General features: G+C 53.4%; 9 protein-coding genes across 15 annotated transcripts in view; 1 reads left to right on the top strand and 8 right to left on the bottom strand.

The window, feature by feature from the left end:
• Window positions 1-9,534: 9,534 nt before the first annotated feature.
• LOC149308229 (3-galactosyl-N-acetylglucosaminide 4-alpha-L-fucosyltransferase FUT3-like) lies at window positions 9,535-15,716 on the bottom strand. Of its 2 annotated transcripts, none has more exons than XM_089537038.1 (2): window positions 15,635-15,716; window positions 9,535-10,971 (listed from the first exon to the last, which is right to left on the bottom strand). In XM_089537038.1, exon 2 carries the CDS (start codon window positions 10,961-10,963, stop codon window positions 9,872-9,874), a length of 1,092 nt encoding a protein of 363 aa, XP_089393164.1. In that variant the 5' UTR covers window positions 10,964-10,971; window positions 15,635-15,716; the 3' UTR covers window positions 9,535-9,871. The 2 variants fall into 2 exon arrangements, with proteins under 2 accessions (XP_089393164.1, XP_089393163.1); XM_089537037.1 differs by lacking the exon at window positions 15,635-15,716 and adding an exon at window positions 13,401-13,482.
• Window positions 15,717-17,481: 1,765 nt separating this feature from the next.
• Window positions 17,482-60,251, bottom strand: LOC149308228 (guanine nucleotide-binding protein G(I)/G(S)/G(O) subunit gamma-7). The gene is made up of 5 exons (XM_089535362.1): window positions 60,107-60,251; window positions 52,678-52,757; window positions 34,290-34,320; window positions 21,264-21,384; window positions 17,482-20,381 (listed from the first exon to the last, which is right to left on the bottom strand). The coding sequence occupies exons 4-5, from the start codon at window positions 21,342-21,344 to the stop codon at window positions 20,256-20,258; spliced, it is 207 nt and encodes a 68-aa protein (XP_089391488.1). The 5' UTR covers window positions 21,345-21,384; window positions 34,290-34,320; window positions 52,678-52,757; window positions 60,107-60,251; the 3' UTR covers window positions 17,482-20,255.
• Window positions 60,252-63,433: 3,182 nt separating this feature from the next.
• Window positions 63,434-73,448, bottom strand: LOC149308227 (GTP-binding protein Di-Ras1-like). The gene is made up of 2 exons (XM_089535361.1): window positions 73,194-73,448; window positions 63,434-68,268 (listed from the first exon to the last, which is right to left on the bottom strand). The coding sequence occupies exon 2, from the start codon at window positions 68,245-68,247 to the stop codon at window positions 67,651-67,653; it is 597 nt and encodes a 198-aa protein (XP_089391487.1). The 5' UTR covers window positions 68,248-68,268; window positions 73,194-73,448; the 3' UTR covers window positions 63,434-67,650.
• Window positions 73,449-75,829: 2,381 nt separating this feature from the next.
• Window positions 75,830-79,108, bottom strand: LOC149308226 (zinc transporter ZIP3-like). 2 transcript variants are annotated; one of them, XM_089535359.1, is made up of 3 exons: window positions 78,976-79,108; window positions 78,067-78,348; window positions 75,830-77,891 (listed from the first exon to the last, which is right to left on the bottom strand). In XM_089535359.1, exons 2-3 carry the CDS (start codon window positions 78,271-78,273, stop codon window positions 77,136-77,138), a joined length of 963 nt encoding a protein of 320 aa, XP_089391485.1. In that variant the 5' UTR covers window positions 78,274-78,348; window positions 78,976-79,108; the 3' UTR covers window positions 75,830-77,135. The 2 variants fall into 2 exon arrangements, with proteins under 2 accessions (XP_089391485.1, XP_089391486.1); XM_089535360.1 differs by lacking the exon at window positions 78,976-79,108 and having other exon boundaries at window positions 78,067-78,952.
• Window positions 79,109-79,479: 371 nt separating this feature from the next.
• LOC149308225 (small glutamine-rich tetratricopeptide repeat-containing protein alpha-like) lies at window positions 79,480-86,795 on the bottom strand. The gene is made up of 12 exons (XM_089535358.1): window positions 86,730-86,795; window positions 85,358-85,495; window positions 84,459-84,562; window positions 84,073-84,157; window positions 83,811-83,910; window positions 83,497-83,601; window positions 83,237-83,375; window positions 83,018-83,080; window positions 82,741-82,778; window positions 82,046-82,135; window positions 81,319-81,464; window positions 79,480-81,014 (listed from the first exon to the last, which is right to left on the bottom strand). Exons 2-11 carry the CDS (start codon window positions 85,455-85,457, stop codon window positions 81,350-81,352), a joined length of 939 nt encoding a protein of 312 aa, XP_089391484.1. The 5' UTR covers window positions 85,458-85,495; window positions 86,730-86,795; the 3' UTR covers window positions 79,480-81,014; window positions 81,319-81,349.
• An 804-nt stretch (window positions 86,796-87,599) lies between these two features.
• Window positions 87,600-95,541, top strand: LOC149308224 (thimet oligopeptidase-like). The gene is made up of 13 exons (XM_089535357.1): window positions 87,600-87,959; window positions 88,297-88,512; window positions 89,235-89,383; window positions 89,571-89,678; window positions 90,654-90,756; window positions 91,304-91,464; window positions 91,565-91,700; window positions 92,091-92,457; window positions 92,598-92,799; window positions 93,085-93,271; window positions 93,663-93,791; window positions 94,042-94,178; window positions 94,618-95,541. The coding sequence occupies exons 1-13, from the start codon at window positions 87,944-87,946 to the stop codon at window positions 94,774-94,776; spliced, it is 2,070 nt and encodes a 689-aa protein (XP_089391483.1). The 5' UTR covers window positions 87,600-87,943; the 3' UTR covers window positions 94,777-95,541.
• Window positions 95,542-98,145: 2,604 nt separating this feature from the next.
• LOC149308223 (inactive serine/threonine-protein kinase PLK5-like) lies at window positions 98,146-108,614 on the bottom strand. The gene is made up of 16 exons (XM_089537036.1): window positions 108,408-108,614; window positions 106,916-107,296; window positions 105,734-105,841; window positions 105,142-105,258; window positions 104,261-104,390; window positions 103,323-103,410; window positions 103,106-103,201; window positions 102,750-102,954; window positions 102,328-102,466; window positions 101,937-102,016; window positions 100,589-100,703; window positions 100,424-100,504; window positions 99,840-100,002; window positions 99,521-99,650; window positions 99,137-99,247; window positions 98,146-99,024 (listed from the first exon to the last, which is right to left on the bottom strand). The coding sequence occupies exons 2-16, from the start codon at window positions 107,030-107,032 to the stop codon at window positions 98,836-98,838; spliced, it is 1,869 nt and encodes a 622-aa protein (XP_089393162.1). The 5' UTR covers window positions 107,033-107,296; window positions 108,408-108,614; the 3' UTR covers window positions 98,146-98,835.
• A 581-nt stretch (window positions 108,615-109,195) lies between these two features.
• LOC149308222 (lamin-B2-like) lies at window positions 109,196-119,391 on the bottom strand. The gene is made up of 12 exons (XM_089535356.1): window positions 119,074-119,391; window positions 118,650-118,786; window positions 117,137-117,293; window positions 116,636-116,761; window positions 116,149-116,319; window positions 115,626-115,751; window positions 114,579-114,799; window positions 113,897-114,197; window positions 113,638-113,745; window positions 113,134-113,253; window positions 112,128-112,226; window positions 109,196-111,831 (listed from the first exon to the last, which is right to left on the bottom strand). Exons 1-12 carry the CDS (start codon window positions 119,317-119,319, stop codon window positions 111,790-111,792), a joined length of 1,854 nt encoding a protein of 617 aa, XP_089391482.1. The 5' UTR covers window positions 119,320-119,391; the 3' UTR covers window positions 109,196-111,789.
• Window positions 119,392-120,259: 868 nt separating this feature from the next.
• LINGO3 (leucine rich repeat and Ig domain containing 3) overlaps window positions 120,260-124,049 on the bottom strand; it is a 26,755-nt gene continuing 22,965 nt past the window's right edge. For all 5 annotated transcript variants that reach the window (XM_089535350.1, XM_089535351.1, XM_089535353.1 and 2 more), the window contains exon 2: window positions 120,260-124,049. This exon is cut by the window's right edge and continues 355 nt beyond it. In XM_089535350.1, coding sequence (XP_089391476.1) covers window positions 122,544-124,049 — 1,506 coding nt within the window. In that variant the 3' untranslated portion in view covers window positions 120,260-122,543.

The following is a 124,049-nucleotide window of genomic DNA, read 5'->3' as shown; positions in this document are numbered from 1 at the left end:
CCCTTTGGAAATACGATGCTGTGGTTGCTCAAACTTGTCCCTTCCCCAGTGAAAGGTGGCCAGGAGGGAGGCTGGGATTGGGGCCAAGGCAATTCTTCCCCTGGCAGCCTGCCAGCCAGCCACCAGTTTGCCCAGTAGAACCAGTTCCTTGGCAGGTGGCACGGCATAGGAGAGCTGCCAGGGGCTGTGGCACGCCACCGGATTTCCGTCTGGGAGTGGCAGTGGGCAGGTGAGCGGCTGGAGCAACGTGAGGATTGGGCGTGGGCCGGGGAAAAGAGGCCACCGAGGATGGGCCACTGGCCGCCTTCCAGTCTGGGCCAAGAGAAGAGCTCTCTTGCCCACTGGTTAGCATGGCTAAAAACTGGCCTGGCAGAGAGGGACAGTGTCCAAGGTGGTGCTCTCACCCTGAGATTCCTCCCTTCCAGGTCCCTGACTCCATAAAACCTGAACACAGAACATATTCTCACAAAGTTCAGATGGAGTACTTCCAAATAAGCATGAGCAACGGATGAGTTTCCTCTCTTGCTGCTGAACTTAGGGGCATCGTTATATTTCTTTGGCAGGGAGAGCATGGGAATGGCTTTTTGAGCAGGATGGGAACGCTATCCATAAGCGCTCCCCCCCCCAATTCTTGGGAAGGAGGCCCAGACCTCTGCCGCCTCCTCCTCCTCCTCCTTCTTTTCCTCCTTTCTCTCCTTCTCCTTCTCCTTTGGCCATGTGAATGCTGACTCAGGGCTTCCCAGACATAAAACGTTGAGTAACCTTTCCTCCTCCTCCTTCGCTGCAAAGAGGCCTTTGGAGCAGGATCCCAGTGCAAGGGTCAAGGGTCCAGCAGCTGGAGAGGGCAGAGGCCTGATGATGCCCTTGAGGTGGTTCCTGCCCTCCCGGGTCTCTCTCTGGCCCCTTACTGACCATCATCACCCTGGCTCCAAATGGGAATTTCATGAGAGTAATAACCCCCCTTCCAGAGTGCAAAAGGTCTTTGGGGTAAACATGCGCAGGGTCCAACGGAAATGCTGCTAGACGCAGACAGGGCCAGGTGAATCTGGCAGGCTCCTGTTTTCGAAAGGGCAGCAGCCAGGCCTGGTTTGCTAGATTTCTCCAAAGTAAGGGCCCAAAAAGATAGGCCAAAATAAAGCTGCTTCGGGTAGGGATGCCATATCCCGGTGGCCGCCGGGAAAATCCCGCTTTTGGGGGCCCCTCCCGGTCCCGGTCCGATTTGGCTCCCAGCCATGCATTGGTCCTGGTTCGAGGCCCGCTCCTGTGGCCATTGCCGCTGCTGCTAATGCGGCTGGCCGCGGCGCCAACCCACCCCCTTCTTCCCTTCCTTTGACTGGTGAGCAGTGCCAACCCACCTCTTCCTCCCACTCCACCTTCCTCCTCCTTCTCAGTGGCAGCAGTGCCACGGCCACTGCCGCGCCTCTGGCGCCAGGGCCAGGGCTTTCCCGCCCACACACGCGGGGGGTTCTAAAGCAGGAGCTTGTCCCCTGCTTTCGCCAGCCGGCCATTGGCCAGCTGGCCAAAGGGGATGGGCTCCTCAGTGTGCGCCACCCGGGCTTCAGCAGGGGCCAGCGGCAGCGATCGCGGTGGGCCCCCGCGTGCCTTCCTGGCCTTTAAGGAGGCCTGGGACTCCTTAAAGGCCAGGGAAGAGGGAGGAGGCCGGCCGGGATCGCGGCGATTGCAGCCGGCCCCCGCTCTCCTTCCTGGCTTCTAAGGAGGCCTCGGTCTCCTCAGAGGCCAGGAAGGAGGGACACTTTTTTTTGTAGGACACTTTTTTTATTAAATGGAAGACGCCCCGTGCCCCTTCCTGGCCTCTAAGGAGGCCTTGGTCTCCTTAGAGGCCGGGAAGGGGCGTGGGGTGTCCTCTATTATATAAAAGTGTCCTACATTTGAAAATGTTGTCCTACGTTTGTCCCGGTTTGGCGGTCCTGATGTATGGCAACCCTAGCTTCGGGTCACTTTGGAGGTATGCTGTTTAAATGACACACACATCTGAAGAGGCTAGAAGCTGTGCCAAAGCTGTGTTCCAGCCCTTAAAACTCCCTGATTCCATCTTTTTCCATGTGGGCAGCACTTTCTTGTCTAAAAATGGGAAATAGAAAATAACAAAGCTCTGCACATAGGAAGCTAGCATTTCAGGGCTGATCTGGAACCTGGGCCCTTGGCTTACTAGATTTCTAGGTGCAGGGAAATAATAATAATAATAGCAGCCCAACATTGCTGCAGCTTCTCTGTACAGGCAAAGCCCTGTAGCTCTGTGGGAAAACATGCCCCAGTCAAGAGAGTCTCCTGGCGCTGAGGTGGATCAGGCGAAAGGAGGCAAGAGCCTTGAAGGTTCAGTTTCGTGTGGAGGGCTGGCATGGCGCCCGGACGGAGGTGCCATTCTGGCTCGGGTGGCTGCTTCTTTGGCTCTTCAGGTGGAGGGACTGGCAGGGAGCCATGGAGGGAGAGGGCCAAGTGCCCCCTGCAGCCATGAAGCCCTTCTGTTGGGCCTGGATCCTTCTCCAGTGATGTGGACGGAGATGGAGAGCAAGGCTGTGAACAGGCAGGAATGGGGCAACACAACTCTGGACACACAGGCACACACAGGCACAAACGCGCAGGGCTTTGCAAACACACGTCAGGAGTTCACCAGCACCCAGGCGAGCAAACGGCAAGACACTCACAGCTGCCGCATGAAAGTGGGATAGGAGTGTGAGACGCACAGAGAGAGAGAGAGAGACAGACAGACACAGGGCTAGAAGTAAGAGGGATAAGGCCAGGGCTTGCCAGCTTTGCCCCACAGAAGATGGACTTTACTTGGAGGCGCATGGTAGCAACAATTAGCCCTGAAATGCTGACTTCCCAAGTTCAGGGGAGGAGGAGGAGGAGGAGGAGGAGGAGAACTGTTATTTTTGGAAAGGGAGAGGGTTGTCCAGTCCTGGGAACAGCTTTTGGGAACAGTTTCAGCTGGGGATGTGATGGAGGAATGGGAACACACACAAACACGCAGAGGCTGCAAGGAGGCGTAAGGCTGTGGATGTCATCAGGCTCCAAGCCCACGCAAATCAGACGACAACGACGTCGGTGTTTCTGGTGACTGGGCTGCGCTTGTTTCTCATCTGAGTCCCGGCTGGACAATGGCTCCCTGGGAGTAAGGCACGGTCGTTGCATAAAGACACGCATCCCGCCTGAGCACTTGGCACACGCTCCCCAAAACAGACCCTGTGACAGATTTCACGCTGGAAAAATAATAAGTCTCTTGGAAGAAGAGCCAAGGGAAGATGGCAGGGGGTAGCTCAAAGCCGGACCGCTTCGCAGGGAGGAAAGGAAGGCCTGCCGGAGTTCCCAGCCATTACACACCCCCACCATTATCATGTAATGCATCTAAGGGGGGGATGATGGGCAATGTGGTCTGATGCATCTGGGGTGAACTGGGTTGGGATGGTGCTGTTGCAAAGGCAAGGTGGGCCACTGGGCCAATGACTCATTGGGGTGCCAATGGGCATCAGAAAGCCCTCTGCCCACAGCTTCAGGTCCTCCAAAAGGCTGCCAGCCAGTCCCATGAATGCTGCCTGGCCACTGTGGTCATCTGACAGAGGTGTGACCTTTGATCCCTCTCCCTCCTTGGCCTCCTGCCTCCAGCCCCCCCTCCCTCCAAACATCAGCATTGCAGCCTTTCCTACTCTTCCTTCGTCTTCGGCTGACGTCCGTTTTGGGAGGAACGCCCAAAGGCCCCCATTGCTCCCAGGACAACTCAGACATCAGGGGCAGGCCTCTCTCTGTCTACGGCCCATGGAGCCCCAGGGTTTGAATCACACCCCAAGTGGGATACGCAGCTCCCTCCCTCTTAATGCCTGCTTGCAAATGCAGTGCTTCTATCCTTATGGGACCATCCTTACGCTCCCTTTTCCCCACAAGAACCCAGTTGCCTCAAGTGCACTAGAGAGCTCCCCAGCACTTCTTTCTGCAAGGTTTGGGTTCAAATCCCCCCTTCCTAGAGCACCCCTCCCAAATAAAGGATGACTCCAGATCACATGAATTCAAACCCCCCCCCCTTCCAAAATTTGGCACGGAGAGGCAGGGCCTCACTCTCCCTTTAGTCAGATCTGGAGCCAGGTGTTTCACCTCTGGCTTGGCCACCTATGGATCCTCTGGTTCCCACCTCTGCGTGCGCCCCGCGTGCTGACACAAGAGGCGCCAGGCGTTCCTGAGTCATAATTGCAGCCACCAAGCCAAACCTGCTACCTTCCTTCCTTCCTTCCTTCCTTCCTTCCTTCCTTCCTTCCTTCCTTCCTTCCTTCCTTCCCAGGCTGCTCTGGGGCCATTTCTATGAACAGGAGCTGATGGTTCATTCCTGAAAGGCTTCCTAGAAAGCATCCATAGGTATAACTGCGGGAGAGACAGAGAAGGAAGGCCCCCCGTGAGGAAAGCAAAGCTAGGGCTGTTGTGTGTGTTTTTTGCTTTCAAGTTGATCCTGAATTTTGGCAACCCTAAGGCGACCCTATTGCAGGGTCTTGACACGTTTCTTCAGAGGGGTCTACCATGGCCATCTTCTGAGGCTGAGAGACTGTGACTTGCCCAAGGTCATCCAGTGGGTTTTCATGTCCGAGTGGGGATTTGAACCCTGTTCTCTAGAGTCATAGCCCAATGCTCAAACCACTAGGGCACCTGGGGTTTGTGTACTGTGTCCCAGCCCCAGTCATGCCACCCCTGGGAGCTTACAAGGGATATAGCCCCCTTGCATACATGGCTGAATGGCTGCAGGGCAGAGGAATGAACAGGTCCCAAGGAGGAGGAATCAGTCTGGGAAAAGATGGCGGGCGAGGCAGGAGCCAGGCCTCGAAGGGAGTCAGGATACAGGAGTACAATGGAGCGGATGGATCCTGGCATGCACCAAAAGGCCTTGCCTGCCCCATCCATTGTCCAGGCAAGAGAGAGACAATGCCAGGCCACCTCCAAGGCCAGCTGGGAACAAAGACCCCTGTGAGGGACAAGGAAGGGGCCTTGAGATAGGGAGACCCTGGCCTTTTCCTTCCTGCCCCCCAGCTGCCCCCATGGAAAGGCTGGCTGAAGGACCTCTCATGTGAAACAGGGTTTCGCCCGTGGGATTAGCAAACGCAGTGCCCCAGGCCAGAATGAGTCTTGTGGGTCTCCTTTTCTTTGTGTGTTGTTGGGTGCCTTCAAGTCATTTCCAGTTTATGGTTACCCCAAGATGAAGCTATCATGAGGTTTTCTTGACAATATTTGTTCAAGGCAGGTTTCCCTTTGCCTTCCTCTGAGGCTGAGTGTGACTAGCCCAAGGTCCTCCAGTGGGTTTCCATGGCTGAGCAGGAATTAAAATCCTGGCCTCCAGGTCCTAGTTCAGTGCTCAAACCACAACACCTTGCTAGCTCTTGTGGGTGTCGTACACATGGACTAAAACCATGATTATTGTTATTATGCTCCTGGTTTCCCAGTTTCCAAGGTGTCACTGGCTGAAGTTTGGGGCCATCAATGGTTCAGATTCTGACCCACGAATCCAGACATCAGAGAGATATCTGCAGACAATGTGGCTGGTTCCAGGGAGCATCACTTTTTGCAGCTGTCGCCTTGTGCTCCAGATGTTTAGTCGGTCCATTTGGGTTTGCCCCCGGAGCGCCAACGCGGCTGGCACCGCATTCAAAGGGATCTTGTGGCACCTTTTGAAGACTCAAGAATCCCAGACTCTCTGTTTGCAGGTCCTTGTGTTTCATCATCTTTTCCTTCCCTTTTCTTCGACCTTTCTGTCTCCAGGGATTGCCACATCAATAATCCAATCTTCTCTTTTCTCAACCACAGTTATGTCTGGCATGTTGTTGTCATCGTCTTGTTGTGTATATTCAAGTCCTTTCCAACTTATGGCAAACCTAAGGCACCCCTGTCACTGGGGTTTCTTTGCAGCATGAGTTCAGGGAGGATGCCTTTGCCTATTTCTCAGGCTGAGAGAGTGTGACTTGCCCAAGGGCTTTCCTTGGAAAAGTCCTAGTAGTCCAATAGTGCACCATGATGGTTGTCATGCAATACTACAAAAACTGGGGCTTCAGGCACCTTCACAGGTTAAAAACCTGCCAATGCTTATTGTCAGACTGTAACCCAGTTATCTATAGAATTAACAACAAATCCCCAAAGTGGAGAAAGGCTGAGCGATGGCCACCTTGGTTCCTTCTTGTCCGCACTGATTGACAGCCCTGGGACCTCTCCAGCAGTTTTGAGAAGGGTTTTTTCCTGGAAAGATGGCAAGGTTTGAACCCAGAGCTCCTCCTGTCTCCACCCTTCCCCAGCCCCTCTATAGCCATGAGTAACCACAGCCCTGCTTGTGAGTGTTATTGTGTCTCTGTAACCTCCTTTGAGATAGCAAGAAATGGCTGCTCTCCCAGGCCCTCCTTGGCTGTGCGTTTTGAGGAGAGACGCAGTTCCCAAGCCCCTCGGCCACCAGGCCTGGTCAGCCACTGGTCAAGGGAGAGACCAGGGCCCATGCAGGGCTTTCCCAGCCACGGCGTGAGGGGACTGGGCCTGAGTCAGCCAGTCTAGCTGGCTCAGGTGGCCACAGGACTTGGGCCAGGCCTTGGAGGCAAGAGGGACTTTGGCTCCTTATGCACCGCTGGCGGCCGGCCATGGGGCCTGATGTGTCCACAGAGTTCCCCGTGTCCATAGAATCATAGAATCATAGAGTTGGAAGAGACCACAAGGGCCATCCAGTCCAACCCCCTGCCATGCAGGAAATCCAAATCAAAGCATCCCGACAGATAGACGAGGCCTCCACCTCACTGAGGCCTCACTGAAGCCACAGAGGAAGCAGACATTTTGGGAGAAGCAGACATTTTCACACTGACACCTTTTCCTCTTCTTTAGCACAATGTGTAGTTGCTGTGTGCCTTCAACATCAATACCTGACTTACAGCACCGCTGCCTTGGAGTTTTCAGAGGCTGAGAGGGTGTGACTCGGCCAAGGCCAGTAAGTGTGCAGGGGATTCAAACCCTGGTCTCTGGAGCCACCGTCCAATTTTCAGACCACTGCACAACCTCAGAAGGAGCCTTTTAAGCGGTCTTTGCTGCAGAAGAGACTGTGTGCATGGTCAGTGATGCTGGAGCATTGCTGGAGAAGAGTCCATCCTGCCTGCAAAGGCAGTCTGCCGCCTCTGCCATGTGCTGCCTGAGGACAGTGGCACCTTCCCAGGGGCTTCTCTTCCACCTTGTCTGGCTCTGGGGTGGTCCTGGCCTGCCTCCCCTACTCTGTCTCCCCATGTGCTGGGGGTCTTCCCTGCCCCACTCCTTCCCTGTCTGGGAGCATTGCCTTTGGGGACTAGAGCAGGGTGGCCGACTGGCATCCCCAGCATCCCCTGGAGGTGGGTCTGTGTGGGTCTGTTGACAGGTCCTCTAGGGAGGCTACAGAAAGAGGGGCTGAGCCCTTCTCCCACTCCATCCCAGACTTGGCACCAGAGAGAGACAGAGCGGGAGGCAGGCAATGAAGGCAAAGGGATGGAGGGCTGCTGCTGCAGACGCTGAGAGGCCCATAAAAGCTGCCGCCTGCTGCTCCAGACAGTCTGGGCTTGTCTGCCTCTGGTCTCCCCTGGACTGCAGCCAGGAGGCCTCCAAGCCAGGCCCAGGAGAGAGGCCCAGGGAATGCCTAGCATGGCCAGGCCTGGCAGAGACCCACACCTCATGCGCTTGGCTCCAGGGGGGAAGGGGCAGGGTCTGGTTCCCCCATCTCAGTGGGTCAGGTCCATGGCGTCCAGAGTTATGGCCAGTCCTCCCCTCATTCATGCACCAGTCCCAAAGCCACACATCTACCCAGTCCCATCCCACACTGACCCACTGCTCAGAGAGTTCAATGATATAAGCTGAAAAGAAACCATTCTCCTTTGGGGGGCTGTACCCTTCTCTCCCTGGTTGCAAAGTCCTCTGCAATGGCTAATTTCTCGATTCTTTGCCTTTGCAATAGCCTTCCTTGCCCAAGGCAGCAAAGAACTCACCCCAGAACTGAAAGGGCCTGGAAGGGTGGACGTTTCCTAAGATTATGGCTCACGGGGTGGAGAAAGTGGAGACGGAAAGGGAGGAGATGGGCACATGCCCCACTATTTTGAACCTGCATTTGCTTGGAGGAACCAGTTTGGAGAGGGTAATCTGGGGAGAAGCGAGGAGCTGGGGACCCCAAAATTGGCCCCTAAACCTCCCAGCCTCTGCACCCGAGGGTCATTCCAGAGTGGCTCCTGTTTGTGACCTTCTTTTGAGCGTGGTGTTGGCCTCTTTTGGAGAGAGCCCTACTGCCCTGGCACTGGGCACCTGGTCTGCCCCATCAACCTAGAAGAGGAGGAGGAGAAGGTGTGCTCTTTTTGACTTGCAGATCAAGCTGAGTCGAAACCAGGCAGCCTCCCTGACTGAGTCAGCAGACTGCCATCAGGCCGGCGCATGCAGAGCACTGGCACCAGCTGCATGTAAACGGCAATGGCCGACTGGCTGGCCGGACAGAGGACTAAGGGGTGCTGGGTGCATGACTGGGTGGCAGCCTGGCATCCCACCCTCCCAGCCCTTTTGTGGTCAGGAATGGCCCACCCTGCAAGGCAGGCCTTGCCTTGCCATCGACAGAAGGTCCATTCCTTGCAACGCTTGGAAACCCACGTGTTTCTTGGCACCCAAGTCCTGTTGTCCTTCCTGCTCACAGGGCTGTGTCTAAATCAAACAGACCGGTTAAGCAACTTCAGTTTTATTTGCATCATCATGCCATGAGTGAAATTTTTATTGTGTCTAATACAGGGTTACTAATGTGTTTGTTGAATTTCCCCCTTTCCCCCCAAACTGGGACTCAAATTGGCAAATTGCTGTGCAGCGTTGGGGCAATTGCAGTTTCCAGGTGATACATGGAAGAGGCATTCCTCCCTGGAAAAGGCACTCCAGCACCATCTATGCCTCCTTCGGTGAAGACATGTGCCTCCAGCCGTTTTTACCCAGCTTAAGCCATTCCCTCCCCCTGACTGTTATGTAAATGTAAATCCCAGGTCTCTTTGCCAGTTTTTATCTTGCCATTATACTTAACTACATTCTTCAAGTAATTTGTGGCTTATAGTGCCCCTAAGGTGACCCTGTCGTGGGTTTTCCTGGGAGATTTTTCGAGAAGGGGTTTGGCCTTTGCTTTTCCCCAAGGCCGAGACAGTGTGACCTATTGCCCAAGGTTGCCCAGTGGGTTTCCATGCTGAGCAGGGATTCGAGAGCCTCCAGAGTCATAGTCCAGTGTTCAAACTACTATTCCATGCTGGTTCTCTTTTCAACAAATGCATTTGCAAAACCATCTGTGCATCTGATTCACTCTTCAGGCGTTCCTGCTATTCGTTCACACACTCCATTTCCCCATTCCTAAGGCAGAAGTGATCTCATCACAACAATGTATTAAGACTATGTAAACTATGCATAATAATACCTTTACAACCTTCCCCCAATGTATCCATAATCTGTAGTCAGTTATCTCTAATAAGGTATCTTTTTATTTTCTTAACAAGAGTCTTATCTAGTTATATTTCAAAAGAAAAGTGATGGGGACCTTACCTTTTCTGTAACTAGTAGCATGTTTAAACTTACTTTCAAATTTTTGGAAGGGTATTTTAAAGAGACTTAGGGCTGATTAATTTTTAATGTTTTATGCCATTTTCAAATAACAGAAAAGTAATGAGTTTTGTATTGAGCGCTGAGTGGGGTCATTATCTTTCAATGGCAATGGTAGCCAATAAGTTGCGCCACAAATGACACTCTGCCGTGCCAGGATCCAGGCTTGCAGAGGGCTTTCCGCTGGGTCTTGCCTTCCTGGGCCAAAGGACGCTTCGGAGCCCCTCTTTTCAACTCAAGGAGGGCCCATAGCACCCCACATTTGTCCTCCTCTTCACCTGAACCACTTACTCAGCTGCGGTACCGTCTGGTACATGGTTTTAGGGCTTTGCTGCAAGGCCCGACAGGCCTTGCAGAACTGGTAGCCCCAGGACTTGTAGTGGACAGACTTCATCTGGGAGCGCCAGCGGAAGTAGCTGGCGTACTGCGTAGCATTCTTGTCCAGCGCGTGCAAGAAGGCAGCCAGCTCTTGTGGGCTGGAAAAGTCGTCGACGTGTATGAAGGAGTCCGGGGGGATGTGGCTCTCGTAGTTCTTCCGGGGGGGACCCAGGACGACCGGGACGGCCCCCGAGTGGAAGGCGTTGCGCCAGACCTTCTCGGAGATGTAGTCCTCGTGTTGCGAGTTCTCGAAGGCCAGGTAGAACTTGTACTGGGACAAAGTGGGCAGCAGCTGGTTCCCGGGGAGAGGCCTGTGGCCACGTCCGTAGACGTCCACTTGGATGTGCTTCCTCAGCTCCTCGTAGTACCGGACCCGCCCCTGGACGTAGTCTGGCTTCCAGTTGCTCACCACCCAGGCCACCAGCTTGGACTTGGGTGGGATGGTGACCTCCTGGGGCCCGGGGAGCATCTCCAGCCAGCCGTATGGGGCATAGATGTCTGAGTCCCTCCGGTAGGACATGGTCAAGTTGAAGAGGTTGTCCATGAAGGCTGGGACTGGGTGTTTGCTGGGGGGCTCCGGACTGTACCAGACCCATCGCTGGGTCGGAGGCCGTGGGTCAAGGGGCAGCTTCTGGGCGTCCAGGTAGACGTCGTAATGATGGACAAGGACAGCGTCGGCCTTGGGGTACCAACTCTGGTCAACGGTGAACTGGCAATCAGGAATGCCCAGGACCTCAAAGCAGTTTTCTATGGGGACCCGGATCCCGTAGGGCCAAGTCCACAGCAAGATGGTGAGTCTGGAGGATCTCCTCTTGACTAGGGACCCTTCCAATGGCTCTTTTGGGGGGGTGTATGAGGGGGGAACGGAGGGATCTGCCTCCGGGAGGCTTCGGAGATAGGTCAACAAAATGGCAGAGACCACGACTTGGAGGAGGAAGAAGGCAAGAAGTTTCCGCCCGGCTGTGATTTGCCCCTTTGTGGGCTCCATGGAGCAGACTGCGGGAGAAGAGGGGAGAGAAAGTGGGTCAGGCCTTGGAAGTGATGCCACAAAGTGACACAGCGAAGCCTAAAGTAACAATCACATAGGACCTTATCACACATTGGGGGGGGGGTTTGCAGTTCAGATCCGCAGTCACTCCTGTTCTAGCAATGCAAAGCGTGATGTTTTTCCACACCAGATCCAGAGTCACTCCTCTCTAGCAATGCGGATTGAGGTTAAAATGTGATGTTTTTCCACACCTGGTTGCCTTCCTGTTGCCCTTCCGAAGTGAGGGGCAAGCGAAGTCAGTTAGATTCCAAGCAAGTCACATGATGTGAACTCAAGCAAAGGGAAGTGAGTGCACATTGTATTACCACACCAGAGCATACTGTGAGGGGTCAACGATTTGAATCGGCCCTCTTGCACATGCTCAGTGGGGCTCTGGACACTGTCCTCCTTCCCTGCCCCCTCCTTAGCTGTCATCCTTCATTGGGGTGAAGAAGCAGTCAGGGGATGATGGGATAGCTTGCTGGGGGTCCCTGGGGCCAGGAACAGGATGCAGGAGCAGCAGGGATGATGGGTTAGGTGGCAGAGGGGGCAAGGTGGGGATGCAGGAGCAGTCAGAGGATGATAGGTTAGTTGGAGAGGGGGCGAGATGGGGATGCAGAAACAGTCAGAGGATGATGGGTTAGGTGGAGGGGGGCAAGGTGGGGATGCAGGAGCAGTCAGGGGATGATGGGTTAGATGGAGGGGGCAAGGTGGGGATGCAGGAGCAGTCAGAGGATGATGGGTTAGGTGGAGAGGGGGCGAGGTGGGGATGTAGGAGCAGTCAGGGGATGATGGGTTAGGTGGAGAGGGGGTGAGATGGGGATGCAGGAGCAGTCAGGGGATGATGGGTTAGGTGGAGAGGGGGTGAGATGGGGATGCAGGAGCAGTCAGGGGATGATGGGTTAGGTGGAGAGGGGGTGAGATGGGGATGCAGGAGCAGTCAGGGATGATGGGTTAGGTGGAGAGGGGGCGAGGTGGGGATGGAGGAGCAGTCAGAGAATGATGGGTTAGGTGGAGAGGGGGCGAGATGGGGATGCAGGAGCACTCAGGATGATGAGTTAGGTGTCAGGGTGAAGGAGTGGAGCAGATCGGGGTCTAGGAGGACGCAGGGGACACAGGGGATGATGGGATCGGCTGGTTGGCAGAGAGGAGGAGACGGCATGAAGGAGGAGGAGAGGGATGACGGAGCAGGACGCAAGGGCCAAGGGGGTGGCATCGGAGTGCTTTTCCACACCAGACCAAATCGCAGTGCAATCGAAGGCAGCCTGGAAGCGAATTCTCTGAAGTCACTTTTTCCCGTTTTTACCAAAATGAGGGGTGACTTCAGAAACGCTACTGAAGCACTTCGCAAGGGGCTCCTATAGAAATCAATGGCATCTGATAAAACAGTCACTTTATGACATGAAACCGCATCATTGGAAGTGCAATCACTTCGTAAGTGAGCTGGAACTGAGCCACAAAACCACCCAAAAGCTCAGTGTGATATACTCCATAATTTGGTGGTTTGAGCATTGGACTCTGGAGATCAGGGTTCGAATCCCTGCTTGGCCATGGGAACCCACTGAGTAGCTATGTCAGCGCCAGAGGAAGGGAATGGCGGCGAGGCCTCCCTGAAGAAATATTGCCAAAAAAAATCACTGTGACAAGGCTGCCATAAATTGAAATGACTTGAAGGAACACAATGAGATTCACAGGAAAATTTTATCATAACACATGAGGAATATGCGGGCAGCTCTCATGGCCGCCCTCTATGCTGGTCTTTGACCGTAATAAAGAATGTATGTATGTACGGCCGCCCGCTGCCCCTGCAATTGCTGCCTCGGGCCCAAGGCCTGGATCGTGCCACTCTCTGGGCATCTCAGCAAAGCCCTGGGCAGAGGAAGTACCCCGCCACATGGCACACAAAGGCACATGGAGGCAGCCCACAGCTTCCTGGGAGTGGAAGATCCCTGTTGGCAGGAAAGGGAAGAGCGAGGAAGAGGAGGAGCCGCCATTTTGCCCTTCACCAAAAGCGGTGGATAAGGGCACCCAGCCAGCCCCTTCCCTCCCTCCCTCCCTCCCTCTCTGTCCCCTTGCAACCCCCCCCCCCCCCCCAAACCAAGCATTAAAAGGCACACCTACCAACAATAACACTTCTCCCCTTTCTCTTTCGGGCCTAAAAAATAACCCAAAAGAGGATCTTTTGCCCCTGACTTTCGGGAGGTAGACGACAGAGGGGGGAAAAGTGCCACAAAAGGACCCCTCTCCAGCTGCTCCTCCACAAAAGCTCCCTGGCCCCTGACTCTGTGGGTCTGACCCACTGGGCTGTTGGCGCCTTCGGGACTTGCCAGGTTTCATCCATTTCTCTGCCTCTGACCTCCTGCAAGTGCATCCTAAGAAAGCGAGAAAAGGGTCTTACCCAAAAGAAGCAGAAGAGGACACGGTCCTCCTTTCCTTTGAGTTTCTCCGTCCGTCTGTCTCTCCGCTTGTGCACTTGCTCTGGGAAGAAGGGAGGCAAGAAGAAGAGGGTACTTGCCTCCTACTGAGCAAACTTTGCAGATTGTCTTATTGTTATCTGTGCACTGCCTCCTACAATCCGTTTTGGGTGACTGGCAAAAATAATTGTCCAGATGTACGCATGCTTGCGCATGTCAGGGAGGTGCAACCCTTTGGCACACTAAACTGGTGGATGGGAAATGTGGACCTCTCAGATAGGCTCATGTGGCTGCCATTTGCCCTCAGCACACATGGCAACAGCGCACTGGACATTTATTTTGTTTGAACTGCTGGAGTGAACTGCAGGTGGGGCAGCAATTCTGGAAGTTATAGGTAACTTCTGTGTTGACTTTTTAAAAAAGGCAATCAGATACCCTTCCCACCAATCTCTCTCTCTGCAAATGCATCTCATTATATTTGTAAATAAAGGCAAGGCTCCTCCTCACTAATACCTTTCTCCATCTTGGCCACACTCTGGTTTTTTGGCCACACATGTCTCCGATTTCCCCTGTAAAATGTTGGGGGGGGGGGGGATGTGAAGCTCATGCATCACATGAAAGGACCTCCATTGCACTATCACTCTCCAGTGAAAGGGGAGTGAGGCTGGCTGGCTTTGTTTTCCCCCAAACCCACAGCTGGGCTCCCTTCCTCCCTTCCTTGGAGGCCATTCTGCTAATACAAACACACACAAATACACAAGCACACAATGCCTGGCTCTTGCCACCATGGTGGACATGGCACCGGATGTGTTCGGCCCTCCTAGGAGGATTCCTTGGGCAGCTTCCTGGGTTTTTGGTGGGAACTGGTCTTCCTTCCTTCCCTCCCTCCCTCCCTCCCTCTTTTCGTGATCCACGGTGATGGTGAAGAGATGGGAAGAGGAAGGAAACATCAATGCATGACACAGGGACCCCCACCCCTGTATCTCTGGGCTGTCCTAGTCCCAAGCCAGCCGTGGTACTTTTCCAGAGAGCCACGCAGGCGGCAGGCGTCCGGAGAGACTCAGTGGGAGCACCAGAGAGGGCAGTCCTGCACTGTTATCTGGAAGCCCTCCAGTGCCATTGACCCACCCAGTTTGGAGCAGGCGGTCCTGCCAGGAGCCCCGGGAGCCATTTCCATCCTTGGCTGCCATTGGGAAATTTCCTAGGGAAAAGTACTGAGAGCTGGAAGCCAGGCAACACATGGCCAGCGTGATTCCTGAGTGTGGAAGCAGTTTGCCCCCACTGCCAGCCTCTAAGAGGGAAGGACCCCTGAAGTGAACTACGCACTGAGTGCCTATTGAGGGGAGCCCAGAATGCAATGCCACACAGGGAAGCAGTTTGCTTTTGCAAAAGCCAACTGGGAAGGGCAAGTGTTTGCTCCTCCTCTCCCTTCTGCTGTTTTAACTGAGCGCAAATTGCTTTGGCCCTTTGAATTCAATCTCCAGTACTTGAGGTGACCTGAGGACACAAAATGCACCAACCAACCACCCAACCACCCAACCAACCAACCAACCAGCCAGCCAGCCAGCCAGCCAGCCAACCAACCAAAGCTTGTTAACTGCAGAATAGCCTTCACTGATTAATTTTTTTGTAAGGACACCAAAAAGGATATATTGGCAGAAGTTTGGGGATGCCGCCTTCCCCTTAATGAGCCAGTTTTGGGGAGTAGGCCATGGAGAAGCCTGGAAGGACCAGAACCGCCTCAGGCGAAGGCGAAGATGGAGGACTGGATGGATGGCTGGACAAGGAGGAGGAGGAGGCCACAGGACTGGGGTGCCAGGAAGCAAGTCCTCTGACCATTTCTTGCAGCCAGGAAGAGGCACACCTTTTCTGGGTTTCTGTGGAACCGGGCAGCCCTAAACCCTCTTTTGGGCTCCGTGAGCACCAGGCAGGCAGCTGGAAATCTTGGGGCCCATCCTGCCCATTTGCCTGGCATGCAGCAACTGAATGGAGGGAGAGCTTGGGTTTGTGGCCAGGGTCATCTTGGGGCATTCTCAGCAGCATGGCTTCTCAGCCACAAGGCCTTCTCCGACAGAGCTGCCCTTCCTTGGCACCTGGCCCTCTTGCCCATCTGGCGAATGGTTCAGTGCTTGTGGTTAAAGCAGACGCCCATCTGACCCTCCTTGACCTCGGTGCCCCTTCGCTGCCCACCGCCTGCCCTCTGTCCCAAAGGCCTCACTTGTCCTTCCATCTGTCTCCCAGCCAGAGGACTGTCTTGTGAATCCCAGACTTTGTCTGGTGCTGCAGCCACACAGACTTTGCAGAACTGTGCTTGAGAAGTCCCTGCCTTCTCCCCAAACCTCGGCTGGGTTCAGGCCCCTTTCGCCCATCTGGCCCTGGTGCCAGGCGGCTGTGGCATCAGGAGGCAATTATAGCTCTCCAGGGGCTAAAAATAGCTTGGGCTGGAGCCAGGCGGCTATTCATAGCCCCGCTCTGCTCTGAACTTTGTTCCAAAGCCACCCTGGCTCCTCTTGCAGTGGCCACCAACACCGAGGGATGGCTTTGCCCCAAAGGCTCCCATCCCAGGCGCTTGCAGCCCACAGCCCCACATCATGGACGCATGCACCGAGGGAGCTGGAGGGTCCGGAGGGCGAGGGAAATATTTGGGGGAAATGCCAGGACCATGCATGTGCCAGACAGACTGGAGCTCCTCATTTTGAGGCCTCTGCCTTCAAAAGCCTCCCTCTTGCAGCCGAAAAGGAGGAAGGGAGAGAAAGAGAAAGAAATTTGGCACCGCTTATAAGACTAGCTGGTTTTTATCTTGGCATGAGCTGCCCTCCATGTAAACCCACATCTTCAGGTGGATTTAAGGCTTTTGCATGGTTTACATCTATAAAAGCTCATGCCAAAATCAAAGCCAGTCAGCCTTAAAGGTGTTGATCCATTCCTTTCCTCCTCTGCCCCCTTTCTTTCCTCCTTTTTATGCTTTAAAAAGCTGCATCTGATTAGCAAAGGGCCTGTGATGGAGCAAGCAGGAGTCAATGTCCGGCATTTTGGCCATTTGTGTTGCAACCACACAGAAAACAGCCAGGACTGCTCTCTTAAAAGATGAAAAGGAGTGTTGGGAATGGAAACTGGGAAGATCTGGGTTCAAGTCATCCACATCAAGCCACAAAATACACTGTATCCAACTGCTCCCTCTTTCTCTCAGCCTGGCCTACCTCACACAGTTGTTGTTGGAAGAAAAAGCAAGAAGGGGGGGGGGGGGAGAACTGATCCAAATTCACTTCCTGGATTCAATAGGGAAGAAGGCGAGGTAGTCTGGCCTACCTGGCAGGGCTGTTGTGCTGTTGCTGTTGGTAGGAAAAAGCAGGAGAGGAGGAGAGCTGTTTGCAGGGTCTGGAAGACAATGGGAAGGAAGTGGGACAGAAGTGGAAGAATACATGCATTTGGTTCGCTTCTCCTCTCCATCTGGCTGAGTTAACTTTTCTGGTTCAAAGCCAGCGGCAAGAAAAGGCCGAAGGAGAAAAATCCCTCCAAATATTAGAATTATTCCAGGAATGTCCAGGAAACTCCCCGCCTGACTCCTCTGGCTTCCAGGAAAAAGAGAGCTGTTTTAAAATAAAAACGCTTGCTGGACCCTGGCCATCCTCCCAGTATTCGCACACGCAGCTCTCACGAGGGAAAACACAACACAAACACGGACACACACTTGTGTGCATCCGGTGCATCGATGGCTCATCCATCTTGGGAGTCAGAGGAGGGCTCTTTGGGTCAGAGAAAGAAGTGGGTCGGTCCCCCAATTGTTGGGGCACTGATGCTCCCATCATCCTCGCTGTTAATCATCATGTCATAAAGTGTCTGTGGCTCTGGATAATAACAAGACCTTTGCCCCCAAATAAGTATCCTTCGTCCCCAAATGCCATCTTCCTCTGGCTCCACATTTCTGTTCTGGGAAGCAGGGGGCTCCATGCTCCTCTCCTGCATCCCAGCCCCACGTTTTGTGGCTAGTTGTGGGGAAGAGAGTTTTGCAAAGGTCACGCATAGCTAAAAAGACATGCTCCGTGTAAAGAAATTACAAGACACTCCAGGAAAAGTGATGTTTTTATTTATTTGTTATGTTATCAATTAACTTCTTCTTAGTCTTTTTTTTAAACAGCAATTCCACAAAATATTAAACACTGTGCAAGAAACTCAGTCTATGGCACGCTGGGGGAAAATTATTTATATATATATATATTTATATGGAAGGAATTACAAAAAAAGGCAAGAATTAGAAACGAGAGAGAAAAAGATGACTGAAGCTTACGTTACAGACATCGATTTTGCTTCCTAAAATTACAATCTTTACAAACCTCGGTTGGGTTTTGGCAACAATTATCTCGGAATTTGGCAAATAAGAACAATAAAACCAGAGGAGAGAAATCAAAAAGCACAGAACACCTAACTTGCAGCCAGCATTTGTTTCTTCCTTTAAAAGAAGAAACCCTCACAGACGAAATAAATGCATTTGGAACAATCTTGTTCAATGGAAAAAGAAGAAAGAAAACAAGATGATTGGACCCAATTCTGAGCCCTCTTTCAAACGGGATTTGGCAGAAAGAGAGAAAGAAAGGGGTTAATGTTGGCACCTTTGGAGGGTGGCTTTAGGGATCCCCTGCCTCCTTTGTGGGGTGCAGATGTAGGGGGCACCGTCCCTTCTCTCCTTAAAGCAGCAGCCCCAAAGGAGCCAATTCCTACCTCCCAGGAGAAGCAAAAGGGGGGTGAGCCTGTCCTTCTCCTGACCCATGGCCCAAATGCCCCCTCTGACCAGGGGCCAGGGCAATGGGAGCCCAGGGGAGCCAAGAGGCTCTGGTTGGCAGGAAGTGAAGTGGGGTGAGGGGGATGCCCCAAATCGACTGGGACATGCCTGGGCCTTTGGCAAGAGCTTGGGGGGCTCCCTGTCTGTCCCCAATCCGTCCCTCCATCTCTTTGGCAGAGGCAGCGGAAGCATCAGGAAGGGGGTTCCCTGGTTTCGGAGGGCAGGCTGGGCCCACATGGAGGGGAGTCTTCACCTCACATGGATGGCAGGCGCCCAGGGAGTGCAGAGGAACCCAATACAGGCCTTTGTCTTTGGGAGAACTAAACAATTTGGGAAGCGTGGCTAATGTTTAAATCTGCACGGACATTGAAGCTGTACAAGAGAAAAGGAGGGAAGGAAGATTATCTACAAGTGAGACCCACTACCGGAGCTGCGCTGCTTTCTCCAAGTGAAGAGCAGCAGAGACCCCCACAATGGACTCCAGTGCCTACCTGCCCACCTTCTTCCAGGGGAGAGCCTACTTTCTCCCTCGCATCCCTTTGAGGTCACCCAGGAGGCAAGCGGGCTGCTTCAACCCAAGCACAGAGCCCCCTGACACACAAAAGAGGGGTGGGGGTCCAGTCGAGTCCTGCCCTCCTGCCAAGGACTGGGGGGAGTGCTGGGGGGGGGGTGGCTTTGGCAAGCCGAACCTCTCTGCAAAAGGGCTCAGAGCCAGTGCCTCTTGGGGTTCAGACAAAGAAAGAGAGGCGCCTGCAAATGGAGGTGGTGGTAGGGCTTCCCCTCAGACCCTCCCTTGCTTTCTGCCACCCCACAAATGGCATCCTAGAGCCACTCTGGGGACCAACCTGGTACAATCCTAGCCCAAAAGGGGAGCCACACAGGAAAAGCCATCAGAAGCCCCAAAATGGAGGCCTCCTTGGAGGGGGAGAGAGGTGGAAAGAGCCCCACCTGCAGACAGACAAAGTGGGAAGAAAGGGTGCCCAGCTGACCCCCGAGAGGGTAACCAGCAACAGGGGCATTGGGACACCCAGCAGGAAGCCCCAACCCTGGGCCTTCATCAAGCAGAGGGAGGCTGGTATTCCCAGGCAAGGGGAGAGGAGCACCCCAAATGTGGAGGAGGAAGGCCAGCTCCAGGGGGTCTGCCCCTTCTCCCCCTAAGTCTTCCTAACTAAGGCTGGGGGGCACAGTGAAGAAGTCCTGCCCTCCGTCCTGTTCCCTGGTCCTTGTCTGGGGGAAGCAAGGGGTCTGCAACCCACAAAGAAACACTGCCTCCCCCAAGATGGAGAGGCAGTACGACAGGGAAGGATGGCAACTGGATCATGGAAAGCGGAGACAGCATTGTCTGAGGCCTCCTCTTCCATGGAGCTAATGGGAGTGGGCTGGGGGAAGGGAGCTGGGTATCCTGACCTCCCCCTCCCCAAATGTCACCCCATCGTGCAAGTAGGGGATTGTCGTTCCAGACCCTGTGCTGGCACACGGAGGGACTCTATCCTGGCAAGAGAAGGAAAAATCTGCCCCCTTTTCCTTCTCCATCCAATGGTACTTCTGCTGAGTGCTGCCCCACAAGATGCTTGGGCTGCCCAATCCCCCCTTCCGGCCCCAATTCCAAACCTAGTCATTTGCAACCATGGATGTTTTGCAATAAAAGGCCCACCAACAGCCCCCCTACCCTCCCCTTACCCCCCTCCAGTCCCCCCCCCCCACTTTGGGGACAAAGGACGGGGCAAAGGGCAGTTGGTCACTCAGTGTCACCGTCAACCTCCGGTTCTCTCCGGACATCAGCACCATTTAGCAAAGGCTGCTGGGTCCACAACCCCGCCGCCCTCCTTCACTCAGCCACCGTGTGCCACTGGGCATCAAGTGCGAATCCCGTCTCCTTGTTGGACCCACGCAAACCTTGAGTCTGGCGAAGGAAAGCCTTGGTGTCAACGGCTGTTCCGTGAAGCTGCACTGGCCGAGCATTGGCAATGCCTCTGTCCTCAGCCTTCCTTCTGCGCTGCTGGGCCTTGGATGGACTGGGGCTGGGGCCCTGCCCAAAAGCCTGGGGGCAGAGGGGCGGCTATAGGATGGTGCAGGGCTTTTTGTCCTTGAAGGGGTTCTCTGAGGCCGGGACGCCAACCAGCAAGGGGTCGTTTCGGGCCTGCTGCTCACAGTAATTCATCAGCTCGGATGATGCTTTGGAGACCTGGGCCGGGAATGGAGACAGAAAAGGAAGAATGGTCATTGGTCTGGGGGAGGCCAAGGTGGCAGAGGACGGTCCCTTGAAGTGGCCGGCTTGTTCATCCCAACCTCTCCTTTGGCAACTGGCATGTTAAGAGCCCTATTTATTTAGCTCTGAAGCCAACCTCAGCCTGATCACAGGGGAGAGGTGAACCACAAGACGAGAAAAGAAACACCAAAGCGCCCATTCTGTGGCCAAGCGGCACTCAAATGCCAGGTGGACGGCCTCTTTTATTATTCATGGAGCCCCCCACCCGCCAAGCCATCTTTCACTTCTCTTCTCCTCCTGGTTCTGTTTCATGGGCAACCTCCCTCGGACTGGTCCAAAAGGGCAGCACCATCAGCCTCAGCAAAGCAGGAGGCGCTCAGCAGCTATTCTGAGCAATAAAACCCACAGAGGCCCCCAAGGTGGAGGGGCTTTGCTGGACAGAGGACAACGGGCACAAAGGCCGGCAAATTATAAAGCGAGGAGGGGCTGCTAAGCAAGACGTTTGGGAGCTGGACCTGGGGAAGGTGGGGCACTCTGCTTTGGGATGGACTGTGGGGTGTCTGCCTGTCTGGTCCCCAAGGTCCTCCCTTCCTTCCCAGGGCTTCCTGCTCATGGGAGGAAGTGACCTCATATATATTAAAACCAAATGAAATATAAGCACACAGCTGTCACTGGATCTTGTGGCAGAGAGTTCCACAGATTAACTCTCCTCTTGGTGAAGCCCTCCATCTGCCCAGATTCTCCTATCAGCTTCCCCAGGAGTCTTCTTCTTCTTCCCCCCACCAGACTTATTTCTATACGCTTCTATGAGGCGCCCCCAAAATCTGCTCATAGCCCCCACTGCCTCTCGGGGCTGACCTTTATCCTCTCGATCCCGGCCTCGATCCGCAGCTGCTCAACCAGCTTCCGGGCCTGAGCAATGTTGTTAGTGGTCGACATGGTCTGCCATTGGCTCTCGGTCCGGCCGGCCCCAAAAATGCTAGTGGAGAGAAAAGGGGAGATGAGAAAAAGGGGCCCCAAGGCTCACATTTTGATGGCTCTTTCCTTTGCAAAAGACCTGGGGCTGCTGCTGAATGACCCCTCTCCTTCTTCATCTTAATTTAGACAGTATAATAATAATTATTATCCAGGTAGTGCCATTATTGTTATTATACAGCATTAGCATCATAACTTTAATAGCCTAACAACAACAACCACACTCTGTTAGTATACATGGTACTATAGAAGAAAACCATAAAGCAGAGGGTCCCAACAAATATGTACATTCAGTTTTTTTAAAGGAACGATCAATACAAATATATTGCAGAAAGTCTTTTAACTAGGGGAGGTGGGTGGGTTCCTGCATTTTTATTGTTATTTATTTATTTTTATTTTTATTTAGGTATTTATATCCCGCCCTTCAGCCCTAATGGCTCTCAGGGCGGCTTACATTTATTATTTTTTAACCAGACAGTTCCCTGCCCGCAGGCTTACAATCTAAAAGACACGACACAAAAGGAGAAGGGAATGGTGAGGGAGGGAGGGAATCAGGTCCAGCATTCTTCTCTCCCTCTGAGGCCTGGACCAAGGCAGATGGACTGGAGGGAGGGCTCTGCTTCTTCCAGGCAGGCCTGTTGGAGCTAGCCTGCCTCTCTCTCCCCTTCCAGATGGTGGCTGAAGGGAGGGCTGGTCCTCTTCGAGGAAGGCAGTTGGAGCTCGCCTGCCCCTCTCTCCCCTTCCAGATGGTGGCTGAAGGGAGGGCTGGTCTTCTTCGAGGAAGGCAGTTGGAGCTCGCCTGCCCCTCTCTCCCCTTCCAACTATGTTCCAACTGCCTCTTTGCATGTTTTAATTCAATGCTTTTAATACAATTATTTGTTGTCAAACTTTAGTTATTATCCATTGTTTCAACTATTTTTGGTTTCAAGTTGCATGATGAGCCCCTTTGAGAAAAGATGGGATACAAATCAGGCAAATAAATAAGTACCTGTTTTTTTAAAAGAGTACACCCACAAAGACAAGTTTGCCCAAAGAGATATGACAAAACTGCGAAGAGGAGATTAAATCAAAATACTGAAAACTTCAAAAAACAAGACTGCTATAGGAGGGGTGCTAGGTAAGGAAGGATAAGAAGGAATATATGGAGAGGTTATAAGTAGATGGTTTTTGTAAGAAAAGAGGTAATGAGATGACGATGAAGGAGGGTTAAATGATCATGAAGAATATAAAAGGTAAGATTGTAACCCTTTATCTATCTATCTATCTATCTATCTATCTATCTATCTATCTATCTATCTATCTATCTAATCATTTTCTTTACTCTCGATGTAAAAATGATTATTATAATTGTGTGTATGTCAAGAGTTGTACTGAGCTGTTTTAATAATAAAGTTTTTCTATTTAAAAAAAATTAATAAAAAAAAAGAAGACTGCCATAAAGTCACCCAAGGCACCCAGGAAGAAAGTTCAAAGGATACGGAGCATCAGTGGGAAAAAGGGCAAAGGAAGGAAAGACTTGGGAATGGCAAAATGTAAACACTTCCCAGAAGGCTCTGGAGCGGATGAAGCCCAGCAAAGGTGGCCAAGAGTTTCTAGCCAGACCAAGGGAACCGGTTTTGGGAGCCCACCTTTCTCCTCTTTCTGGGAAAAGCCTTTAAAATGGTTAATGGCTGATGCAGCTAAATCCTCACAGCCCAGTAGCTGCCTGGAACATGGAGGGCCTTAGAAAAGAAATGGATGTCCAGTACAGCCCTTGGCTGCCTCTAGATTAGAAGCCCTGCTTCCTAGCTTGAAGTGTGCAAATCCACAATGTATGTTTGTGTGTGTCTTGCTAGGATGGAGACAAGGAAAGCCAAAGGAGGGGCAGCGAAGCCTTTACAGACACAAACACATCAAAGTCCAAGAGGCAAATAATTAAAGGTCCAAACAGTCTAAGACAGTGGTTCCCAACCTGTGGGTGGGGACCCCTTTGGGGGTCGAATGGAAAGCATGGGGTGAGGACTGGGGCCTTGCCAAGGAAGCACCTGGATCCACTTCCAGGGATTCAGCCACAGCCTCCTCCATAAAACAGGCTCAGCTGCTCCAGGCAACTCCCCCTCTTCCCCCTCTTGAAATTTATGGTTTTGTGGGGAAGACTGGCCTCCGATGGAATCTCCACCAGGTAACCATGTCTCAATGAAAGTGACCATGCTCAGCCCCAGATGTATTCTGGCCCCATTCCAGCAGCGGAGGCCAGTGGGGACAAAATATTAGTGGTGTGTGAGGGGGCTGTTTGTTCAGTTTTGGGTGTTTGCCTGGCCTTTTTCAGTCCTGCTGGCTAGCCCTGGGGGTCTTCCTTGGGATCTTCCTTGGGTGGCTTTCTAGTGCCAGCTGAAGAACACCAAACCCCCTGGGATAATGGAGCGTTTTCAGTGGCATTTGAGTCTCCAAGCTGTTTTGACTTTGCTGCTAGTTGAATTTTAGTGGGCATCTCTCTGAACTACAAAACCCATCAGACATTTTTTGGACCGCCCTTGGTGAGGAATGATGGCAGCTGCAATCCAACAAATGCTTGGAAGACCACACTCTGCCCAGTCCTGCCTTATGAAAACCCTCTTGCTGGATGCAATAGTCCAAAAGAGGAGCCCTTCCGAAGCTCAAGTCTTTATATTATGTACTCCTGCAACAGTGGCTTGCTGTCTGAAGTCTTAGCCCTTTTAATTCACCTGTTAATTCTGGCAAGGGAATGCCTGCTGGTTGGGTGGCCTGGAAGCGTAATGCACTGGGCGGGTGGTGGTGTTCTGCCAGCACCTGAAGGGGAGAGGGCATTTATCTTGGCAAGGCAGAGGCTCCTGGTCTGCCCAGTAACCTGCAAGGTACCCATGCAAAAGGCCCCTACCAAGTCCCTTACAGTGGGCTAGTTGGGAGGGGATGGAGGCATTGACGCAGCCTTAGTTCTGAAAGGTTGTGGGAACCATTTATAGGAAGGTTGGGGTAGAGAGTTGTAGGGCAGCCAGCTGGGGAAGGAGATAGGACTCCTGTACCTTTAGCTGCTGTGTGGAAGAGACGTTCCCTGTCCTCCACAGCCTGTTACTAAAGGGACAGGAGCCCCTTTCTCCTTCTGCACCTTAACATCTTCCTCTCCCTTCCCAGAAAAGGCCACGGTGGTGGCTGCCCATCTCCCCAACGCTGCCCTCAGGGCCAAAGCTTGCTCGCCCCCAACGCTGATCATGGTGGTGGAAGCCGTAAAGGAGCTCAACGAGAGGAAGGGGGTCTCCGTGCCAGCCATCAAGCGCTACATCACCCACACATACCCCTCCGTGGACCCCATCCGGCTCAAGTACTACCTGAAGATGGCCCTGGCCAAGGGGCTGGAGAAGGGGCTCCTCTCCCGGCCCCCCAACTCGACTGCCCAGGGGGCCACCGGCAGATTTAAGGTGCTGGGGACATGTTCTCGGCTGGGAGTGATATGGCGCTGGGGGTGCTGGGTTTGGGTTTCTGTGCTCTGTGGGGGGAGAAGAGACCACAGGCTGGTGGTTTCGACTGCCATGGTGCATGGAGGTTCAGAACTGAGCAGAGTGTGAAGGAGTTACTTTTCCAAACTACAACTCCCAGACCTCCCTTCCTAGTATGACCATGGGGAGAGTGAGGGCATTTGGGAGCTGTAGTCTGAAATCTTGATTCTGCTAAGCTCCAGAGCACAGTCAGCTCCTCACTGTTTCTGGGCAGCCATGAAGGAACTAGAAAGAGTTCTCAAGTGAAGCCCTGGCTGTTTCCCTGAGTTTGCAAGACCTGAACAGCTGATGGCAGGATGGCTTGCATATCAGGCATGCTTAGGCCTGATAAAAGTCAAAGCTGGCTGGAGGGCCATCAGCCACAAATCTGCTCCCTGTTTTTTGAACATTAGGGTAGGATCTCCCCCCATTTGATGCCCATGAAGCTCTGATGCTCTCCCTCCCATGTCCTCCTGCAGCTGGCAAGAGAGACAGGGAAGCCAAAGGAGAAGGCAGCCCCTCAGGAAGCAGAAAGGGCAGACAAACCGGAGAAGAAGGTGGCAAAGAAGAAGGAAGAGGCAGCAGCAGGGAAGGAGCCGAGAGCCAAGCGCCCGGTCAAGAAGGTGAAGAAGCCGAAAGCCAAGTTGGCAGCGGAGAAGCCGAGCGAGAGCAAAAGTGAGGCTGCTTTAGGTGGGTTTAGGAGTGGTCATTGGGGGGCTCTTCCAGTCCCACGGCTGCCATCCTCATTTCTCTTTCTCTCTCTCTCTCTCTCTCTGCCCATGTTTACCAGGTGCCGAAGAGGAGAAGAAAAAGGTGGTGTCCGCTGCAGGCAAGGGAGTCAAAGCAGAGGTGGACCAAGTAAGTCCCAGGTGCCAAAGGAAGGGGTCACTAGGGTTGCTGTGGGTTTCCAGTGGCTCCCTCAAGGGCAAGGAAAGCAAAGAGTGTGGCAGCCATAAAACACAAGCCAAAATAAGCACACACATAGCATCTTTATTTGGCTAATGGAAAGATGCAAAATTAATTCTACTCACTTTCAAAGCCTGCTGATTTCTTCGTCATACAAAGGTTCCCCAAAAATGGTGGCTCTGAGAGTCACCTTTGTAGCTTTTCTTCTCAGACTGGCAGTGCCAGTCTGGACCTGCTGGATGACTTTTGAGTGCCCTCTCCAGTGATCCCCAGATCTTCCCCACCTTCTGGGCCAGAGGCCATTCCCTCTCTCTCTCTCTCAGTCATTGGCACAGAGGAGAGGACCGGCTTCCTGGGTTTCTTTCCTGAAAGTCTTGGCCAAAAGGAAGATGCTCCAGCATCAGAGGATCACCCTGGCTGTTCTCCTGGGTCCCAAAAAGAGGATGGGGGGGGGCATGTGGCAACCCACGTAGGGCTGATGGTTCGCTCTGTCTGTCTGTCTCTCTCTCTGTCCCTTTCTAGGGCTCAGCCAAGGCTCCTACCAAGGCCAGGGACAAGGCTGAGAAGGGCAAAGCCCCCAAAAGGCCTCAGCATCCAAAGGACTCCCAGGAGAAACCAGACCCCAAGGAAGGAAGAGCAGGAGGAGGAGGAGGACCCAAGGCGGCCACCAAACGCAAAGCCCCCGGCCGGCAAGAGGAAGGCAATGGCCATAGGCCACCCCTGGCCAAGGGAACCATAGCAGCCAAGCCGGCCAGAGCCGAGGGCAAGCCCGAGGCAAAAAAAGGCCCCTTGGCTAAAGGAAAGGCTGGTGTGGCCAGAGCGGAGGCCGCTGGGCCCTCAAAGAAGCCAGAGGCAAAGAAGGGGGTGGCTGGTGGCAAGGGGAGGAAGGAGGGGGCCGCCATGGCTGGGGCCTCCTCAGATGCCCCGTAATGGAGGACACTGACTGGGACCCCTGGCTGCAGACCTGCCACAGAAGTGGGTCCGTGCATGGGTCCAAAATGGCCAACTCTAGCCTACAGTTGGCCACGAGGGAAGGGGGGAAATTCAGTGTCCCTGCTGAGAGTGCCTTGGACACAGGACAATTTTAAAGCCTTGTTTTTAACCTTGCATTTTCCAATAAAGTTATTCTTTCACATGCCACAAACTCTAATGCTGTTTTTACAACCCAGCTTACTGCTTCTGGCACTGGAGGAAAGCAGCGGATGTCATGAAGCAGCCAGAGCAACACTTTTGCTGTTTGTGTGTTTGTGTCCCTGTATGGAGTTGTTGTTTGTGCCAAGAGCTGCCGGAGGCTCCCAGCCTTTTATAGTCAGATCTTTCAGGCTGGTGACTCAGAGCAGACTCAGCAACTAGGAGAAGAAGGAGAAGCAATGTGGGTCTTCCCCGTCTGATGAGAAAGCGTGAGTCAGAGGCACCTGCTTCCCTGGCTCCTCAGCTCAGCAAAGGACGGACCAGAGGAAGAGGCGGCTGCTTCACGACTCGGCTCAGGAAGAGGAAATGTGGGCAGGAGCATCAGGGAAAGGAGGGTCAGCATCAAGGAGCACCAGAAGCCACTGGCAGATCAGGCCAGAAAGCACCAAAGGAGGGCCACAAAGCCCTGAGATTAAGGAGACCCCTTCCGAATGAAAGCCTCCCTCCATAAATGAGCTATTTTAACAAGTCAAGCTCAGTCACAGCAGTAATCCTGTGTGCAGTGTTGAACGAGTGTAACAATGCTTTTGTTCTTCTACAAGTCTTGGATCGCTTCCTTTGTCCTGATGTGTTTTCTGTCCTCTGCCCAAGTGTCAAAGCTGCTGCTGCGCAAGGTCCAGACCTTGCTTTCCATTGCTTGGCTTGGACTGAGGCGGGAGGGGAAGATGCCCACTGTTACCAAGTTTGGTTTTAATAAAATTTTGGGTATATGTGGTATGTGCTATGACCCCTGACTGACCTCATAGAGGACCTGCCATTAACCCAAAGGTGAGGAGACCACGTAGGCAGCTCACCTTGCAAAGGCAGAGCCCCTAAAAAGATGGAATTGGAAATTTTCCGCAGGATGTTTGGGAGTCGCCAAACCATAATCGCCACTGCTTGCCCAAGTAAGACAATAGACTTGGCCTCACACCTGATCAGCTTAACAACTCAGTAATCGTCGGATGCCCCTCCAAATTGCATTGTGCAACACATTGCTTGCTCTTGGCTTAAGAAAGCCCAAACAATCAACACCTTTGTCTAGCAAGTCCCCATAGCCTCTGGATACGTTTCGCCCTATAAGAACCCTGGGTTTCTGGACCTTCTTTGAACTGAGCTTGTGCTATCATCAGGTTGCAAGCTGGTCCACACCAGTTTGAACTCTGATCTTTGCTCCCACGGCCTTCTTCCCCCGCTTTTCTGTGGCCGTGATTCACTGTCCATCCAAGCTTCATCAGACTTCCCGGAGAAGACTTCTAAGGTAGTATTCCCTAGCGGTGCCTCTCTTTCTCAAACCTATCTCCCAAACTTACCCAACCCATGCTGTAGCATTGAGAGTGTGTGTGTGTGTGTGTGTTTCCCTTTTGCTGTGTGGTTTTCCCTGTGCTTTAATAAACGTTACCCTTTTAATTGCACCTAGTTGGTATCAGCATGTCTTTCTCTTGGGGCTTGCTGGCGACCTCTGGTATACACTGTTGGGACCCGTTTCCGGCACGTGGTGTTGTTAGGGCCACCTCTAGGCTATATTTGAGCTAATTAAAATTCCCCTAATTCGATCCTTCCTAACATTTTACCCACCTCTTTTCTGCCCAGGGACTTGTATTTTTCTCCCCTGTTCTGGGTGAGAGAGACACGTTGGGTGATTTTATTTTATCTCACCCTTGGAACCCTGCAGTGGGGAGACAGAAGTGAATTGCTCATTCAGCAGTGGAGGGGCTGGTTGCAGGAAGCGTGGAAGCAAAATGGAGCCGCCTTTGTTTTCCCCAGACAAGCAGAAAGCCCCTAAAAGCATGAGGTCATTGCTGAAAGGCAGGGAGGGGAACCATGGAAAGGGCTGGAGGCTCTCCAGCAGAGGAGCCAGGAGACCCTGAGAAACAGCCTCCTCCTTTGGTCCAGCCAGATTGGATAGTGGGAGTAGAGTCCCTTAGCCCCACTCACCATGGCCACTGGAGATTTTGTGAACGCAGGATGAGGAAACAGCAGCAGCCCTTCCGGCCAGGCCAAGCACTCCTGCAATAATCCAAGCAAACTGAGCTGGTCAGCCCAGCAGTTTGGGAAGGTCAGGGAGGGCTTCATCTATAGGACCATGCCCTTCTTGAAGAAGGGCAGGGAGTTGGCACCTCCGGAAGACAAGGAGGATGAGCAGAAGAGAGGAAGGGCCCCAGGTGCTAGGCCTACGAACAGGAGTCAGAGGAGGAGAGCGGCAGGGCAAGAGCTGCATGAAGGCTGTGACTGCAGAAGTAGTGCAAAATGCATTGATCACAAGCTTATATCGGAAAAGACCAAGGAAAAGATGGGCAGCGGTGTGCACAGAGCCTGCATTCAATTTCCAAATGTCACACCAAGCAGACGACTGTGGTTCAAAGGAGTCCTGCAAAGATGTACCTCAGGGGAAGTTAGTAATCACTAGAAACTGCACAAAAGAGCTGCAAAGGAGATTCCAGCTTGGCATGGGGTTTTCCTTTGAGAAAAAAGGCTTCCTGTATCCTAAGTGCCCTGATGGTTGCTGAGCTTTAGACCAGGCACCTCCTCTGTAGATGCCAAGCTGTTTGTGCTGATGCAGTGTGTGCCTTCAAACACACACAAGATGCCACCCCTCCACAACAGGGCCTGGTTTGGGAGAAGGGAATTGGGACCAAAGGAGGCACAATGGCAGGAAGAGGCCAAAGAGGGGTTCAGGCTGACATCACAGTTGCAAACAATGTGGTAAGGGGAGGAACAGGGAGGGAGGGGAGAAAGAAAAAGAAAGAAAGAAAGAAAGAAAGAAAGATGCTGTTGGTGTCAGCTGCCTCCTGGGGTGGGAGAAGGAGTTTGGAAAGCAATTCAGCCTGCTTGTTGGCTCTGCGCCAAGCGTTTCGTTGATTCCCCCAGAGCCATGGCTACCACTGTCTTGCCCTGGCTCCCCAGTTTGCAAGCCACACATGTGGTAGCTGTCCAGCGGAGGAAGGCCATCACCCCTTCCCAAGATGCCCCCCCCCATCACTGGCATGAGTTGAGAATCAAGACAGGAGAGCGCAAGGCTCCCATGCTCCCACCTCAGGTGCCAGGATGCCAGCGGTCAGCCAGCGCCAGGCATCAGGAGAAGATGACACCCGCGGTTCATGGGGTGTTGGATGGAGCCATGCTCAACTGACCCAGTGCAACCCAGGCAGAGGTACAAGGCCACTGAAGAGCAGCTGCCAAGACCAAGAAGCAGAAATGGGAGGAAGGACCTTAGCAGCCCAGAATGGCAGGGGCAGTGCTGTGCCATGGCCTGGTTTACAATTTCCCAGCAAAGAGAATGAGAGGTGGGGGGAATAAAGAAATAGGCCAGGGACAGTTATGAAACCAGGCCACCCAGGGCTGAGCTCAGCTGCCTCTCCTGGGCTGAGAAAGGGGAGGGGGGTCATAACCAGACCCCTGAACTGGGGCCCAGAGCTACCTCCAGCCCTCTTCCCAGCAGTGCTATTGCACAGCCCATGTCCTGCCACGGCTTGTGCCTGAATGTTGTAATAAGGTATGTTGGCTGAGGGATGCTGGGAGTTACAGTCCAAACCCAGAAAACTTTCCAAGCCCTGGATCAATGGTAGCCAAGACTTATGGGCCAGGAGGATGCAAGAACCATTAATGGGGCCAGGCTGTGTGCCAACCCTGCCCCGGTCCAGGAGACCAAAGGAAGTGCCAGCCTTCTCAGAACCAGGGTTTGTGATGCTGAGAGGCCACTCAACAGAACAGCCTTGCAAGAAACTGCAGCCATGGCTCTCAGGTGTGTTTTCTCACAACACAGCAACCCCAGCGCCTCTCTTCCAAGCAGACATCCCAAGGGGCTCAGTGGAGAAAGGAGTGCACCTGCCTGACCCTATGGCAGCCCTTCCCTGGCTTGGAAGCCTTCACAATGCATTGGGCTGCAGCTCCCATCATCCAGTGCCAAATGTTATCTGCTGGCTGGGGATGATGGGAGTTGCAGCCCAACCCATCAAGAGGGGTCCCAGGGAAGGGCTGCTTTAAAGACAGCTCACTCCTTGGCCCATACAAGAAGGTGGTGTAGTTTAGTCTCCCTGCAGCTCCCTTCTGCAAAGGAGGGCGAGAGAAAAAGAGATGCCTGAGGTCAATTGCATAAATGTCACCCAGATAAACAGGTGCCCACAATTATGCAAACTCTGTCCGATCTTCTCGAGAGCAGATATCTGGGTTTCCAAGTGTGGATCTTCTGTCTCCTTCATAAAAGTGATTTGCAGGGGGCTAAGAGCTGGCACAAGCAGGGGACAGTTTGCCCCTCTGTAGATCATGCCCCCAAGGAAAGCAGACTCATATAAAAGCCAAAGGAACACGCCCCTCTCCTCTTTCCTCCCAGAGGAACCTCCGGCATGGAGGAAGGAGGAAAGAGGGACTGGCAAGGAACATGGAGCATGGCTGGTTTCCAACCAGTTTGGGCGAGATGTGACCTTTCCCGGTCAGATTGGGATCTCTCCCTCAGGCAGCAACTGGCCCCCTTCGTCTGTCCGAAGGCGGAGGCCAAAGCAACACTTGGGCAGAATAAACAGCCCTGTCACGCGTGCGTGCTCTGTTCCCTGACTCATCTTCAGGGCTTTGTGCTCATTTTTAATTTTTCCAAAATAATGCTCTTAGTCTTACTTGCTTGATCTTTCATCACCTCTATTTTGTTGCCTTGTTTTTGAAAGCCACATAGAAGAAATATGTGATATTTTTAATTGTTCGGATATCAACAGTTACACAACCTGAGACAGAAAGAAAACCAGAGTGGCCCACATGAAGCATGGCATACTTCTTTTTCAATGTAGATATAAGCCCCCTTGAGCTCCATGGGGCTCACTCCCTACTGACTGTGTGCTGGGTTGCAGCTGGGTCACACAGCACCCAGAAACAGAAGGGGCAGAGAGGCCTCTGCAGAACAAACTGGGAGACAGGTAGGAAAGAAATGGATTAGACTGGACTGGGATGAAACATTTACTCAGGTGGGAAGGAGGCACCTTTAGACAAAAAGGGATCTAGACAGTCACTTCCACTGTGAGGTGTCAGTGGGGTGCCATTATGGGCAGGGGTTTATGCCTTGGCATTTATTTCAACCAATATGCCAGGTTCAAGAAGTGCAAGCGTGACTCAGGATGGCTCCTTTCAGCAACAGGAAGGACGCAGAAGGGGAAATGGGGAGATTGCGCCAAGGCAACGTCTGCACCCCTTTCCCCCGAGGAAGCCACAGAAGGGTATTACGGGGGAGAGCCTCTCTGGTCAGAAGACAGCCATGTTCCTTCAGGCCACTCATACCTTGCCACCTATTTGCTTCCCTGAATCTCTTTCTCCATCTCCTGCACTGGCAAGGTTTATTGCTGCTGCCTGGGCAGTGTGGTCGATGGGCCTGCTTCTCTGCATATATGCAGAGTACCTCCCTTCTTCTATCAAGGACCATTTCCCTTCTCTGCCTCCCTCACACTTTCTCTGCAAGGGCTCTGACCTGTGCCAGAGTCACCCCTGCTCATCACATGAGGCTGATGAAATGCTGGAACCCTTTTGAGACTGGGGGCATCTGGACAAAAAGGCCAGACATGTGGAAGGCTCGTGACCATCCCCCCACGCTCCCCTTCTGTGTGAAGCTCTTGTCTGGCCCTTTAGTGGGAATCTAATTTGGGACCAGGAGAAGAAAGGAGAACCCAAAATAGGCCGTGCCCACTCATTCCGGCCAACTGGCCGCCCACCAGACCGATGTGGCAACACGGAGGAGGAAGCGTCCCTGGCGTCACAATGACAGTCCTGCGTTTGTCTTGGCTGTCAAAGGCCTTTCTTGGGAGAAGAGCCGGCTCTTTCTCCTCCTCGGGTGACCAAGTTCTCCCCTCGATTCTTGCGCAGCTTTTCAGGGAAGGCCAGCGATGACTGTGGCACATCATGTGAGGACTGCTAAGCAGGGAATGGGGGTGAGAGAGAAAGGAAGAAAGCCCCCTGGCCAGCCGCCAGAGGGTGAGCCCACCGCAGGCAAGGAAGCCACCCTTTGTCTTCTGGCAGGAAATGCCACTGACCAGGCCACGCTCCTTGGAGCCCAGGTGCCTGGCTGAGCAATGCTCCGAGACCACAGCAAGGCGGAAAGAGGGAAGCGGAAGTGAAGAAAGTCTTGTGCAAAGGAAAGGGAAGTGGGGTTTGTGTGGGTGGAGAGAACCAGGAAGCCATCCCCATCAAGTGAACTTGGTGACTTCTTAAAGGACCATGGAAGGTGGAGAGCGTGTGAGTCTGGGCTGGAGCAATCTCCTGCCTCCCACAAAGGCATCCAAGGGCCCAGCAGAGCCCATGGTCCCAGCACTAGCTCTGCTCCTTGGCCCAAAGAACCTCCATCTCAGTCACCCAGAAGCACAATTCTGCACTTCGAAAAAGACACAAATTGTTGCAAAGGATGCAGATCCGAAGTGCCCAGAGAAGAGGAGGTGGTCCTTCAAACACACACACATGGTCCACTCATCCCCCCTTGTTGTAACTGCAACAGAAACAGGGGAGAAAGAGAACGACTCCCACTCTCTCAGTCCAGCCCAGTGGATCTCACATGCGCTGCTCTGTCCCCACAATCGCCTCAGGTAAGCAGGAGATCATGTTTGCTTCACCTGACCCCTTCTGCAGCATCAGGGTGGCAGCGAAAGAGGCCTGTAGACAGTGGATAGGATGGGGGTGCCAGGAAGGGAAGAAAGAGACCACCAGGGAGTAGGGATGCAGAAAAGGGCACCCATAGCCCTTCAGCCCAGAGTGGCCCTTCTGGGCACCAGCTGTCCACAAAAAGCAGCACAGAGAAAGGGGAAGGGGATGCCGCAGGAGTCAGAGGTAAAGCCAATTCCCAGTGACCACAAATGTTCATGCAATGTGATGTCTGAACAGCACTTTCTCCTTCCTTCTCTCTCTCTGGCAGAGAAATTGCAGCAAGAAATATCTGGCCCTGGAATGTGCAAAGTAAAAACAGAAATGGTTATGAGCTGCCCTGATGACATCAGTCATAGGATGGCCTACAAGGTGAAGGAATTGAATCTGTGTGCTTCTAAGCATGTGCAGAGTGCCCTTCCTTCAACAGTGAACAAATAGTGAGGTAGTGCTCTTTGGGAGAAAGAGTGAGGCTTCAGCGATCAGGCACATCTCTGAAGATGGCACATCTCTGAAGATGCCAGCCACAGATGCTGGTGAAATGTCAGAAAGAAACTCTGCTAGAACATGGCCACATAGCCCGAAAAACCCACAAAAAACTATGGATGCCAGCCATGAAAGCCTTCGACTTTACACAGGAAAAACCATTTGCTCACCATCACTCTATATGTGTGTGAAAGAGAGAGAGAGAGAGCGCACCCTTCCCATTCAACAAGGTGTACAAGTATAAATTATTTTGAGTACATACCTCTCCTCCAACTGTTCTCCTCCAAATATTCCTGAAAGAGAGGAAAGGACAGGTCAGTTCTCAGCTTCTGTCCTGAGTGCAGCTGCCTCTTACTCAGCTCCCCTCCTGCAAAAACTGGGCACAAACGTGGGATCAGGCATTTTGGAATTGCCTGGGCAAGACAGGATGGGTTCCGTCATGCTAACATAGATCAAGAATCTTTAAGGGTACTGCCAGGGGGTTCATCTCCCTCCCTCATTCTTTTTTCCTGGTGAGAGCTGTTCAAGACTGGAATGGAGTAGATTCGAGGCTGTTAAAGCCCTGAGATCCTCAGAGGAGGCCCTTCTCCCATTCCCAAGACTTCTTTCTCAGGCTCCCTGGGCAGGAATCTGGCAGACGGGGGCTTCTTGGTGGCTGCTCCTCCCAGACCCTTGAACTCTCTTCCTGGGAAGGCTAGGATGGCTGTCCCTTGTGCTTCTTCCACCTGAAAGTAAAAGCACTCTTATTCTGCCAGGCTTTTAGAAAGTGACTGTGATGGGCTTTTAATGGTGGACTGTGCTGGTTTTTTTAAAAATATATATATTATTAATTAAAATTAATGGTTTTAACTCTACAGATTATTTTATTCATACGTTTTAATGAGATTTTGTATAGTTTTGAATTTGCACTGTTTTTAATTAATTAAAATCTGCTTTAATTCCCATTATTGGAGAAGGTGGAGTATCAACAAACAGAATCAATACGTAAACAAATGGACTTGTTCAGAAAGATGGTGGCTTTCCTTCTTTAGAAGTCTTTAAACTAAGGTTGGATGGGCATCTCCCAGGGATACTTTAGATGTGGATTTCCTTCACTGGCATCATTGGATAGACCAGATGACCCTTGGGATACCTTCCAACTCTAGTATTGCCTCTCTCCATCCCAATCAGTCTCTGTTTGCAGGCCCTGCTGAAGCTGAGGGGCTTCTCCAGGGATCATCACATGATGAGAAGTGTGATCTGAGCCCAGTTTGGGGGCAGGTGGGCACAAGGCCATTGCTCGGCCCCTCCGCTGCTCCATGGCTCAGGAAAAAAACATTCCTCTGGCTCTGGGTTTTAGTGTAGAGAAGGATGTAGGTTCCTGCTTGAAAAACAGAGGCACAAAGACACGGAAGAGGAGGTCTGGATGCAACACCCGGCCAGACGACAGACAGACAGCCGGATGATGTAATGGGGGGCAGGAAAGCAGGCGGGCAGAGAAGAGAGCTTGGGCAGATGCGGCAGACATTCCTGGGATACCAGGCATTCCTCTGCCGCAGCCATTTCCTAGCAGAAGCTCCACAGCAGCACTCTGCCGGCTGCAACAGCTTCACAACAAAAAGGGAAAAGCATGAATCATCCTTTATTTACTTCTGAAGGGACAGAGGGAGAGGCGGGAAGAAACAAGCCTTGTATGGAAGTCTCAGGACCGTCCCGTGCATGTTCAGCAATGGTACAAATTCCTTTTACAAAACTGAAATCAAGGCATAGGCATACTGGAAAAGCATAGAATAGCCCTGGAAAACGGTGGCCCTGGATGGGGAGGAAGGAGCTGCCTTGCCAACCCACCCACAAGGGGACCCACAGAGGAAAAGAGGACAGGAATCACCTCGTGATGAAGGTCCACAAGCGGCCTGGGATGGACTGGAAGGGGCTCGGTGGGACCTGTGGAAGTTAACCCTCCATACTCCAGTGGCCTCCCAGTATGACCCCAGTACGGTCAGGACAAGGGAAGACGGCTACGGACTTCATCTCTCCCTTCTAGCTAAAAACAGTGGCAGCAGGAGCCCCTGGCTAGCACTACTCACCAAACCAGGACACAACACAGAGCAGCTTAAAAATGGGGAAAGGGGGTTGAGGTCCTTTCCTACTCTAGGAGTCTATGATTTAAAAGGACTCCAAGGCCCATGACTGAAGGGACCTTGCTGCAATTGCTGGGGCCAGATGAAGACTCCCAGTCTTTGGCATCTGGCCTCTCCCATCTCTGTGCACTTCTGGAGGGGCTTCCAGCACCAGCTTGGTTCCCTTGTCCTAAGGCTGGCTTTTGTGAGCGACTCACTGACCCAACAAATAGGGACAAGGGAACCAATGCAGTTATTAGCAAAGGCTATCCCTGTTTACTAGTACCCAGCTGGTGTATTTTGCACCAAGGTAAACAGAGACAGTTGCCAAGGAAGACCCAGATTCTGTCACCTGTGGGATTCATGTCACTAATGGGAAACAAATACATTGGAAGAGGAGGAGGTATAGACAGCCCAGCACTTTCTCAGGAACTTTATGTGACTTTGAAAAAAACATAATTACAGTCTTGGTGCAAAGGATGCTGAGTTAGCAGAAGAGAAGGAGAGAGGGAGAAAGAAAGAAAGAAAGAAAGAAAGAAAGAAAGAAAGAAAGAAAGAGGCAGGCATCCTGCCAAGGGAGACAAGAAAGGCAGGCCTTGTCTCTGAGGGCTGCACCCTCTGCTTTCTTGCTCCGAAGGAAAAAAACCTGAGCAATGGAGGGAAGGAGGAGGGTGCCCTTAGCCCCCGGGAGTGGATTCCTACCTCCGTCAGGCGGCAGGCAAAGGAGGCGCCTGGGCAGAGGAGGAGGCCTTCTAGTCCTGCAGGCGGTGGGAGCCTGTTCCAAGTTTTGGGTGCCTGAGCAGCGAGTTTCACCCAGGAATGGGTTTCCCAAGAGTGAGAACGCCGGCTGCCAGGGGATCCCACAACCCAGCCCCAAACGGGCAAGAAGGCACAAGGCGGGTAGGGTGGGGACCTCCAAGGGGGTAGTGGGTGGGAGGGCATGGAGCAAAAGGAAGGTGTGGGTATGCCAGACAGAGGGACTGAACACTCCCCAACACCCCCCTCGTCCCACCCAGCCCAGGACTATTGAAGCACTCCACACGTGGGACCTGGCAGACATGCAAAACACACACACTTGGGATTTTAGTTATTAGCAAATAGTCAGAGTTGATGAGGAGTTGTTAGACAATCTTAGGGCCAGTACAGACAGACCAAAATAAAGCTGCTTCAGGACACTTTGGAGGTATGCTGTTTAAATGATGCATGCATCCTAAGAGGCCAGAAGCCACGCCAAAGCCACACTCCAGTCCTAAGGACTGGACCACAGCTTTGGCACAACTTCTGGCCTCTTAGGATGCATGCATCATTTAAACAGCATACCTCCAAAGTGACCTGAAGCAGCTGTATTTTGGCCTGTCTGTACGGGCCCTTAGTTTCTGCATATTATTTTGTATCCCATGCATCTGATTGTGACCATTGCACCTCATTTTTTCTGACTAGGGCTGCACCCAGACTGACCACCAGCTCCAGTCAATTCTTCAGGGGTGGGCAAAGTGGAGAGAGAAGGGTCACCTCAGCTATTTTTCAGGGCCCCAGCACCCACACCTTTTTGATTAAAAGCTGCCCCTTTTAGGGTGAGTACTTGGAAGGGAGGCTGCCTGGGATGACAGAGGAAAGCATGGCAAACTTTTGGCCAAGGAAGGCCTAGCAGAGGACTGCCAGAAGTCAGGGCCAGCATGAAGGTATGAACCACCACCAAAGGCTACAGAGAGCCAGTGAGGCATAAAGCCAGGCCAGGCCCCTGGGAGTCCAGGGTTCATATCCCTGGGTATGAACATGAGTGTGTTTGATAAGGAGAGATGCATTTGTTATATCCAGTACTGAATTCAATTCTGGGTGCTTCGTTTCAAGGAGGATACGGACAAGTTGGAGATAGTTCAAAGAAGGACAACAAGGATGATAAGAGGGATGGAGAACAAAACCTATGAGGAGAGGTTGGAGGAGTTGGGAACGCTCAGCCTGGTGAAGAGAAGATGGAGCCGTTAGAGGAGGGGCCTCTTTCACTACCTTTAAGGGGTACATCAGAAAGGAGGGGGAAGCTTGTCTCCTGCCGACCCAGAGGGCAGAACTAGGTCTAACAGTTTGAAGAGTAGATTTAGATGGACCCTAGGCACGTGGTGGGCTCTCCTTCTCCGGACAGGGATGCCCTAGGCCAGGTCCTCACACTGGACGTCTGAGGCCCCTCCAATTCTGTGATTCTCTGATATCTTCCCAAAGAAGGCAAAAAACGAATTTAGCTGGAGAGCTCTGAGCCAGCACCAGTTCCAAGGAAGCCTTTCGTTCGTGCCTCTTTCTTTCTTTCTTTCTTTCTTTCTTTCTTTCTTTCCTTCCTTCCTTTTCCTCCTCTGAAGCTCTTCTGCATGAACATTCAAGGAGAGGGAAAGAGGCGTTGGGCAAGATGGAGCACATGTGCACCTTGGCAACCGGTGACGCTGTGATGCAGGAGGAGAAATAGCCCACGTCACGCAGCCGCGCATCATCTGGGACGGGGAACCCTCCAGCGTCACGCCAGCTCTGCCCACGGAGCCCACGCTGCTGCTCCCTGCCAGAAGGAGCCAACGCCAGAGTCCTCCCTCGCATCAGAAAGGCAGCCGTGAATCACACTCATACAAGGGCTCACCGCAGCCACGCTCACACACATGCTTTCTGGTACGTTCTATGCTGTGAAGATCCCGGAAGAGGATCCCTCGCCAGGAACCCACTTCAGAAGAAAGAACCGGACCTCCCACTACCCACCGAGACCAGGAGGATCCCTCTCTTCGGACTGCCAAGGAAAGGCGGGCAGCCCCTGACTCAATCAGTTTCTAAAAGAAAACAACAACAACAACAACAACAGATTTCTCTTCCTTACTACCCCTGCAAGCCAATTCCAGCTTGGAAAGGAAAATGAGGGAATAATCAGAATTGAAGGGACTCCAAGGGCCATATAGTCCATCCCCAGCCATTCTGAGAGAAGGCAGCTGTCCAGCCTCTGCTTAAAAGCCTCCAAAGGGGGCAAATCCCCCACTTTCTGTCTCCCCAGCACCGGAAGCCCTGCTGAGCCAGGGGGCTGCATAAGAAAAGGGGACGAGAGAGTTGGACCCTCTGCATGGAGGGAGTGGGGAAATGGTACCAGCCCTGATCTGGGCATCCCTTCCTGATCCCAAAGGAAAGAGGATGACAACGACAACAACACAAAAGGAGCAAGGCAAGGCGGGTTAGTCACGAGGCTTCTTTGCACTCAGTATTTATAGCAGCACACGCTATTTATAGTTTTATGTGGCTCCACTCCACCCTTTACCTCCACAGGGAAAGAAAGAGAGAAAAGGAAAGAGAGAGAGAGAGAGAGAAATCCTTTCTCCTTCTCTGTGGGATCTGTGCCTATACATGTGGGTCAGCCAGGAAGAGCAGCACACAGCGTGTGCCAGGAGGCAGAGGAGGGTCTGGAGGCAGGTGCCTGTCCGAAGCGAGAGGGCCAGATGGCAGTGCCCACCCTCCGACCTCTCCCTGATGGGCATCACTGCGCATCCCATCCTCCACGAAGGGCCGGACACGCAGGCCGTCAGGAGAGGCAGCCAGTGTGGGGCGCTCTCAAGCGGGCCTGGCATCACCTGGGCAGGAACTAATGTCGGCTCCCCAGTTGCCAACCAGCTTGTTTTGCTCTTCTAAGGTCACAAGGCATTGGGGCCCATGAGAAAATGTGGGGTACCCCCGCCACCCCTTTGTCCCACCAAAAGTAAGGCTCACAAAGGAGGGCAGAGGAAGCAGAGCAGACAAAAAGAAAGATCTTGGTTGGGGGAAGGAGAGCTTCAAAGGGGCTGCTGGTCTGCCAGGAGGAGGTGGGATCAAACTCACCATGGGACAAAGAGAGGTGCCAAGGGAAGGCCCCCTCAACAATAGGCCCCAGAGAGAGCAAGGTTTTGGGGAAAAGGCAGGTGAAGGAGGGAGGGAGGGAGGGATGTTGCAAGACCAGAGACAGCCAGACGGGCTTTTCCGCAAGGCATTCCAGTGCCAAGAGCTCCTCCAAACATAAAGAGGGCGAAAGGAGTTCCTTTGAAGATGCCGCTGGCCCTACGTCAAGGAAGCATACCAGGAGGAGGGTACGCTCTGGGCCCAGAGAAGCCATGCTGCCCTCCTCACATGCAAGGCTGAAAGAGGGGGAAACAGCAGAGGAGCCAGACAGCCCCAAGGGAAGATGCCATAGAACCCAGGGAGAGGATCCCTTGTGTTTTGCTGTGAATTAAAATGTCTGCCCTCTGGGCCTTGGTCAGTGTGGGGCATCAGTGCAGGATTCAAGCAGGGCTCCCAGGTGAGCTGCTGGCTTGCTCAGGTAGACTGTCCCTTACCCTGGAGGCTCCATCAGCTAAGAATCCCTCCCTCCTAGGCTCTGCATGTGCAGTCAGGGGCCACAGGCTGGCGTTTGGAGCAGAGACCCCCAAAGGGGAATTGGAAGCTTGTGTGGGCAAAGGGGGTTGCTTGCGAGACTTCAGTTGCCCCTCGTGAGTGATCAAGCAACAAACACGCACTGCCATGCAAACTGCCAGGCCGAGTCCAGCCAGACTAAAGACCAAGTCTCTCTCTCTCAGGAGCCCAGGCTTTCCGTCTCCCGCTTTGGCCTGGGTTCAAGGCAAATGTCTGCCTCCCTGCCTGTCGTTCCCCTTTCTTACGGAGTCAACACAACATACGCATTTGTGTCAGAAGCCCTGGCCTTGGGACTACAGGCCAAGATGGGCAGAATCGCAAATCTTCACTGGTCTCTCTATTTTGTTCTCATCCTCCTTATCACACTCTTAATCAGCTCTGCCCTTTAAGGGCCTGGTAAATGTCAGTGGTTTTAATAGGGGAAATCATGAAAGACAGTTTCCTTTCCCTCTTGTCCCACTGAGCAAAGAAGGAGATCCAGGAAGGCCATCATCGGTCAAGGGAGAGAGAGCAGTGTCTGCCCCTCTTTTATGGCCCAAGATAAACAATGGTCAATGCTGGCCAAAGCTCCCAAGCTGGATGTGCTGCCATTTTGTTGAAACAGAACAAGCAGATCTGCTGCCTGCCTTTAGCCTCCTTTACCTCACAGAATGGCTACTCAGAGAGTGTGGCACTTGGCACCCTCCTTGCTGCATTAAGCCCAGGCCCAAACGCAATGTACGTGGGATCATTTCCCACAATTTGCTTTGCCCAGGTGGCGTAAGAGGACACTACAAAGGCTCCTCCAGCGAAGCTGGTATTTTGCACACACAGTTATTTCCAAAGCACCGACTTTTGCCTAAGATCAAACTCCTGCCTCTTTGGTGCCAAGGAAGGGAAGGGAACGGCACCAGCCAGGCTGCGGACAAGATGAAAAGATGATACAGATTTAGCCTGGCAGCCACAGGTTCTCTCTCATTCTTGTGTGTGTATGTTCTCGCACACACAAAGAAGGCCAGCCAGGCTCCTCCGGCAAGGCAATGTTCTTGGGTGTGCTCAGGCACGGACAGTACAGACATACTGCATGTGTGCGGTTTGTTTGTTCTGGAAAATATTAGATAAGTGCTCCCCAAATGCTGCCTTCCAAGGGCAAAGGAGGCAAAACAGAGAGGCTTGTGCTGCACTGCAGGAGGAGGAAGAGGAGGAGGAAAACCTCAGTGTCTCAGGCAGCCCAGAAGTCAAGCCCTGCGCCCCCCTCCATAGACCTGCTTTCAGCAGAAGGGCATGACACTTTAATGTTTCTACGAAACACTCCTTTCTTTTTGCAAGTCTGCGGCCACTTACCAGTGGCACAAGGGAGGGCAGGTAGCAGTGCCAAAAGGTGGCTGGAGTCAGGAGGGAAGCCTTCAAGGAACAGGATGTCCTGAAATAGCTTCAGCTGTTCCCTTTGAACTTATTTGACCTGGGAAGGCCTGGCTCAGAGAGAGAGAGAGAGAGTGTGTGTGTCAGCAACAAAGGAGTCTCAAATCCCACAAAGCGCCAACCCCAACCTCCCCAGGCAGTGCGCATGTGTGTGTGTGTGCATGCATGCATCTGTGCACATACACAAACACACACACACCAGGTGCCCTTGGCTTCCAGAGGCATTCTGCATGGAACGGTGTCCCAGGATGACCTCCCATCCCACACTGTCCCAAGAGGGGCCAGAGCCGGACAGCGCAGCCAAATCAGATGCCAAGGAGGGAACACTCCATGCGGAAGGACAGAGCAGCAAAACAAACCCAGCCCCAGGAAAAAGACAAGAGAGTCCTCTTTCTGGCACCAGCAAAAGAACCAAAGCAAACTAGGGGCTCTCCCATTCCTCCCCATCTTGTCTGACACGGGGGCAAAGTCAGACTTAGTCTAAACGGGACCCGCTCCCCCCCCCCCGTCCGCCGTCCCCAAACACTGACTCAGAAAGTATTTTGGGCCTCTGAATTAAACCCACACCCACAGTGCCATGGCAACCCATACACACCAGCCGTGCCAAGCTCCATTTTTAGCCTAGAGGAATGAGACACACCGAGTCCCCAGCAGAGAAAGAGAGAGAAAGGGAAGCGAGGCAGAATGGGTGGCCTTGGAAGCAGCATAGCATGCCTGTGAGAGGAGGAGGGCTTGTCAGACCATTTCTGGAAGTCAAACATATACACACTATGTTCTCAGAAACACAAATGGATCCCTCTGGTGAAGGCTGGGTGAATGGGAAAGGGATGAGAGATGACCCCCAAAATCCACAGGGGCACCTGAGAAAGGACACCGCAATCTCTTTCCCATGCAGGCAGAAGGAATCGCCTCTCAGCCAGGAACACATAGCCTCCCTTTATGGGAAGCAGCCTTTGCGGGACGGGTGAAGGAGCAGCCAGCCATCTCTGCTACCGCTGAGGGGGCTGGCATGCCCAATGCAGCACAGGGACTGGCTCAGCCCCATTTGTTGCTAAAGGGACCCCCATCCCCTGCATGAAGCTGCTGGAGGCTGTTTGGATCTGCAACTGCCTTGCAGGGAGAAGGTAGAAGGTACCCAAGAACTGCTGGCTGGCTGTCAGCTAAGGTGCAAGGACTTCATGAAGGGCCCGGAACAGTCTTTGCGATCCTAAAGCTGCCTGAAATAGAGAAGATGCAGACCCATGGATCCTGGGGCTGCCAATTCTGTCCTATGCTACAAAAGGGGAGAAAGCTGACACTGAGGAGGCCTGTTCTGCCACGCTGGGCATTGGGGCTGGTTCCCATTCCTAAATCAGCACTGCCTGGGACAGCCCCCGCCATGCAAGCATTGCATAAAAGGACAAGTTCTGCTCTGCATGGTGGTTCAGACAAGAGGCAGAGAGGTTTACTTGTCTTCCAGGAGCAGGGGGGGGGGGAGGAAGGCTGAGGCTTTGCAGGGCAGGTATCTCAGCTTGCTTCCTTCCCCCACTTACTCAGCCCTAGCCAGGAGGACTCAGTCCTGCCAGGCCGTCTAGATGGTGGTGCGCCAGCAGGCCACAGGGCCCTGGAAGCCACAGGCCATGGCAACGCCTGAGAAGAGGAGGGCTCCCACCGCCACCTAGCGCCGGCCAGCCTCACTGCTGGGAAGAAAAATCCCCTAAAAGCAAGAAGCGCAAACCGATTCCTAGAAACCATGATGTGTACACCTCCTCTCCCAGAACTCTTTGGCTGCTTTTCCAAGGAAGGCTCATGAGAAAATGTCTGCAGAAGAAGCGTCTGTCCGTAGACCAGGTCAGTGAAGCCTGCTGAGCCTGCAAACACTTGTGCTACAAACTCCTTTGTCCTCTTAGTTGGTCTCAAAGGTGCTACAAGACCCCTCTGCACATATCCCTATTGCTTTTGTTATTACAAGTAGTAACGTTAATAGTCACTGGTAGTTACACCACCAGCTAGCATTGGTTTTGCAATTAGTGTTGTTACTGTATCTCGTTTGCTTTCCTAACACTGGCTTTGGAGTTTATTATTTAAAGTGCTAACATCTATCATTTTTCCAAATTGGATTCCTGCAGGTGTTTCCCCGGAAGCTAAACGTATGCGACACACTGGGCTGGACGTTTGCAGAGACTCACAGTGGACAGCATCCTTTGGGCTCAAGGGAAATAATTTCAAACAATAAAGCCCCCAACAACAAAAGTCGCTGCCATCTGCGAAGGCTAGGCACTCTGGAAACATGTGCCAATATGGAAAAGTGCGGCACAATGTCCTAAATTAAATAAATAAAGCATTATAAGGATGCTATGGTGCAGATGATAAAATACTGTTGCTTGGTTGTTAACCTCAAGGCAGCCCCTACTTTGGAGCAGCAGCATAAAGCCGGGTGCAGAGCTGAGGCCCAGTGCTTCCTGGGAACGGTTAAGCTGCCTGGGCAGTTGGTGGTGCCGGCAGCGGGTTCAAGAGCCCCACCAGGCCACAGAATTAAAAGCTGCTCTGTGGCCCAGAGGGACAAGGGCACTTCCTGTTGCTGTGACTCTGGACAGAGCAGGTACCAGGAGAACGGGTAGGTCCTCCTGCTTTGTGGTATTTGAATGGCATTTGCGTGGCATCTCAGAGGATGCCTCTGCCCTCCTCCCTCTCCTACCAGGCAAAGGAAGAGACCCAGCAGCAACAGCATAGCCTGCCCTTTCGTTCTCTGTTTATTCCTCAGCTCCAAGGTTCACTCTTCGTTTACTGCACTACCATCCTCTTTGGAGGGCAAAGTGACATGTGTGGTTCTCCTCCACCTGCTGTCATTTATCCCCCCAATAACCCTGCAAGGTAGGTGAGGCTGAGAGGTAGCAACAAACTCAAGGTCACGCTGGTTGAGTGGGGGGTCATTTGAACCTGGGTCTCTCTGGACCTTGTCCAGTTCCCTTAAACATGATACCATGCTAGCTTTCACTGGGCAAGAGTCCAGTCCTCAAGGTTCTGGACACAGGTCCAGTGCCAACAAGGAGTCCAGGAATGGTCAAGAATGAAGCACACCTCCGTTCCTCCTCCACTAGTCTTCCGCTTGGCTACTTTGGGTTCCCACAAAGGGTTCCCTTTGGATCTCAGACACTCATGGGCTCCTCTGAGCCCACTCCCCCACTGGCCTGATGGCATGCGGGCGGCACCATCTCAGCCACTGAGGGATTCCTCTTGGGCCATGATGACAATGAGCAAGCCATTAGTCACCCCTTGGCCCTGCAAAGCCCATGTTGGAGACGGAGCATGGTTGACCCAAAGGGGAGGCTTTCAAGGGGAACCTACATGTGGAAAGCCAGGGCTGAGGCCAGGCTGTTACATAAGGAAGAGCCACTCACTTGCTGGTCACGAGCCAATTACTGGCCAATTAGTGTCCCAGAGAGGTAAGTGGCCCAGTTATGTAAGCACTGCTGCCTCAGCTGGATGGCATGCCAGAGGCAGTGGTGATGCCACTTAGTCAGCCCTGGAAAAAAAACAGGCAGAAGGAAGGAAGGAAGGAAGGAAGGAAGGAAGGAAGGAAGGAAGGGCACGCGCCCTGTCCAGCCCCATCCAGGCTGGCCTATGGCTACATGAGAGCGGATGGGGGCAACCTGTTCTCCTCCTCCTCCGCTCTGACTGAGCAAGGGAAAGGCTGAGATGGGAATAAGAGTTTGTGCACTATGGAAATGCAGGGCCTTGAACAAGTGCAATGCTGGCTTGCGAATGGAGAAGGTCTGGCTGGTCTTTGAATCAGCAGCCGGCTGGTTTTTCCATGGAAATCCCCAGCGCCAGGCAAGTGGGAAGGGGAGGGTCTTCCTGCCTACAACCGACAAGGGAGGCTCCAAGAGAGCGTGCCAAGGGGCCAGCCAGAATGATCACGGGACTTTCTTGGCAAGGTCTGTCCAGAGGGGCTTTGGGCCTGGCCTTCCTCTGAAGCTGAGGGAGTAGAACTTGACTGTTTGGAGGAACAGGGCTGTTCAGAATGTAATACATATGTGTGGTTTTTTTTTCCTTTAGTGGTTTTGCTTTTAATTCTATAGCTAGTTTAATCATATTTTTATTGCCACCTTGGGTCCTGGATGGGGAAAAGGCACAATGATATTATACTATTACTATTATTACTACCGAATACCATGAGAGACCCAGCTGGACAGAGCTACTGTACCAGGGCTGGGATGTCTGCAGGCACCCTTTGGAGAAAGCATCATTTCTGGCCACCTTGAAGGGGATGAAAGGCCAGGGAAGCCATAAGCCCCTGTGCCAGGAGCCCATCTCCTTCACAGGAAGCCATTCTGCCTTCCTGGAAGCTGGTGCTCAGGGCCTGTTTCCAGTCACTCAGCTGACGGCATCCATTACTGTGAGAGGGAAGGAGAAAGAGGGCCCAGGGGACGGGTGTCACTCCTTCCAAGAACATAAGTGAGCTGGAGTTCAAGCTAGCTTTCATTTTCTCACCAGCTGAAACACACAAACACAATGAAAGCAAGCCTTTGGCTCTCAGCTCCTCTAGCACTGGGTCTGTCATGTTTTCCTCCCAGATGAAGGTCAGTAGAGATTTGCAGCAGGGTAGAGAGTCCTTGTGCCTCTCCAAGCCCCCATCTTGTTTCTAACACTGTGGGCAGCCAGATGCCCCACAAGGAAGCCAGCCAGCCAACCAGTCAGAGTTTGAGGCACCAGCCCCTTCCCTCTGGGGCTGTGCCTGGGGACAAAGAGGGATGGGGGTCTCTTCTGCCCCCCCCCCGACCCCACTTGGATCCAGGCCAGGAAGGGGCCTGTGCCAGGCTGACCTTTCGCAACAAGCCACCCTCCACTTTCCTCAGAAGCTTGGCATCAGTTGGCAGCAAGACTTCCTCATTTCCATTGACGCCAAACTTGCTAGAGAGGTTAAGAACAATAAAAAGGGCTTTTTTGGATATGTCCGCAGCAAAAGGAAGAAGAAGGAAATGGTAGGGCCACTGTGTGGAGAAGATGGCAAAATGCTAACAGAAGACAGAGAAAAGGCAGAATTACTCAACACCTTCTTTGCCTCAGTCTTCTCAGAAAAGGAAAAGGGTGTTCAACCAGAGGATAATGGAGCAGAGGACAGAATAGGGGAATTTCAGTACAGAATAAGTAAGGAGATAGTAGAGGAATACCTTGTTAATCTAAACGAATATAAATCTCTAGGACCAGATGAACTACATCCAAGGGTATTAAAAGAACTGGCAGGAGTAATATCGGAGCCATTGGCAATGATCTTTGAGAACTCCTGGAGAACAGGAGAAGTCCCAGCAGACTGGAGGAGGGCAAATGTTGTCCCCATCTTCAAAAAAGGGAAAAAAGAGGATCCAAACAATTATCGTCCAGTTAGTCTGACATCAATACCAGGAAAGATTCTAGAGCAGATCATTAAAAAGAGAGTCTGTGAACATCTAGAAGGCAATGCCATAATCACAAAAAGTCAACACGGGTTTCAGAGAAAGTCATGCCAGACAAATCTAATCTCTTTCTTTGATAAAATTACTAGCTTGGTAGATGGAGGGAATGCTGTGGATATCGTATATCTTGATTTCAGTAAGGCTTTTGACAAAATTTCCCATGACATTCTTGTTAACAAGCTTATAAAATGTGGGACAGACAAGGCAACTGTTACATGGATTTGTAATTGGTTGACTGACCGAACGCAAAGGGTGCTCAACAATGGCTCCTTTTCATCCTGGAGAGAAGTGACCAGTGGGTACCACAGGGTTCTGTCCTGGGCCCAGTGCTATTCAACATCTTTATCAACGACTTGGATGACAGAATTGGAAGCATTCTTATCAAATTTGCAGATGACACCAAATTAGGAGGAGTAGCTAACACTCCAGAGGACAGGATCAACATTCAAGATGACCTGAATAAACTAGAAAGTTGGGCCACAGCTAATAAAATGAACTTCAACAGGGAGAAATGCAAGGTACTGCACTTAGGGTGGAAAAATAAAATGCACAGATATAGGATGGGAGACACATGGCTGAATAAGACTACATGTGAAAGGGATCTGGGAGTCCAAGTAGACCACAAGCTGAACATGAGTGAACAGTGTGATGCGGCACCTAAAAAGGCCAATGCAATTTTAGGCTGCATCAGTAAGAGTATCGTATCTAGATCAAGGGAAGTAATAGTGCCACTCTATTCTGCTTTGGTCAGGCCCCACCTGGAATATTGTGTCCAGTTCTGGGCACCACAATTCAAAAAGGATGTAGAAAAACTGGAACGTGTCCAAAGGAGGGCAAGTAAAATGGTGAAAGGTCTAGAAACCATGTCCTATGAGGAACGACTTAAGGAGCTGGGGATGTTTAGCCTGGAGAAGAGAAGGTTAAGAGGTGATATGATAGCCCTGTGTAAATACTTGAAAGGATGCCATACTGAGGAGGGAGCTGACTTTTTTTCACTTGCTCCAGAGACTAGGACCCGGAGCAATGGATGCAAGCTACAATAATAATAATAATAATTTAATTTGTTTTATTTATATACCGCTATTCCAAAGATCATAGCAGTGAACAGTAAGTAAGCTAATTAGCAAGTAAGCAAGAAAAGAGATTCCACCTCAACATTAGGAAGAACTTCCTGACAGTAAGGGCTGTCCGACAGTGGACTCTACACCCTCGGAGTGTAGTGGAGTCTCCTTCCTTGGAGGTCTTTAAACAGAGGCTAGATGGCCATCTGTCGAAGATTATTTAATTTGGATTCCTGCATGGCAGGGGGTTGGACTGGATAGCCCTTGCGGTCTCTTCCAACTCTATTATTCTATGATTCTATGAAAGGCGCTCTTTCTTGGGAAGCAGCAGCCGTGGCAGAGACGTAGCAAGGCAGCCACAGACTTCTGAGAAAGTCCCATTGCCAAGAAGCCTCTGTCAGGACAAGGAGTTGCCCACAAGGGCCACGGGTGGAAAGGGGCCCTGGACCCAGGGAGGGGGAGAGTGGCATCTCCCTCAGGTTCATCTTGCCTTCTTAAAAGAAAGGCAAACTGGCTGTTTTTGCCCCCAAAGCTTGGGATCTTTAAACAAAACTGGAATGGACTCTGCTGAGTTAATTCAGTTCATGGCTGATTTCTGATACAGAGGGGCTGCTGGAAGTGCAATGGCCTTTCCTTTGGAGGAGGGCAGCATGGTGTAGAGGATGGAGCTAACCCTAACGCTCATTGCACACAGGTCCCAGGTTCAATTCCCGGCACCTCCAGCCAAAGAAGAGCTGGGGACAGAGAAGGGTGGTCCAGAGAGGTGAGTCTGCAGAAACAGCCTCAGGGGCCAGACTTTGCCCACCTGTGCCAAGCACCCTCCTTCCAGAGCCTGCCCCTTGCCAAGGACTCTCCCCTCGTTTCCCCAGCCTCGTTTGTTTGCCTTGCCTCTGCCTGCTGCACACGACGGGCATCACACTGACCGGGCAGAGTCTCACCCGCAGACTGTGACCCATCAGGGCAAAGAGGAGGGGGCCGCTCTTTAGGGTTGGCGATGACGGCCGTGAGGCTGTGGGCCAGCTCACCCTCCTGGAACGTGGCAGGCAGGAGACCGCTGCACACTCTCCCAGCTGAGGCTCGTCAGGGCAGGCCTAATTAGCTGAGTCACAGAAAGAGAGGGAGAGGTGCACCTGACTGCCTTCCCACGGGAGGCTGACTGACGCAAGGCAGGGTCATGCCAGGCAGTGTGTCAGGCTGGACCTCCTGTCTCCAGCCACCTTTCTGGGCCACAAGGTCAGCAGCCCAGCTGGGAGTCACCGGACCTCACCTGGCCCTAGCGTGTGCCCCATGGGGCGGAAGGCTTTGGGGTGGGGGAGGTGGAAGAGAGGGGCCAGCCGTGAGAGCAAAGTCTCCCCCAGCTCCATCCCCAGTTTCTACAGCCTCTTTTCATTTTTTCCTCCCCGGGGGAAAGATAAAGAGAGTTAATTATAGCTTCGATTTTAGATTTGACTGTCATCTCATCCACTCCAGTTGCCCAATTTGACTCATCCTTGTCATGGTATTAATTAATGTTATGAAACATAATAGATTTCTAAAAGCAGAAATATTTTCCACAGGAAAAACATGGCAGTGGAACCTTTTTTCACCCTACTTGCCAACAGGGAGAACATTTCCACCCCGTGATGCCAAATGCCCCCAGCCCCTCGTTCACGAATCCCTCACCCGATGGCCCACAAACACCTCCTTGGCTGCGAATTTTCTCAGTGATCCCGGCTCGGAATTGGCTTTATTCTTTAAACATCTGTTTATTATGTTTATTCAAGTGGTTTTACTGCATCTGATTTGATTGTAAACTGCTTTGGCTTTTTCCTAATGAAAAGCCACATTAAAATGTTCTTAAATAAAGTCTGAAGGACCAGCAATCCGGAAGAGCAAATGCCAACGTGCAGATGGCCCCTGCTCTGCCTGCTTTTGTGGACCCAAGGGCCATGTGGCAAATGACCTGTGTGCCATGCGTCTTCTTCGGGTGAGGGTCTGGGCCCACCAAGAGCAAAGAAGTCCTGGGGGGACCTTTGGGCTCCTCCCTGACTGTGGCAGAAGGGGCTTTTAAAGGGCTTAGAATCTGAATTCTGTTGAAATAAACCTCACTAGAACTATTCATTTAAGGGTTTTCTGAATTTTTGTATCAAACGAGTCTTAACTGTACTTTCTTTTAATCTGGGTTGCTGACCAAACGGAGGGTTCCTCCATCAGTTAATCAAAATCTCCTGCCCCTCTGAGTCCCATGACTAGACGGACGGTATAAAATTGAGTGAAGGAACCCCAGGCTCACTCATCCCCCCCTCCCCCCCACAGCAAGGGCTGTGGCAAAGGAGGAAAGCAAATGGCCCACACAGACTCTGTGGTGACAGTCACCGTGCAGCACAAGATCCCCACGTGTTGCGCCAGGTGTGTGAGAGGTATGGGGTACTATTCTGAGTCTCCATCCATTTCTTCTCCTTCACACAGAGCCAGGGGAGAAGGAGAGAAAACAGTTTCTCTCCAAACAACCTTTGGAGGGCAATGACATTCTGACAGCGGGACTCAGCCTCATTAAAAGACCCTGGGTGAGCAAGCCCTGGCAAGACTGGGTCTGCTCCCCATCCATCATAAGGTGGGCAGGGAGGGGGGCATGAGTTCTGCTTTCCAAGGATGGCAAATTAGGCCTTCCCCTCACTGGCTGCAGGCCCCAGAGCCACCTGGACCTTGCCAAGGAAGGCTCTGCAACCACTGGGTGCTACAGTTCAAAAAAAACAAAAGGGACGTTTCCAAGTTCTGGGACAATGTGGCTGTGGAGGTGAAAGTCACAGGTTAAAACCTCAGCTCAGGCAAGCAGGATGACCCTTTGCCAGTTATTCTCTCAGTTTTGCATTTTGGGGTGCCCTTCATCGACCACGCACTCTGCCCTGATCATAGGGAGGAAGCACAGAGTGGAACCGACAACAGCCCCAGAAGACTAACCAGCTTTTAGCTCTCATCTGCTGCATCCCCTTTCCTCACTAGAGGCCCTTGGAGGACAGTGTGGCTTTTGCATAGATCTGTGCTGCCCTCTTGTGGCACATTTATTATGCTGGGATCGCCCACATTTCTGTATGAGTGTTGGGGAAGGACACCTGAGACCTTGTGGATATTAATAAGTTCTCTCTTAAAAATAGCCTGGCTTCACCTGAGTGAGGGAGGGCTGCCCCTCCATTGCCCCATTTACGTCGGATGTCCTTGGAATCGGCTCAGTCCTCTTCCCAACAGTCAGCAGAAAGCCAGCGTACGAGAGAAGGTGGAAACCAGGATCTCCTCTTGAGGAAGCCCAGAAGCCCCTGCCTCAAGGTACATGGCACTCCATTCTCCCCACACCTTCATTGCCACAATGATCCGAGAAAAGAGCAGCGAGTGGATCAGCTCTGGGGCAGATCAGCATAAGCGTCAGCAGACACTGCCTCTTTATGGACAGAATATAATTCAGGGAAAGGGGAGCAAGGGAAGGGGTTTGGTGGGAGATTTAGGGAGAGTAGCCGCAAGTTCTCCTTCACCCAGGTTGATCCACACTTTGGGTTTTCCGTTTGCATGCAAGGCATTGCTCATACCTCTAAGAACAACTTTCTGTCTAGTTCCACATTAGCACAAAAGCATCATGGAGAAAATATTGCCATTTTCATTATCATCAATTCATTTATATAGCACCGTTGATGTACAAAACAGAATGAAGAGCTTAACCCAGTTGTAGGAAACAGGGACTTGCTTGACTTATGCTGCTCATCCCTGGTGTTCCCATCTCCCTCTTAACTATAAATTGATTAAGGTTTGGGGCCCCTCTATTTTTTAATACGCCATTTATGTTCAAGAGCCAAACATGATGCAATGTGATACTCTTGTAAAACACCAATGACCTGGGTTATGCTCTACTTCAAAGTCATTCTTTATCAATGTACAGTATGTTTTTCTTCCAAGTGAATCCTGAATTGTTTGTTTGCTATGAGGGATAAAGCAGGATACACAGCTTGGATGTAGGAAGCTGCTTTTAGGACAGAGTTGAGCCCCTGGGGGCTCCTCTGGCTTAGCACAATCTGCACTGAATGGCAGCAGTCATTCGCTCCAGTTTCAGGTGGGGCAGTGCCCTCAAAGTGGGGGCTGCAGAGCAGTGCCAGTCTGTCAGTAGAGAGTCTCCAGGAAAGAAAGAAATGTCTACTATGAAAATGGCACAAATGTGCTCTATATACTACATAATATGAATATGGCATATGTGTAAAAAAAGAGTGCGACACTCTGCCAAGCCTTACCTGTCACTTGGGTGGCAAAGGCCCACTTCAGGCCCACAGGGTGCTTTTCCTTCCCGCAAAGGCAACCTCAGCCTGGTTTACTAAAAGATAATAAGAAGGAAAAGGCACAGATGTATATATGATGCATGAATGCCCCTTGCAAGAGATAATAAACTGCCCTCTGCCCACAGCGAGATTCTGAAAGAGGGAGCAGAGCTGAGGGGAAATCAATATGGGACACAATGCGGTTTCCCCCAGCCCCCTCCAGAGAACACAGCAACCCCATCCTATATGGCCACAGGGTGTGGGAGTCACTCTCCCCACACCTCTAGGTGTGAGAGGGGAACAGGAGAGATACGCCAAAGTCAGCTGAAGGGTTCAGCCTAGAAAAGCTTTGGGTGCCCCCAAGACAGGACTCACATCTTTGGGGCTGGAAGTTTATCCAGAGGCAAGCAGTGCTGGACCCCTTTGCCAGAAGGAGAGGCATGGGTCCCTCCTGTCCACTCCTACCCCTTCGCCAAAGGACAAGCAGCCATTTGCATTCCCCCACCGCCTCCGTAACTTTGCACAGGTGCCACCAAAACTGCCGACTATTGGACACGTGGCCTGGCCACTTGGAAGAGCAGACGGATGCTGCCACCTCCACTCTGGCATTTCAGGGCAGAGGCAGGATCCTTACTGGGCAGAGGGGGCAGCTGAGGCCGGGTCAAGGGCAGGGGGACTCTTTCCAAAGGCAAGCACCAGCTCTGCCCAGCACGGTTCCCCATCAGCCCTTGTTTGCTTGCCACCAGGCACAGCCTTGGTAAGCAAACTGAGGTGCCCTGAAAACTGCCAGGACTGCCGCCTGGCACAGGGTCCTCACTAGCTTGACCCCAACACAGGCTACAATCAGTGGCCAAGGATTGAAGGGGGGATTGCTTAGCAAGTGCCACTGGCTTCTGGTTTCCACATCATCTGAGAATTCCACCCCCTCGCAACCCCAGCTCAGGACTTGCTCATCTCCCAGACCGACTGAAGCGCATGATGTGTTTCTGCGTGGACACTGTGCTCATTCGTCTCCAAAGTGCTTCCAAGCCCTTCAAGGAGAAGCTGCATCTCAATGAAGGGCTGACTGGTTGCTGGAGAGAAGGGCCCTCTGCCCAACACACACACACTTCTTGTTTTTATTGTTATGACACCCTTGGCCAGGTTTTCCCTGCCAAGCTTATTATTCCTCTAAGGATGAGAGAGCATGACTTGCCCAAGGTCACCCAGTGGGAATTCAAGCTCTTAGTCTAACATTCAAACCACTACACCACACTGCTGCCATCCACCCACATGCATCAAAAAAACTTTACAGTTCTTTGGCAACCAGGCTCCTTTTGGGGCACTTGCTCCAGAGATAGAGCTTCCAAGGTTGCTATTCCTTATGGTTCCAGCCTCTCCTTTCCCAAACCAGAAACCATGCTGGGCAGGGAGGCAGGCAACTCTTCTCACTCCTTTTCTTCAACTGGTGTGGCATTTGAGAACTAAAGGCACGTGTGTATACATACACACACACAAACCAAAACAAGCAAACACACACAGAGAGACCAGTCGCTCTTGGCACAGAGCCTCCCATCCATCTCTGTTTATTTCTGGCTCCGGAGCCTGGTCTTCATGGCAACTGTTCAGAGAAACACACATGCTCTGCTGCTCCTGGCTGAGAACAAAACCGCTTTGTCCACCTACCCAGCCATCCCAAAGTGCTAAAAGTAAAAAACCTCAGACATCACCTGAGATCATCAGCAACATTGGAAAGGGAAGAAAAGGAAGAGAAAGATAGACTGCCCAGGGAGGAGGAAATGCCAAGCGCCCAGCCCAGGGAAGCTGCTGCCCAACCTGAAGACCGGTCAGCTGGTGGGGTGGCCGAAGGGAGAGATGGCTGCCTTCCTCTTTCTGAATAAAAGCCAGCAGGGACCAAACCCTCCAGGATCCCCACCACCCATTCAGGAGGATTTGGGGCAGTACAACCATTTCTCCCCAGCATCCTCTCCTTCCTGCCCTTTTGATGCCAACAGGAACAAAGGAAGAAGAGGACAAAGATTAGGAAGAACAGCCCTGCAATTGGAAAGCTAGTGTGTCAGTGAAAAGGCCACACTAGAACCCTCTCTTCCTCCCCTGAGAAGCTGGTTTTCTGAGTGCATGAAATGCTCCCACACCCCTTTTTTGCCTCCCTGTCCTTCAGCCTGACCTGGAAACTGCTGCCGACAGATGGATCAAAATCAAGACCTTCTCAGTCTAGTTTCCCAGAACAAGAACCCATATGAATTTGGGATTCGCCAGGCAAGAGCTGGCCTTCCTTTTACTCTGTAAGAGAGGGCAAACAGCCTCTCAGAACACTTGGGGTCTAAGCCGAAGGAGGAGAGGGAGGTGGGAGTAGTGAGGAGGGTCAGAAACACACAAACACAACACAAGGACTGCCTTTTTGCACACATCTTCCGCTACTATTTTGAGCATCTCACAGGGATAAGCAAGAGAGTACAATGACACACATACTGTTTGTTTTAAAAGGAAGAACAAGGCAATGCTGACCACTAAAACAGGATTAAGTGCACAATCTCCCGAGGGGGGAAAAGCCCGACAGGAACATCAGGCGTTGCTTAAAAGCCTTCTGTGGATTTTTCTGTGGGGGGAGAAGAGCGGATGCTGCTGATGCTGCTCACAGCCGCCCCATAATAAGATCATCCGGCAATGTCAGATTACGGACTAAGAAAGCTAATATTGGGAAAGAAGATTACGGCTGGCAGGGCTACAAATCTCATTCCGGGCAAACTAGCTGGGTTTTCCCACAAAGGAGCAGAACCAGCCTACTGACCAAAGGCCAGGGTTTCTCCACACTCTGCACTCACAGAAGAGCTTTTCTTTAGAAGTCTTCTCTCCAAAAAAGAAAAGCTCAAAAAAACAAAGACAAACTGGGGGGAAGATGCAAAATGTCTTTTAATGTGTGCCTGGCTGGCTGGCAGGTAGGCATACACCAAGTTCAGAGTTTCCCACATTTTCATTTAAATCTTTTGTTCTCCATCTGGGGAAGTGGATTGATATCCATGAAAACTCATGCTCAAATATGAATCAGTTAGTCTTAAAGGTGCTGTTCGGTTGCTTTGACGTTATTTCTTTGAAAACATTCCATTCTTGTTCAATCATTTAGAATTATTTGGGAAAAGCTGGTGGAGGCTGTAAACAAGAGTCTCTCTTGTTTCCACCCGAAGAGACTCAGATGGGCTTCTGCCAATGCTTCTTGGGAGAGAGACCCCTTCCCCATGCCAAAGAGCGGGCTGGACGTCTGTATATCTAAAATACTTACCCCCTTTTTACTAAGTATTTCAGCCCGCAGTGGCTCTTCTGACTGAGACACATTGGAAGCGGCAGTCCCAAAAAGTAACTTCTGCAAGCCCTGCTGCTGCTGTTTTGCTGGACTTGTGCAGCAATGTGTACCAGGCAACAGATGGCCGATCTGCGCACCTTCCGGCAACCTCCCGAAATCAAACAGGCCAACAGCAGCTGCTCCTCTTCTGAATTCAGTTCAAGGTCAAGAGGGGAACCTTTGCAGAGACTCATCCATCCCACAATCACACCAGGAGGAGGATGCAAAACCCAATGTCACAAAGCAGAATGGATTTGGAAGCTTTATGTGTGCACGCCTTCAAGTTGCCTGTCAACTTATGGCAGCCTCATGAATTTGAAAGGTTTTGTTTGGAAACCTGTTGTTTGAAAGGAATAGTCAGAGGTAGTCTTGCCAGTTGCTCTCCAAAAGAGCCTCCAGTAACTGGGATTCCTTGGCAGTCTTCTCTCCAAGTTCTAACCACAGTTGACCATGCTTAGCTTCCAAGACCAGACAGGATCTTTAGGGTGTTTGGACCCTATTTGGAAGAAACACACACACACACAATCCAAATTTCACAGGCCTATCCTGTCTCACTCCTTTCCTGCCGAAGATCCAGGAACCTATTTCACAGTGTATCATTGGGTTAAAAGGTTATACTGTTCTCTTTTCCCCACTGAAACACCCTCAAAGCAGCTGGCAACCTTTTATTAAAAACCACCAAAACATCCCTTCCTAAAAGCCCAAAAGACAAGGGTCATAAAGGCACCAGGGAAATCAGTCTCCAGGGCCGGTGTGTGTGTGTGTTAGGGATGAAGAAGGGTTAGGGACCCCCACCCCATACTCCCGCAGCACCCACCTTTGCATGAGCTGTGAGGCAGCCTGGAAGTGCTTAGAGGCAGCATAGTCCCTTCCTTTTGCTCAGCTTAGTCAGCAGAGGAAGCCAGACAGCCACATTTGCCTAACATGAACCCCATGGTGGGTGGGATCCCCCCTATTGCTGCCATCGCCACAGGAGTCCCTAAATTATAGGAGAAGCAGGAGGCCTCTTCCAGGCAGACAGGAATGACACACATGAGCTGAAAGAGAGACTCACCTCCTGGAGGGTTTCCCTCTCCTGCGTCACCAGGCTTTTCCCAGCCAAGTCCCAGTTGAGGAAAGAAGGCCTGGCAGAGCCCCCCTTGGCATGCGGAAGGTCCCAGCGTGACCCCAAACATCTCCAGGCAGGGCTGCTGGAAACGGGGCCACAGTCTGAACCCCTGCGAGCCAGTGCTGCTGCCAGCCAGTGTTCAAGACCCTTGCCTAGATGTGACTCTGTCCACACCAGTCTCTTGCACCCCTTTCCCCAAGTGCCACGCGCTCCTTCATACCTGAATGCCAGGCACAGCATATCATCTCAGGATCCTATAAGGCCACTTGGACCTGGCCAGGACTACCAGCAACCAAACCAAACTCGTTGTCTCTCAAACTGCCTCCAACTCTCCCTTTGCAACACCAGCGTGGCCTGAAAGTCAAACCAGATTCCCTAGAAGAGTCCATCTACTCTCTGACTGGCTTTAAATAGACACATATACATATAAAGTTAGGGCAGAGCTTGGTAACTCCCAGAATCCCCCAGCCAGCAGGCTTAGAAGTCACTTTTAATCCCTTTCAAACCAAGTTTACTTTTGAACACATAAGACCAAGCTTTAGCAAATGTGGGAGAGGAAAAAACAACCCAGGAAAGGATGGGGCTTGGAGAAGCAATAATGGACTATTTGCCTAGAAGGCCAGAGAGTATCTCTATAGACACAAAGCTACCAAAAAAAGCAAGCCTGGGGGTAATGGCTTTTGTTCTTTCTCACAATGGGAAAAAGAGACTTCTCACACACATACATTTGCAGAAAGACCACAGTAAGCTGGAGAACAACAAAGAATTCACTTCCGCTCTCATAAGCTCCATTTCCATCCCAAGAAGATGAAGAGGGAGAAATCTCTACAGGCAAAAACAGATGTCCCCTAAATCAAAACACACTCAAGCAGGCCTTGGCCACGAGAAGGGGGGGATTCCTCAGATCTTAAGGGGGAATGCTTTGAGAGGAAGCGCCAAGAGTCCTAACACAACACCCAAAACATGACACCATGCTCCCCATAACTCCCATCCATTGGCCAAGCCATTTGGGGTCCTAAATATCTGATCCTGTCAAAGCCCATTACATTTGGCTACCTGGCAACTTCTCAAGACCAAAGCAATGCCTTGGCTCTCTGGTCTTCCTGCCTTCCTCCCTCGGAGAAATGTGTGGACATGGGCTTTTGCATCAGCAACACAACATTGCTGAAACGTCCACACACTAGCCATTGAAAAGGGTCTGCTTCTCCGGCCCCATTAACCTGGGAGGCCTTCCCCCATTAATCCCTGGATCTTCCTGAATCTGGGCAAAGGAAACCCGCTAAGCCGGGAGGAACCAAGGCTGAAACTTTGCTCCAATTTCCGTTTTGTTCCCCGTTGTCCAAAAGTCTGCCTGATGTTTCAGAGAAAGCCGAGGGGACTGTTCAGGAAAAAAGAAACAGTATATTAGAAATGTCCCTGTACTTCTTTCTCATAACCAGTTTTCTCACTCGCAAAACATTTTGACAGACGTTATTCTGGCCCAAGAGAGAGAATTTCCCTCGATCATCATCGCTTTGCCCAACGTTTCATCCAAGATCTCCAGTTGTTAGCAAAGAACAGGCGGATTGCGTTACCTGTCTCTAAGAGCAAGAAAGGAATATGAAATTCAAGAGGTTTCCAAGCGGAAGTCACTTTCCGTGGAAATGGGCCCAAAGAAAACCCAGATGTCACACCAGACAAACCGTCTCACAACCCTCAACCTTGTTTAACCTGAGTCCTTCCAGTGCCAGAAAACCCGTTTTCTCTCGATAAGAAGATTCCAAGGATCACCACAGACTTGGCTTTCCGGCCGACGGGAGTCATGCCTTTCCTGCCCTTTGTTGCCTCAGAGGGGCTTCTTTGCCATTATATTTCAAAGCCAAAGCGCCAAAGGCATCCTTGAGGATGTCGGAGGTTGCAAAGGATGCTGCAACGGAATGGGCTATATTTAGAGCGCCTTCCCTCCCACGCCGACTCCGAAACCGTTAACGCCTGGGACGCACAAAGTGCCACCGCCGCCACACAGGAGCCGGGACCCGGGAGGCCGCCATGCCCCTGGGCCAAGGAGCAACGGAGGGAGCAGGAAGAGCACCAACGCAGACGCGCACAGACACCCCTTGCGCTTGCCACACTGTCCTCTTGCAGGCTTCCATCTGGAGGGAAAGGGAGGGATGCAAGGGCTGAAAAGGTGGCCTTTCCCCTTTGAGACACGCTCACTCCAGCCGTCCTGCTCCTTCCAGGCCTCTGACCAACTGGACAAACCACCCGCCTTTCTCAAAAGCTGCACAGGACGAAGGGGAGCCTTGCTCACGCTTGGCCTGCCTGCCCTGCCTTTAGGAAGCAGGGTCAGGCTCTGGAACTGGACTCCTGCATCCGGCCCAGCAGCCCCGCCGCTCTCTTGCCAGGCCACTTCCAGGCCAAGGAGGCTGTTCTGGGAGGAAGGCGGCATGCAAGCGGAGTAAGTAAGACAGACGCAAGGGAGCCTTCAGGCGCAAGGGCCAGACCAAGAGGGCCCCAACACAGAGGCTGGTGGGAGAGAGCCAGCCCAGGCCAAACCTAGGGAGGGGGCTCACCTTGGCTGCCCTCCTCAGCCAGAGGGACTCCATGGGGCTCCCTTTCTGCAGACCCCGAAGGCAAGGCCCCTTCCTTGGCTGAGTCTGTCCCAATGGCAGGAGGTTCCAGAGGCCAGGCTGGCCAGAAGGGGAGGAGCCAGGACATGGGCAGCCCCTCCCCTTTCGGACCCTGATTAGCATACAAGTCCCGCCCCCTCGATTAGCATGCAGGGCACAGCCCACAAGTTCATAAACCCCGCCTTTAATCTGCGTCCAAGCCCCTCCCCAATTCTCCGAGCCCCGCCCCTAGCTCAACAAGCCCCGCCCCTCGATTAACGGTGGAGACTGGCCCCTTCCCACCCCCGAGTGGAAGGGGTCTGGTCACGTGAGGCTGAAGCGGCCTCCTTCCCTCCGCCCCGGCCTTACCTCTCCCTCCGCCGGCCTCCTCCTCCTCCTCCTCCTCGGCGCTTCTTTGGCCCCAGCCGCCTCCCTGCCTGCCTTCTTTCCTGCCTGCCTTCCCGCGGCGCAACGCACCCTGCTGCCAAGCCCTGGTCCAGGCAGCGCAGCCTCTCCGCCCGGGATCGAGACCGACGATTCCGCGTAGCCAATCAGCGCGACGCGTACCTCAGCAAGGAGGCGGGATCTTGCGCAGCCGCCATGTTAGGTTGCGCCAGGCTTGAGGGGAAGAGGCGGGGCGCCGGGGAGGGAGGGAGGCGGCCAATCGCAGCGCGAGGGCGGGGCCTCGGCGCATGCAGATATCCGTCCGAGTCTTGTTTATGCATGAGCCGCCTCTGCATTATTCGTGAATGGCCAAAGCGAGCTCTGGGGGGACCTTGCAATGGCCCCTTCACAACAGCCCTGCCAGGTGGGCAGGATTCGAACCCAGAACAATAATAAGAGGCGCCTCCTCTGCCCTCTTCACACAGTTTTCTAGCTGCAGCAAGCCATGTGCCTCCCACCCCAAATAAAGACGCATTACCCCTGGACCAGGGCCCAGTCCCGGCTTCAAATGGAACCCAGTGGCCAGGAAGGCCGCACAAGGGCCATGGAGGCTCACTGAGGAGGCCCACATGGCCACACTCTCCCAGCCTCTGGCCTCTGGTCCGGCCGAAAAGGGGCTGCCTGCCAGGCAGAAGGCTGTGGCCTCTCAGGGCAAGGGAGGCTGGAGATCACTTCCATGGCTTGGGGATGGTGGGATTCGCAGTAGAGCCCCGGCCAGAGGGCTGGGTACTGGTTCCCATCCAAAAGGGCAATGCCCACCTTCTTAGCCTCCTTGCGAGAACCAGTGGCCTGGGCTTGGGCCGTCCTGGCGGAGGAGTGCGCAAACAAGATGGAGGCTGAGAGAGAGGGCCAGGGGGCGGTCTGTGCCCTGGCCTCCCATCCCAAGGCAGGCCCCACAGTAACCCCAGGAACCACATCTGGCATTTGCCCCTCTAGGGGCCTTGCAGGGCTCCTCCTTGTCCTCCATTTTGAGCCCAGGGTGCCCAAGGAGGTCCAGAGCGGCTGGACCTCCCTTTGCTCCTCTTCCCAGAGGGTCTGGGGGCAATAGTCTGGCCAATCCCTGGCAAAGGGGTCAAGGAGGGTGGGCAGCCCAGGCCTGGTGCAGGGATCCATGGCAGCCCCACCGAAAGGCCAAGGATGGGCCAGAGTGGGCACACTGCAGCATCCCTGTTGGTAGCAGCCTTCTCCCTTGGGAAGCCCCCTCCATCTGCCCCTTACTAGGAGCCCACACTTTTGGGAGGCAAAAATACCTAGTTAACCTGCAGCCCTGACCCCTCTCCTGCTGGTCTTATAGGCATCCCCCTTCCTAGGTGTCTGGGGCTGTGTCCTTGTGTGTATATATATATATGTCTACATATATTATTTTTAAATGGCCCTCTTTTCCCAGCCTTGCTTAAAAGAAACATGGGACACAGAAGAGGAAAGGCCAGAGCAATTGCCCTCTCCTTGACGGGAAGAAGCCTCTGCAGCATCTTTAAAGCCCCCCAGGCCTCTGCCCAGGAGCTCTGTGTGCTTCCAGAGCCTTCCCTCCCTCAGGCCCTTCTCTTTGGGGAAGGCGGCCGCAGTCATGGTGGGAACCATGCCCAGGCCCTGGACACGATGCATGAGGAGGGGGCATTTCCTCGCTTTGGAGGGCAGCTGGCTTCCCTTCCCATTCACATTGTTTTCCTCTTGTCACCCCACTTTTGCCTTTGGAACCCCCCCCCCAAAGTCCCCAAAGCTTCCATCTCCCAAATGCCAAGGGAGCAGATGGTTGCCACAGCAACCTGGTGAATGACGCATTTTGGGATTTGCCAAGCAAAGGCCTGAGGGGGACATGCCATTTTGAAATGTGTGTGTGGTGCGGGTTTGGGAGAGGAAGGCAGCGGCAGAGAAAAACACTAGCACCACCGAGAGGAGGAAGGGCACCATGCCTGGCCCACCACAAAGAGGGACACAGGGGCAATGTGCCTTGGGCTCCTTGGCTTTGGGCTTTGCCATGGCCCTGGGGAGCCCACAGCTTCTGCTCAGCCATGGCAAACACACAGACCCAGGCCCATTTCTCCCCAGAACAAGAGAAAGGAACCGTTACGCATGGGAGTGACACAGGGAGGGAAGGCAGTGGGTGTGCATGGAGGCTGCAGGGAGGCAGCCCTGGTTGCCACATGGTCTCTCTCGCACCCACATCCCCTTGCGGCCAGAGGGACAGGCTCTGACCTCATCCGTTGTCCAAGGGCACCTCTACGGGCATCTCTTGTGCCTCCGATGGGCCCACTGCTCATCACAGCATTGAGACTCTGGATGGAGGGCCAAAGGCTCAGCATGTGGAAAACAGGCTTTGGAAGCTTATGGTGGCCTTTCAAAGCAGAGGCAGGGGCCTGTCTTTGGCACACATGGCCATCTTTCCTTCCTGAAAGTGTTCCCATACCCCTCTCACGCCCCATTTGGCTGGCTGGCTTTGGCACCGATGGAGAGGAACCCCACAGATCCTGCAACCCATGGCATGAGGCTCTCCGTGCCCAAGACCGAGGTGGCCCCAACTGGCCAGAGTGCCCCAGACCAACAGTGAGTGACCTCTGTGGCATGGATAGAGATCAGCCTCCCTCCTGGAGCTCACCCTGAAATGGGCCAGAGTTACAGAGAGAGAGAGAGGGAAGGGTCATAGCACCCTTTTGAAGGCGGGGGTACCGGGATGGTAGTGATCCCCCATGAGAGGAAGGGGTTCCAGCTAAGGCTCCACACACCCTCCACATTTCATAGACGGAAACTGGGAGACATGCAGCCAAGAAACCTCAGAGTGTGGTCAAGATGGCAACAGGTATCAATGAGGAAGAACAGATGAATTTAAGAGGCTCTGCAGCAGTTTGCTTTTGCCGGAGCCCCCAGAGAAGGGCAGGACTCAGCCCCTCTTCTTCCCTAATGAGACGATGGAGGGCAAATGGCACTTTGAAGGCAGTTTGTAGCAACTGAAGGAAACTGTGGGTGAAGAAGGGAAAGGAGGAGCAGAGAGAAATCAGGACATTTTAAAAGCATCTGAGAAAGTGGGGTGACAGAGGATTACCTGGGACTCTCTGTGCCAAACTGAGACAGTTTGAAGGGAGGCCCCAGGTAATAAAGGAGACCCTCCTTTTCCAAGTACTGAGAGGTGGACCTCCCTCACCCTCCGTCCATCTTTGGCCAAAGGTGGACATTGAGCCAGGAAAGGCCAAAGTCTAGATGGGACCCCTGCCAGAAAACCCAAAGAACAATGCCAGCCGCCGGAAGGATGTTGGGATAAATCCGTTTTTATTCATTCAAGGAAGACTATTTTCTAGAATAAAGGCTACATTGTACCATTGGTTGGTTTCCATTTTATTATTACATCATCATCATCATTTTCATTATTAATATTATTTGTTAGTAGTAGTTAGCAGTAGTATTAATAGTAATAGTAGCATATTGTTATGTTGCGTCTTTTGTGGTTTCTCTTTCTTTCTCTTTTATAAAAAAGCCAGTTATGCGCAGGAGCGGATCACCCTTGTCGTCATAGTTGGCGTCATGCGTGCTGGCATCCGAGAAAGAGAGAGAGAGAGATCTAACTGAAAGGAGAGACATCTATTTACAATGCAAAGGCTGCCTTTGTTGGGGGTCTGAGAAGCACCATCAATGGCTGGAGAGAAGTCGGGGATCTTAGCTGGGGAAGAAGGACCAGCCGTCGGTCCCATGGGCTGAAGCTGCACTAGAAAAGGGAGGGATGGTGGTACCTGCTAGGATTTGGACCCTCTGGCCGACTCTCCACAGCAGCAAAGGCCTCCAGTGCGAGAGATGCCAAGGGGAAATGAGCAAGGAGGAGGACCAACAGTGAACTCTGAGGGACAATGATGGCGCAGGGAGGGTTTCACAGCTGTGTGGCTCTTGGATGATCCACAAGTACTCCATGGAGGCTCCAGGTGGCCTTGCCTGGAAGGGGCCCAAACCCTGGGCCAAGCGTCCTGCGGAAGTGGATGGCCAAGCTGCCTCCAGGACTTGGGAGGTCACAGGTATGCAAATTGGGCCCATGGGACTGCCTCCCACTCCTGTGGATTCATTGACATGGAGTCGCTTGTCCTTACTGGGACCTTCCATTGCCACCTCAAACCCTCTCCTCCCAAACCCCCCACATTCACACACCCACTTATGCCACAAAAACTCTCTAGATATCATGAAGCACCACCGTCCTGGATGGGAAGGCAGCTAGTAGGCACCTTTGCAAGTCTTAGGATAGTCATAAGCACCCCATGCCGGGACGTTCCCCTTTCCAAGGTCTTTCCATCCCCTTCCTCACGTGAAGCATCTGGTGCAAGGGTGGCCAGGGGCACCTGTCTATTCCCTCCCTGCCCCTAGCCTCTGTGATGCTACGTCCGGCTGCTCCCTCGATCTGTCCAGGGTTGGGGCTAAGCCTTGGCCCAGTGGCAGAGGAAAGATCCTGCCCTTCATGTGTTGAGCGCATGAGAGGAAGGGGCTCCCTGAACCCCCGAGCGTCATCGCCACCCACCCACACTGAGAGTGTTGTCAACAAATCTACAGCTGTGTCCTGGGAAAGGGCCCATGGGCAGGGAGTGGCGCCCCGTCCTCTGTCTGTTTTAAGAAAAAGCCTGAGCACAAAACATTTGCCAAACAGGGCTGGCATTTTCACAAACTGCAAGCAAAAAGACCTCTGCAGAGTCTTGCAGACAACAACTCCCCTTATCCTCAAAGATTCTAGAAGTAAACGAGTCAATAAATAAATAAATAAATAAGTAAATTAATAAATAATAAAGTAGGCATGAACTGGGGATACAAAAGATGAAAAGGAAGGAAGGAGCAGGAACAGAGGTGCAGTTTGTGTGGGGAGGAAGAGAGGCTATGAAGAAAGCAATAGAGAGACGGATTGGTCCGGGGCCAAGCTCTCCTCCTGTCCACACAGACACAGCCAGACGCACAATTGCATGTATCCCAGGGCCTCCACCTGCACATCCTGAAATCTCTATCTGGAACCATGAGGGGCCAGCCATTTGCTTTGCGATTGCTATCTTCAAAAACAAAGCAAGGGAAGGTGCATCCAAACTGACTGAAAGGTCCTGGATTTTGTTCCTGCTCTTTCCAATTTTGTATGTGCCTTCAAGTCACCTGTTGACCTATGGCAGCCATGTGAATTTCTCATAGGGTTTTCTTGGGCAAGGAATCATCAGAGGTGGTTTGCCAGATCCTTCCTCTGAAATAGAGCCTCCAGCACCTGGGATTATTTGGCAGCCTCCCAGCATAGGGCTAACTGGGGCAGACCCTCCTTGGTTTCCAAGATCAGAGGGGATCTGGTGCCAACTTCAGAAGCTGGTCTAAAAAAGTTTGGATCATTCCAGGAGCCAGCAGAGAATATTCTAGGATAAACAAAATGCAAATCAATCTCTAAAATGGAAAAGAACAGGAACCAAATCTGGGACTTGCTGGCCTTTTTACTCATTCCAAATCCTGTGCCTGAGAAGAGCAGGATTTGGCCCCACTCTCCTCTGCCATTGTCCTCCATCACCCAGAGGAGCCTCCTGCATCCTTGGTACACTCAGACTCTCTTCTGTGCCAGTGGAGCAAGGAATGGGGCAAAGAGGGCAAAGGGAAGCCAGACTCTTTACCACCGTCTTCCTTCTCCTCTTCATGCCCCCAAATGTCTCCAGGACAAGCCTGGCACCGTGTGCTGCCCCATTTCAGGGTGAGTCTTCAAGGTGCACCAAAGGACCCCCATCTTGCACTTCTGCATTGGTTTTTACTCTGGGCAGGCAGTGGTTCAAACTAGGAGGAGGGAAAGGTAGCCTGGTGCCCTCTAAGTTTGGAACCCCGGCTGGGAGGCCAGAGTTCCACAACACTTGTGCTCTTGTGCTCATTCTCCTCTAGTGGCAAGGGGGCCCTTTTCCACCCCACGGAGGAGCCGAGGGACCACTGGGGCCAATGCAGCCGGTGCCCAGCCAGGCTCTCACCCAGCTGCCCTTCTTGTGCCCCAGAGCAAGGCCCACCTGGAGCCCAGCAGACAGAGAGGGACAGACGGCCAGACCAAACCTTCACCTCCCAAGGGGCTGCCGGTGCTTTCCAAAGCAATTCAGGCTAGTCCGTGTCCCACTCCCAAATCCAAGTCGTCCCCCCCCCGGCCATCATCTGGGTACTCACCTCTCCCCCTCACCACTAGGCATGTGCTTTTTTGATTGGTTTTGTTACCTTGTTGCTTTAAAAACCAAACCACCTAAATTAAAAAATAAGTATATATCTGAAAGTCTGACGAGCGTATAAGTGGCAACGTTTACAGTCTGGCATATCAAGAGTTGCAATGAGGGGTGAAGAGGGAATGGGAAGAGAAGGAAGGCTGGCTGGCCGATTTTGGGGAGCTTTTTGGTCCCTGTCTCTATTGTGTTGGGGAGCTCAGTCCTCCTTGGAGTTGCAGGGGGGAATTTTCTCAGCCGGTCCTCCTGCGGCTGATCCCAGATGCCCCTGAAGCCTTGGCTCCAACTATGGAGACACCCCATCCTCTCTCCTCCATCCTTGGAGAGGCAGCGTTGCCCTTTGCTGCCCCTGGCATCAGCTGGTGGATCAGGTCTTGTGTTTGAATGGCACAGCCTGGCTGCAGCGTCACCTGCTTAGAAATTAAAATACCACTCTCCCGACACTTCCCCAGAAGTGTAATTTTGCCAAGAGGTTGAGGTCCACTGCTCTCTTCCTCCCAGAGGAGGGCCACCAGCTGTGGGTCAAAGAGGTCCAACGGCCTTTGGCTTCTGGCCAAAGAGGGAAGTTCTCAAGAAAAATTGTGCTCACGGTGGGTCAGCAGGGTTGCAAAGCCCAGTGGGGATTCGGCAGCATTTTGCTTGTCCACACACTTTTGAGTAAAGTCCTTAAGGACAGGCCGGGGAAGGAGCTGACCTGTGTGCGGAGGAATTGTGCATTTCTCTGGTTGTGCAGCTCACAGCAGCCTGGACGTTTTACAAGTGAGAGGATCTCTCCTCTCCCAGCAAGGCTGGTTGTTGGAGTGGAGCCGGATCGGGGCCAGGGGTCTCTCCTCCGCTCCAACCCTCTGGGCTCCCTGCTTGGAACTGAGGGAGGGGCTTCCCCATCTCCACCGGCGTTCCAGGTTCCGTCATGTGCTGAGCCATCGCATCCCTGTGTCCAGTCCTCCTCTCCTGCAAGAGTCAGAGGGAAGCAAGCAAGATGGTGGGCAAGAGAAGCAAGGAGAGAGCGATCATGTTTGTATCTCCACTGTCCAGGAGGACCCAGGAGCGCATCTCCCACATGCACCATTGCACTTTTGCACTGTTGCGTCTCCAGCGGGCAGAGAGGAGGAGAGTCTGTGGGCTTCGGCCAGCATCACAGTGGCCCAAATGCCATCACAGCACTTGAGTGATTGGGAGGAGAAAGAGCAGGAAGATGGAGGAATGGGACACCAACAATGAGGAGGAGGAGGAGGAGGAAGAGGATGGTGGTGGCGGCGAAGGAGAGTGGCGTACCCCTGCCCCTCCTCACATGAGGCTGCACTTCCCCTTGATTTTGTCTGTCCTCTTCTGCTTGTTGGAGCGCTTGCCGTCAATGTTGAGGCTCATGTTGCGGCGTTTCTCTAGGTTGAGCAGCTCCTGGAAGAGCTCCTTGACGTTGTAGTTCATCTTGGCGGAGGTCTCCATGAAGGCGCACTTCCACTCCTTGGCCACGGCCTCCCCCTCCTTGGTCTCCACCTCCCGCTGTGTTTCGTCGCACTTGTTGCCCACCAGCATGATGGGGATGCTCTCCACGCTGCCCTTGATCTGGACAATCTGCTGGTGGATGGGCCGCAGCTCCTCCAGCGACTGCCGGCTGGTGATGGAGAAGACCAGAACGAAGGCATGGCCCTTGGAGATGGAGAGGCGCTGCATGGCCGGGAACTGGTGGCTGCCCGTGGTGTCCGTGATCTGGAGGGTGCAGACGCTCTTATCACAGCTGATCACCTGCCGGTAGGTGTCCTCAATGGTGGGGATGTAGGTGTCCCGGAAGGTGCCCTTGACAAAGCGCAGCACCAGGGAGCTCTTGCCCACCCCGCCGGCCCCAAAGACCACCACGCGGTAGTCATTGCTTTGCTCCGGCATCTTCCTCCGGAGGTCGGGAACCTGGCAGGGAGAGAAAGCAGAAACACAGACCTTCAGAGACACCTTGCCTCTTACCCAGAAGGAAGAGCATGCCAAGAACAAATCAGACAATGAACTATTGAAAGCTGTCCACTTGTGAAAAGTGTATCTGTCTCCACATCCTCCCTGAAGGCAGTGATAGTGAGGGGAGAGGCAGCTAATGTTGGCATGGCGTATGTGTGTCCTGTTCCCTCCAACTTTTCGTAGATGAAAACCAGGACACGTGTGGCCAAGCACCACCAGAGCCTGGCCAAGATGATGGGAAATGTTATTCATCATGAGGAAAACCCAAGCCGGGAGAGGCTGCTGAAGCCTGCTTTTGCCTGAGCCAACAGGGAAGGACAAGATTTCCCTTTCCCCATCTCTCATGCCTTGCTGAGTTAATGGAGTGGCAATGGTTTTGCACTGAGCGTGCCTCCAAAGAGAATGTTCTTCAAAGTGGGAGTATTCCAAGAAGCAGACCCTCCTCTCCCAGGAGTCCCCTCAGGTGGATGGGCCTTTCCACGGACCATGGGCATCTCCCTCCAAGGGAGGGAGGGAGGGAGGGAGGGAAGGAAGGAAGGAAGGAAGGAAGGAAGGAAGGAAGGAAGGTCGGAGGGTCCAAGAATATGGAACCCAGTAAAGACTGCCTTTCAAGCACCGCTGCTGCTATAAATAAACCTAGTAGAAACCAGTATCAGAGGCCTATGCCAATGGCTGCCAAAGCACCTGCCTTTCCCACCTTCTCGCAATGCCCCCCCCCAACGGAGGAGGCAGCTTTTCTCTGTGTATTACAGATGGAGGAAAGGAAGAAAGCTGGAGGACCCTCTTGTGCCTCCTCTTCCTCTCAGCAGCTGCCTCTCAAACCTCCTTCCTCCCTCATGGCTCTTTCGACCGACCGAGAAACTCCTTGCCCTGGGAGCATCTGGTGAAGGGCAGAGGAGAAGACTCTCCCGTGGGAGGCCTGGGGAGCGGGATACGGGAGGAAAGACCACCTGCACCACCACCACCCCCACTGATTCATCAGGGCTTCCCATATTTCCAGGGGAGCGAATTTGCCAGAGGTGGTTAATCACTGGAGCGCCAAGCAGAAACCCATGCAACCGGGAGGAGGGAACCGCACTGCAGAACCGGAGGGCAGCTTTTACGGTGCCATTCCATTGCAGAATAGCATGGATGCGCCTGGTTGGACCCAAGGGTGATTCCTGGTCGGCAGCAGCAGCAGTCAGAGGAACTCAGTGCTACCAGGTTAAGATCACCCCAGACCCCTTTCTGCCTCAGTCTTGCATCTGCTGACATCGCAAACCTGGCTAGATTGCTTGCCCAGATGCTTATTTTTCTGGGTGGCTTCAGTTAAAGGGCTCAAGGAGGCTGATGTCAGGGCCTTTTTAGCCGTGGCACCCAGACGGAGGTGCGTTTCCTCCATTGGCAGCAGGTGCACCTTGCCTCCTTCTTCCAGAGGAAAGACACTTCCTTGCCTACCATCTTTCAACTTAGTGAGTTGCTTGGTTTTAACCAAATAATTTCAGGTTCACTCGCCTCTCTCCTGTTGCATCGGATGGAAGTGCAGATGCAGAGTCCACAAAAGCCAACTCCAAATAAAAATTGCTAGTCTTCAAGGGGCCACAAAGGGCTGCTGGTTGTTTCTTGCCCCCTTGAAATTCTGGTCTTGAGGCTCTGCTATTTTAATCGGCTTTAGACTTATCTGGCTGTCAGCTGCCTTGAGAGGGGAGATGGGGTGCAGGAGGTTCTGGGCTAGCTAAGGTATAGATCACTGAGCACCGGTTGGTCTTCCTGCCCTGTTTCTCTGGTGCCAATGGAGGGAGCCTCCTTCTGCCCCACCAGCGCCCCAAGGTCCCCCTCCCTCCCCTTGGCAAGGGTAGACCCCAGCTGCCTCCTCTTTCTTGCTGCCCAAGTGCTCTGTGGATGGCGTTGATCTGGTCCATCCTTTGCTCTCCTACCCCCAAAATCCAGGGTGTGGGGTCTTCTCGCGACTGGCATGACACCTTCCCTTTCCAGAATCCTCCATTTGGGGGTTGGCTACCCATAGAAGTCCAGGGCGAGTCGGCCGGTGGCATCGGCATCTCTGTGTTGGACCATCCGGTTTTTGTCCCCTTTTCAGCATCTCACTCCCTTCCCCCCAAAAAAAACCTGGTCCTGGCGGAAGGGCAGGACAACAGGCTTTGCTTCACTGCCCCAAGTGGAGGCATCCCATAATAGGATCAGCCTGCTTCTATTTCTGGACGCTTCTGCAAGTTGGCCAGATGGCCATCCTGGTCTCACCAGCAAGGCCGCTTGAGCGGAGCCAGACGCTTGGACATGCTGGAATTGTGGCCAATGTCCATCCGAGGCTGAGGGGACCCCTTGGGAAGGGGCTGGGCTGCCCCCTGTGTGGACTCCCCCTTTGCCTTCTCAGCCCCACTGACAGCATCCTCCGCTGGTTTGGGGTTTTGCAGCTGAGTCCCCCCAAACAAAGAGAAAGAGGCTGCAAGGGAGGACTCTGGGAGAAAGGGTTTGGGGGCACAGCCAGAGAAGAACCACAGGGCTTGTGATGGGGGCACTTAGGGACACAAGTGTGAAGCCCTTGGGGCACTTTGGGCAGGGCAGGACCATGTCCTGTGGCTCCAACTGAAAGTGTATCAGGGCAGGGAGAGAAGGAAGGAAGGGGACCATCATCGAATGAACCTGTAGAGCTCAATGGGAAGGAAATAAAGCCAAACATGGCTTGTTCTCGACTAAGCAGATGCAGAGCTTGGAGGCCATATATCTGGTGTGTAATGAGAATCTTTCCTCCTTTAATTTTTGGGAGATTTTTGTACTCTTTTAGATGAATTCCCCCTCCGCCCAAAACCAGGGACGTAGCCAAGGGGGGGGGGGTTCTTGGGGTACGGACCCCCCCTTCCCTTAGAAAAATGAATGGTGCGTGCTGCTGTGCCACCACACCCAAGCCCCAATATAATGGTGGCACTTAGTCCGGACCCCCCCTTCCTAAAATCCTGGTTACGTCCCTGCCAAAACCTTATTCAAAAAGCAACCCAGAGTGACAAACACTTTAACAAGTAACTTAATGTGTCACCTTTAAAGCATCAGCAAACTGCTTTTAAATTTGCAAGAAGTAATAGAAGCAATTATTATTTTTTGTAAAGTAACCTTCCCTGCTGTAAGGAACTACCAAGTTGGCCCGTTTGCAGGGCCTTCTCAGCCCAGAGGCTCTGGGAACGAAACAAAACTCAGTCCTGCAAAGCAGGCTGGGATGCCAGGAGACCTGGGTTTGAGCCCCACTTGGCCATGGAAAGGCACTGGGTGGCCTCAGGCAAGGAAGGCAATAGCAAACCTCCTCCTTGGAATGAATCTGACCAAGAAAGCTTTAGGAGAGAGTCAGCAGACTGGAGCCAAGGTGGGTCTGAGCATTGGGCCAGGACTGCAGGAGACCCGGGTTTGAATCTTCACTCAGCCACGGAAAACCAATGAGTCACATTCTCTCAGCCTCAGAGAAAGCTTTGCCAAGAAAATCCTGTGAGAGGGAAGCCTGTGAGTCACCTTAAGTCAGAAAGGGAGATGCTGCAGAGACCAGAAGAGAGACTCTGTCTGGATGCAGAGACCTCTCCTCGCTCTCCTCTAGAGATTTCCCCCGAACAACTGACCAGGAGACCTAGCAAGAGACATTTGGCCCCCAGATCCAGGGCCTGAGTTGCCAAAGGCTAGTGGAAAAGGCCAATTAGCGAGAGGAAAGGGATGGCTCTCTTGCTGCCTTTTTAAGGAGGAAAATGCTCCAACAGAAGTCAGCAGAGCTTTGCCCTCTGGAAGCAGAGGATGGTCTCTAGGTGCTCATTAAAATGGCAGTGGATTCCCTGAAGGGATGTCCTGGCATCACTTTAAAAGAGACAACAAGAGGGAAGCCAAGGTTTCATTTAGGAAGAACCAAACTCATCCATCCATCTGTCTGGGATGGCTCTTTTTAGGAAAGGAAAAGGTGCAGGTGCTCAGCAGGCGCCTTTTGCTTCCGCATCTCCCTCACAAGGCCCAGGGATGGGGCCTGAGAGCCTCTGAGCATGGACAGAGTCACTAGAGTGCCACCCTGGAACCAAAGAGGGGGGGGGGCCTTTGGCTGGCATTTGGAAGGGAATCATGACCTTCCTTCCTTCTTTCTTCCCTTCCTTCCTGAAATGGGCTCAGAGACCTGTGTCCTGCCGGATCCTTTGTTTCCTTTCCGGAGTCCCTCTCTCCTGGGGCCATTCATCCTCAGTCAGCCTTCAAAAAGCCATTTTCAGGGCAGCCTTGGGGCTCTTTCAGGGGGGCCAATGGAGAGGGACCCCTTCCCAGAGGGGCTCCTCAGGGCAAAGGGCAAGAGGCCCAAGGGGGCGGCTCTGGGACCCCCGGCTTCCCTGCTGGCCATTGCCTCCATTGGGGCCAGATGGGTCTCCGAGGGTCTTTCCCTGGCCAGACAAGGGCTCCGGGGCCCAGGCCTTGCCGGCCTTTCCTCCACTCTGATGATGGGATCTGGAGTTTTCCTGAGGGGCCTGTCCCCCCAAAAGAGAAAGGCCCGGAAGAGGGGTCCTGGGGCCACAAACACACACAGTGGGCCCTGAAGGGGCTCCATGGGAGGGGGGCTTGGGGGGAGGAGGGGGCTTTGCCCCCCAAGGTGCTCCCTCGCCCTCCCAAGGGAAGGAGGAAGAGGAGGGGAAGCATCAGCACCAGCATACTTTTTTGGGGGCAGAGGAGGATAATGCTGAGACCCCCCCTCCCTGCCTCTGGGCGTCGTATGGGGGGGTCTCCTGGGGGTCTGGAGGTAAGAGCCCTCTCCTCCTCCTCTTTTGCTCCGCGCAGGAGCCCTCCCCTCCCCTACTCCCTGCCCCTTCCCTCCTTTTTCGCAGTGGGGCTCAAGGGGGGGCCCACAAGAAAGGAGGACCCCCTCCAATTCATCTCACCTGGAGGAGGAGGAAGAAAAGGAGGAGGAGGAGGAGGAAGAGGAAGGCTCAGCCGGGCCCCGATCCGCGCAGCCTCCGCCGCCAAGCAGCCATCCGGAGGAAGGAAGGAAGGAGGGATGGAAGAAAGGAAGGAAGGAGAGAGAGGGACGGGCGGATGGATGGATGGAGGGAAAGACGGAGGCTGAGCCGAGGCTGCGTCGAAGGAAGGAGGGAGGGAAGCAGGGAGGGAGGCGCGTCACGTGTGAACGCCTCTGACACGGGGATGGAGCGGGAGGGAGGCGCCTCTGGAGGCCCAGGAGGGCGGGGGGCTCCCCTTCCTCGCACCCCTCCCCTGCCTCCTCCTTCTCCATCCATCCATCCACCCACCCACCCATCCTCTCTTTTCCCCCATTCATTGACTCTATCCTTGCTTCCTTCCTTCCCCCAGTTTGCCCAGTTGCCTCCTGCTGTTGGGGAAGACAGGGCCCTGGGCCTCAGGCAGTCAAAAGGCCTGGGTCAGCCTCAGGGGAGGCAGAGGAGCCAGGGCAGAAATGCCCGAAGGAAAGGAGGCCCCTTGGGGCCAAGGAAGGGAATGGTGGGGCCCATTGGCAGAAGAGGGCCAGGAGTTGCTCCAGGGGCAGCCTATCAGGGGGCCTCTCCCCCTCTGCAGAGGGACCCAGAGCAGAGAGGAGCCCCACAGATGGCCCTGGCTGAGAGAAGGGGCCTGGAGGGGCTAATCCTTGGGGCCGGAAAGAAGGCTTCTCTGCCCTGCCTCCAGCAAGGTTCTCCTGCCTTACTTTATGGTTAAACCTTACTCTGCAACAGCGTCCTTAGGGCACTTTAGCAGGAATCCTGCCAAGTCTTTCCCTTATCCATCTCAAATCTGGTCATTCTTAAAAATGTAACCAAATGGAATGGAGCCGTTCTCTTTCAACAGTGAAGCACACAAAGAGGAAAGAGTGTTTAAGAGAACCAAAGGCCTGTTACAGACTGCCAAAATAAAGCTGCTTCGGGTCTCTTTGGAGGTATGCTATTTAAATGACGCATAGGTCCTAAGAGTCCGGAGGTCGCGCCAAAGCCACACTCCATTCCTAAGCACTGGAGTGCAGCTTTGGTGCAGCTTCCGGATTCTTAGGATGCATGCATCATTTAAACAGCATACCTCCAAAGAGACCCAAAGCAGCTTTATTTTGGCAGTCTGTAACAGGCCAAAGAGAACCAAAGTGCTTTTGAGCCAGATCTCTCTGGCACTTTCCTGGCTCTGCCTTTTGGCTCCTGGCTCTCCATCGATGTGTTGACACAGTTTTGTCTGATGTCATTAGCTGCCTTTTGCAGACTGTCACTCTTTTGGCAAGCAAGCCACATGGTCCTTTTTTTGGGAAAGGAGTGAAACAAGGCCCCTGGGTCCCTACTCTCAAAACAGACTGACTTCAGGGCAATAGGCCCTCAAGGTCTCTTCCAGCTCTCTGGGTCCATGGCTTCCCTGAAAGACAGCAAGGGGTCAAGCTGGGCAGCACAGACCTAAACACACAAGAAATAACTAATGGAGGAGTGACCTGGCCCTCTGTTCTCCCAGAGAGGCCAAGGCCCACAAGATGGCTCCAGGCCCCTTCCCTTCTTGGAGGAGCAACACTAGCCTCTCTTTGCCATCTTCCCTCCATGGATGCCGGAAGCTGCCAGCATGGAAACACACTGGATGTTAAGAGACCTTCTTTCTGGCTCAAGGATAAACATGTTTCCCTTTATTAAGGCTGGTTCTCTGATTCCCCCTCCACCTTCTTTCCTACCTCTCTGGAGTCCCACCGTAACCACTGGGCAACGCTCCCTTCCTGAACCTGGACTGGATTTGTGGAGAGTCCCTCTGGGGTGATCCCTTCAAGAAGAGTTCCTCCCTGGTGATTCACGTGGCCAATTAATACCCAGCCGTTATTATTAATAGCGCCGCCTGAGGAGTCGAGGGAAACAGGAAGTCCCACGGACACGAAGCCGCCACCGCCGCCTTGCAGCTCTGCCCACAGAGGCCCTTTGATGGAGGCTGGGGTGATGCTAGGGGGCTTCCCCAGAGGGCTCTCTCAGGCCCAGCAGGGGAACCATTAGCCACACTGGGCAACCAGGCCTCCTGGCCCGTCGGACTCAGCGGGGACCAAAGGAGCCACGGCCGGCCGGGCAAGGAGCCAAACTAGGAAATAATGGCTGGCGGAAGAGCCTGGCTCCCAGCAGCCCACAGACTCATGGTCATCTCTTTGCAAAGGGAAAAGAAGCACTGCCGGCTGAGGATGCCCCATGGCTGACCCACAGGACATTCTCCCCATGGACTCAGGCAGCATTCCAGGTGCCATAGAAATCCTTCACCCGGTCAGACTGGGGATGGTGGGATTTGCAACCCAGTTGGCTGAAGGTTCAGGAGGTGCCTCCGTAGGACTGTTCACAAAAGATCATAAAAGAGATTTGGTGGTGTTTTTCTCATAAAGGATGCCTCGCCTCAACCAATGGATTCTGAATTATTTTTTAAATAGCTAAATCCAAAATAGCTCCAAACCCATTTTTGCTAAGGGCTTCCTCTCACAAAACTGGCCAGAATCAAGAAGGGAGATTTCTGCCATATTTGGAATTTCATTCTTTATGAAGACAGCCATTGAAAAAAAGGAAGAACAAAAAACATTTTAAAAAGGGGTTTTATTTAAATACTGGCTGACTAAAAAGCCAGCTGTTTTTAGCACAATGGCAATCTCTTTCAATCCTTCTGAACTAAGTCTAAGGAAAGGGGGAAAATAACAGCCACCAGCCGACCCTCAAGCAGGAATGTAATAAATAACACACACACACACACACTTGCATTTCTCCATGCTAAACTTAAGGAGGAAGGAAGGGATGTAGATGTGATTTTAAAACAAAACAAACAGAAAACACACCAAACTGACCACATTTTGCCTCGGAAACAGTCCCTGCAACATCCTCTCCAAAAGCAAGGCTTCTCCGAAAGACCAGACTCAAATTTGAATCCAGAGTAAGGTGGAAACAAGATTAGTGCAGAAACCAAACCTTTGGCCTAGGGAGCTCCCCCAAAATCAGATGCACCCCACAGTGGGACCCCAAAGCGCCTGTAATGCCCATGTCTGTGGAGCTGGTCAGAAAAATACAACCAAAGGGACCAGCGTGGAAGGTGCTTAGGCTTTGCCTGACGCAATGAGGCAAACTCTCAGACTTGCAGAAAACAGGGAGGTCTCAGGGGGCACTGCTCTGTAGGGCGGAAGAGGGGCAGCAGGAGAAAGACCCCTCCCCATTGGAGACGTCCAAGAACTGGCCCTAACCTAAACCATACAAAACAAAGCAGAGGATGGGAGTGGAGAACACACTGCTTATGACCCATGTTTTGATGCCTAAGCTAAATATTAGCAGCAGGAAAGAAGCAAGAAGTGGTGCTTGGAGGGCAAAAGTGCAGAGCCTGGGACCAGCCATCAGAGGCCCCTTTGGAAACCTTCTCTCTTTCCATTTTTCATTTGGGATATGGGGAGAAGGAATCAGACTCTTGCCTGGAAAAATAAAAGAGCCACCCAAGGCCATCTTGGCTCTGGGGAAAAATCCCTCATGGCGAGGGGGGCTCCTTGTTTTCCATAGAGAGCAAGAGTGACCTTTGGCCCCCTGGAATGCGAGAGTCATGCATCAGGTGGCCCCAACACCCCCATCGTCTGTTGACGTTTTCCCCTTTAGGATTCTTTCAGAACACAGAAGGGGGGTCGGTCTCAGCTGCCAAGGGCTCCCTGAGGACATAAATGGCTGGGCAGGGATGGATGGCGAAGGGCCACCCCTGCCCCACAGCCATGCCTGGCTGTCTCAGTGCAGGAGGAAGATGATGGCACGTGATTGCAAGAGGCCTCCTCCACCTGCGTCTTCAGCCCCTTCTCCGCCATCCCTGCAGTCATGAGGAGCCAGGCTGGCCAGGCATCGCCCGCTCGCTCTCACTCACCACTTGAAGAAGACCAGCCCGGCCAGGACAGCATAGCCCAGCACCAGGAAGAGGACCTTGAGGAGCCGGTCACTCTTCTCCTCCAGCTCCTTGGCCAGGATCTCAAAGAAGGTGACGAAGAGGAAGGTGCCCCCGGCCAGGCCTTGGAGGAGGACGGAGGCCACACTGCTTGCCACATTCTGGGCGCTCTCAATGCCCAGGCCAATCCCGATGCCCAGTGGGATCATCAGGCTGACGGCCACGGCCAGCTTAGCAGCCTCCCGCAGAGTCAGCCCGGTCTTGGCCATGCTGATGCCCAGGGCCACAGCCACCAGCGTCTCGTGGATGGCCACCCCCAGAAAGAGGCCGATCACACGGTCGCCCTCCTCCTGCAGGCCCAGGGCCAGCCCCTCAAAAACTGAGTGGGCCGACAGGGCAAAGACCAGGCTGAAGAGGCGCAGGGGCCCCGAGCGGGAGAGCTCCTGGACATTCAGGCCGTGGCTGTGGCTGTGCTCCGGGAGGCCGTGGGGGCGGTGGGCATGGGGGTTGCTGTGCCCCCAAGAGGCCTCAATGAAGGGGCTCTCGTACTCGGAGTCGCTGCCCGCGTCGGAGCCAGCGTTGAAGGTCTCCAGGTCGATGAAGGAGGGCTTCTCCTTCCGGAAGGTCAGGATCAGCTGCTCCGCAAAGACCGTCAGGAAGAAGCCCACCAGCATCAGTGTCTCCGCCAAAGGGTAGTCCGTCGTCACATTCCCCAGTTTCAGCACCTCTTGGAGCTGGGAAGGAGAAGGGAAAGGTGAATAAGATCCACTGTCAAGGCTCTGCTCCCCAGGTCTTTCTCCAAAGGCAGAGGCCAGATGGCTGCTGACTGAGTCCCAGCCCTGGAGGCCCCATTCTTTGCTGGGGCAGGGCTACCGTTCCTGGGGCCAACCCACCTACCTACGTACCTACCTTCTCTCTCACGGCGGGAAGCAGGGCATTGAAGCAGGTGGCCAAGAAGACACCTCCGCCGAAGGAGTTGCAGAGGGCGATGGCCCGCCTGGACCGGTGGGCTTTCTCGTAGTCAGCCTCGATGATCTTGACCGGCAACAGGGACCCTCCCAGCATCAGCACAAAGACCCCCACCAGGCACAGCACCTTGGCCACCAGCACCTTCATTGCGGCTCCGGCTGAGGGTCTCCCTCTGGTCAAGGGGTCAAGGAGAGTGGGTGCCACTGGGAGCCCAGGGGAGCCCTGCAGAGAAGGACGGAGGGGCCTCAGGGGCCTTGGCAGACTGCAAGCGGCAGGAGGGAAGCCCTTGGGAGCTCCGTTGGTTAGGACCACAAAACAGCCATGGCTGCCGCCCTCTCCCTCCTCCAATGCTTTTGTTCTCCAAGAGGCAGCCTCAGGGGAGCTCTTGCTCGCAGCAGGAGGAAGCCATGCCCCTCTGTCTGGAGGGGTCTGTGGGGCAGCCCTTGGAGCTGCGCTTAGGCCAGAGACCTCCTCTGAAGCAGGGCCCCCACCCAAAGGCTGTCCAGGCCTGACCCTGCTGAGCAGCCAGGCCTCTGGTGCCTCTGGGCCCTTTCCTATTCGCTCAGGAGAAGGGGAGGAAAAGGCACGGGCTCCTTATCAATGGCCCACCGAAGGAGAGCCGCCATGGCTGAGGCTGAAGGCCAGGAGTGGCTTAGCCTGGGGACTATGATTTATCATTACTATGGCAACTGCCAGGGGCTCAAAGAGGAGGCAGGAAGAGCGAGAAGGGCGGCGGGAAGAAGAGCAGAGAGAGCGAGGCACAAACAGCCGCCATGAGCGCCACAAGGCAGCCCACCTTCCGCAGCCATGCGCATGCGCACTAGGGAGCCCCCTCCCCGCCCGCCTCACCTCCGGCTCCGCTCTTCGCTCCTCCGCCGGTCATCGCTTCCTCCTCCTCGTCTTCCTCCTGCTTCCGCCCTCCCTTGGCAACTGCCTCGCTCCCCGCCGCCCATTGGATGCCCGGGAGCCACGGCGCCGCTCATTGGCCACCTCGCCCATCCGTCACGAATCTGCCCCCGAGCGAGACGCTCTCGCTGGCAGCACTTCCGGTACTTGCGCTAAAGGCTTCCGCCACTCCTTCTCACCGAAAATGGTGCCCGGCCAGGAACACGAGCCGCAGGAGGAAAGTTCCGGCACTAATTAAATTATTATTAACCTTTATTTATAAAGCGCTGTGAATTTACACATAGCAGCTAAGCCCCATTTTGGTAGAAAGGCGGAATATTAAGTGCTATAAATAAACGGAGAAACCCTCCCACTGCAAAGCCCCCCTCCCACGCCAGCCCTGCCAGGTGGGCCTCCCTCCCTCGCAAGGAGAAATCTAGCTTCCAACTAAATGTACCCGCAAGGAAAGGCTGACAAAAGGCAGAAAGCGTGTCAAAAGAATTTTATTTCCTACATTTTAGAAAACGGTTGGAGGTAGGGAAGAAGAGTGCCACTTTTGGAAGAAAAGAGGTCATTTCCAAATCCCCTCTGGAAGGGCCCCCTCTCTCTCTATGGAGAGCAAGGAGCCCCAGGCCACTCTCCTTGGAAGGCCAAGGCTGCAGCATCCGTCCTCCCCAAACGCTCTCCATTGCCCTGCCCCTTGCTCTACACATGTGGCCCTCCAGATGTTGCTGGACTGCTGCATCTCCCATTGTCTGAGCGCATTAGCCACTGAGGCCAGAGGTGGCGAGAGCCCCTGTTCAGGGTGAGGCTTCAGCCTTGGGCCTGGCTTCCAAGGAAGTGGCACCTGTGAGGGAGGAGGAGGCACTGCAGCAGTCAGGCCAGGCCTCCTTCCACCCTTGGAAACCCTCCCCCTCAAGGAACACAAACACAGAGAGAAGAGGGGGAAGGATACAGGTGGAAGCCCACTCTGAGGGCAAGGGAGAGATTCAGTCGCGGAGGGCTCCCCCCTTGAGAAGCAACCCTGGGGACAGAGCCTTCTCCCTGGCCTCACTGACCGGCATCTGTAGGCCGCCATGGCCACCACCTGTGAGTTCCTCAAGAGAGAAGCAGCGGTGCTTGACTCCTGACATGGTTGAAGTACTTGGCTAAAACAGGGACCCAGTCACAACCTCCCTGGCATGCAAAACACCCCCACCCTCAAAAGGAAAAAAAATCCCCAAAGAAACTCAAATGTTGAATTAAAAACACTTTCCAAATCTGGAAAGGGGTCGGACCCCGCAAGCCGCCCGCCCCCCTCCAACTAGGCTACAGAGAGAAGATGCTCATGTCATGCTCACCACAATGGCTTTCAAGAAAAAAGGCTCTCCCTCTCAAAACAGTGATGGGCTGCTCCCTGCTCCCCACCAACATACACATGATCAACACCCAGAAACAAAATTAAAAAGGCCCTTTCGGTCAGGTGCTTGTTTACTGTTCCACCCAAGGAAAGAGGGTTCTTTGACCGTGGGGCTCGATCTCCTCCCCACCCACAGACAACGCCCGGCCTGTGGGTGCCAGGAAGACTCGGCAAAAGTTACACAAAAGGAAGTCACAGCAGGAAATCCTTCCCAGAGGTGAGGAAGAAGGTCTTGTGAGAACCACAGTGAAGAGAGACGGATGGCACGAGGCTCCAGCCGGGCTGGAGTTTCACGGCGTGGAGTGTTCTCCGAAGTGAGAGCGCTTCTTCCTCGGGAGAAATAAAGAATAAAAGCCTCCGCCACACCATGGGGCTGGTTCTTGGGGTGGTGTGTGCGTGGGGCGGTGGGGAGTGGAGGGATAAGTCACTGCCGGTCTGAGCTGGCCAGCCCTTCTGGAAGAAGCCCACGCAGGAGGAGAGCTGGAGGTGCAAGGAAGAGGAAGAGGCTGCCGGAAATGTCTCTTTTAAGATGCAGGCCAGATCTTGTGTGGGTCTCCTCCCACTCCACTGTCCCTCTTGGGGAGAGGTTGTTTCTTTTTTCTGTCTGAAGAAACAACAACAACAAATTGATTCCCGCTTTCTTTTCTTCCTTGTTTTTCCCTCTCCCGTTGCAAAGGACCTCTCTCCTAGGGGGAGAGATAGAAAATAGGCTTGGGGGGGGGGTCTGCCAGTGCCCCCTTCGCTGGGCAGTTTCACGGCATGGCTGGACTGACCAGCCACAAAATTCAATGAAAAATATCTATGAATACCAATGGGCCCTGCAATACAATGTTGCACCCACTCCTGCCCAGGGTCCGAGTTATTCAGACACATTCAGACATGCACTCTCTCTCTCTCTCAGGACTTACAGCCGGCTCCCTCCCTCCTTCCTTCCCTCCCTCACTCCTGCTGCTCTTCGTTGCTGGCGCTGGGGGTCCGACTCCGGATCTGGCTCCGCAGCTGTTCTATTAGCTCCGGGTTCTGCTGCTGCATTTGCTGAGCAAACTGTTGGCCTCTGCGGCAGAAATTCAAGAGAGGGGAACAACCCACCAGCACTGTTAGGTTCTTTTATTGCAGATTGTTTTATCTTTCAGACAATAATGAAGACAGCATCAGGTAATGTACACACACTCTGCTCCCGGCCCTCCTTTTAGGGCAGCTGCCCCTAATCCTGCCTGCTCCCCTCCAGATGGGATGGACTACACCTTCCATTAAAAGCAATTGACATTAGGTTTAGAAAGTGGCTATGGTTGCATAATTAAGACAGGAGTCAAGCAGCCCTCCAATGCCAATGATTCTGTCCTGTTGGCGACTACTGGGCCCAGGGGTTGCTAGGGGTTTTGCAGTCCAATGGAGCACCATGCCTGCCTCCAGGCAGAGTGGTATGGGGCACTTGGAGAAAGTGAGGTAGATCCCCTTTTCATCAGGGCTCTGGGAGGAGGGAGAATGTAATATTGTTATCCCACCCCACTATCCAACAAGTTCAGGGAAGCACAAAATAAAATCAGCTTGAACTATTTAAAGCAATTTACAACAGCCAGAATCACCCAAACAGACCCAAAATGTATTAAGCCTTTTAAGGACCCTTGTACTCACGCTTGGATAAGGCTGGCGAGGTCGTTGGGGGTGGCGCTGGCTCCTGGCGTGGCCAGAGGGTTGTGGCCGCCTGAGATCATCCCCGACATCCTGAAAAAGAGGGGGAGGCTTTGTCAAGGCCTGCAGGACTCAAATAAGCAGAAGGTGTTTACCAGCCAAGGCAAAAATCCCAGGACAGGATCATCATAAATCAGGTACTGTGTGACTGGAAGGTGAACAACTATGGAGATCCAGGGGCAGTTAGATCGGTTTTAAGGGCCCCCTTCCCCCAAAACAGAACCGGCTGAACATGGAGAAAACTGCTGCCTTCCATAAAAACAGCTTCTTAGAAATTCTCTGGAATTGCCCCGATGGATGTGGTTAGTCAGGTGTGCAGAAGAAACAAGGATTATTATCCTCTCCACCCAAACCTTCTTTTAGGAAGGAAACAGCCTCCCAACAACTGGAAAGAGGCCTGTCTGGATGAGGAACCCTGCAGATGGCAGGCTGTCCTGCCCCCATGTTGGGAGAAAGGCCAATGGCACAAAGAAATCTGTTGGTAAAGACATTTTTTGGCTCTCTAGAAACAGACACTTAGGATGCATATGTGTGTCTGTGAGTGAGACAGACTCTAAAGGATTGACTGACTGGTTTCCAAAAAGGAAAGCCCTTGTGGGGGAAAATAAACCTCTAAATGAAGAATTTGCCATACTTACAGTTGTTGTACTTGTGGGCTGCTCATCAAGTTAGATGCCTGTTCCAATTAAAACAAGGTAGAGAGGAGGCAGAATTCTCATTCCACAGTTCATTAAATATAGTTTAATGCTACATTCTGGTACACATTCAAAGCAGAACAGATCCCTCCCCAAATCATTCAGTTTTAGCCACAAAGGCACCCGATCTCCACAATGTGAGGCTGGGCTCTGTGTCCCTCCAGTTTCAAAGCAGAGGGTGTGCCCACTGGTCTCTGTGGTACGCTCACACGCCACTTACCATGCTCATGAAGCCGGGGTTGTTGAGGAGGCCAGCCAGGTCAAAGCCTCCAGCACCTCCTGTCTGCAAGGCAAGTTTGAAAACAGGGAGTGTCAGGGCCCCCAGCCACTGACATTCAGTACACATTCAGAAAATGGGGGACAGGGACAACAAAGATGTTCCCACGTTTAGGAAGGACCTCCCTCTCCATTTTCTCCCAGAAGCCCTTTGGGGACTCACCGGGCTGGGGGCCTCCTTCATCTTCTGCTCTGTCACCTTCAGGTTTGACTTGTAGGTCTCGTTGTCAGGATCAAGCTCCAGGGCTTTCTGATAGTAGACAATGGCTTCTGAGAGTTTGTTCAGGCTGGAGAGGGCTAGGCTGCAGGGCGGAAGGAAGATGAACTAGAAGGGGAGCCCAGCCATCTAGCTGAAAAGTTAAGCCAATGAAAGTCCCCACCACCACCACTCATACATATACGGCCAGGCTGAAAAGGCCTCACCCCATCCGTCCATAGGCTTTGCTGTATTTGGGATCAATGTTTATGGCTCTTTCACAGTCCCTCACTGCACCAGTGTAGTTCCCAAGTTTGCTGTAAGCAGCAGCCCTGGAGAAACAGAGGAAATTATTATTGGCCAAGAGTCACCATGACTAACTCATGGCCGCAGGAGAGAAAAGGCTAAATGCCCACCACAACCCACGCTACTAAAGATGGGATCCCAATACAAAGCTGAGTGGGTTCCAAGTCTTCCCCATGGCTCCCTTCCTCAGCTTCAGCATCCCTGTGCAGCAAAGAGGGAAAGAAAGGGGCCTGACCTGTTGCAATAGTACACTGCGTTGGAGGGGTTCAGCTCAATAGCTTTCCCATAGTATGCGACGGCACTTTCAAAGTTTTCTGCTTTCATCTGTTCATTTCCTAGAACAAAAAAACCCGGGACTCTTTGGACACAGAGAATGGACAGAAGAAGTCTATCCAGGTGGTGGAGGGGGCCCTGGAGGCTTAGTGCCTGGTGGGAGGGGGCTCAGGCTGGCCTGGCCCCACCCATCCTCCCCTCTTCCTCTGCTTGGGAGCTTTTACCTTCGCCCTTCAGTCGCTCGGCTTCCGCCGCATCCTCCTCTGAGGGGGTGATTGGCTCTGGAGTGGGTGTGTTTTGCTGCGGCTCCTGAGGAGAGATCAGAAGAGAAATGGGGGTGATCCACACTCGGGGGAAGCCGGGGACAATGGGCACATTGCCCTTATCACAGCCTCCCTGCCCACCCCAGGACCTCAGGAAGAATGGAGCTTCCAGCCACAAAGCTCAGCCTACCAGCCAGATCCTCCCAGTGGTTAAAAAACATTATCCAAACATTCCCCCCCCAAAAAAGTTCTTTGCCCTATTTGTCCCATTCCTGAGCAATCTCGAGGGGAGTGAGCCCATAATCCTGGTGCATATACGGAGGGGAAGGGGAACAGCAGAGACCTACCTTTGCTGCAGCAGCGTCAAATATTTCAGGCAGTGTCTGGGACAAGGCCAGGCCTCTGTCTTCCATGGAGACCCCAAAGGCCGTCTCCAGGCACTGGATGGCCACTGTGGAAGAGAGACACTGGGTAAGGTCCTGGCCCACACAATCCCAGCACAGCTCTAGAAGGCTTGCCTCTTCTTTTGTGGACTGCGGCTCCCAGAGTTCCCTACAATTCAAGGGCCTGTAGTCCAAAAATGTAATAGGCAGAAAGACCACCAAAAAGGTTCAAATTGTCCAGGATCTATATCCTCACTCAGCCTTGGAAACCCACTGGGTGACCTTGGGCAAGTCACAAACTCTCAGCCTCAGAAAACCCTGTGACCTAAGGGTCACCATAAGTCTGAAGGCACACAAGAACAACATTATTCTTAATTGTTTGTTCTAAATTGCTTTAAACGTTACTGGTGGCTCAGTTACATTTTAACACTGCCCTTTCCTAAATTTTAGCTAGAATATAACTGGTTTATTTGGCAAAACATCAGTTCTTAGTTCTAATGAGAAAGATGGGATATAAATAAAGCAGATAGTAATAAGTCTGTTGCCCTATTATTGTATCTTGTTGTAACTTGCTGTTGGGCAGCCTTTGGTTCTCAAAAGCAGGGGTGATATCTGGTGCTATTACAACTTTCTGTGCATTTTAGGCTTTTTCGCTTCGGTTGACTTTTACAGAATGTTTTTAACCTGCCGTATGTTGTAGTGGATTGGGAAGGGATAAACAAATACTTGAATAAACAAAATAAAGACATTTGCAATGAGGCCCCTAGAACTTTTGCGGGAGGAAGAGAAATCCATCTTATTTAAAATAAATGAAATAAAAATATGCTCCTGGTTTTAGTTCACTTGGCTGAATGTGAACCGACCTTCCAGGCTCTCTTGTGCGTCTGGGGAGAGGCCTCCGTTCTGGAGCTGGTCCTGTAAGAACTGGATGATGGAGAAGGCCAGGCGCTTCTTGTCCGCCATCTCTCTGGCTCCCAGGAAGACCCTTTGCTTCCACGTCCCTGAAGGGAAGGAAGGAAGGAATGGAAGAAAGAGATGAGAAAGGAGAGGGAGGCTGTCTAGGAGGATATCCAGAAACCCACCTCTTGGCAGGCAAGAGAGGCCCTACTTAAAGCAAGCCAGGCATAAAGAGACAGAAAGGGGGTTTTAATCTTCCTTTCCCTCTGAGGATCCCTAAAAGGGAAAGGAAGGAGAGGCAGCCCAGATCGCTCTATTCCTCTTTCAGGAGATCCCAACTCCTCTTCTCCCCAAACAGCAGTCCCCCAACAAGGCTGCTGCCTCCCAGGCCTCCATCTGTCACCCCCCCCCCCCAAAAGGAAGGTAATGGAACCCACTTGTACAAGGACCCACTTGTAGGTGTTGAGACACAGGGTTTCATGCCAGCACAAAGAGAAAGTGTGAGGCAGTGGTCCCACTGGCCGAATGGGAATGCAGAGGGCTCCAGCGGCCCTTCTGAGTGAGGAAACTCCCACCTTGGGCCGATCGCTCAGTCCCACCCGAGAGGGTTGTTGTTGGGAAGGCAGCATTGGATGGGAGGAATCTACATCGCTATATCTACAGCGCTATATAAATAAAGCATAATAATAGCAAAAATAATAAAATAAGGCAGGAATGCAATGGAGGCAGCTGGACTGCAGCTCCCAGCACTCCCCACTGGAGAATCTGGCGCCTGGAAGGGCGGAACAAAGGGCAGCTCCCTTCCTTTTTTTCACAAGACCGGCCTCGCCTCTGGGTCTCCCAGATTCCCCCCAATGAAGGAAGCCCAATTAAGAGGCAGGTCTACTTTGGCCCCTCTCCTTTTCCTTTGCCCCCAAGCCATCCCCATTTGTGAGGCTTGGGCTTTAGGGTCGGGGTCCCTTTGGGAGTGGGCTTGGCCCAGAATGACCAGCCTCCCTTTAAAGAGGGACTACATGCCCCATGAGCCACAGGGACCCCACTGGGGACCCAGGGCTTCTGGGGAGAAGGAATCCCACCCAGGAGCCTTTCCCCCCAATTTTTATTCTGACCCTTGACCCTCGGATTCCTGAGCCTGAACTGGAGGCTTCTGGGAAGAGCCCTTCGCAGAGAAGGAGCCATCTTCAGCTTTGCAGCATCCTGGCTCAAGGCTATGGAATTCTGGGAGTTGGAGTTTGTTGTGCGCCGCTCTGGGCCCCGCAAAAAACTCCAACTCCCAGAATTCCATAGCCTTGAGCCATGCTCTTTCTCCATTGTGGAAGCAGCCTCTCTCTTACTCACCGGCCAAGGCCCCCTTGTCTCTGCTCTCCGGCCCCAATGCGCATGCGCACACCAGGAGCGGCCCGCCCCCTCCGTAGAGTTCAGCCGCGCCTGCGCACTGGAGCCGGTCCCGCGAGTCATCGACCTCCAAGTCTCGGGGAAGATCTCACCACGGGCCCCGCCCAGCTCCGCCCCCCGAGTGCGCACGCGCAGAGCGCTTACTTCCCGCAGTCCAAGTTAATGGCGGAAGCCGGGCAAGCGGTTTCTACAGGGAAGCGATGCATTGTGGGAGAGGAGGATGGAGCCAAAGGGGATGCGGGCTGGACGCTGGTTCCGGCTCTGCACTTCCGGCTCCCGTGCGAAGCGGGGAAGGGGGAAGAGGGACCGAGGAGGACCAAGAGAATAAACACATTGAGAAACAATATGTCTGAGAGAGTGTCCTTTGCTAAGGTCAGCAGTGGAGCCTTTGGAGAAAACAACAACAACGGGCCAGAGAAACGGAATTTGGGGACTACAACTCCCATCATCCCCCAGACAGCGCAGAGAATTCTGGGGGTGGTAGTCCCAAAAGCCATTTCCCCAGACTCAGAAGGGACGCTTTTCTTCTTCCCTCTTTATGGCCTGTTACAGACAGCCAAAATAAAGCTGCTTCGAGTCACAGTGGAGGTATGGTGTTTCAATGATGCATGCGTCCTAAGAGTCCAGAAGCCACACCAAAGCCACGCCCCAGTTCTTAGGGCTGGAGCATGGCTTTGGTGTGGCTTCTGGACTCTTAGGACACATGCATCATTGAAACACCATACCTCCACTGTGACTCGAAGCAGCTTTATTTTGGCTGTCTGTAACAGGCCTATGTTTCTTTTTCTCCGTCTTCCTCGTCTCTCCTTTGTTCCTTCTTTCTTTCTCCTCCTCCTTTATCCCTTCTTTCTCTTTATTCTTTCTTTCTCCTTCCTCTTCCTTCTCCACTTTGTGCCAAGCCACTTTCGGAGGAGAGGGTCCCATGGGGAAGGGCCTCCTTCCTTCCTTCCTTCCTTCCTTCCCAAAGGCCAACCGGGGCTCTAAGCTGCCAGTCCTCGTGGCCCACTTTTGCTTCCGCGCATGCGCGCGCGCGCTCCCTCCCTCCCTTCCCAAAATCTCCCGCTGCTCCTCCTCCTCTCCCTCCTCTCCTTCTTCTTCTCCTTCTCTCCTCCTTTCCCTCATTCCTTCCATCCTTCCAGCCTCGGGAGAGACACGTCATGGCTCCCGCTCCAGGTGACCCTTGGCTGATGGACAACCGCAAGACCCATCATCCCCAGGGAGGCGGCGGGGTCGCTGTCCAGGGGCTGCCTCCTCGAAGGGGACGGTGGAGGGGGGGTTCCTGCCTGTGAGAGGCCCACCTGGCAGGGCTGTTGTGTCAGGGAGGGCAGGGAGGAGGCTGCCTTCCAGGCTGAGGCTCATCTTGGGAGAAGAGCAGGGCGAGAGTCCTAAGAGTGGGGATGATGCTGGGGATGAGGGTGCTGGGCTGTGGGACTTCCCTGGCCCTGGCAGCCCCACTGACTTCCCCCTGCCTTCCTTCCTTCCTTCCTTCCTTCCTTCCTTCCTTCCTCAGGCAGCGCCTCAGAGGGCTCAGGCCCCTCGCCTCCCGTTCCTCCTGCGTCCCTCGTCCTTCGCTGGGACCTGACGGCGGCCCAGATCCATGACGCCACGGCGGAGCTGATTGAGAGGAGCAAGCGGGTCTATGATGCCGTAGGAGCCCTGGAGCAGCAGGAGGTCACCATCCAGAACACCCTCAAGGCCCTGGCCGACCTGGAGATGGACTACACCGGTGAGTCAACAAGCACCAGGAACGCCAACCCTGCAGAGTGGGCCCAAGAGGGTGGTCAGGCCAGGCCAAAGCCCCACTCTCTCAGTCCAGCAGGGATCATCCGTTTGGGGGGGAAATGCACCCGAGATACGTTTCCCAAAGAAGCCCCAGAGTGAGGGCCTTCTTGAGGTGCTGCCTTTAAGCCTTACCATCCCAGAATTCCCAGCCTGGAAGGGACCCCCCCAGGGCCATCTAATCCGGCCCCTGCTGCCGAGCAGGAACAGGTGACCCCCCAAAAGAAGATGCCCCCCAGCCTCTCCCTCCAAAGAAGGGAAAACACCAGACACATCTGCACCAGAACTTGACTTTTCCAAATCTGGCTACCTTCCAAACGCTGTTGGACTTCTGCTCCCATCAGCCCCAGTGGCCAGGATCGGGGGGGGGGGGACCAGGTTGGGAGAGGGCTCTTCTCATGCACGCTCCCCCCGCCCCCATTCCCCATCCCAGCTCATTTTTAAACTGTAAAATTATTTCCCCCTTCCTGTGGCAGCTCACCCCAGAGGTGTGGGACTACATCTCCCATCTTCCCTGCTTGGCATCCCATCCACTGTCTTCATTGAACTTGGTGGGGGGAGTGTTCTGGATGTTGGTGATGCGGAGGTGGAAGGCAGTGTTCCAGGAGTTTCCGGTGCATGATTTGAACCCCACCACTGGCTTTCTGACCCCAACCCCTCCCCTTCCAGTCCAAAGGAACATGCTGGACTTCCCCCAGCATGTCTCCCCCTGCAAGGAAGTCCGCACGGCCAGTACCGAAGCGGACAAGAAGCTCTCGGAGTTTGACGTGGAGATGAGCATGCGGAGGGATGTCTACCAGCGCATCATCTGGCTCCAGGTATGTGTGTGTGTGTGTGAGGTTCTGGGGGAATTAATGGGGGACTCAACGACCCCTTCCCTGGAGATGCTCTCGGGGCACCCCACGCCTGGCTCTCAGAGGGCGCTGGCCTTCTTCCCTCCCAGCTGGTTCCACAGGTTCAGTTACTCTCCCTGAAACATTTGTCATCCTTTTGCCTTCCTTCCAGGAGAAGTTGGAAAACGAGGCCATGAAGCCGGAGGCCAAGCGGTACCTGGAGAGACTGGTCAAACTGGGCAGACGGAATGGCCTCCACCTCCCCGAGGCCACCCAGGAGGTTAGAGCCAAATGAAGGCGACTTGTTGTATTTCTTACTGCTGATTGGCTGGTTTTGTTTTTAATGGAAAATATTTGCAAGGCCAGTAGATGGGGGTCTCCGTTTAGATGCAAAACCCCCAAGGGCCCCTGCCATCCATAGCCCTGCTCAGGTCCTGCAAACTCAGGGCATCCTTGATTCCCTCCTGGGTTGTTGTCTCCCATTTTTCCTGGGCATTAGCTGTCTTGTCCCATGTGTCCCAGCATCTCGTGATGTGTCCAAACTAGGACAGCCTCATTGAATCATCTTGGCTTCTAGGGAGAGTTAGGCTTGGTTTGCTCCAGGACCCATTTATTATAGTTTGTGGTACGAGGAACTATATTTCAGCACCACATTGCAAGTGCATTGATTTTTTTTTTCACTGTCCAGCTTCCACAACCAAGGAGTTACAATAAAATTCAGTAATGCCACAAAAATACTGCCCCGAAGCAAAACACAAGTGTTCTCCAATTTCACCGCAAGAGCTGGTGAGGCGGGTGGTGTGTCCTCTTCCAAAATGAACCTGCCGTTTTTACTGTGCTGGTACTGATCATGGCCATCAACCCCAAGAAAAATTTGAGTAGGTGGGTTGGCCCCTTTGGACAAACTTGCCGTAGCAGTTTTCACATCCTGCTATTCATTTAATCAGGTCAACTCTCTTACACTTAATTGCTCATTCAAGACCCACCCAGTGACTTTTCATAATAATAGGGTTAGAAACGCAGAAGGAACAGGGAAGGCAGAGATAGGGTGCAGATAAAGCCATTAAATGAATGAATTTCAGGTTTTTTGCTAAATAAACAGTACCTAGGAACCATGATGACGTGTTAAAACGTCGTTAAGACACTTCTGCACAGGGTGGCACTGAGAGGCCTAAGAGGCGGCCACCTCAGCAGGGAATCCTGTTCTGCCACCTCTCTAATTTTGTCCCTTCCCCCCATTTTTTTTCTCTTTAAGAAAATCAAAGGGATTAAGAAAAAGCTGAGCATCCTTTCCATTGACTTCAACAAAAACCTTAATGAAGACACCACCTCCCTGCCATTCACCAAAGAAGAGCTGGGTAAGATGGCAGCCAGTGGCAGTGTTTCAGTGCCTGCCATTGACCCCAGGCACATTTGGCACATGAAGCGATGTCAGCTCAGTGGCTGCTCCCAAGAAGCTACAAGCGCCTGTCTCTGCCTTCCTCCTATTGCCAGGAAAAGACATTTCTATGCAGGCAGGCCCTTGGCTCTTAACTCAGAGGGCAGAACCAAGTGTAGTATCTTTTTTTTACAAAAAAAGTTACAAAACGTGGACATGGCACATTATCTGGGGAGACCTCAACTGGTGCCGCAGAACCACTGTGGACCAAAACTCCAGTCAGTAACACCTGGGAGATTGGGAAGCCAATATAACAATAAAATTGGTCCCAGTTGAAGGCCACCAGCACCCTGCGAGCCACAAAGCCACAAGTGATGTTGCATCAGACTCTCTTTTTGTCTAACCTACCTTGCAGAGTTGTTGCTGTTAGGATACATGGGGGATAGGAAATGCAGGAGTCAAATATAGTGAATCAAATATGAATTCTCCCCCTTCCCCACCGCCTTCTTTCCTTCCTTTCTTTCCAGGGGGTCTCCCTGAGGATTTCTTGAACTCCCTGGAGGAGACGGAAGAGGGAAAGCTGAAGGTGACCCTCAAGTATCCCCACTATTTTCCCCTGATGAAGAAGTGCAACGTGCCAGAAACCCGGAGGCAGATGGAGGAGAAGTTCAACTCCCGCTGCAAGGAGGTTGGAGCCAGGGGTCCAGAGGGGAGGCAGGGGGCAAGGGGGGCTCCATGGCCAGTGCCTCAACTGCCATTCCATCCACCCCCGGTTCTGGGTCTTGCAGGAGAACCATCTGATCCTGAAGGAGCTGTTGGAGATCCGGGCCAGGAAGTCCTCCCTGCTGGGGTTTGACACCCATGCCGACTTCGCGCTGGAGATGAACATGGCCAAGGACGGGAAGACAGTGGCGGCTTTCCTGGGTAAAAAAAGGTTCTATTCACCTTTCAGCACTGCCTAGTTCTCCTTTATCCTCTGCCATCCTAGGTATGTAACCAGGAGAAGAGCAGAGGAAGAAGATGCATCAATTTAAATTCTGTAGAATATCTTGCCATAAGATGTGGCTTTTGGAGCCCAGGTAGCTTCCAGAAAGAATTAGACTCCATAGTTATGTCTGGCATGGAGCAGAAGGAGTGGCCTGACAATAGCTGTGAGGAGCTCCATGTTTAGTAGCAGGCAATCCCTTAAGCTTTAGTCTTCACATTTACTTCCAAAAAGGCCTCTCCTGGGCCCAAAACAGCCTGGAGGAATCTTTCCCGTTGGCACTTTTGGGGATAGCTTCTCCTCATAGCCTTCTGGTCTGCGCCCCACAGATGACCTGGCAGTCAAGCTGCGCCCATTGGGGGAGAAAGAGCGGGCGGTGCTGCTGGAGCTGAAGCGGGCAGAGTGCGAGCAGAAGGCGTTGCCCTTCGATGGACAGATCCATGCCTGGGACATGCGCTACTACATGAACCAGGTGGAGGAGACCCAGTTTCACGTGGACCAGAACCTGCTGAAGGAGTTCTTCCCCATGCAAGTGGTGACGGAAGGCCTGCTGAGCATCTACCAGGAGCTGCTGGGCCTCACTTTCCACCTGGAGGAGGGAGCCCAGGTCTGGCACCCAGACGTCCAGCTCTACACTGTCAAGGACACTGCCTCTGGGGAGACCCTCGGCAAATTCTACCTAGACCTCTATCCACGGTGAGCAGCTGTAAGGCAGGGAAGGGACTGGCTGGGGAAGATCGGCATTGTGTGCCATCTGGACGGTCCTTGTCTTTCTCTCAATTGTGTCAAAACACAGGAGGTGATTGGCCTTTTCTAATGGTGTCTTTTCTCTTTAGGGAGGGCAAATATGGGCACGCGGCTTGCTTTGGCCTCCAGCCCGGCTGCCTGCTGCCTGATGAGAGCCGCCAGATATCAGTGGCGGCCTTGGTGGCCAACTTCACGAAGCCCACAGCCAAAGCGCCTTCCCTCCTGCAGCATGACGAGGTGGAGACCTACTTCCATGAGTTTGGACACGTCATGCATCAGCTCTGTGCCCAGGTGCGGATGATGGGAGGGAAGCGGCAAATGGGCGAGCGAGGCGGAGGGCCACCCCCAGAGAAGAACAAGGGCTTCTCTTACTTGTCTTTTTATCAGCCAAGGGAGCAGCCAAGTCACACTTCAAAGGGAACAGATGGGAGAACGGTGAATTTATAACAAGCAACATCACTCTGATTATTTTTCAAAGTACTTTCAAATGTGATTTAAAGGGAATCTTTCACATCTTGGTGCCACCCTCTTATCAGCCCTAAGGGCTTTTAAAAAAACCTCCTTCCCTCCCCACAGGCGGACTTTGCCATGTTCAGTGGAACCAACGTGGAAAGGGACTTTGTGGAAGCCCCTTCACAGATGCTGGAGAACTGGGTCTGGGAGAAGGAGCCCCTCCAGCGCATGTCCAGACACTACAAGACGGGGGAGCCCATCCCAGACCCCCTCCTGGAGAAGCTCATCAAATCCCGCCAGGCCAACACAGGTCAGCAGTGAGGGCATCCGTCTGGGTGCTCGCATGCCCCAGGCAGGGTCTTTAAGGCAGGGGGCAACAGCTCAGGAGGCAGGGAAAGCCCCACTTTGCTTGAGAAAGGGCTCCACTTTGATACTTTGGATCTCCAAAGAGGGTTTGCAAAGGACTTCTTGTGGCTGAGATGCTGGAGAATCACAGTTGGGGAAAGGTCTGGGGGACTCCTTTGCCCACTCAGCCCCTTCACCTCTTCCTGGGCCTGGCCAACTCTCCCATGAATCGTCTGTTACTGTTTTTGTTAATTAAATCATTTAGATCCTCCTTACAAACTATTAAAAGCAGCTAAAAACTTACAAAGATCTGTTCTGGCATTTACGTGTGTTCCAACTCCTCTCTTCTTCTCCAGGGCTCTTCAACCTGCGGCAGATTGTTCTGGCCAAAGTTGATCAGATTTTGCACACACAAACAAATGCTGACCCTGCAGAGGAGTACAGCCAGCTTTGTGACAAGATACTGGGTGTCCCAGCCACTCCAGGTAACCCGCAGCTGGCGGGGAGGGATTTGGGAGGGGCAATGTGTGCCTGGGCCCCTTTCAGATAGGATTAGGCTCTGTTGTCAGGGGATGGCATTGTGCACTGCCTGAACTTTATGGACAGTCTTCAAAGGCAGCCCTTTGTTGGGGGTGTTGCAGTAGTCTGGTCAGCAAGACCCACCAGAGGTTTCTTTGCAGGGTCTGTTAGAGTTTTTTAACTTCTCTCTCTTTCCCTTTTCTCTGTTTTGGCCAGGTACAAACATGCCAGCCACATTTGGTCACTTGGCAGGTGGCTACGATGCCCAGTACTATGGATATCTCTGGAGCGAGGTCTTCTCCATGGACATGTTCTACACACGGTTCAAGCAAGAGGGGATCATGAGCCACAAGGTGTGCGGATGATGCCCCCTCGCACTCCTCTACTGTTGCCCCTTTCTTGCCACTATGCTGGCACTTTGCCTTCCTGGGCTGCCTGGCACTGGGATCACCTGCCCAGTGGGCCTCCCAGTCATATGGAGACATTAGAGGAATCTCCTCCTGGGATGGCAGCGTCACAGGCAGGCTAGATGCACAGAGGTGGGGGAATTGTGAAGTCTTCTAGATGTTGGTGGACTGCCATTCCCATCAATCTTTTGGGCCAGTTTGGAAGCAGTGGGTGAAGAATGCTGGGCATTGCAGTCCAGCTGCCTCTGGAAAAGGGTCACATTCTTCCCAACCCGATGGGTACTGTGGTTTTACTCCATCCTGTTCCAATGTCTGACCCCTGGCTTTGGGGAAGGTGGGGGTGATTTGTCAGCACTGATCCCCCCTCACATTTGGGTCTTTGCAGGTTGGGATGGATTACCGGAACTGCATCCTCCGCCCTGGAGGTTCCCTGGATGCCTCTGACATGCTGCTCCGCTTCCTCAGACGAGAACCCAAGCTGGACGCCTTCCTGGCCAGCAAGGGCCTGATGGTGGAGCCCACCTCCCTCCCCTTGGCTTCTTGACCTCTGCTGGCACTGACTGGCCAAGTAATCCTTCCTCTCCTTGAAACCCATTTCTCTCTGTGTGTGTTAATGCACATGCACACACACACACACACTTTGGGAGTGGTTGATGTTCTCCGGGTGGTAGTTGATCTTCCATGGCTGCACTAGCCACACTGTTGAAATCTGTGAGCCGAGGGAGTCTGTCTTGCTCCAAGGGTGGAAGAGGAGGGAGAGAAAGAGGTCTTGGTTGTGTGGGCTAGGGTTATTGCTATATTGCTTCTGGGTTACTTGCCCCCTTCTCACCTGCCTCCATCCTCTGGCATCAGAAATTGGGTGAAGGTACAATGAATGCCTCTGTGTTGGGGTTTGAGGGTTCTGGTGCAGAGAGGGAAGACTGGCGTATAAGCACCACTCGGTCGGGGGAGTGGCTGTTTTTTGGAAAGGCTCCTAGTTCATTAATGAAGGGAGTAATTTACTTGCCTGCCCTAGACACAAACGGCAGTGCAGGCATCTGGATCTTTGCCTGCCCAGTGGGTTTTCCATGACCGGCGGCTGGAGTCCCCTTCTGCTCTGCCTAAAATGGGGTTACAGGTGGAGAAATCCTCCCAACTTCACTGTGTCAGGTTTAGCCAAACAAGCAAACAGCTGTACGCCCGTCTCCCAATGCTACCAATAAAAAGCGTTTTTAAAAAGTTTAATTTTGGAATTGGGATTCTGCCTCTTACACGTTCACTTTTCACTCCAGCAGGAATATTTGATTATTTATTAAAATACATTATATTAAAAAAACTATGCTGCCTCACCTGTCCTTTGGGGGGCAGCATGAGGTCACCCCAGGCACACCATTCATGTGCCTCCTTCATGTCTCCCTTTTGTTTGCAAGGGCCAGTTTTCCAGGAGGAGGGCAGAGGTCAGGGCTAATTTTAGGGTAGGTTCCATTTTTAGTCTGATTTATGAATGCCTGGATGGGGCGGGGGGGGGGGTTAAGTTTTATCTCTTGCAGCATTGACTCCTAATACACACACCCCTTTCATGGAAAAGGCTCTTATACCTTTTCTGGCCATGCAGAGGGGACTAAATGTGTTCCTTGTGGGCCCAGATTCCCTCCCACCTCTGCTGTTGCTTATTAAGGGGGCTGTTGCACCCCTTGCAATATTCTGGGCAAGCCCCGTGTCTTTTAGCCTCCCCAAGCACGCCTTACCCCTCCTTCTCCCCCTTGGCCCTGGCAAAAGCCTCCCAGATGGAGTGGCTGTGGGCTATGTGTGTGTGTGGATGCCCCCCCTGGGGAAAGCCCCCCAACCCTGGGCTGCCAGTTTGGCTATAAATGTGTGATGCTCACAAGCAGGTTGAAGGGAGGGATCCCCCCTTTGAAAACAAGGCCCCATATTAGGAATTTGCAGCCGGGCTCAAGGGAGGCTTGAAAAACAAAACATCCAGCAGCAACTCTGGGGATGATGGAGAGTGTTTGCATGGAAATGGAGTGCTCCAGCTGGCATGAAGTTCTTAAAATCTACATTTGCACACTCCTCCATTGCAGGAGAATTCCCAAAAGCACCAGTACAAAAAACAAAGAAGCAAGCAAAGCACCCAGTGTTGTGTGTGCTTCAGAGTAGGCTTCCCACCCTCACCTCCCCGACAGGGAATGCCTCTTCTGTATCTCAAGTTATGACAGGAATGCCTCTTCCACATGCATCTGGAGTGGCAGAGAAATGCCTTTTTAATGCCCAAAAGATAGGATGCATGACCACAACACACAATGCACAACTGCAAAGAGGAGGCACAGAGGTGTCCCATCATCCTCTGCCATCGGTTAGGCGGGAGAGATGATGGATGTTGCCGTCTGGATGGGGAATGGGGTTTAGGGGCTGCTGGTGTGCCTCTTGTTCTTGTTCTCCAGCCCCTTCTCTCCCTCCCTCCCCACTTTGAGCCCAATTTATCCTGTCTGGCGGCTGTCTCTGATGTAAATAGCAGCACCCAATTTAGCCAGGCTCAGCAAACAGCAGAGAAGGTGGCAAGGGGCCCCAGCCTTGCCCTGATCTATGGCTTTTTGGGGGGCTCTTGCAGAAGAAAACCCTCCAAAAGGCACAGGGTCGCCAGAAGCCCACTTAAGGGCCCTGGTCTACCAGAGCCCTCATCTGGCCAAACTTGGCTTGTTTTCAAAATAAAACTTTCACCCAATCTCTTGCAAGAGCCACCTGCCCTCCTTCATTTGGATCGAGAGGAATGCATATCCTTCCAGAGGTTGTTGAACAACAACTCCTATTCCTGGGGCAGTGCTAGCAAGGGATGATGGGGTTTACAGCAGAGGCAGAGGCCATTCAGAAAAAAGCCTGTTTAGAAGTCGTTTTCAGGGCACAAAAGAGTATTTGCCCCAATGGCATCTCAGCCTCTCCCTTTGCCAGCCCCAGGGGAGCCATGTCAGCCGTTGGAGGCCATCTCCCCTTCCTTGCAAATTGGATCTGGGCTGGGCTTGTAATGGGACAGCTGTAAAAACTAGACCCATTTAGGAACATTTACTGCTGGGGCCAGACAAGGCGTGGGGTGGCTGTTCCAGGGCCAAAATGGGTGAAGGGACCTGAAACAGCCACTTGGAGAAGGGGGACCCTCCCCTCTCCTCTGGGCCTGAGGACAAGGGGTGGGGGGCCATCAGGAGGGTGCATGCCACATTCCTCGGCTGTGTTTGCCTGAAATGTGGTGACACGCTTGTCCCCGGGACCTTGTTGCACTCAGAGGCTAATCTCCAGATAAGGGCCGGGACCTTGGCACCCCAGAGAGGTAGCATAGCTTTGCCCTATACGGGCATCTCCCACCCGGCACAGCCCAGGGTCGGAAGAGTGGCGCTGGATCCATCCACCGATGGCCTCTTCCACTTGTTGCGGCTGAGGCGGGAATCCTGTGGCCATTCCTAGATGCTGTTGGATTGCAAATCCCATCAGCCTCTTAGAGTTGCAGTACATCACCTGGAGGGCCCCCAGTGTTTGCTCCCAGGTCACTCTGGACAAAACAGACCCTTTGGACACCCAAGAGTCCATTCCCATGGCTTTAATTAAAACAAGGATTTCAAGAGGTGATACAGCCGGGAGGCCATCCGCAAATCCAGTGTGGCCGCAGCTGCCATTTTGTGTGGCCAGCACATGTCCGCTTCCCTCCGCCTAGAGTCCAGACCCTGCTGGGCCCACAAACGCCACAGAAATCTCCCCCATTCCTCCTTTGCCTTTCCCCCACCTGCCCCCTTTTTCTGGCCAAACCACTGAGGCCTCCTTCTCTCTGCCTTCCTTTCCCTTTCTTATCTCCTCAGTAGATACTTGGATCCATGGGGAGACCCTCCTTCCCCCGATCGCTCCTGACCCCAATGCAGCCCCCTCCTGCGCCCCCCCTTGCCTTCCACTCTTGGCCCAAAAAGGCCTCTGCCCCAACCACATCCCTTTGCAGCCCTCACCTGCTGGATCAAAGCCTTACAGACCAGAAGGTCCCCTTCCTCCCTGGCATGGGATGGGAGGACAACCCTGGTATGGGATGGGCAGACCTCCCCAAATTCCCTCACCAATAAAGAACCCTACACTTTTAAAAATATTTCCCCAAGAAGGGAAAGGAGGCAGAAATTTGTTCTGACTTTTCTGGACTTCCTTCCATAACCCCACAGCCCTTTCCTCCTCTTCCCACTAGACCCCACTGCAGCCTCTTCTCTGCCCTCCACCTTTGCCTCTGGCCTCCTCGACATTCATTGCCCTTCTTCCTTTCCAGCCCAGATATTGGGGAGGGTGTCTGGCTCCCCCTCTGTCCCCACTCCCAGGGCTTCCCTCCCCGGCACACTCCTCTCTCTGCTTCTCCAGCCCCTTCTTTCTTTCTTTCTTTCTTTCTTTCCTCCCTTCCTCCCTCTGTAGGAATCTGGGCCTCTGCCATCCATCCACATGCCAACAACAGTCCCAGTACTGGAAGGAAGGCGGGATATAAATCAATAAAATAATAATAATAATAATAATAATAATAATAATAATAATAATAATGATTATGATCCCCATCCCTGCATATGTGGGTCCACTGCCTGCAGCTGGAAAGGGGTCAAGGCCCCCCCTGCTAGAGGCAGTGCATCATGTGCAGGGCATAAGCCACCCGCTCTCTCAGGGGCATTGCCCAGCCCTCCAGCGCCAGGATGCCCAGCGGGAAGGTGCTGATCCGGTGCTGGCGGTCCACAAAGGTCAGGAGGAACTCGCCCTCCTCTGAGCGGCTGAGCAGGATCTTTGTCCGGTCGTGGTAGAAATTGACCTGGAGGGGCCGGAGGGGCAGATGGCAGTCAGTTGCATTAGAAGGCAAAGGGATGGGGGAAAGGCACCTGGGGGCCACTGCTGCCCAAAAGGAGGATGGAGGAAGGCTTTACCTGCAGGGTCCCATTGCTGAACACCATCAAGAGAGCTTCATCTGACTTGGCAAATTGGAGGAGGGAGAGTCCACTTGGGGAACTTGCGGGGATTGTCTGCTGGTGGCCCCCCTGGAGAGAAACCAAAATTCAGGGCCAAAAGGAGAGGCCAGAAGAGCAGCACACCAGGGACCTCAAAGACTCAGAAAAAGACCTTCCCTTAAGCCTCCCATTGAGAACTGGCCCAAGACGTCCTGCTGCCTGAAGCAAGGAGAAGGCACTTCTGCCCACCCTCCCACATGTGCTGCCTGAAGCCATTGCCTCACTTTGCCTCATAGCAGAGATGGTGTGGCCCACCCTGGATCTCCCTCTCCCTCCAACCACAAAGCTCTACCTGACCCTCACCTCCATAAGCCACTCCTGCATGTACTGCGTGAAGAAGTGGAGGATCCCCATCTTCATGGCTAGGGAAGCTGGCACTTCTGTCCGGGGAAAGGACGCCTCTTGGTGGGCCTCTGTGCTGTAGGAGACGCGCCTGGAAGGAGCAGGAGGGGTCTGAGGGAGAACGGGCAGCATCCCAGAAGAGAGTGGGGTCTTCTCGGTGGTACAGTCCCTTCCCCACTTGAAATCAGGGGGGGGGGGTCCCACCAGAAGCAATTCCTGGCCCTTTTGCCCCTGGTGCACCATCCCCATGACTGCCTTGGTATTTCAGAGAGCCACTCACTGGCCCTGGGGGCAGAGGGCGATGTGGGTCCCGTCCGCCAGGAGCACCCCGGTGGAGCCATCTGAGAGCAGGTAGCCAAAGCCATACTTGTTGGAGTAGTCCACCCACTTAGTTACCATCCGGACAGGACTGGACGACTGACCGCCCTCCGGGTTGTTTTCCACTGGAGGCAGACAAAGGGAGGGAGACATGGAGGAATTACGAGGGATGGACATTTGACTCACTCACAAGGGCTGCATGCAGGAGATCATGGAGGGCTTTAATTTTATTGCTTAATTGTGTTTAAAAATAATCTTTACATCTTTTTATTGGTGTTATCCATGCATTCAAGTCTTAGTATTCCGAACGTTGCCTTGAATCCCAACACTGGGCAAAAGGTATGTATCCATAATGATGGTGATATAGACTATCCACCCACTCACAGAAACACCTGATGTCTGGAGAGCTTCCCCTGCCAGACAACTTGTGGACTATGGTTCCCATCATTCCCCAGGTACGCTGGCTGGGTTTAGTGGGCACTCTAGTCAGAGACATGAAGGCTGAAACGGGAATTAAAGAGGGCTCCCTCTGCCCCAGAGCCTCACCCAATGGGGTCTCCTTCAGGCAGGTCCGCAACGCTTGGTCCAGGGTCTCCATCACTCCGCCAGGCCTCCATTCGGCCTCCTCTGGAAAAAGAGGGAGGGTCAATCCAGGGGGTCCACATGCCCCTTCTCCTTCTTCCTCCTTGGCACCTGGGCCCCCCAACTCACCCCCGGCTTCCCACCGGCCATCGTTCAGAGACCCCCTCCGGAGAAGGTGGACGGGGAAGCCGCTCTGGTCCTCCAGGACCTCCTCCTCAGTGCCTCCGCTCCCTTTCTCGGTTTCCTTCAAATGTGGGGATGATGGGACACATAAGGCTGTGCACAAACAACCCTACCACCCTCTTTATCGTTAATTCCTCAGAATAATTAAAACCCACCTAGTATCTATATCTGAGGATCCCAGGACCATGGACATGTTTCAAACAGATTAAAACAGTAAGAATGATTTTAAAAGAGTAATTTTGGGAGCTCCTTCCTCTTTCTCTCTGCCAGTCCTTTCATCCTCTCACCTTCTGATCCTGTTTTCCTTTTGCTTTAAGAGGCCATTGCCATTTTGTCTTTCTGGGGCATTTAGGAGTATTATCTGGATTTATTAGCTGCTGTTGAGATGGAAAAGCAGAGGCAGAAACACTAGAAATAAATCAAAGTGGGAATGGGGTGGCAGAACGAAATGCCAAACCAAGAAAAAAGAAAAGTGGACAGTCTGGTTTTTTTGAAGAATATTCAGGAATAGCTGTGTTGGCTATAGAGCAAATCAAAACCCCACCAAACAATGATACCTTTATTGGACCAACCAAAATACACAATTACATGTTGTAACAAAAAAAATGCTTTTGTTTTGCAAATGGATGTTAAATTTCCTGGACTTTGAGAATCTCCCAGTGACCACTGGTCAGAAGGAGGAGGTTCCAGCCTGAAAGTAATATCCCTCTATACCATCTGAACTGAGAACATAAAGCACCAAAATGCAGGGCCATGACTAACATCTACCATTTTTTCTTTACTCCTGTATGGCTTTTCACACCTTGCCTCACGAAGAAGCCAATGGATCTTTGAAAGTTTGCAACATATAATTGTGCATTTGGGTTGGTCCACTAAAGGTTTGGTGGATCTTTGAAGAGTAAGCACTCATCAATGTTGAAGATGTAGCCTCTCCCTCTCCATCCTTTGAAGGAATTGCTGATCCTGGAGGCTTATAGGAAAGACAATTCTCTTTTTTGGTTGCACAGGAAATATATATATTCCAGGAAGCCTGGAGGAACCAAGTAAACAGCTTTGAGGTTGCTCTCTGCCCAGCCCTGGCTTACAAAGAAGCTTGCAAGGTGTCTGTGTCCATAATACAGATAGGAAAAGGGAGGCAGAGGGACTGTGGGTATAAATAGAGCTAATAATTATCATAATCACCACCACCATCTTTATAATCAATAACAAAAATGTCTGCAAAAGAAGTTATTTGGAGAAACCCTAACCCACTCTTGGCAATGCACCTACACACACAAGCAATGCCATTTCTTACCAAGCCAGGGGGCTCCGCCGGTGGGCACTGTGGTACCTCTTGTGGCACAATTTCTGCCACTTCCATGGGCAAAGGGCTGGCTGGATGGGCAGAAGAGCACAAGGGTTAAACCTCCGGCCTGCATTTTTGCACAGATTCACAAACACACTGAGGACTAGAAATGTGTTTCCCAAGGCAGGGACCAGTGGAAGAAACCAGAGTAAATAAAAATTAACCAGTGGTACTCGGGGCTTCAACTTGGACTCATTTCAGCTTTCTGGTGGTGCTTCTCTCCCTTTGCACCTCAGAATAATAAGGGGTGAGGTGGCCTCTGAGCACATGCAGAGTGCTGTTTGGCTGGCATGCAGGCCCTCCCCGGTCACTTCCCCCCGGCCCCATCTCTCTCACTCACCAGTCCTGGGTTCCTGGCAGAAGGACCCCCGGAAAAGCACCTTGGCCGCTTTCTGGAAGAACTTCCTGAGGGAGTTTGGGAGCAGGAAGAGTGGGGCCGAGTGGCAGGCTCTGGAGGAGAGGCTGGACGGGGTGAAGCCCTGCTGGGGAGACCCAAAGCAGGAGGAAGAGGAAGAAGGAGGCCATGATTCCCTCTGGGATGTAACAAACGCTCAACAACACTTTCTATGAATGGCCAGCTTTTTGGGGGGAAGATGGGGTTGCTCTTTCTTTTGGAAAGAGGGGTCTTGCACCACAAGAGGACAATTTCCCAGGTTGCCTCCTCCTCCTCCTCCTCCTCCTCCTCCTCCTCCTCCTCCTCCTCCTTGGATCCGGCCCAGAGTTTGGGACCCTCCTTGGCCCCGGCGTGTCCCCCGCACGTACCTGGGAGAAGAAGGGGTGGCTGAGGATCTCCTCCAGGCCAGGCCGCGCAGCCGGGTCAGGGGCCAGGAGCTTCCCAATCAGCTCCCGGGCGTTGCGGGAGAGATGACCCCCGGGGGCCAGGTAGTGGCCGTCCCGGATGTGTTGGTACATCTCCTGCTTGTGTGGGGTGACCTCGAAAGGGGAGCAGCCAGTCAGGGCCGTATACCTGCAGGAAAGAGGGAGGCATTGCCAGCAGGGGCTGAGAAGATCTTGGGGGGCAGCAGGGGTTCTTCAGAATCTGCCCCTGACCCACACAGTCTTGAAGGCAGCTTTGCTGGCCAGACTGGCCCCCCACTTCTGCTTCCGGAGGGACTTACATGATGCAGCCCAGGGCCCAGATGTCCGACTTGAAGGAGTGCCCCTTCTTCGCAATGACTTCGGGAGCCAGGTAATTGGGGGTACCGCAGACCACCCTGTGCAGAGCAAAAAAAGAAGGCAGCGGCATTAGGAAGAAACACAGGAAAAAATAATGCAATCACAAGAGCCACAGGTCCACAGAGAAATAACCACTTTCCCCCAGCCCACAACACTCACCCACGCCTCCGGCCGGCCTGCTCCTCTCGCACAGCCAACCCTAGATCCCCAATTTTCACCTGCATGGTCTTCGTGATGAAGAAGTTACCTGGAGGGGGGAACAAAAAGGAGAGTTAAGGGGGCTCCAATTCCTTGCCACTCACAATTGGGACCCTTATTTTCTTGGGGTATGGCAATGGGATAGGGGCCCCTCTGGGTTCTGCTCTGGGCCTTGATGTGTGCATGTCTGTCTGTGCTTGTATGTAAGATACATGTATAAGGGGGTTTGGCCCCCACCAGGGCAGCCCCCTGCCTCGGCCCCAAGGACAGCTTGGCACAAGGGAATGTGCCCCCTTCACATGCCTTCCCCATCTTCCCCATAAGCAAAAGCCCCCCATAGCCCTCTTCCTCCCCCTCCCACACTGTGCCCAAAATAGACCCATGAGGTCAGTGGCCTGGCATCCGCTCTGCCCCAGACCAGACCACTGGACCCTGAGGTATTTTTATCCCACCCTCCTGCTCTCCCTCCCTCCCTCCTGTTGCCAGGCTGGGGGTCCCTCCTGAGCGTTAGACCGCTTCTTCTCTCTTTGCAACATGAGCTACCAGAACCGACCATTGACCCTGGGTGTGAGGCAGCGCCACCAGGCAAACCAATGTCCAGGAGGCCCTTCCAGGTGGTGTGTGTGTTTAATTGTTAGGCAATTAATAAACCTAAGGAGAAGGCATCGTGGGGCTTTCCCAGCAGAGTTTGTTCAGAGGGCTTGGCCTTTGCCCTCCACTGAGGCTGAGAGGGTGTGACTTGCCCAGGATCACGCAATGTGTTTCCAGGGCTGAGCAAGGATCCAACACACAAAACGCTGGCTCTCTAGGCAACCCTATGAGCAGCTATGATGGAGCCTCTCCCACAGCTGCAGTCTGTCACCCTGCAGTCCCTCCCTGCCCGGCTCTCGGGTACCTACTCAACTTGAGGTCTCGGTGGATGATGCCCTGCTGGTGGAGATACTGCAGGCCAGCAATGACCTGCTTCAAGTAGAACCGGACCTCTGGCTCCGTCAGGGTCTTCCGGACCTTGAGGATGTGGGCCAAGGACTGCAGAGAGGAGAGAGATGGCAAAGAGCCTGAGCCAAAACTGGGAACCCCAGGAGCCAAAAATAAAATAAAATGCAAAGAGTGCACAACAGGGAGGGCATTGCAGCTGCTAAATTTCCACCTCATTTTTCACCAGAAGGAAGCCTCCTCACCTGTTGAACAGGTTGCTTTTTATTCATTTTGATTAGTCAGAAGGAAGGGGTTTAATGCAGTGGAGAGAACTCCTTTTCTTGTTAGCCAGGGAAAAAGTGGGGTCGTTCCCCCATCTACAAATCCCTTATAGCAAAGAGTGGCCAACAAGGGCAGGTCAGGGTTGCCAACTTTTTATCAGCCCCTGCTCCTATGCATGAATGTACAGGAGGTCCTGTGCAAGGACCGGGGGTGCAGCCCCTTAATTTCTTTTTAAGCTACTCTGGGGCTTTATTTGGAATCTACATTCGCTGCAAAAACCAGCTTCTACTTGGCAAAGTGGTCATCCAAAAGGAAACGGAGGAGGGTGCCTCTGAGCACAGGCAAAGTGCATTTGCCTCACCTCTGGCTTAAACACAGTTCTGGAGACATATTAAGCAGCACCTGCCACTCTGGACTCCCTGTGGATGGGGGGGAGATTGGGGGTCCGTGGGGCAGGGTGGGTTGCCGTCTTTGCAAGGCACAGGACACAGGAGACAAGTGTCCCCCCTGGGCCGAACCTGCAAGCCTTTTAAACAAATCTTTCTTCCTTCTTTGCTGGCTCCCCTCCCGGCCTCCGCACCTTCCGGCTGCAATACTCCAAGACCATGTAGATGTTCTCCTGGTCAGCAAAGTGCCGGTGGAAGCCCACCACATGGCGGTGCCTGAGGTGGCTGTGCAGCTCGATCTCCCGCTGGACCTGCCCAGGAAGGATGGAGAAGAGTCTGAGCAGAAAGGCCAGGTGTCGGTGGTGGGGAGATTTGGGGGAGAAGGAGGGAGAAGTCACGGGGATGGCTGCTGGAGTCAGCGAGAACTCGACTGCGGAAGGAGAGAAGGAGAGAAAGAAAGAAAGGACAAAAAGAAACCCAAAGGACAGAGAGAGAGAGAGAGAGAGAGAGAGAGAGAGAGAACCAGCTGGGAGTCCTGAGGGGGGGGGCAGGCGAAGCATGGGCAAAGGAGCCCCCCTGATCCAGAAAGGTGGCCCTGCCCCCCTGGACCCCATCTCTTTATTCTCCTGCCCCTTCCTCCCTCTGCAAACTTTGACTGGAAGCTCCTCAGGGCATAGACCTGCTTGCCTTCAACATTTGGGCAGTGGTCAAGGCGCCGCTGGAAGACCCCCAAGACCCTCAGTGGCCCTTGGTCCCAGCCCACCGGACCCCAAAGCCTTGGCTCACTTTCCCTCCGCTGTCCAGTCTGGAGGCCTGGGACTGGGAGACGACCTTCACGGCGTAGACCTTGTTGGTGGAGGTGTCTGTGAACTTGTAGCATCGTCCAAATGCACCCTGCAGGGGGATGGAGAAAGAGGGGTCAGCGATGATCAAGGGGCAGCTCATGAATGGTCGGAGTGGGCTTTGGTTCCTGCAGCCAGAATGGCAGGGTCGATCGGGCCGTTCCAACAGCTTAAAGACCGAATGGGAGAGTAGTTGTGTACAGGTGCCATCTTAGGGAAAATAAAGGATGTGCCAGCTTCAAAGTCACACAAATCTCCTTTGCTGGGCAGAAACAGAAGATGCACCAATGAGATGCTCTACAAGTATTGTGTTTCCTCTGTGCAACTCAGGTGGCCCTCCAAAATGGTCTGGTATCTGTCTGTTCACCATCCCTCCACCCATCCTTCTTTTTTGAAAAAGGTTTTGACTCCCAAAATCCCATGCAATTTTTTTTCTGACTCAAACCTTCCTCTGTTGGAGTTTCTGGATCAACATGGAGCAGCACTTCTCCCCAAGAACTTTGTCAAGTAAGAACCTCCTGACTGACCCCCAACTAGAGTGACCATCCAGAGGGGGCCTTCCCTTCCTCCCCGATCTGGGCTCTTGTCTGAACTGCAGCCCCCCAAGCTTGCCCCTTCCTCTGACCCCTCTCCAGATTAAGGACTGCCATGCAGAAAATCCAAGGCATCCGCCAATGGTAAGTATCAGGTGTCCAGTTAAGAGGGGCTCTAGATAGACAAGGCCTTTGTGATCAGCCCCCCCCCCCCAATAGGGCAGCCTCCCCAGGGGTCAGGAAAGAACCCCCCCCCCAGTCCAAGATCTACTTCCAACAGTTGCTGGTTGCTATGACTGGGGGAAGAAGGGCCCCTCTGGTTCCAGAAAGAGAGAAAGAGGTCACTCTGAGAATCCAGAAAGAAACTTTCCTCTGCATCCTTGCCTCTTCTCCTGTGGTCTGGGCTATGGGTCCCTGGCCTGGCATGTGGGCAGCGCAAGCCAGAGAGAGTCCTGCCCAGTGCCCAGTTAAGCATTGGGCTCCATGGGATGAAGCAATGAGCAAACAGCGCAGTTGCAAGGAAGAGCAGAGCAGAAGCAAGTACCTGAGAAGAGCACAGGGCAAGGGATGCAATGGCCCACAAGGGCACCTACCTTGCCCAGAAGCGGCCCTCTCTTGTACAGGGTCCCTGTGCCAGGGTCTTCTATGAAATACTTCAGGGCCTCCCTCTCGCCTCTCCTCCGGGGCCATCCATGCTCCATCCTCCCCATGGTCTTTGGCAGACTCAGGGTCCCACTTCTTCTTCTCCTTCCCAATCCTGCTTCCCTCCAGTCTGGCCAAGGGATCAGCTGGGCTTCTTAAGGCAGTGGAGGGAAGGGGCGGACGGAGGGCTGGCTGGCTTTCTTCGCCTTCCTTGGCCTGGCGCTGCCCTGCCCAGACCCCTGCTGCCAAGGGGCAGCCAGAAATATAGGCTCCTGGGGCCCAGGCAGAAGGGGAGGGAGGTTTCTGCTTCGCCAGCAAGTCAGCTGCTGCTGCTGCAAAAGACAACAACAACAATAATAATAATAATGAGGAAAAGGAGGAGGATGCTAATTTTGGCAGGCGGCTGCCTTTCTTTGGTCTCCAGGGGAGGGGATGCCCTCCCATAGGCCACCTGCCGTTTTGGAGCTCCAGAGCCCCAAAGGCCCCAAAGGCGCAGGAGGGTGCCTCTTGTTGCCCCGGGGGGGGGCTTCCTGGTGGGCTACTAACTAGCTGGGCTAGAGAGGCTGTCCTGGGACTGATCCAGCAGCCAGTCCTAAGGGGTCCCAGGGGTCTTCTTTGCTGCTAACTGCCCTCAAGTCGACTTGGAGTCATCTGCAAGTCCTCCTGTCTTCCATTGCTCTGCTTCGGTCAACTCACACTAATGCCTGACCTCCCTCATAGAGTCCATCCATCCTTCAGAAAGATTCCCTCTGCCTTTCGCAGCATTATTCTTGTTTCCTTTTTTTTAAATTAATATCTTTATTAACTCAACATACTTAAAAATCACTTGGACAGTAATGTTACAAAACGTAAAACGCAGCACATTAAACAATACTTCTTAGTCTCAACAACTTGATCCATACACATTTCCTGATAAGAAACACGAACCACTTAACGCTGGCTTCCTCTCACACAAGCCATGCGCTTCTTTGCCTTTTAAACATATCTGAAAAGCAAACTGGGTTTTCTGATCCCATCTTAAATCAGAAAATAATGGAAAATATTATGTCCTATTAAGACATACCTTCTTCTTCTTCTTTACCTTCTAAATTCCTTATTGTTTTAACACTTGAGTTACACTAAATTATCTTTGTTTGTTGTTAATTGCCAATAAGTCACATGCACTTCTATGGACAAGTTGCTTACCTGTAACTGGCTGCAGTTGAACCCTCGCCTTTCAAGCCTTAAGGCTCCTTGATGGCTAATTCCTTACACTGGGGTCCTTATGGCGCGCCCTCTGGCGGCGGACGAGTGTACTTCCCCCCTTAAGGTCCCAAGGAGCCTTCAAAGCGCCCCATTCCTTGCTCTCGGGCGCCCTCCAGTGGCTGCACTTGGGCACATTTCCCTATCTATCCAGCTAATTCCTTTGGAGCGCCCTCTGGTGGCGGAAGGAGGAGTCCTCACCTGTCACTGTTCCCATCATCCTCATAAGGCACAGAAAGTTGAGCTGACTCAGCCTTCCTCATCTCTGGAGCCCTTACTTTAAGGCTGTTGAAGGATATTTCTCATCATCCCCAGACATTGCAGGGGACGTTTCAACCCAGCTTTTCTGCGCTCTGGACCCCATCGAACTTTTGGAATGGAATTCCCAGAATCCTCTAGCCTGCAGAGGCGATGACCATGTTGGCTGCGTGGTTATGGGAATTGTAGTCCAAAGGGAAGACCCGGGACTGAAGGGGAAGAGCTTCTGACATGTTTTGTGCTGGTGCGCCCTCTTGTGGCAGAAAGGGGGCGCCACCGAACGTGGGTCTCTGGGAGCCTCCGAAGAGATGCCTTCCTTGCTCTCGGGCGCCCTCTGCTGGTTCCGTTTGGGCACGTTTCCCTATCGAGGCAGCTGCCCTAATTCCATTAGTCCCTATGGCGCGCCCTCTGGCGGCCAAATGGGCGCGCTCCCTCCTTTCCGCTTTCAAATCCTCATTCGTTGGTCTCGGGCGCCCTCCTGTGGCTGCATTCACCCATTGAGCTTTGGGCTCCCAACTAACTCATTCCTGAATAGCGTCCTCACGGCGCGCCCTCTGGTGGCAGAAAGGGGCCTTCTCGTCCGTCGGTCTAAAACGCGTTGAAAAGGCCCAACTCCTTGCTCCCGGGCGCCCTCCTGTGGCCGCACTTGGGCATATTCCCCTATTTATCCACTTGGCATTCAGTGCACTGTCTCCAACTCAAGGGGTTAGTTAGCTACGCAACAGGCCAGATAAAAATGCAAAACATTTATTGGAGTGTTGTACAAAAAGTTTCCAGTCAAAAAAAACATAAAGAGTATATTACAAATAATTGAAAAAGACAGACATTTGGCATGCATATTCACCATAAAGCCAGAAGACCTTGAAATGGGAAGTCTAGGCCGCCTGCCTTGAAAAGGCAGCTGCCCTTCCAGAAACAGAAGGAGTCTAAAACTCACTGCTACAAAAATAGAGTTCTACTAAAGAAATGGTTTGGTAAAAAGGCAAAGCTCAGCCCCTCACTTTCGTGTCCCAGGCAGTGCTTATTGCTTGCAAACGTAGTGTCACTCAGGGAGGGAGGAGAAGGGGGCATCTGGCCACAAGGGCTGAGGCCATGGTCACTTCTTTTGAGCAGGGGCTGCCCAATGTGGCTGGTCTGAGGCCTTCTTGTAGCAGGATCTTCATGGCAGTGAAAATGCTCGCAAGGCCCCACCACTGCGTGGCAAGAGAGGGGTCTCCCATGTGCCCCCGACCAGACTCTCTGCTCTCACAAATTTGTTCTCTAAACTATAGCACTTCAAAGTGACATTAACACTTCTCAATAATCACAGGTAAATACAGGATTAGATTTGAAATAGAGTTCCAAGCATAAAGCTAGGTCATATTTCAAGAGCAAAGGAGATTCTGCCCCCCGGGACCCAACAAAACCTCTGCCATGAATCCCACCTTCTGCTCTGGGGGCTGCCCTGGCAGAGTTTGGGGGAACCCAGCATGAGAAGTGCAGGCGACCAAGTCAAAAGCCTCCTGTCTGCAGCAAGGGAGGGAGAACTGTGGAGAAGCCTCTGGCCAGGCCAGGAGGGGGGTCTGCAGACAAGGCCACCCACCCATTTTGCCCGCAGGCCCATCCTGGCCTCACTCTCTGGCACTTTCAGAGTCAAAAATGTGGCCATTAGCCCACCCAAGAAACTCTGCAGCCAGGCCCAGCGAGGGAAGGGGAAAGGGCTCCTGCAAAGACCCCTGGGGACCTTGAGCCCTGGCTCAGCTTCCGCAAAGGGGACCGTTCCCAGAACTCTCTAACCTTTTGGCGAAGGGCTCAGGCCCCTTATTCCAGTAGTACATCTGCACACAAGGGAACATTCACAGTTTCCATCTTCACAGGAGTGTGGGGAACGGGGGAGCCTTCTTGAAATAACACCCCCCACCCCAAAACCCTTGGGAGCAGCTGTTTTCAGAGAGACAGGCAAGGCAGCCTTTGTGACCAATGCAGCTCTGAAGAACAACTTAAGTAGGATCCACAAGTGTTCAGGCATCTAGTGACCTTAGGAAGAAACTGGGGAGGGAGGAAAGACGACACAGTGACCCTCTTTCTGGAGGCTTCTAAACAAGGGGCTCAATCCAAATTGTCCTCTTAAAATCTAGAACACATTTACATTATTAATTTGGCATGGGCAATAAACAGACCATAGGGTCTTGCAATGTGTGCGGCCTCCTAGCGCCTTTGAATTCACTCCTTTGCCACAGAAAGTGAGAGGCATCCCTGCATGCAGGATCTTCCGCCAGCTGTTTTGCCTTTTCCCAAATGTTTCTCCTGCAGTCAGTTTGGACCCAGGCATCTCCTGGCTTGGCAGCCAAGGGCTAGTCTGGTTTTTACAGGAGCTCTGTGCACAGCTTAAGACATCGAGCTTTTCTTTTTTAAAAAATAAAGGCTCCTGTGTAAAGCGGGGCAATGCCAGAGGAGCCTCATCTGAACCTCAACCACAAAAGCGACCACAAAATCTGAAATCTGAGTCTGAAAATGCATTTCCAGTGGGAGCACCTCAGCTGGGCCCAAATCCACGCAGCAGGGGTCTCCGCCGCAGGTGTTTCCTCCAACTCTGGGGTCTTTTTAGAGCCAAAGTCCAGGAAGTTGAAAGGCCGAAAGCGTCTTGGTTGCTCACACCAGTCCGTCTCTGGGATATTTCCAATACCTTCATTCAGTTAACCAAATTAGCGCATGAAGTCTCCTGTTGTGGAAAAAGCTCATGCTGATGGCTTTGCACAGAGCAGAGCAGCTGGGCCTCTCACCAGAGTGCTCCCAGGCTCTTTACGGCGTTCTGTCTCTGCTCCAGGCAGCCTCCAAAGATTGGAGGCTTTTAGACGAAGGCTGGTGGCTCTGGGGTTAGAAGCAGGACAGCAGGGGATTTCCTGCATTTCTGAAGTGGGGAGGTTGGGGTCGATAACCTCCGAGGCCCTTCCAACTCTATGATCCTATGACTTTTAGTGTCCTCTTGGGCAAGGTCCAGATGTGTGAAACCAAAGACCTTGATGGGAACACAGACAGTCCCACCAGGCCTCCTGTTTGGGAAGGTCAAAAGCACCCCTTCAGCACCCTCCTTCTGGCTCCGGAAACGAGTCACGACCCCCAAGGAGGAAGTTTGGGGGGGAGCCAAACCCTTGGGAAGCAGAGGCAGTTCTAGCTGTTCAGAGGACAGAGTTCCACTTTAAAAAATCAGAAGAGAAAGGGTGACAAAGAAATCATATGAGATTTATAAAAATAGTTTTCATTGGCTCTGGGCAAAATAAAACCTAGAAAAAAAGAAAGAGCAAGAAGAGCAGAAGGAGAAGTGTGGCTGGGAGCCCTCCTTCTTTCACATGATGGCACACCCTCTGGACGTGGTCCTGGGATCCCCCTGAAGGAAAAGGACAACGGGACGGTCGTGAGAAACAGCTGCCCGCCCATCCACACCAGCCCCAGAGGCCAACCGTGCAACTGAACAGCCTTATACGCCCGCAAGGAAGGGCACAGGCCTCGCAGGAGTTGGCGCCTCCTGTTTGGTTCTCTAAACATCCGGTTGCCCCTGCCTCCTCCCTCAGCACCTTCCACAACTCCTGCTTTTTCCACAGCAGTTGCAATGGGCTGCACCCCTTTGAGAGACCCCTCTTCAGTGGAGCACATCTGTCAGGGTGGCCCTCCTCTCCCGTTTACCTGCTGATGGAAGAGGTCTTCCTCACCAAACTCTGCCTCCTCTTCTTCCTCATTCACCTGCGGCCCAGTGGACTGGGTCAGGGTTCTGACTGCAACTTCCTAGGAAGAAACCTGTAGATCAGAAGCTTCCTGGGAGTTTTGTTTTCCTTTGCAACTTATGGACACCCTCCCAGATCCTCGAAAGGGCTTCTTTCAGCAGGCAAACCTTCGCGGCTCAGACCAGAGGGAACCCATTTCACACTGGACACCCCCCTCCCACCAAAAGCATCTCTCTGACCACTTTCCTCTTCCAACAGCCCTGTGCATCAATGAGGCAACGCACAGCAAGCCAAGGCTAAAATTATCTCGGGCAAGATCGGAATCAAGAGATGGGCATCTTTGTCAAGAAAACAATCACATCAGCTAAGGATTATGAAAGAGAAATAATGGAACACTGATTTTTCCAACAACTTTGTTTCTCGCCAAATCTTTTGCAAGACAAATAGATTTTTCTTGCACCGAGATCCAAGTTACAGCTAGTCCAGATGAAACATCTGGACTAACCCTAAATCCCAAATGTTTACCAAAGCTCAGCTCAGCATTATCCCTGATGCTGGGCTGGATGGACACTTCCTGAGAATTCCTTCCGAACACTGTATTTCTCCATTTGGAGATGGATCAGGAGCATCTTTTCAACAATACCATGTTTATGTTTTAAGATCTTGAATTGCTGAACTGTTATCTGTTCTTCTGTTTTATACTCTTTTTTTGAGCACTAGGTTCTGTATAATAACGGATGCCCTGTGTTTTAAGGGTCTGTGACTGCAGAGCACGTACCTCCATACTTGCCTACCCCTCTTGCGGGCAACAAAGCCACCACTGCCACCAGCCTGAAATTATCCCTGGGACACTGGGGCTGGACTGACCCCTCTTTTTCCTCCAGACGGAGACAGACCCCCCCACTGCCAGTCTGAGCCCCCCTGCCCTCCGCGGCCTGCTTGCCTCCCTCCTCTGCAAAGACACACACCTCTCCATCCGAGTTCACCAGGTACGTTCGGATGTTGGTTCCAGTGCCCCAAGTGCTCTGGTTTTTCCACACCAGGACCGACGGTGGACTGTGCGCCACACCGGCATCGGCAGCCCAGATCTAGCAAACAGGAAAGAAAGATGGGCTGTCACCAAGCAGCAGCAGCTCCTCAAGCAAACAGGACTGGAGCTCATTCCCTGCAGCACTTGGTGGGGGGCCGCTCAGGATTCCCATTGGGAACAGGTGCCATTGACTACCATTGAGGGAGGATAGATCCAAAGGAGTGCAGGGGCCAAGCAGGAATGTCCCCCAAGGGGCAGCCTCTGGGTCAGGAAAGGCACCGGCAAAGGGCTGGCAATTACCAAACAGCCAGAAGGCTGGCTAAGCATTTTGGCCCCTGCGCTAAGCAACACTTGTCCTCACGTCTCCTCCGTTGTGAACAGAGCCAGAACCCACAGATGGAGGGAGACATCTGACACTCTCAAAGACCAAGGATCCACTTACTGTGACTGTCTGTCCAGCCCGGAGGACATACTTGGGGGTAAATTTGTAGGCAATCTCCTCCTCCTCTCCAGTCTTCCTCTTCAGCCTCCAGTTCCCAAGAGACTGGTCCTGCACAGGAAGGAACAAGGGAGCTGCTGGTGCTGCTGTTTTAGGCTCCAGAGAACCAGGACAGGACGCAACCCAGCCTGGAAACAGTCAGCCCCCACCGGACCTGCTCGCTCCCCTCCTCCTTCTTCTGCAACCAGCCAGGCCCACCTACCTTGTCTGAGTGGTTCTTCAGCTGGACGTACTTCCCTTCGGGGTCTATGTCCTCGATGCTCACGCTGCCCTTGGCCGAGGCCTGCTGACTCATGTGGACAAGGCTGCTGCTGGCAATGCTGCTGCTAGCAATGCTGCTGCCGCTGCTCCCGGTGCCAATCCCACTGGAAAGGCTGCCAGAGAGCTCCTCGGCCTCCAGGCGCTTCCGCTTCCCCCGGGATGAGCGAGTGGCTGACGCACTGCTGGAGGAGGTGGCCCGGGAGACTGTGATGCGGGACGGAGGGCTGGGAGACAGCTTCAGCCTGGCAAGAGAGGCAGTTGATGAGTAGGTGATGCTGGCCCAGAGGGGAGGATGGTGGCCCAAGCAGGCACCGCAAGGATTACAAGAGAACCACAGTAGGCCTCCCTGAGCCCCATGCAGTTGGCTTCCTTGCTGCACCCACAGCTGACCTGTTTTTTGACTCAGAGGTGCATGACTTGCAGGATCTCACCCAAACCCTAACCGGAACCAGCCCTATTTTTGCAGGGAGTTGCATCATGTCTGGCTCTTCTGTTTGACTGTATAAATGGGGTGCAGGAAGAAACCACAGAACTTTCAGACTGTAGTAGATGAGGATGTGGTGGGGACAGATTAGACAAGGAGGGACCAAGGACAGCCACTTCCAATGGTGGGGGCCTCCTACCTCTCCTCTTCCCCTTCCAGGAGCTTCCGGTAAGCGCTGATCTCCATGTCGAGAGCCAGCTTGACATCCAGCAGCTCCTGGTACTCCATCAGCTGCTGCTGCATCTGATCTCGCATCTCAGTCATCTCCTTTTCCTTGGCATCCAGCATCTTTCGGAATTTCTCACGCTCACCAGCCATCAGCTCCTCCAGCTCCCGGATCCGTTCTTCTGCAGCATTTGCCTATGGAGCAGGGAGACAAGAGAGACATGCTGACCTGAAGCCAAGAGAGCAAGTGGCCTGGAGACTGGTGGGAGAATGGCCATGAAAGGAAGAGGCAGGGGCTAAAGTGCCAGATCTCTTTAGGGCAGGAGGCAAACTGATGGGAGACGGCACAGGATTCTTTTCAGAAGCTAAGGATTCACTGCAACAGATGTTCTCTGTGGCAGGAACAGCACATTAACAATAAAGACCAACTCAAAAAATATTTCTACTCTTTATGACCCAAGCTGTGGAAACTTCACCAAAATGTCCCTTGATTCCTCTTGAGGAAAGAGGTGACAAAGTTCTCTTTTCCATGGCTGAGGCATTCTGAGCTCCACAACAATTCCTTTGGCTTGACCAGGGAACCAGGACCCCATTCTACCTCAGTCTTACACACACACACACACACACACACACACAGAGCCCATGTGAGTCGCCCTGATCCCCAGCTCCGGCATGCACCATAGTTTGGGTCATACTGTTATTTTTCCAGCTCAGTGTCAAGAGGAGAGCCTCCCTCTCCCTGCCCCTATACATCTCAAGGGCCTCCAAAGCCATGGCTGGCCTTGTGGACAAACTGGGATTTATAGGGCATGGGGGAGTCACAGCATGGGCTGCTCTGAGGAGATAAGTAGCAGGTGGCTTCCCCCAAATTCTGCAGAGCTGTTAACAGACCAGCAGAGCAACCTCTCACCACCTGCCCTCTCAGCTAGACTCCTCAGTGTAAATCTGGGCTGGGGTGAAGACAGAAAAGAAGACAGAGTGGTGGCAGAAGCACTAGCAGCAGAGGCCAGTATTGTCTCACCTGCTTTTGTAGCCCAGAGAGCTGGTAGCTGAGCGACTCAATCCTCACACGGGCCTCCTTCAGCTCCTCCCGAGCAGCACTCGCAGCTTTGTCGTTTTGGTCAGAACAGAGCTTTGCATTCTCCAACTGGAAGGGAAGAAGGAGGAGGAGATGGCGGGGCAGCACTAGGAGCCCAGGTGGCTCTGGCTGCAAAAGGCTTCCTGCACAGGCCTTCCTTCCGGAAGACCTACAACCCACCAGAGCCTCAGAGTCACACCACTTCCAAGAGTCAAAGGGAAGAAATCTACCTGCCACAACCATCTCAAAGGCTGGGATCCCAAGAGAACATCAGGGAAGCAGCCTCTGGAGTAAATGTGGGGCCCCACGATCCATTTCCCCCAAATGACAGTCACGGCTGCATGAACCCATCCTCTTCCTCCGCCCTGAGTTGTCACCTCCATTTTGGGCTTGCAAAGGGCCTTGTGACAAGTCTTGTGTGTGTTCCGGCCCCCTCCACTCCAATGAGACCCCTCTCCCTCCTCACCTTGGCCTGGTAGGTCTGCTCTAGCTCCTGCTTGTAGAGCTGGATCTGCTCCTCATGCTGGCTGCGCAGATCCAGTAGGGCCTGGCTGATTTTGGACTCGTACTCTGTCCGTCGGCTGCTGTCCACCTCCACCAGCTGGCGCTCGTGCCACTTCCGTGTCTCTCTCACCTCCTGTGGGAGCAAAACTGTGCTGGACACTCACCCAAAGGCAACCCCAGGGGAGAGGGACTAGGTTCAAGAGGAAGAGCCCTTGGCCCCTTAAGCACAATGGGGAGAGGAACAGCAACAGGACTGAACCCCAAAATCTCAACCACCCCTTCCTCCAGGAAAGACAAGATTCAGGAAGGTCATGCTGAAGCGAGGCCGAGGGAGTAAAGATGGCTAAAGCAGCCCCCGCCCAGTTTCTCTGCAGCACAGCAGTTCTGTCCCTCTCCCTTGGCAGATTAATATCCCCACGCCAACCCCAAACCCCAGGGGCTCAGCCCACCTCTTCAAAGATGCTCTTCCTGAAGTCAAGCTCCTCCTGCAAGCTCTGGCAGCGATTCTCTAGGTCCACCCTCAGGAGGGTCTCCTTCTCCAGCTGCTTCTTGGCCACAGTGTGGGCATCTTCCGACTGGGGAGAGGAAGAGAGCGTTTGCTGGGAAGCAGCATTAGGTTGGAGAGCCAGGCTCCTACAAACCTTGCTCAGGCTGCCCTGCTCCTTCCCTCACCTCACCCTCCTGCCCCGCATCCAGCTGAGTCCACCTTTCAGGCTACTGGAATCAACAGACTCATCAAGCAAAGAAAAACGAACATACCAGAAACAAAGCACTTCTACCTCACCAACCCCCAACCAGCTGTATTTGTCCACAACTGTGCACTGTGTTCGACCAATCTGGACTGAGGAACGAGGCGACTGATGTGTGCCCTCCTTCTCAAACCCGTTTTAAAACCTCCTTGCTGGCTGCCCTAGGCCTCCCGCTGCCCTCCTGTTCTTTCCAGCACTTGCCTTGGCCAGCTGGGCTCGCAGGTCGGCCACCTCAGCCTCCAGGTTGCGCTTCTCGGTCAGGGTGGTGGTGAGCTCCACTTCACTTCGGTGGAAGAGGACTTCCAGCTCCTTGATACGGCCCTGAGATGTGGACCAGTCGCCATCTTTTTTCTTGTAGCTAACAGAGGGAAGCAAAAGGAAAAGACACCTGAATAGGCTGATCTCCCAGATCAAGGAAAGCTAGAAACTATGGCACTCTGTAGCTCAACTACACATTAACTGTTTACCAATTTCCCAATTTGCTCAACAGCACCCAACAAAAGCACAAAGGCGAATTTAACTGTGAAGCTCTGGTGATCTCTGGATATACTGCAGCCGGCTTCCAGCAGGGGGCAACACCTTCGCACACCAGGCCTAGCCAGCCGTGTGTGGCGCTTACACAAGCCTTATCCTTATTGTCCTTTTACACAACAGGTCTCTCCCCCGGAGCAAAGGCTGTGGGCAGTGGCTCCAAGGTCCCACCACCGGCTGCCCCACTGTGGAGTCAGCAGATGCCAGCCCCACAGGCTCCATGGGTGCTGCAGCCTCACGTTTTTTCTGTGAGGCACCCAATGCTGCTAATGGGGCCAGCAGGGGAAGGGGCTGCCACTCTTCCCAGGGTGGCCTTTCTTAGAAGGACATCCTCCAGTTGCAAGGAAGCGACCAGAGCATGGAAGGACAGACTCAGAGACCAACTGGACACAGGGCCGCTCAAGGGGCAAAGAAAGAGGGCTGAGTGGCTTCTCACTTTGAGTGATCATAAGGAAAAGAAGGAGAGACTGCACTCATTCAGAACTGCCACTCCTCAGGTCCCTGGGCATCTGGCTTTAGGTGGCAGTCCCCGAAAGTGGATTATCCCAGTCTGGTCATGGCACAGTTGAGGCAGTTTCACCCAGCCCCCCTCCCTGCTTATTTGCGCACCAGTCAGTGCAAGGCAGACAAGAAAGGAAGATATTGGTATGCTAAAAATGTGGCGCTCATTCAAAGCTTTCTCTTCAGGAGAGCCAGTGAATGACTTATAGCAAATAAAACCAGATTTGGCCTTAAACCAGGCGGCAAAAAGCCCCAGGGGCTGCCACAACCAGAGAGTCCACTTCTTTAGCACAAGAGGCTCTGGCGACTTTGGCTCAGCCTTCCTCCCTTCATCCGCGCGCGCTGCGTCTTGCTCAGCTCCATGGCAAAATGCCACTGAAGTCCAGGCAATCGAAGAACTGGACCCCAGAGGCTGCAACGTGTGCAAAGGAGCAGCGCGGCCACATCCCCAGACCTCCCAGGGGCTGCGCATGGCTTGAGTGGGAAGAGCCAAGACTGGGGGGCCACCTCCGCTCTCTTCTGTGGGGGGGGGGTGCAATGAGAAACCCCCCTCCGACAGCCCACCTGGCTTTCCTTAGGAGAAGCACCATTCGCTCTGTTTGGTGCCTTCCCTGCCAGGCTGCTCCAGAGGCGGATGCCACCTGAGGCCTGGCCCCCTGCCCTCCTGGCAGCCCCCCTTCACCTCTTGCTGAGCTCCTCGAGCTCCGCGCGCAGCTTCCCGATCTCAATCTGGAGCTTGGCCCGCTCTCTGGCCGTTTCGTCCAGGACCCTCCGGGCGTCCGACAGCTCCGACTCGTAGAGGGCCTTGATGCCAGTCACCTGCCAAGGAAGCAAGGGTCAAGAGTCAAGGGTCGGGCGGGGGCTGCCACTGCCATTCTCCCAGGCCAAGGCCAAGGCCCAGCTCCTGCGGCCGAGAGAGAAGAGGGCCCCGGAGGGATCCCTGGCAGGAGCCTGGCAAGTCCTGGGGGGCTCTGGAGACCAGGGAGGGCATCCAGGCCAGCCAAGGAAAGGCCTGGGCGCAGGGCAGCAGGGCTGGGCTCGCCCCGAAGCGGAGCTCCATCCAGGCCGCCTCCCTAACCCTAACCCTTCCCTGGGGAGGGACGGACCTCCCTGACGACGACCTCTTCCTTCTCGGAGACGCGGAGGAGGAGGCGGTCGTTCTCCAGCTCCAGCGCCCGCACGCGCTCGATGTAGTGGGCCAGGCGGTCGTTCAGCTGCCGCAGCTCCTCCTTCTCCTGCAGCCGCGAGAGGCGCGTCGGGGACAGCGGCGTCGACGGAGCGGAAGGGCCGCCGCTGGCGGCGCGGGGAGTGGACGGCGCCGAGCCCGAGAGCGAGAGCGAGGCGGCGGCCATGGCGGCTCCTCATTCAATCCTCGCGGCGCTGAAAGAGGAGGAGGAGGAGGAGGCGCACAAAATGGCGGCCCCGCGCGCCAACGGACAGGAGGAGACGCCTCGCGCGGGGCACCACGGGAAGCGGAGTCCCTCGCCCGCCACGCTCCGCCAATGGGAGGCCGGGACCGCCGCCGCCGCGAGGCACGCCGGGAAATGGAGTCCCTGCCCTCGCCCGCCATTTTGTAACCTCAGGACTTTCCAGCGGAGACAAACGCAGGGTCTCGCGGGGGTTTCTTAGGCAAGGGCTCCTCTGCCAGTTCCGTCCTCAGGAATAGAGCCTCCAGCACCTGGCATCTGTCGCGACAGGCCTCCCCTCCAAGTCCTAACCAGGGCCGACCCTGCTTAGCATCCGAGATCAGAGGCGAATTTGGTGCCCATTTTGGGGGGGGGGGGGTTTAAAATGGACAGGATACAAAAGAAGCACATGCTGTAGTCCCCAGTGCCTTGTAGGTATTAATGGAAAGGCCCAGCCCAGGAGCCCGAGGCTTCTCCCTCCAGGAAGGGGGCCACCGTTGAAGTCCACTCCGCCTCCCTTGGCCTGGCCCTCCTGGCTCTGAGGGGAGGTGCTTTGGCAAGAGCCAGCTGGGTCTCCAGGGCTGCCCCCAACGCCCAGCCCACCTGTTGGAAGCCCCACCTGCCTCCCAGGACAACTGGCCTTTCATCGGGGGCAGTGGGCTGCCAGCTCTTGGGACAAAGGGCCCCTTGTGTCCGACCCCCAGGAGACCAGGCCCAGGGCCCCTGCCAACCACATGCCCCCAGACCGGTGGGGGGGGGGATCTCCATGTCCTTCCTCTTGCCTTCTTGGGAGGCCTCTGCCAGTGGCGCCAAGCAGGGCTCAGCTGCGGAGAAGGGGAACCCGTGGCTAGTGGCACCTTGCCCCTGGCCCTTCCTGGGCTCTGGGCTTTGCAGGGACCCGGCAGAGAAAGGCAGACCAGAAAGACCACACGGGAGACACGGACGTATACAGACAGCGATATATATATATATATATATGATGGTTTTGAACTGTTCATGCACCGGTACATATAAAAACAGGTCCTGTATAAATGAGACCAAAAAAGGGACTTTTGCAGCTGTGGCCCCCAAATGCCATCAGGCCCCTTCTGCCAAAAACGCCCCTCTTGCCGCATGCAGCAGCAATGCCAGCCCTTTTGCTAATTTGTCCCAAGAGGAAGGACTGGAAGCCCCTTCCCCCCACAAAAAACATGGGCAATTACCTCTTCCCCACAGAGATGGGGTCTTTTGCACCTAAAGTCCCGGACTGACAGGGCCTGGCCTTGGACAGAACCATTACAGTCTGGACTGGAGCCCAGAGCAGCCTCTCGCTCTCTCTCACACACACACCATTGAAAGGGGGGCTGCTGGCCATGGAGCACAGGGGGCCCCCATGGCCCCAATTTCATCTACTGTGAAGACCCTCCCAAGCTCCCCACCCACTTTCATGGCAGATCCCTCAGTTCACGTGAGGATGGGGGGGATTAATGTGCGCTCATGGCACCCTCTCGTTCTTTCCTTTGCACAGACCCAGCAGGGGCTCTTGGGGGGGGTCTCCAATGCCTCTCCAGCAGCACAATGCCATGCAGCGGCCAGCCAGGTCTGCCCTTCCTCCATCCTTTTTCCTCTCCTTCCCCAGCTGACCCCCCCCCTCTCTCTCTCTCCATATTAATTTCCCCATTTTCAGGACATTCTCCTCCTCTCCGCCTGGCAGTTGGCGTTTCCGCTGGAAGCCAAAACAGATGCCAGCAAATATGTCAGCCGAAACCTCACGTACAACAAATAATCACACGATTCTCCTCGGCTGGCCTAATCTCCCGGCGCAGGGGGAGGCTCCCACCTCACGCCTTCCCCGCTGCCGCCACGTGCTCAGACTGATGCCCATGCAGGGGATTGGTGCACCTTCCCTTCTGCTCAATGCCTCCATGCAGGGCAAGGCGGCCAAAGGGGTGGGCAGGAGGGCTCCCCACACCTGTGCCTCTTCCCACTAAACCAGGTGAGACTCTCCAGATGCTGCCACGCTACATCTTCCAGCAGAGCCTGAGAGCACAGCCAAGGGAGTGTGAAGCTGGGATAGCAGCGCAGCAGCATTCAGTGGGCTGTATGACCCCCGCCCCACACTAAGCCAGCTTTTACATCACTGAATCTACCTCTAGCTTTGGCCATTCAGAAACAACTCACCAAAGTCAAGTGAATGGACATCTGTCTGTCCCACTGGCCTGCAGTCTGCATGCAACAGCCCTTTCTTCTTCTTGGTGACTCCCATGCAGGAGGGAACAGCCAGGTTAATTCCTGGGCAGTGGAGGGTCTCTGCAGGGCAGGGACGACACACACTGGTGTCACTCACAGGGACAGGGACACACACACACACACACCCTTATTGGGTTCTGAAAGGCATCTCTCCCCAAAGTCTCTGGGCTGCTAGGCCTGGTCTGGTGGGCAACGGGACAACCACCAACCCCTGCCCCACAGTAGCAGAGGTCTCAGCCACAACAAGAAGACGTTTGTCATGCATGTGTATAAAATCATGTAACAATGGAAGCCACAAGTAGACCCAGGTTTTCAAAAACAGTGGTCACTTAAAAACAGAGAGAGAGAATGAGAGAGCCTTCAAAGCCCAAAAAGTAACGCTTGAGAAAGGCCAAACCGATCCCCAAAACTTAGAAATTGGCTACAGTGAGAGGACATCAAACCACAAGTCATGTGCGTGGGGGCCTCATCCGGACAAGGCGACACCGTGGGAGAGGTGGAAGCACAGTCATAGTGGAGCCCACAGAGGGCCACAGTTTGCAATAGGGCAGGCAACCCCCCAGGCAAGTGGGGGCAACATGGTGCCACTTGCGGGTTAGCAGGGAGATGCCCCGCTGCACCCACAGGCACATCAGGTCTTGCCCACAGGAGCCTCACGGGGACCTTGCCCTCTCTGGCTATGAGTACCCTGGGCCCAGGGGCAGCTTTGGCAGTGATGGCGAGCGAACCCTGGTGCCAGGTAAATGCCCTGTGGGGCAGTCAGCCCCACCTGGTTCACAGCAGTGGGGAAGGGCCTCCCTCCTGGTCTACGGATTGTCTCTTGAGCCCTTCTGGTGGAACAGAACTGTGGCCAAGTGGCCCCCATCGGAGCCCTTCCAAAGAGGGCTCCCTGCCTCACACCCCACTTTGGGGCAGACCCCTCTGCTGGGTCAGCCAGATGTTCAGATCATCTTCATGTTGAACTTCCTGGCGCCCCCCTGTCCAGCTGCAGTGGCGGGGCCGTCCACCTTGCGGAAGGAGTACTCCACGGAGAAATTGTTCTTATGCTGCCCCCGGCCCCGGCTCCAGACAAAGAGGAGGAGGAAGCAGAAGAGGACCACCCCCAGGAACATGATGCAGCCCATGGCTGTGGAGACCAGGATGGTTTTGAGATCTAGCGTAAACTTCAGGACGACCTGCGTCTCATTGTGGGAGGTGTCGTTGAACTCACTGAGGTACAAGGTCCGGTTGGCATACAGGGCACCCTCGGCCAGGTGCCCCTTGACCATTAGGGTGGCAAAGTATGTGTCGTTGCCACCGGCATTGCTGGCAATGCAAATGTAAGTCCCGCTGTCCTGCACCTGGGCATAGCGGATCTCCAGCGTCCCACTGGGCAGTACAGCCACACGCCCATTGCTCTTGGAGGAGATCATTCGGTGCTGAGGAGAGACCCAACTGATGGCAGGTGCAGGTTCTCCATCTGCCCGGCACAGGAAGGACACGGACTGCCCCTCATACGCCGTGACCTGCTGGAGCCGGCGGTCCCGGATTTTGGGCTTTTGGCAGGTGAAGTACTCAAAGAGGATGGAGTCTGGGAAGTCACGCAAGGCGTCACCTTGGATCTCGGGTGGCGAAGAGCATGTCGGCAGCTGTCCATCAAAGTTGAGTGTCTTCCGGCGCTGGAGAATCCACAGCAGGCGGCAGTCACAGATTAAGGGGTTCCGATCAAGCCGGAGCGTTTCCAGGCTGTTGACGGAGTGGAAAGCGCCTTCCTCCAGAGTAGCCAAGAAGTTGCCAGAAAGATTGAGGAGGCGGATCTGCCTCAGCCCATAGAGGGCCTGGGGCTCAACCAAGGCCAGCAGGGCCCCCGCCATGTGGAGCTCCCGGAGCCGGGGAAGATCCTTGAAGGCCCCCCGGGGCACGGTGCTGATGGGGTTGTAAGACAGGTTCAGGTACATGAGGTGCGCCAGGTGCCTCAGGGCAGCTGTTGGCACCACCGTGATGTTGGTGTAGGTGACGGAGAGGGAGGTGAGGTTCAGCCCCTGGAAGCCGTCGGGCGATATCTCCTCCAGGAAAGGCCAGTTGTCAATCTCCAACAGCAAGAGGTTGCGGAGCTTCTTGAAGTTGTGGTCGTCCACTGATGCGATGCCAAGGTGTCGGAGCCGGAGGGCCTCCAGGCCCTGGAGGCGGGAGAGTGACTCAGCGGTGATGCTTGTCAGGTTGCACCTCTCCAGCGTCAGCTGCTGCAGGCTGACCAGGCCGGAGAAAGCCTTGCGGGAGATGTAGACCAGGTCATTGTCGCCCACCTCCAACGTCTTGAGGCTCCTCAGGTCCTGGAACATGTAGTCCAGGAGGACGACAATCTTGTTCTCGCTTAAGTCCAGGACTGTGAGGTTGGAGAGCCGGCTGAAGACCCCTGGTGGGATGAGCTTGAGCTGGTTGCCCCGCAGCCGCAAGGTCTGCAGATT

This window comes from Sceloporus occidentalis, unplaced genomic scaffold, assembly GCF_023333645.1.
Source record: "Sceloporus occidentalis isolate IW3139 unplaced genomic scaffold, rSceOcc1.0.p SCAF_8, whole genome shotgun sequence".
Taxonomy (NCBI): Eukaryota; Metazoa; Chordata; class Lepidosauria; order Squamata; family Phrynosomatidae; genus Sceloporus; species Sceloporus occidentalis.
Note: the sequence above shows the minus strand (reverse complement) of the source record. Positions and strands in the feature narration are given on the sequence as shown.

Excerpts from the sequence above, each read along its gene's own strand:
- LOC149308226 (XM_089535359.1), bottom strand. The coding sequence starts at position 78,273 with ATGAAGGTGCTGGTGGCCAAGGTGCTGTGCCTGGTGGGGGTCTTTGTG. Across the intron at positions 77,892-78,066 it reads TTCCCGCCGTGAGAGAGAAG|CTCCAAGAGGTGCTGAAACT; the intron begins GTAGGTACGTAG and ends TCTCCTTCCCAG.
- LOC149308229 (XM_089537038.1), bottom strand. The coding sequence starts at position 10,963 with ATGGAGCCCACAAAGGGGCAAATCACAGCCGGGCGGAAACTTCTTGCC.
- LOC149308224 (XM_089535357.1), top strand. Across the intron at positions 89,384-89,570 it reads AGCGCATCATCTGGCTCCAG|GAGAAGTTGGAAAACGAGGC; the intron begins GTATGTGTGTGT and ends CCTTCCTTCCAG. Across the intron at positions 93,272-93,662 it reads ATCCCGCCAGGCCAACACAG|GGCTCTTCAACCTGCGGCAG; the intron begins GTCAGCAGTGAG and ends CTTCTTCTCCAG.
- LOC149308222 (XM_089535356.1), bottom strand. The coding sequence starts at position 119,319 with ATGGCCGCCGCCTCGCTCTCGCTCTCGGGCTCGGCGCCGTCCACTCCC. Across the intron at positions 114,198-114,578 it reads CTGGAAGGGGAAGAGGAGAG|GCTGAAGCTGTCTCCCAGCC; the intron begins GTAGGAGGCCCC and ends CTCTCTTGCCAG. Across the intron at positions 111,832-112,127 it reads AAGACCTCTTCCATCAGCAG|GGGGATCCCAGGACCACGTC; the intron begins GTAAACGGGAGA and ends CTTTTCCTTCAG.
- LOC149308227 (XM_089535361.1), bottom strand. The coding sequence starts at position 68,247 with ATGCCGGAGCAAAGCAATGACTACCGCGTGGTGGTCTTTGGGGCCGGC.
- LOC149308228 (XM_089535362.1), bottom strand. The coding sequence starts at position 21,344 with ATGTCGACCACTAACAACATTGCTCAGGCCCGGAAGCTGGTTGAGCAG. Across the intron at positions 20,382-21,263 it reads CCGGGATCGAGAGGATAAAG|GTCTCCAAAGCATCATCCGA; the intron begins GTCAGCCCCGAG and ends TTCCCGGCCCAG.
- LOC149308225 (XM_089535358.1), bottom strand. The coding sequence starts at position 85,457 with ATGGCGGACAAGAAGCGCCTGGCCTTCTCCATCATCCAGTTCTTACAG. Across the intron at positions 83,376-83,496 it reads AAAGCCTATGGACGGATGGG|CCTAGCCCTCTCCAGCCTGA; the intron begins GTGAGGCCTTTT and ends TCCGCCCTGCAG. Across the intron at positions 83,081-83,236 it reads TGAAGGAGGCCCCCAGCCCG|ACAGGAGGTGCTGGAGGCTT; the intron begins GTGAGTCCCCAA and ends CTTGCCTTGCAG.
- LOC149308223 (XM_089537036.1), bottom strand. The coding sequence starts at position 107,032 with ATGGGGAGGATGGAGCATGGATGGCCCCGGAGGAGAGGCGAGAGGGAG. Across the intron at positions 105,842-106,915 it reads GAGGGCCGCTTCTGGGCAAG|GGTGCATTTGGACGATGCTA; the intron begins GTAGGTGCCCTT and ends ATCCCCCTGCAG. Across the intron at positions 99,248-99,520 it reads TGCAGGAGTGGCTTATGGAG|GGGGGCCACCAGCAGACAAT; the intron begins GTGAGGGTCAGG and ends GTTTCTCTCCAG.